Source organism: Papilio machaon, chromosome 11 (genome assembly GCF_912999745.1).
Source record: "Papilio machaon chromosome 11, ilPapMach1.1, whole genome shotgun sequence".
NCBI lineage: Eukaryota > Metazoa > Arthropoda > Insecta > Lepidoptera > Papilionidae > Papilio > Papilio machaon.
The window spans coordinates 7,039,181-7,183,359 of NC_059996.1; the positions used below are offsets into that span (position 1 = coordinate 7,039,181).

Here is a 144,179-nt window from a genome sequence, read left to right on the forward strand (position 1 = left end):
GAATTATTTTATGTCTAAAAACTCTTGTTTACGGTCTTCAAATAGAGCAATAACACGTCAAAATTTCGTGATAAAAATTTGAAGGTTATTAAATTAAGAGCTAACATCATAATTCTAGAGATAGTAAACTTTACAACTAAGGATGTAAGGAAAATGTCTGGTAGATTTTTGATAAAATTTTAATACTAGGTATTAAATTTACTCTAGTTTTTTGCTTAGATGCTTGTATTTGTATAAGAAAATCAGTTAAAAAGGGTAACAAGAAATATAAGTCAAAACATTTTAACAATAAAAAACACTTACAAGTTGTTTTAATAAGGCAATTTTTGTTCTATTTTTCTTTTATAATAATATTTTTAACGTTTTGTGTACAATATTACCAAACAACGATGTTGTTAAATGAACGCCGTTTAATTAATTTCCGCTCCATGCGAACATTTTGAATGAAAGCTCCTTCTAACAATTGAAAACAATTTCTTGTTAGATTATCCTTCGTTGTTTGGTATAGTCATTTATTCAGTTCAATTTTAAAAATAAATAAAACGGAAGGAGATAATAAAAAGAGAAAGTGAGCAAAAAAAGAGAATAATATAGTCTTTGCTAAGACTAGGTTACCAACCCTGGTGTTTAAACAATTCAATGGTATTTACAAGCTTTAGAATTGTTATGTATAGGAATCTAAAATAAATCAACGTACAATATGAAAAACAAACTTGAAAAAGCCTCGTCTTTTCCCGGCTAGAAAGATTGATAAATTAAAAAAAAATTGATATTGTCTCCGTTAATTGACAACTGATGAAATTTTTGTTTGCCAACAAAATTAAATAATGTAGCGCTTTTTGAAAATAACCGGAACAATCAAGAGTCTTTTATTATATTAGTGAATAGGGATAAATTTAAATCAACCAGATTAAGTCCTTAATGGTTATAAGCTTCCGTCAGAGAGAACTTTAAGCTTGTCTCCAAGTTATGTAAGTTATTAATCCAGGTTTAAACTTTAAAGCTTATGCGTGCTTTAAAAAGCGCTGAACAATTTTATTTCATATAGCTTGTGACACATTTATAAAACTACAACGTTTAATTGAGCCGTCCCGCGGTTAAACATTCAGTAAGATTAATGGACTGAGATATAGAGTAAGCACATTGCTTTGCGACCCGGCAACAAATGAACAAACACCGAGTTTAATTTTAATATAATTTAATTCCTAGGCAATGCTGCAACTACAATTTGTTGTAATTTTTTAACGCTAATAACCTAATGATAAAGAGCGTCGGTGGCTCAGGGGTTAAGCACTTGACTTGCAATCTGCAGGTTCTGGGTTCGAATCCCGCCATGTACCAATGTGTTTTTCGAGTTTTCGATTTACATATGTACATTTATCCGAAGTTCTTACGGTGAAGGAAAACATCGTGATGAAACCTGCACATATCTGAAAAGAAATTAAATGATATGTGTGGAGTCAACCAACCCGCACTTGGCCAGCGTGGTTCACTATGGCCCAGTCACCCCTAACTTAGGGTAGGCTTCGAGCCCCTCAGTGGGGACGTATAGTGAGCTGATGATGAACCGAATGATTCTTCTTATAAGTGCCGTGATCCTTTTCACTAGATGCCTCCACTCTTCCCAGACTACTACTTTTTAGCACATAGATGCAAGGGTACGTCTACTGCCGGTCTGACCTAGTCTGTTCACTTCGTGATAAGAGAGCTGATCCTAAAGAGCAGGGAACAGAGTACGGATTTACTATTGCGTGATCGAGGGTTCGAATCCCGCCATTGACTATTATCATAAACGATTTGTTAACATAAGTTAGAGCTTTAATTTTAATGGTACAAGAAATATTAGTAACTTAAGAAATTTAATATAAAAAAGTAATCTGATTTTTACTTCAATATTTGTATGTAATTCTACTCGAGCGAAGTCAGGACGTATCGCTATTATTAAAAAATAACAAGGGATTATCAAACTTACAATTTGTTATTTTAAAGGGAAAATAAAATGAAAGAGAAACAGCCGAAATCGATTTATAAAAGGTCGAAAGGTTCAAGTGTCGGCATCCTTTTAATCTTTCGACAAGTTGTTTTGTTTACAGAATATACAAAAGTATGTAATAAACTTAAGTACATTTTAGTAAAATTTATTTTACATGTTCTTTTTATGTTTAACGCATCATTATAAACGTAAATAAATTGTATCGTAAGGAAAAAATTATATTATATAATTCGTGTAAGTTCGTGTAATCGTTACCATGTTTACTCTAAACATTCGTGATAGGCCCTTGGCGTAATTTGTTTTATTAGTAATAATAATATTTACGCAAAAGAATTTAAAATTATTAGAAACGCGTACAAAATAAACTACATTTTACTGTTATCTGCAACTAACACGCCTTACGAACTTATTCTAATATTAAATTTTGATATATTGAGCAATAACGCTTTTATGCTTACGAATCCCACTAAGTGGTAACAAAAATTGAATATTAACAAAGTAAACTGTGTATGTATTTAATTTTCCTAACCAAATATTCATAAATCTTATATCACGAAGTAACTCCGTTGTTCTTCCAAACTGCTAAACCAATATTGACAAGTTGGCATAAATATTTTTTTTTTAACTTACAGTATTATAATTCTCTTAAAAACCATAAAGATCGCGATGGAATTATTCCTTAAACTTATGAAAAAAGTTTTTTTTTTCATTATATTTACTTACAGGAATACCAGAGAAATTATACCGTCTGAGTAAGTTGTTGGAATATTATTTTCTTTGAGGTTTGAAAGAATTTCCATTTGAATGCTTGACTGTTATGCTGCTAGGATCGCTACACAATGGTGCACGGAGAGATGTCTCTACCATTTATTTCATACATAGAATATCTGTGATACACTGAACATTTATCTAATGATATGTTTCACTTCGTAATCAGTCAAAAATATATTGGTTAAAGTTGTGAATTTTACACTTATAATTTGCTAAAAAGATCGTTGTGCTTTGGAAAAAAAGCGTAAAACATTATTATCACCTACATTTCTAAATATATACTTAACATCAAAACTAATTGGTACACTATTAAAATTTTTCACAATGTTATGTTATGAAGGCGTAGTATGCCTGTGGCAACTTATTTCGTCTGTATGTTTTTCTAATAACAAACAAGCTTAAATCCTGTAAGAGAAATTCGAAATTTAAAAGTGTACTTCTAATTTTTGATGGTAAGTATACAATTGATCAAGTAATGATTTATTTTATCTGATTAATTAATTCGGTTTCTGTGTTATATAAATATATTTTATTGAAAATCCCGCGTTAGCTTTTCGTTGATTATCCCATTGGAACGTGGCAGTTGAAACAATCTATTAATGTACACAAAGCGACTCGCTTGTTGTCGAATTGATGGAATCGAGTGCCTGCACAATATCGATAAAGCATGAATACCTGTAGCTAAATATAACACGCTTTGATCTATCTAAATGTAAACATTAATCACTAGTACGTGTAAATATTATTAAACAGTTGGTGGTACTGTCCCCAATAAAATAATTACAAATTTTAAATGAAAAATATAACTCTTTTCATTTCTAGATGTTCGAGAAAACATCGTGATGCAACCTGCACATATTAGCAAAAGAAATTTCAAAGACATGTGTAAATTTCCGGGAGAAAAAGGAGCGACGTGGCTCGTCACGTTCCATCTCCCGAAATGGCGAAACGTGGATTGCAGAGATTCCTTTGGCCACGCCAAATGGTGATCCTTGATCTCTGCCTACCCCTCTGGGTTACAGGCGTGAGTTGTGTGTGTGTGTGTGAAATCATCATCGTCACATCAAGAGTAATAACATTTTAATGATAAATATCATATCATTTGAAATTCTCAGACAAAAGGTAATTAATATAAGTATTAAATAAAATTAAATGATGTAACTTCAAAGGAATTAATCAAACAAAAATAAGATGAAGATTTATTGAAGGAATAAATTATTAACAAACTTTATATACTTTATTTATATAAATGTAGATCAAACGCTGAGTGCTCACTTGTAACTATTAAACAAACAGAGTGTAACTCGTAACTAGAAATATACGTGTGATAAATATATTATTGATCAATACCACCAACTAGTATGCTCAATTTACTTAGTACCAAATTCTATTCAGTAATTATTATAAAGCGGAAAATGGAATGGAATTTTATATTCTTCACCTTAATTTATTCAGTGACTATGAATAATGAGCCACACTGTATTCACATTAAAAGTTTTCCTTGGTATTTTTCATTTCGTTTTTTTTAATTGATGGCAGACAAGAAAGCGACCACCGATATAATTCAAAACTAGTAGATGCATTGCCTACCCATAACGAACATTGATACAACTTGTGCCTTGATAAACCTTGTATCCTCTTTTAAGGCAATTGCATGAGTGAATGAATGTGAAATTTGATACATTCAAAGTAAATGTGTAGAAGAATTCAAGAAGACGAGAAGAGAATGAAGAGAAGAAGAAGAAGAGAATGAAGAATGTATGTATGTGTAAAGTTTTAATAAAAAAACAAAAGAAAATAAAATTTCTAACAAAGGGCAACTTTGCGTTTTTATAAAACGCACCAGATAATATTATTATGACCGGGAAACTTAATATGATATATTTTCATTTCAATTATTATTTTTCAATTAATTATCAATACGGCCTCTAATTTGACTATCCCGGTAACAAATAGTCAAATCAAGTCTTAATATAATCAATAATTTAATGTGATTTTGAAATAAAAGTAGAGACTTTGCTTATGAGACTTAGACATCGCGGTACAAAATATTTAAGCACACTTACCGTGTAACGTAAGATAATTTATAAAAAAATAATTTCTTTATTCTTCCTTTATTCAATAGCTCCCTTAAAATGTTAATCTCCAGAAAGGTCAAATAAAAGGTAAATTAGATTTAAGTCATTTAAATTGTAAAGTAATCAACCGATTGCAGATTAATTTGCATTTCATTCAAATTTGAAATAGGAATTGCATTTGTAATACATTTATTTGTTTTAGTTTCGAATACCGTGTCGTGTATTGACACAAATTGTTGTCGCTGTTTTTCGTTTTTTGTCGTCGTATATTTCATGCCATATATTTTATTTCAAAGAAATTTGAAACGTTTACTTGTTTTTCTGACAACTGTTTGAGCAGTGGAAACTCAAGGTAAGTGGGATAATTTGATTTGATATTGTCTTAATAATAATAAAAAAAATCGCAATCCAAACATTTAAATTTGAAAAACATAATCTCAAAATACAATCTTGTATTACTGCGGGATATAGCAAAATTTTGCAACATGACAAGTTTCGCATAAATTTTGCGGTAGACGACAAAGTGACTGAAATGCAATTTCTGTTCGCATATCAACAACATGAAAATATTATTGCGGCGAATGCCAAAACTTGCATTACTTTTTCTATATTTTAATCTATCTTTTTTAAAAGGTCATATATTTTTAATTGAAATTTTAATAGCAATAAAACAAACTTAGCTTAGTTAACAAACTAAGTTAGCTTTTTTGTCCAAAGACGCTCAGTTACTCACAGCACAATTCTAAGTAGACGAAATTGTGGGCAACATCGAGTAATAATTATAATCTTTAAGATTGAATAAGATCCTTTTAAACGATAATACCCTTTAGCTTCATTTTCAAGGACTACTCGTAACTTCGTGGAAAGGCCAAGGTAATCTTTAGGTATTTGAATGAATAATTCAATCTTATTATCTCAAATCTAATAAAACTCTACCTAAATATTTTATTATTAAATTAAGTCTTGTCATAAATATTGTAACATAAATGTTGTAACATATATATCGCGCTATATATAAAATAGCTACGAATGAAATAAAATTACATAAGTAAGATTTCTATGTCATAAAAATCCTTCGTTAGATAGAGACATTGTTCAACTTATAGAAATGTTTCAATTCAATATTTACTTTATTACTTTAAAACAATTGTTTTACATTAAAATGTATAAATATTTCTTGATAAGCTCTTTTCATAATTTTAAAACACGCTCCGCTACGAAACAATAAAACACTATTATTTACTTTAGAAATATTTTATCATATTAAAATGTTTACGCAAAACAATATAATTTTTGACAAAGGGATAAACACGTGTTTGTCTAAACAGTGTCTAAATGTATTTTGTAGTAATACTGTAAATATACATCTCCGAATTGAAGGAAGCGGCCTACAGCAGCTTCTAATCGTGGTTTTTGAGTGTCATGAACCTTTATAGATACACTAGCTTTTACCCGCGACTCCGTCCGCGCGGAATAAAAAATAGAAAACGGGGTAAAAATCATCCTATGTCCGTTTCCTGGTTCTAAGCTACCTGTCCACCAATTTTCAGTCAAATCGATTCAGCCGTTTTTGAGTTATAAATAGTGTAACTAACACGACTTTCTTTTATATATATAGATAGATGAAATAGCAGTTTCAAATATACAAACTTATGTTTCGTAGTCTATAAGGCTATTGACTCTTAGAATTCATTTGTTAAAATGTATTTTCTTAGAACTAAGTAAAAATAAAATGTGTAATTACACAATTGTATTTTCTTTTGACAAAAAATGTGTAGGCATTCATTATTCTGTCTTTAATTTTTCAAACTCAATTGCAGAAAATGTTTAAATGTTTCTTAAGCTTCGGTTTTGTGTTGTATTTTCAAATAAAAATACTAGCTTTTACCCGCGACTCCGTCCGCGCAGAATAAAAAATAGAAAACGGGGTAAAAATTATCCTATGTCCGTTTCCTGGTTCTAAGCTACCTGTCCACCAATTTTCAGTCAAATCGATTCAGCCGTTCTTGAGTTATAAATAGTGTAACTAACACGACTTTCTTTTATATATATAGATTAAACTAATATTCAATTGTACTTTCATGCAACAAATAACTCCTATTTTTGGTCTACATTTAGCAAACAATACATGTACAGACATGTTAAAACAAATATATCCTTTGGAAACATTTGAGGAGAATTACTTAAAATTTCACCAGCAAGCACTTTCAGAAATAAACAAAAAACCCACCTTAAAACGCTTCGTTGTTTTATAAACGAAATCTTAATTGGAATTAATACCAAAACATATTAATCATTGGAAATGGTCGCGTCATTATAAGGGTTTATTGGAGATAACCCTTGGCTCTAAGTGGAAATTCCGATCGCGACCTGGATTCTCCGCCGCGAAGCCTTCGGAATATTTGATCACTCAACTATTGATTTTTATTTCGGACTTCTTAACCTCATAAGGTTTTAATAATGTTCTCTAATTATATCTCAATTATTTATGTTTATAGTTTTTAATAAAAAGATTCGAATAAAATACTATTTACCTATAGAGCGGACATTAAGAGAAATAGCACTTTACATAAGTACCGCTATTAAAACAATTGAAAAAAGTAAAATAGTTAAAGTAAAATCTCTACCAGTAGTAGAGTTATATATTACTAGCTGTTGCCCGCGACCCCCCGCGAAATTAAAAAAAAAACTTAATAAGTAGCCTATGTGTTCTTCCAAGCTATGCTCTTCAACTATGCTAAATTTCATCGAGATTCATGCAACGTTATGTAGATACCTTCTAAAAAAATAAAATAAAATCCATCCATACATCTAAACATTCGCATTTATAATATTAGTAAGATTACTGTTTATATTTTGAAAATAATTATATAATATTTTTTATTTCTGGAAATATTATCATATATTACTGAAGTATTATTTCCATATGAGATTGTAATGGAAAAGGCCGAGAAGGTCATTTGACTGGAAATTCATTTTTTCTACAGAAGGATGAATAATTTAACAATAGGAAAATATTGAAAATGTTATTATAACTGATGATTATTCTAAAATAACACTTTTCATATCGTTTCACAGACGATAGTAACGCTCGTAAAGATAAATAAAAGGAAAATAAAATTATGTTAAAGCCATAATATTTGAAAGATGTATAATTGTGTACAAAGTCTGAACACAATGCTTTTTTTGATTAAAATACCTAGAAATAATTAAATTAAATACATGTTTAAAATTCGGTGTTACGGCCTCACGTACACTTGAAATTCTCCGAACGAATTCCGGCTGATTTTGCGGTTAAATTAGTTCCCATTCGATTTCCCGATTAATTTTATCCCTCACAAAGCCAAATACGTTTCGGAATTTCCCTTCAAAATATTATGGTTCCATTTTAATGGAAACTTATCAACAAAAAAAAAAAAATCATCGCGCTCTTTGCGCATCGTGACTAGAGAAAATAATACAAAACTAAAAATTCAGAACTAATTCACCATCAAGTAATTGTTTTTTCTTTTTGTTATCTTCAAAACAAGGGCCGTATCCTTTACCTACCTACATATAACAACAGTTTTAGATTGTGCTAAATGGATAACTTTCTTAAAAACTAAACTAAAATACTAAAGTAAAGAATTGACTTCTCTTTAGAGAAATAACGTAGTAAGTTGAGAGAAGTGGCATCAATAATGATGGTAATTGAGACTTTTCTGCTTGTTTATGAAACGGTGTAACTAAGCATATGTTTTTATTTTTGCTACGATGCTATAAAATAAACGATTGTAGCAAAATTGTTTTGATATCTTCAGATGTTTTTTGATGGAAATATGCTTCAACGAAACATTGAACATATCGCTACCGGGTATGTTGTCGTAAACCTTGATCGTAAAAAATAATAAACAGTAAACAACTTTGCCTATGTTTTGTAAGGAAAATGTTAAGAAAAACGATTCTTCCCTAAAGTCATACTTATATTCTTTACCTTGTTCTTTGCGATATAATTTATAATAAATAAATAAATAGCCATCTTAAGAAGGTAAAGAAGTCAAAAAAAAGTTAAAAAAAAAATAACAAATTATAGGTACAAAATTTACTCAAATATTTGGGACTTTTTTAAAGTAGTCGCTACTACGTAGCTACTACCAAGTTTCCCTTGTTGAAATAACATTATAATAGGATTTCAAAAATCTAAATTATCAAAACAGAAACATCTTTGACTAAAAAAAATTTTATGTCTCAATGATGTCGGTCAAATAAATTTTGAGGTTAACTCATTAAGGTCCGCCCGTTCATGTTGTAATCAAGAACTCTTATTTGACAGTTTTAACAAGTTAGAGCTTTGACAGTTTTAACAGTGCAATCTTACTAATCTTACTAATATTATAAATGCGAATGTTTATATGGATGGATGGATGGATGTTTGTTGGAAGGTATCTCCAGAACGGATGGAAAGGATCTTAATAAAATTTGGCACATATTTAGAACAGTCTGGAAGAACACATAGGCTACTTATTATGTTTTTTTAAAGCCGCGCGGACGGAGTCGCGGTCGACACCTTCTATTAAATAAAAAGCAAGAGTTCAATTAGTTCTGCGTGTCGTTTATAGGTCGTGCTTTTCTCGAGCGCACTGCATGGAGAGGTTAGGTTTAAAAGTTTCAATACCCACTTCTGACAGGGAGTTAGACCTTTTTGGTTTTATTGCCCCTTGGCATAATGTAAGAATACAAAGTATGAGATCAAATCATATATAAACATATAAAGGAAAAATCCATTCTTAAAATTTTTGTCTGTCTGTATGTATGTATGGCCGTAAGGCCGTGTTTGTTGAGGGTAATCTCCAGAAAGGCTGGACGGATTTTGACGGGAAGGTAGCAAATGCACGCGGGCATATTAAACTACTATTTTTTTTTCTGCGCAAACTTAGTCGCGGGCGAGCACTAGTAAAATTAATATAATAGTCATGTTTCAAACACAATACAGCGAATTAGATGACATAAGAGTTTACGTTTTTATATGACGAAATAAAAATAAACGTAAAAGAGTAGGTACGTTAATTATCCTTTCATGAAAATGACGTAAAATTTCAAATAAGCTCGTCGTATTATTTTAATAAAACAATTTAACGACAGTTCAAGCTGTTACATAAATAGGAAATTTGAATTTATTACTATACGAAAGAATTTTAATTAGATAATCCTAATTAAAAATACAAATACAAACTGTGAATAACCACATGATAGAAATTATTTTTCTACACAATGCGAAAAAACGGATAAATTAAATAACTGATAATTGACCTGAACCTGAGTGTTCCTTTGCCCCTTCTCTTTAAAAAAAAATTAAAAGTAAATCAGATTACACATTTACGTTTCAATATGAAATAACCCTTGAGGTTTTGAGAATAACCGAGCTATATTTGATTTTACAGGAGAAGTTCTCTTTGTAAGAGATAAGAATTCTATTAAATTTTATCATTCAATTTCCGTTCGTGGGATTGCTTTGCGATGTTTATTTTTAAAGGATTTAAAAAAATACATCCTTTTGATTTTTATCGCCATAGTGGGTTTTGTATATAACTAATTCTTTTTTACTGTTTTAACGATGCTTTTTTTTTACTTTTTAGCCGACTTCAAAAAGAAGGAGGTTATCAATTCGACTGATTTTTTTTTTTTATGTGTGTTACCGCGAATCTCCGCCCCTGGTGGTCCGATTTTGATAAAAATTATTTTAATCGAAAGGAAGTGCTTGCAGGTGGGTCCCATTTTTTTTTTTTTTTTTTTTAAATAACTAGAATACTAGTAGATTTTGAATATAGCTTCAAAATTTGTTGCGAAAACTAGGGACATTTTTTTGTGTCTGTTTATGCTGCGAACAATATCAAGGCTCGTTAGCATTATCTATTACACGAAGTCTGCTCAACTAGTGCCACCACGACTACACAGTTTCATAGTAAATGTACTTTCGCGTTTCGCCTGAAGTGTATATACGAATATGTATATATTTGTGGTTACATTAAAATGTTTTTAGAAATTCAACAAAGTTGTAAATGGAAAATTGAGAAACAACGATCGACCAATTTCTGGTTTAATTTAGATAGAAGTAAGTTATTAACAAAAATTATCTTAATATCGTCGACAAAGTAAATCGGGAGAGTATAAAGGGAAGAGTTAATGATCCTCATTACGATGTTCCTAGATAATGGAACATTTCTAAAGTCCCGCGACCGCGATTTGCTCAATTACTCCTTACAACTTTAATGTACTACATCCCAAAGGCATTCATAATTATAATTATATTTTAAATTTAAATAAATATAATCTATATTAAATAAATAAAATAAATTTAAATAAATATAATAATAAAATTATGATAAATAAATAAATATGCATTTACACTCTAAAACACAAAATGTTAATATGAATTGTTATTATTATTATTATTTGGAAAAATACTTTAGATTAAAGTTTAGTTTGGGGATTTTATTTTTAATAATTTTTTTTCTATCATTTAAATGTAAATTTTTAAATTAGAAAACCTAACCGGTTTTTGAGACCAAAATCTTTGTTTGAAACATACTGTTATCTCTGTTTTGTCGAAGATGACAAGAATGCAAATATGTTTTAAACACAAATTTTAGTCTCAGAAATCTATTGTTCTAAAACAGTTATTGTTCTAAAAGCGCTTAGTCATGGTGAAGAGCTGTCCTGTTCTGACTGATGACACTTATTCCAACTCGCAATCAAGTGGTTTGGTATTTGTAAAACCGTGCGTAATATAAAATCAAGGTGGACGCCTAATGAAAAAAAAACTCAAGTACTCGTCTAATAACTTGCTTCTTTGTTTTCACGCATCTTCTCATATAGAAAACCTGTATATCTATATATGTAAAAGAAAGTCGTGTTAGTTACACTATTTATAACTCAAGAACGGCTGAATCGATTTGACTGAAAATTGGTGAGCAGGTAGCTTAGAACCAGGAAACGGACATAGGATAATTTTTACCAAGTTTTCTATTTTTTATTCCGCGCGGACGGAGTCGCGGCCAAAAGCTAGTGTTAGTATAAAATTTACATTTTAAACGATAATAAATACAAAAATAACCTCTACGAAAATACCTGGCATTCATAAGTAGTAAGTAAGTCGGCCATACCTTTTCTTCAACCGGCAGCAGTAATACAGGTCAAGAATGGCTTTTAGAGAATTTCCATTCAACATCTAAAGAATGAATTTCATTTTCCGTCTTAAGAATTTTACGTAGCATTAGAATATCTGGACTAATAAAGAGTTAGGTTATAGTATAGCTTGCTTACAAATGTGATATAGATGGTTTCCTATTAAATTATTCAAACTTTCGTGAGACGTTATCATTAACTAATATAGAAAACGGCTAAAACAGTGAGCGACGGCCGCGCCCGCGAAAAAATACTAGTCCCACTCACCATGATTAAGGGCCTCCGATTGGCTCGAAACTAGTCGGTGCTGACACCGGATGAATATGAGTGAGTGTTTTAGCCGTTTTATATATTAGTTAAAGATGGTTTCCTTTGCCAAAAACTTATAAAAACATAATATCCATCATCCCTTCTGCTCTGTTTAAAAAAAAGACAACTGTATGTTTTAATTCATATGTTTCTATGACTATATAAACTGCATGTCCTGTAAGTCTGACTGTAGTATTGAAAGATTTGTATCATAAAACATCTTATTAATGCACATTAACAACTGGCTTCCTTTTTACAGAGTGAATTTACATAATTAGCATTTTTTTAACTAATTCATCATTTAAATATGTGATTGCAAAGCAGTTACTATAAATGAGATCGTTTGGACGAACACAACATTTTCTGTTTTGGCAATAGCGTGTTAACAATCGCCATTATCATGAAACGATATGACTTTTAATGTGATTACGGTTGCACCAATAAGCATTTTCAATTATGATGTCCCTTCCAATGTAAATGGACTTTCGGCGTGTAAATCAAAAATATATTTTAGTAATAAGTATATTAGAGGAAGTCTGAAAGTAGCACCAGTAGTAGAAAAATTGAGAAGTAAAAGGTTAACGTGGTATGTTATGAGGAGGGAAGAATCGCATGTGACAAGGAGAAGTTTAACAATAAGTGTGAACCGGTAGAGTTAGGCCTAGGAAGATGTGGACGGATTGCGTGAAAGGAGACATGATCAAGAAGGAAGTGACGACTTAGATGACGGAAGTTAGATCGATATGGAGGACGGAAACCTGGTGCGCCGACCTTTCGTAAGTGGGACACGGACAGGTAGATGATGAATTAAGAAATGACAGCTGCAGAATTACTACCATTACTGTACTACAAGAATGTTAAACTATTGAAAAAAAAATTGAAAATATAATAAAGAATACGCACATAATACGAGAAAACCAAATGTAATGGACGTTCGCAACGCCATAGTCACAAAATAAATCCAAGATCCAAGAACATCGTATTTGGAATTTAAAAAATATATTATTTTAATGTCGACTTTTTAGTATGTTAAAGCCATCCTATTCTTAAAGAACACGAGAGAAAATATCTCTCACTAAGCAGTAAAATGTCTAGGTTTATTTTACCGCTTAAAGGTAAGCTTTGAAAGCTTTCTTTCATGTCGGTAAAAGGGGTAACAAAGAAAATGTCACACACATATATTTAATGTGAAACAACTTTACCAAAGCAAAAACGTAAAAAAAAACTATATACAAAATCTGTATGTACTCGTAATGTAAAAAACCATATTTGGTGAACATAATCTATTTCTGTCGCTTATAAAGAAAAGCCAATTGTTTAAATTTTTGACTGTGTCCGTCTACCTGTCGAAAAGTTCGTGTTTATTCCAGATAATCTCCGACTGAACTGATTTTGACGGGACTTTTACAGGAAGAAAGCTGATTGCTGACGTTACACTTTTAAAATCCACGCCGAGGAAGTCACTGGCGACAGCTAGTGGAAGATAACTTTTATAAACATCGGTGGAGGCAAAGAATAATATGCCTCAAAATAATATTGACGGCAACAGTAATAAAAGATGATTTTTTAAATCAAGCGATCGACATTTTAACAACATCAAGACTTGAGAAGATAAATAAAAGGTTTAAAGTTTAACCTTCTATTTAGATGCTTACTGCCACTGTCAGAATCAATTTTTGGTCGCTATGGGAGTTACTTAATGTTAATTTATCACACTAAAATAATACTAAGACTATTTACATAAGCATTTAACGACTGAAAGTGCAAAATTGCAATAAGCTTATGTAAACTAAAAAAACATTCTAAATTTAAGCTTTGACAACTTGTTAATTTTTAAAGCTGTGCATGTGTAATGCAATCGAGTGATATAAAAATCTTTAGTTAAACCTTTGATAGTTTAAACTTAGTTTTAAACAGATCATTTAATATTAATTCATAAATTGTGTACGGAATTAAATTATGTTAGCTTGTATACACATAACGTATTTGATGTTGACAGTCACATTAAGACGGTGTTATAATTTTCCGCTTGCGAGAATCCATTTCCACTGCTGTAATTATAGGCTGGGGAATTGACAATTACTTGATTGTGTAGTGAATATTCATCATTTATAATACAAGATGTCTTACTTCTTATAATTTAATTAATAACCTAAAAAGCATCAAATTTTTTTTTCGTTACCAAAAAAGGGTTTGACAATTTTAAAGTCTTTATCTGCGTTTATTACGTTTTTTACTATCTGTTAAACTCGTATAAAATAACCTGAAAGTAAATTTGACGATAAGGTTCGTATTTTATCCGAAGCTATTAAACACAACCGACCGCAACTTAATTTTGCGAGTCTGGAAATTAGCAGTTAGCTTAATAATATCGTAATCTGGCTCATTTTCCCATCTTGTTTCTTTTTTAATTGTGGTTTTATAGTAATAAAGTTTTTAAATCTTCACGATTAAAAACTACATTAAAAATTCACCTTATTTTTCAATGCCATAAGATATTTTAGCAAGATTAAATTGCTCTTGTTGCCAAAATCGGTTACAACATCCAAGAAACAGCAGTCTTCAGTCGTAAGGACTGATAGTCTTTACTATACAGCGTTCACCTGGCAATATATCGTTTTTACTGCTTTAAAAATAGTTAAACAAATAATTGTAATCTAAAGATCATTACAGCTTTCATCTAACAAATTTAATATCCCATGTAAATCGAGTTTTAATTTGCGTTACCATGGTAACTGGAATTAATTTAACAAATTGATTAACTTCCTTTAGGTGCTATACATCATGATAGCATTGAATAATTTGAACAGGTTAACGTTGGTATGAAGTTATGTTAACAATTGTATACCTTAACTAAAGCAAACACATACGTGAGATATTTAAATATGATTTGCATACCTTGTATACAGCTCTCAATCCAGATATGTATTACAATTCGATCTATATAAATAAAGATTAATATTTCTATCTATAAGATGCCAGAGATGGATTGTGCAATAAAAAAATGTTTAAAAAAACATGTGTAAGTTCCGAGATAAACTAAGATAAACATTACCCCTGAACTGTGTAGCTACTTATATTTGTGACCTATGTAAACATTTTGTAAATAACACAACATAGCTAAATATTTATACCGTTTTTCACTTCAAAGGTAGTTTAAAATGTTATTTCGGGCTTATGTGTTTTGTTTCAGTGGCTTTTAAGGATTTAGTTTTAGGTTAGTTTTTAATATAATTACTATGTCGTTATTTCTATATACCATTATGAAAATTAAATGATTAAGAACTAAGTTTCCCTTTGGTTATGAATACGCACAAAAAGGATAGTTACATTACGTAAATTAATTTACTAAAGGCTTTGTTGAAGTATACGTACGAGTTCCTAAACAAACTAAAATGTTAGAAACATGTTGCGAATAGGGAAAAGACAAATATTATTTGCAATTTCATACAGACTACAGATGGTTATATTTGTTAATGTTAAGTCCTGTTAGTTTCAAGTTAACGCTACGTTGAAGTTGCAAATGTTAGTTCTACCATATTGTACATCACTGCTCTAGTCTTTCACGCACAACATAACAGTCTACTAGTAGGGAGGCAACGCATCTGCAATTGCATGTCTATGGGCTGCTGTCGATTCGCCATTTCGGCGAATTCATGTGGCCGCTGGCTCGTTTGCCACCTTGTAATATTAAAAAAAAATAGTAGTTTTATTAGTCATAAAGTTTTATTTATTCGTTTTATGCAAAACTTTTGTACAATATATTTGCAAGAAATACAAAGATTTCGATTGCCAGAACATACTTATTTGTAACACAAGTAAAATATGTTAAAAATTCTCAATCGGCTTTTGTTAAATATTTATTTAAGTTGAAACCCAAAATAGTGAAAGTCAAAGAAATAAAAAAGATATAGTATATATTTACAAAGTTGTAAAGAACACTAATATCAAAAAGTCCAATAGAACTTCTTTACTTTTCAAGAATTTATTAGACCTTATATATCGGAAAATGCTACACTCGTGAACATTTATATTGATTATTGCCCGACCGTTAGGAGGGTAATGTTTTTTCTAGAGTAAAGACGTTTGTAAATATGTATTTATACTTGAATTACGAGATATCATTCGATTAGTAATTTTTCACGATGTTATATGCACACATTCGAACTTCTAGAATTTTAAATTAAATACTTGTACAAAAGTAAATCACTTAAATTCTGACCTATTTTTCTAGGCTATCATCATCATCATTATCAGCCCGTGTGAGTTCTTTCAAAACCTTCCACAGTATAAGGTCCTCCGCAGATCAAATCCTGCGATTTCTTTCCGTTTAAAAACGTTTTACACGAGATCACCAGTCTAACTTTGAAGGCATGATGAAAACATTTTTAAACTTAGCTTCAGTTTGATATTGCATAATGTACGTGACAGTACTTCACATTAGCATGTGCAAACTACTGGCAAAGATACATCGCACGGATTAATTCTCACGAGAATGTTCAGACATGCAGCTGAAATATTATATTTTAATGGAAACGATGTGCATGAGTATGTTTGAGCAAAACATTATTGTACATTCAATAGATATGTATTTTCTCAACACATATTTCTTGTTTTAAAATTAATATGCACTTTCTTGTATACATCTGTACAGAACAAAGATTATTGCAGAAGGAATTATTAACATAGCAGAAGTATACGCTGATATTTAAGATTTAAAATTGTAAGCAAAGATTAGTTTTAGATACAGTATATGTAAGTTTAAATCTTACTAATATTATAAATGCCAATGTTTAGATGGATGGATGTTTGTTTGAAGGTATCTCTGGAACGGCTCAACCGATCTCGATGAAATTTGGCACAGATGTAGAACGTAGTCTGAAAGAACACATAGACTACTTTAAGTGTTTTTAAAATTCCTCACAGATAGAGTCGCGGGCGACAGCTAGTAGTCAATAAACACGACTTATTATAGAAAATCTAGCTATCGCCCGCGACTCCGTCCGCGCGCAGTTAAAAAAAAATGAAAAATAGATGTTGGCCGATTCTCAGACCTACTGAATATGCTCACAAAATTTCATGAGAATCGGTCAAGCCGTTTCGGAGGAGTACGGGAACGAACATTGTGACACGAGAATTTTATATATAAGATAAGAATTGAATGACTTATCACATACATATAAAACATATATTATGTACCCGCGAAGAACATAAAGACATAGTACCCTTACGAAAAGGATGTTTGAGACTTAATAAAATAATATAGACGGCGAACATGATACATAAACGAGAACGTTACTTCTTACCTCGATACTTAGTGACAGCTAACATAAAAGCAAATTGATATTGACGTAGCGTAGGTGTAATTTACTGGTAGCCATTATCCACAGATACTGTTACACGAACACGGTGACTAAAATGGTGAAAAGTATTATTTACAGAGTTATATTTGGTAAGGTTTTTTTTTTATATTTTTTAACACATGAAAATAAGTTATTTTATACGAGTAATAGGCAGAAAATTTTGACTTTATGATTTTAGTAATTCAAAATACTTTTAAAAGTTTGACGTTTAAAATATTAAAAAAAAAATTATAATCATCAGGTCACTATACGTCCCCACCGAAGAGCACGGACACCGCTAATATAAATTTAAATAATTTAACTTATTGTTATGTAACTTATTAATAAATATATTACTTAGTTAATAAATTAAAAAAAAACATATTGTTTAATATATTTTTTTATTTCTGTCACTCATGTATTTATAATTTTATAAAAATGGGTACTAATGTTGTTGTGCATGTAACTAGTGTTTTCAAAATACATAAACATAAATATTAAGATTTCATTTCATTTCATTGTTCAACTGGCCGGAACAAAAGTTTCTTAGCTTAACTTTGCAACGCCAAATAAATAAGGAAGTAAGGCATAAGAAAACTTGCTCTGAATCTAATTTTAATATAAGAGAACTGATTTTAAGAGAAAACACAATTTTTATATTTTTTATTAATAGTTATTTAGTAAAAATAAACTTTGAAAAATATGACATTTCATTTTAAATAAAATATTCTAGTAATAGATTGTTAAACGAAAATGTTTTTTCTGGAAATTCTTTTGGATGACAAGATTAAAAATTCAGTGAAACCATAAGACGGTATTTGTCTTTAAATTTTATGTAAAACTACTTTTCGTAGAGAAACTAAGGGTTTATCTGCATTATCCTATTCTAAACCCTTTCCCAGCTAATGTACTTATGTTGACTTATCGTGAATTCGTGTGAAATGTACTTGAAAATAGTTTTATCTCGATAATGGTATTCTCTTCTTTTGAATCGAGACACCTATAGACTGTGCCGTCGATTTTAATTTGCATTTTTTATAAAATTATTTCTTTTAATATAAACAATTTTGTTAAGGTAATTAACTGTAATTAAATTTTCGTAAGACGTTCTTAAAAATAAAGTGTTGTCGTTTTTATTTACCTTAGTTTTAGTAAAAAGAAAAAAGATTAATTGTCTCTAATTAAACGTGACTTACTTGAGTTAGCAAAAAAAGTACATAATAAATATCTTCCGTTGAAGTTATTTAAGCGTTGATATAATAGGTGATTATGGATGCAAAATTTCTTCTTTTCTGTTTTATTTAACCCAAAGGGGAATATATGTGAAAAACTTTACACTTTATCGTATTTAATAATTTTTTTTTGTTAATCTTACTAATATTATAAATGCGAAAGTATCGATGGATGGATGGATGTTTGTTTGAAGGTATCTCCGAAACGTCTCGACGGATCTTGATGAAATGTGGCACAGATGTAGAGCATTGTCTGGAAGAACACATAGGCTACTTATTAAGATTTTTTTTAATTCCGACGGAGTCGCGGGCGACAGCTAGTACAAAAAGAAATAAGGTTTTAGAATAAGGTTAACCTCAGTCATCAAACATGTAATGTTGGAATAAATAAAACAATTTATAATTATATTTATTAACATTACATTTATGAATATAAATGTGCAATTATACACTGGCTTAATCGTAATAAACCCTTGTAATGGTTAATATTTCATGGATGTTTGGGCAATAGCTATCTACGCTGGTTCGGGAACTTGCGGTCTCGCGGCCCGGTCTTAGTAACAGAGAACAGTTTAAATCTTAATATACATACATTTTATACATAACATAAGTACGGTTCCACACTTTTGCCAACATTTAATTGATAAATAAAAAAAAATTAAGTTAAAGAAATAGATAATAAAATAGCATATTGTCGTTTGTCTGTTGTTCTTCATATAAATCTAGACCTTTTTGATTAGATTCTAAATTGTTTTATTAGGTTAGGTGTCGTTTTGTCGAAGTAAGGTTCATTTTGCATCGGTGCGCCACTTTAGTTAGTTTTATCTACGTTATATACACGACGCTACCAAAAAATAAATTATCTTCAGACAGAAACAGCATACAAACCATTAAATTAAATTTCCTTGAAAAAACAACATCTTAGGCAATATAATTCTTCCTTTGGAGACAATTAAATATTTGCAAAAGATTGTACAAATATGTTATCAAATATTTGACATATGTCTGAGAAAAATCAGTAAAGTTATATGAAACGAAAACGGCATTGAAATGCCTTGACATCAGATAACAATAGTTACACAATATCTGCGAAGAAATTCAAAACTATGTGTGAAGTTAGACCACACTGGACCCAGTCTATATCTGCAACTTGGGTATGCTCCGAGCACCTCGGTTAAGGCATATATGAGCTGACGACTACAACGATGCTCTCATCTATTTCTTACAAAACATAAAAGAAAAGTCTTAAAAATCTCATAAGATAGTTAAGATTTGAAGACAATTGGACCTGACTAAAGTCGTCATACACCTCGAAAGATATTAGTAGAGACATGATAGAGTAAGATCAAAAATGAAGTCTCGTGAACTGCAAGACTATGCAGTTATATAGTTTTTTTTTTAATTCTGTAGAGTTGAAATGTTACACAAGTACTTAGGAATAAAGACAATGAGTCATTGTTCAATAAAACTTCTATAGTGGCGCGACTTTTTTTAATCTAACAATGTTTGCTCATTAACTTATCTGTTAAAAGTAAAATGTACACACGTGTTTCAGTGTATTTTATGTTAATTCATTATTAAATATTTGCACAGAGACATAGCTACGAGAATTATTTGTATTTATAATTTCAGCCACGTTCCATGCATTACAAAATAAATTTTTTATCTTTTTGGTTAATTTAATTCTTTTGTACATATTTAAAAAAAAGATTTAATGTACATATAACTTTTAAATAATCATTTACCTTTGTAATGTCTGTGTATATTACATATGAATATGAGGTCAGTTAACTTTTAGACAGAAAGATAACCCTCATTTATTTCGTACTCAAACTAATAGGATTAAGTCAGATGTGAACACGGGATCCCTTTTTACTTTTATTTATTGCAATTCACATTTTTTTACCACTACGTATCGTCAATTATTCACATGTCATGTTATAGTTAAACATGGTTATCTGGCCCGGTGACAGCGGCGCTGCGAAACCAAAACGGAATGAACATACATATAAACCCAAATTCATACAAACATACAGATCAGCGGAAATCACTCATGTTAGTGAATGTAACGTAATGTTATATTTAAGATAGACTCAAAAACTACCTATACTTTGCCTAAATAGGATCATCGAAAAGTCGCCGTTATAAAATAATACGATATAAGATATCTAACCTCATAAATAGGGATCTGACCGTCTGTGGCATAAAAAATGCTATAATTTTCTCTACCAAATGTAACAAAAAGAATAACCGAAAATTCCGAAAAATAATCAAGAAAGAAATGCAATCAAATGGATTTAGACTCAAACTGTAAATAACCTAGATATAACTGGAATAATTTTATTGAAGAAAAAAGGAAAAAGACGTAAGGCCTTTCTTACAAAAGCAACGTAAATCTTTGCAACTAACATTGTAATCTTATGTCGCGAGTATCACAGCTTATACAGCTGTATGTACATACAGCGTGAAATCGTCGACGCGAGTCGTCTTCCGGTCAGTACAGACATAGCGACTATATACGTCTAATATTTAGATTCGCTACGCCATCTTGAAATCACGGTGACTTTTTCGGGACTACCATGATAAACGGGTGGCGAGCGACTGGCTTTGGCTACGAAAAAAAAAATGTCAGCGACGCGTTCCTGTATACGAAGCTCCATTACATTGTATTGTAATAGTTAAGCAACTAAAATCGTCGGGTTTCTAAGATTTACACCGCCTTGTGTACGAAGGGTTTAAGAGTACTAGCCTAGTTAAACAACCCAGTAAGAAATTAATTAGTTTGATGAAAGCAAAAATATGCAATCCTTTTATTCTTCATCCAGCCGTTTTCCGTCGCTTTAAATTAAATTAATTCTGTAATGAATTTACCCACAATGGAACAAAAAATGAGGGTAAAGCAGGTAAACGAGCAAAAGATATTTTGTAGCGAGAAAAATATAATAAATCAACATAAACCAACGAGATTGTGCAGAGCACAAGCAACCATAATCTGGCTTTATGAATAACAGGAAAAACTAAGTTGTACAGTCAGCTGCATAAATATTTAAACACTAGCCCGCGTCGCCCGAGACTCCGTCCGCGTGGAATTAAAAAAAACTTATTAGTAGCTATTCCAGACTATGCTCTACCTCTATGCCAATCATCGAGATCCATGCAGCCGTCCTGGAGATACTTTCAAACAAACATTCATCCAACCATCCATTTAAACAAACTTTTATTCAATTACTTTTAAATACGCTATAGATAATGTCTAAATATTCAGAATTAATATCAGTGATTATAGATTCATCCTTTTATTTTTTCCTTTTGTTTCGGATTATTTTTGTTTACAGTGTCGAATAAAATTTGAAGAAGGAAATGAATTAGTTCATTAAAAAGTAATAAAAGCAAAATTTCTTCGGGGAAACTTTTTCGTCGAGAAATAATACGATGTTCGCGCTTTGTTCCAAATTTTATTTATACTCTTGATCAGTTCCCTTTTTCTTTTTTTTTCCGCTTTGTTTTCTCTTTTATTTTTTATCGCTTTAACTAATTTGAGGTTTTCTTCGTTAAAATTTAACTGGTTTACCTCAAAAAAGAAAAGTTCATCTCTCATCTACTTTAATAAAGAAACCTTTTGTTTTACATAAGCTATTAAAAATTGAGTAGAAGGTATAAAATAATTTAAATAACGTTTTAGAATTTCTTCCATTTGCAAGCATTTCATCATTTCGTTTATTGAGACACGTCCTTTCACAAATACTTAATAACATCTCGCTGCTATGTAAATTGTTTAAATCAATTGCTGCAAATGCGTTCACGCATAAAATATTTTAAATAAAAAAATATACCAAGACAACATAACTAAGAGGTTAGGGTAACAAGATAAAGATTCTTCGATTATAGCTACGTAAGACACAAGAGATAAATATGGGTCACAAGTTATGTGTTTATTATGCACTAGCTGTTGTGTGTTTAGCTGCACTCTGTCCGCGCGGGAATAAAAAATAAATTTATTAGTAACCTACATGTTCATCCAAACTATGTTCTACATCTGTGCTAAATTTCAGCGACATCCATGTAGCCGTTCTGGAGATACCTTCTAACAAAGATCAGGCCATCAATACATCCAAACACTCGCATTTATAATATTAGTAAGATAGTAAGATGACGTCATACTTTCTTTAATCATAATAAAATAAAATAAATAGTAATAATAGTAATAAAAGTTAATCTTTAAAAAAAAAAAGATTCAATAGCGCTATGAAGTTGCCAGTATTGAAAATACCTTGCACAATAACTTAACTATAAAACAAGCAAAATTCTCACGTTATGGAAATTCTTTCCTGGTTATTTTGTATTCCAACGTTCGCAATATGGCTTTAAACAAACCCGCGTTGCCTTTATTGTGAGGATCACTTATGAAAATTGTATTGTTTCATATTCCTAATACTTCCATTTACTGAAAGTATTTTTCGCTTTAGTATTAATGTCATATTTAAAAATAAAATATGAATATTTTTAAACAGAATACTAAAATTTTCTTTTTTGTTAGATTTTTTAAAATATCCGGAAAATAGTATGCAATGAGATTTACTAAGATTTATTTTTATTCAAGTACTAGCTGTCAACCGCGACTCCCTGCTGAATTAAAAAAGCATCCTAATAAGTGTCCTGTGTATTTTCCCAGATTTTATTCTACATCTATACCAAATTTCATCAAGATCCTTTAATCCATCATTCGATCATTCAATTTAAGAGAAACTTTTGCATTTATAATATTAGTAAGATATTAACTCTTGCAAAAGAAAAATAAAATAAAAAAAACATTGTTTTTTTTAATAATTCGACAAGGATTTGGACGTCCGTATCCTACGGTTATATTATTATGATCATAAGAGGACAATTCTTTATTTAAAAGTGTAAGTTAAACTGAATTTTAGTATTATTGCTCAGATAATTTATGAAACCTATTCCAGACGCCTAGACTCCAAGGACTAATACGAGTCGTAGGCGATTGAAAAAGTGACCTTTCAATAATTTGCTATTTCTTTTGAGAATCACTTTTATTTTACTATCATAAACTTTTATGCCTTCCAATAAAACGCAGCAGCTAGAGGTTTGACTATATATTTCTTATGTAATCCAACGTTTATATGTTATATAGCAATATAATTATAATAGAAAATAGGTAACTAAATATTTAATCCTCGTTTTATCTTTATATCACAACAATAGTCTTATTATTTGTGAGTGTTTTTTGTTGACTGAGGAATTAAATGTAATGAAAACCAATGCACTATTGGACGCATAAAATCAATGGCTCTAGCAATAATATTTATCACAATCAACGTAGACATAGTCACAGGCAACTACTAGTGGTTTATACGATTTTTTTCCTTTTATCACAATACATTTTGCCTTAAACAACAGCTTCCTTTTGTAACGGAAAACGCAAGGAAGGAGCAAGGGTCTTCAAGTATCTCTTGGCCGCCATAAGTGCGCTCACTTTCAGATATCTTAAAATAAATCAAAGCGGTGAAAAAACTCTATTCTACCATTTCGTACATCAGAAAACTGTTTTTAAAAATGTATACAGTATGTAGAAAATTAAAAAATTGTTGACGAAAATTTTTATTGTTTGAAAAAAAAAAGTATCCTTATATGTATAAATGCAATTTTATGATAGTTATAAAACATATCAAATTTAGCGACTCACAAATTTCCCTCAAAATAAAGGGGAAAATTTACAAAACCATCGTAAGACCTGTCATGATGTATGGATCAGAATGTTGGGCTGTTAAAGGGACGGATGAAAAGATAGTACATGTGGCGGAAATGCAAATTTTAAGATGGATGTGTGGTTTAACAAGAGTGGATAGGATACGAAATGAGTATATTAGAGGACCTCTGAAATTAGCACCGGTAGTAGAAAAATTGAGAAGTAAAAAGTTAGCGTGGTATGGACATGTCATGCGGAGGGAAGAATCGCATGTAGCAAAGAGAGCGTTAAGTATGAGTGTGAAGGGGTACACCGGTAAAGTTAGGCCTAGGAAGGGATGGATGGATTGCGTGAAAGGTGATCAAGAAGGGGGTGACAATAGAGAGATAGGGGCAGACAGATTGATTTGTAGGACGGAAACCTGGTGCACCGACCCTACGTAGGTGGGACAAGGTTAAGGAGATGATGATGATGATGATAAAACATATAAAATTAATAGGATAAAGTTTTAGTAATACTCATAAATATGTTAATTAACATGTTTTTTCCAAACTTATTTTGTTTCAAACATAAAGCATATAAAATTAACTGTGTGTTAAATAATCGTCACAAGTAAAAATGGAATACTGGATTCGCATTGTAACTATATTAAAATGCAATTAATATTACTTGTAAGTATTTAAATTTAAAAGTACATTGGAAAAAAAGGCGAGATTGTAAAACTACTAAGCCACTCCCGGCTTAGTCTTTATATGCGGCATAATAATGAATATACTCGGCTTAAGCCCTTACCACGTACATTCTTGTTCAATGTAATAAAGTTTATTACGCAGAAAGTGGGCTTAAAATGAGTTATTCAGACTTTATTAAAATTATAAAACCTCAGTAAAATGTTCTATTAATATTGCGATTAGATTTATTTATTTTTATTTATCACAGTTATTCAATTGTTTTTCATCTCTTCGAATAGTCCATTGGATTATTGGTTTTATAATTAATATTTATTTAAAGTAAAGCAATATATAATTCAGGACCTGCAGATTACAAGTCAAGAGCTTAACCGACGCTCGCTTTATACATAATTTTATACAAACAATTCAAAAATGTACCAACTAAATGCGATTTTTTCAACTAATTTATTACTATTTAAAATTCTAACTCCGCCACAAAAAGATATCTTTAAAGCAATTCCAATTTTATAAGATTCTCAGCAGTTTCTAGAAGATAAAAGTAAAATAAAACAGCTTACTACATTTAGAATGAAAATCAAATTCGGATTGATAATATCTTAATTAAATTAAGGCCATTTTGAAACCTCGTTCGTAGGAATTTAACTTATATTTGACTATATTCTTATAAGAAATGCGAATTGAATTTAAAATTGGATTAGATTAACAATTGAATAGTATAGTTATAGAGACGGTATTTTTCCATTTTTAATTATTAAGTTCAAAACAAATTATTTATAAGAGTTTTATTCAATACGTGGTAAAATTAAAAATAGAAAAATTATAGTAAAGATTGGCAAAGATTAAATGTAAGCACATTCGATAGTAATTTAATGGACTTATGTAATTTTTTTACGATGTTGATATCGTTTTCGTCAATCCTTGTATATATAAATATCAGAACAACAACAGCTATACTTCTATAGAATATAGTATAAATACGATGTAGTAATTTTGCTGCAAACTGAGAAAAGCTTCAGTGAACGCTGAGAGAAATGGCCCATGTTACGATACTAAATTGTTACCGCAAATGTATAGAGTAAAACGTTCCACGCGACTGTACTAGATTAGAAATAAAACGTTAGGCTTTTTTGTTTTAATGGTGTACTAAATAAAAAGATTTAAAATGCATTTAAATAATTCTTTAATAATTTTTTTTTTGCCTGAAATATGTAATTTTTTTCGTATAACATATTCATTTATATACATGTTTTAATAGTTTATTTATTAATAATAATGTTTAATATATTTTTCTCATGTAATTTATTTTGTTGTCTAGTTAATTCTTTATTACATAAACATATTTTATATAACATTGTACTACTCAAAATACTCGTACATATAATATTTACACAAAAATATCACATTCCACTAATTTTAAAACCGCTTGATGAAGATCATTTTTTTTTTAATTCTTTTTTTTCATAAAAATTTATATTTCAAAGCATTGCTTCTTTATAATGCTTTCAATTAATCCCTAGAGTATTTTAATATGCTGGTAATTCAATGAACAGGCAAGGGTTCGTGTATCCAGTTTCTCTTGCCTTCATTGAACTCCGCGGCCGTGTGGTCAGATCCTTCCAGGATCCACTTTGTGGTTAACAAACCCTCTACACCGACCGGACCTGGGAAATATCAAAATCATTTATTCATTAAACGCTAAATTTGTTAAAAAATTATAATTGAAAAATCAGTGGCCACTGTAAATTACGATCAAAGTTAGATTTTGCATGATTTCGATTTACAATTATATCATTAAAACACATCGAATATATGACACTTTCTGGTTTGAAATCTTTTCTAACCTCTAGCATGAATCCTAGCTGTAGATATTCCAACTTCAGCGCCAAGCCCGAATCTGAATCCGTCGGCGAACCGAGAAGATACATTGTGAAAAACGCAAGCACTATCTACGATACCGAGGAATTTTCGAGCTGCTGTTTCTGTAAACATATTTTAGAATTAATCCAATACTTTATAAACCTCGAAATTGATATTTAGAGTATCAACTAAATTAATTTTATCCATCATCGTTGGAAGCGAAAGGCTTAATTTCGATGATTCGAAGATTATTAATGTCGAATAACTTAATATGCTTATCACACTTACCATTTTCTGTTACGATAACATCAGTGTGTGAGCTGCCAAATTTGTGAATGTGATCCACAGCCTCTTCCATATCCTTCACTAATTCTACGCAGCATTCCAGTGCTCCATATTCGTGGCGCATAGTTCTTGCAGGCGGCGGACCAAATGTCAAGTGACTTGCAAGTTTCGGACCTGCATGTATTTTAACACCTTCCTTTTTCAACATATTACAGAGGTCAGTAAACAATGTGGTTGTTAAATGATCCTCATGAATCAGTAATGTTTCCATTGCATTACAAGCTGCCGGGTAATCACATTTCGCGTCTCTGACAATCTTCAATGCTTTCACTGGATCTGCATCCTTATCTACGTAGACGTGACAAATACCTTCCGCATGACCGAGCACAGGTATATGCTGAGATTGCTTTTGAATACTTCTAACAAGATCAGAGGAACCGCGAGGAATAATTAAATCAATATGTTTTTCCATAGACAGTAAGTCACTTATTTCCTCGCGTGTGGATACAAGAGATATTGCGTCTTCAGCACCGACTGATTGAAGGGATTCTTTAACAAGATCCATTAATGCTTTGTTCGAATATGCTGCTTCTTTTCCACCCTTAAGAAGTAAACCGTTAGCCGATGCCATAGCGAGTGCGGCTACTTGTGGCAGCGAATCCGGTCTGGATTCGAAAATAACTAATAGCACACCAATTGGTACAGTCACTTGCCGAAGAATTAGATTATCTGCTAATTTAGTTTTTCGTAATACCCGGCCAACATTTTCGTAACTGGAGTCAGCTATTTGTTTTAATCCAGTTGATAATGTCTTCAATTTCCCTTGACTTAAAGACAACCGATCTAACAATGGTTTGGCTAGTCCACCTTTGGTCGCTTCGTCTAAATCTTTAGCATTCGCTTCAAGTATTTTATCTTGTTTCTCTAATAATAAATCTGATAAGGTGTGAATTGCTGACGCTCTTTCTGAAGGGGTTAACTGTTGTAAAACTCTACTGCCAGAGCGAGCTGAAAACGTTAAAAAAATTCAAATAAATTATTTCAAAGCTAATGCTGTTTACCAAACAACAAAATAAATAATTCCAATTTACCATTTTCCGCTAAGACGTCGACTGACGTCGGAGAACTTGTAGCGCAATCTGTGAAGAAAGTTCCTACTTTCCGTCCACTAATGATCGTTTTAATTGCTTTCTCTTGCATACCATTACATATAACGACGCTCACACCGCGCGCCATTGCCCACGTCGCGGCATTCACTTTAGAATCCATTCCTCCAGTTCCAACCTAGGATATTTACATAGAATTTAAAGTATTTTGTGCCTTGTTTATAAATTAATATTTCAATTATTATAACATGAAATATTAATTTATTGCTTAAATGACTATCACCTTAGATTTCTGTCCAAATTGTACTAAGTCTTTGTCCTTCGAAGTATACGTGTGCATCATACGAGCTCCATCTTCCCAAGGCGGTTTGTTATAAATACCGTCAACATCTGACATCATTATTAATAAATCTGACTGCACTTCAGCTGCTAACAATGCTGAGAGACTGTCGTTATCCTTTATGCCTATACCCTGAAAATTTTATAAATTATACATACGACTCTTATTGGGTTTGATAAACACAACCAATTTCATTTGATCACATCGTTTAGCCGGAATGTCCAAGAATGACGGCCATGGAGAGATCGTTGTCGTGTCACATCTGTAGGCCTCACATACAATGGACTGACTGCCAAGAATAAGGTTCATCGCGGTTATTAATAAAAAAAACCTACCTCCAGTTGCCAGTCTGAGTGGACGGATAGTTAGAATTTTACTTAGTATCATACAACTATAATAATATTTATAAACCTGCTTACCTTTTTCCCCGTTCCCGGCACCACAGTGTCGTCGTGTATGTACATAGGCGGGCTAACTGCGTCGTTGGTATTTATTATCGGCACTATATTCAAAGATATCAACTCTGATAATGTGCAGAACAAATTTTTCCTCGTCTCTTCATTATAGAAATCTGGCTTTGTCACCAAAACCTAGAAATTTTTGTTAAAAGTTGTTACCATTAATCTAATTTTTTTAAAGTATCAAAAAGTTCACATAAATGTTCAAAAATACCTAACCAAGAGAATTTCTTAGATTAGGTTTACTATCATTAATCTAAACTAAGGATATTAAATAACCATCAAATGTGGCAGTTACTGTTTAAAATGTAATTTAGTAAGAATTGTAGCGCGTAATATTGGTTTGAATTGAATTTCTCAGCACAAAAGCTTCAAGCTGACTGATATGACACAAAACGTTCCGATGTTGAGATTTAATCAGTCCCCTATTGTGAGGAAACGGTCGTGGGGCTCGCTGGCAGCCTCAGCATCGCTATTCTCAAAGGATATAACCATTACCTTAACGTTCTACGCGGAATATTAACCATTACAAGGGTTTAATACGATTACATAGGAATCTTATCACAGATTTATATGTTGTACTATGGTAGTAGTAACCATTTACAACATATTTACAAATATGTATTTTATATGTTACGCACGTTATTTACTCACACATATTTACTTTTCATATATATAACAGCTATTGCAAATGTAAATAAAATATGCTATCACATAAAACGCAATTATAATATTTGATACAGGTTCGTTCATACCACTAAGTAAATCACTTTATAACAATCTCTATAAATTATTAAGTTAAATTAAGTATCTACTATAAAGCGAGCGGATACAGGTGAAACCGCTAAACATTAGAAACATGTAGATAATATAAATAATTTAATTAATGAAATGTTACTGGCTTACCTGTGCTATTTTAACATTGTACTGCGAGAACATTGCATCGTACATAGCCATTAGTTCCGACTGACCCACCGCGGCAGCCGCGCGCGGATCTAGAATGCTACCAGCGTCCTGTGTACACAACAATTAAACTAAATGTTCAAACATTACTGCTACATATGTACGAGTAGCATAGCAAATATAGCATTTCCACTGTTAAATACCTATAGAATATTAGAACAAGATGCATTTTACACAACACTAATTGAAAATCCTTTCACATTTCTAAAGAAACTCAACTGAAAATGAAACTGGAAGGCGATTCGCCTGATGTCAAGTGACCAACTTTACCGATTGATATTTGTAGCATCTGTATGAATCGAAGAAACTTGACTAGCCCTTTTAGATGTGAGATGTGACCAAATATAAAGATGGGCTGAAGGGTTACGTCTTCATGAAATACAATTGCTTTAACGTCTATCATCAGTGAGATGGTAATAATTCTTAGGTCAATTAGTCATAGGTTAATGATAAGGGTCCTGTATCATTCATCATAACGCTTATTTCTTCTGAATTTATTACCTCTCTGGTATGATCACTTGGTGATAAAGTCTCTCTCATGGAGAGTGACATGAGTAGTTCTTGCGTCAACTTTTGACGCCCAAACGCCACCGCGCCGCTCGTCACCATTATGCATTCTCGACCTTCGTGATGACATTCTGCTACCTGAAAACACATATGGAAATTAATATCCTAAACAATTAAGAATTTTGGAGCTGTCAGAATACGAAGTTATAAAATAATGGTGATTTTTATCCACGTTAGCAATGGTGGAAGAACATAAGGCTGATATTGTCTTTTTTAACTTTATTTTTATAGGGACTTTGGTTCTTATGGACATGTCAGTCCCATATAAAACTTATAGGACTGACATGTTCATAATGATATTGCCTTTCATCATAAGAAGTCATCAGTCTATTATGTTTTCAACATATAATATAATACAGTAAGTTAAAATTTTATTACGAAGAATTCCCTCGTATTGAATGAATTCATAGCCTATGTTTATTATTCTTACAAAAAAACTGTAGTTGTGATAATATTAACTCTAGATCTATCAAAAAAGTATACCTGTTCAATGATAGATGCTAGTCGTCCCAATGCTAAACCATTCCCGTCTTCTCTCGTAATAACGGCACTACCAAGCTTCACAACCAGTCTTCTTGCGTACTTCAGCTGCGATCGGTCAGTGAACGTCCTCTTCTTGCGCTCCGTACTCACAAGTGTACGTTTGTCTACGTTAAGACCCTGTAATTTTTAAAATAGGGGATTCTAAAAACCCTTTTCCACTAACTTATATGCACACGACTGCCTATTCTGTGTAAGACAGAGCGCCAGTCGAAAAGTTTGATCAAAATACAAACAACCAGAGTTGTTGCGACTTTACGTAATCACAAGCGTGACATATGAGGTGTACGGCTTATAAAAGAAAGATAATTGCTAATGAAGTACCCTTATAATAAATGACAGATGACAAAAAAATTAAAATTCAAACTGAAATTAAATTAAACCCATTGGTTCCGAATTTGCATACATAGTTTGAAATAGTATGCATATCGTTGACCAAACATCAACTTAGTAATATCTAGTTAGAACTGCAATGAATTTTCATTTAGAAATAGTTTCTTTTAAATAAGTATAATTTCTAATTAGGGTGGACCCGAGTAATGTAAAATTAGTGTAGAAACCCAACTCTGACTTCACTAATGTACAACAACATTAAAACTAACTTTCAGGGACAATTTGAGCCAGGTGCCACAAATACAAGTGAAATGAGTTACAGCAACACTTTTCTTCACGTCTGTACTTATAAATTGTAGCCGTAAATCTTTACAATATTAAGATATAAATACTTGCAAAATTTAGATATAAAATCTTCGTTAAAAACTAAAAATGAATAGAAAATAAAAATAAAAATATTAAATATTCGTGAAAACGTTTTCGTAACCTCATCAACACAGTATTAAAATGTATGCAGAGGGCGTAAATTACACCAACAAATCTCATACAAATTTTGTCAATGACGTTACAAATATGTTCTCCCAACTGTCACGCAAATATTCGAGATAGACCCTCTGAACTAAGGACAATTAATTGAGACTTGTCTATTGTTTGCTGTAAAGCCGCACGGCATACATACTGTTTGTAACACGAACGACAAAATTGAACATTGGACATTGACCGCATCACATGATAAGTGAATACTTAACAGGTTTTAATATGTGGATTACATTTGATATAATTAATATTTGATAGAATTGTATTTATAAAACTCATATAGACAGTCACTAACTGATTCGGTGGTCGGTGGGCATAAGTTAAACTAAATTATAACATCTCACTGGCGACACTCTGAAAATGTCAAAAAAGGTCCTTATTGTGTTGCTGTCTTGTATTTTTTATGGCATTTTTTGTCACCGGGCCAGTGATAACCTTGAAAATATTGACAAAGAAATTATTATTGTCCAACGATGAATTAATGCAGGCTAATTATGATAAAGACGATCTAGTCTTATCTAACTTCTTACTAATATTATAAATGCGAATGTTTGGATGGATGGATCGATGGATATTTGTTTGAAGGTATCTCCAGAACGGCTCAACGGATCTTTATAAAATTTGGCATAGATGTAGAATATAGCCTGGAAGAACACATAGGCTACTTTAAGTTTTTTAATCCCAAAAGGACGGAGACGGTGGGCAACGGCTAATAAAGTATAATAATAATTCTGTAACTTGGGACTTGATACTTATCTAACGGTAATAAATTATACGAGAATTCGTAATTATGTCATCATAAACATCTATTAATTGATGTTATCTTGAAACTGATTTATATATCATCCAATACGTATTAAAATGTATGTTGTATATGTATTATCTACTATAATATTATATTAGATCAATTTAGACTTTTACATAATAATCCATTCATCGGTTTATATATGTTCAGTATTTACATAATATGAAATAACTTATAATATGCAATAGCTACTTGAGCGTGTAATTTAAATTAGTTTCAGCAACACTCACCACAAACGAGCAAGGGGTATGCTAGCTGAATGTCTAATGATACTCAAATAATAGAACAGACCTCCGACTGTGGGTAACCGCACTGGAATTAACGTGATCAGGCAAGTCAGGAGATGAGATATTGCCTTTAGGGACGTATACGTTGGTTTACGGCTTCTCAAACGTATAGTACAATAGGGTTATTTTAAAACAAATTGTTTTGTTTTAGATAATTTGTAGAGACTATAATTTTAAACAACGATCATTGTCTATGGAGTAGTTTAATTATAAATCTATTGAAAATGATTACATCTTATTATTGCGATCCTTGGCTTCTTTAAATTTTAAGGAAACAGATTATAAGTGAGTAGCTATCGCCCGCGTCTCCGTCCTCGCGGAATCCAAAAAATAAATTAATTAGTAGCCTCAGTATCTTTTCAGACTATTTCCTATATCTGTGGCATATTTCAGCGTGATTCGTTTACCGGTTCTGCGGAAACCTTTTAACAAACATCAATCTAAGCATTTGTAACATAATCTTTTAAATGAAAATAAGGGAAATCTGGATTGATTATTTAGTTCCACCAAAGTCACAATCATTCTAAAAATGTATCATAATATAAATATAAAAGGTTAAACAAGAATAATGACTATTAGAACTTTAGTTTCATAAACCTAGAGAAATATACACTGTTTTGATTATTAATGTAATTTTAAAACATATTTGCTTAACGATGATAATTTTGAAAATGTTTTTCTCATAAACAAACTTTGTTCACAAACAGAGACAACGCCGCTGGCTAGAATTTGTAACACAGGCAATACGCTTTTGCAAACAAAAGAGAATTTTAATGTATATTTCTACTGCCTTATGACCTTTATAAAAAATATTGTTTTTTAATTGTAATATGTTTGTTTTCGTGTGCTCCGGCAGTTGATACCCACCGTTATTTGTTTATTAATACTCATTGGTAATCTTGGGATTATACTACTGTATAAAATAAATTGACTGCAGGATCGAAAAATTAAATTAAAGGAAAGTTAATGGAGATTTTTCTTTTTTTTTTTAATTTCTAGCATGAAATATTACTTGATTAAAATTACGCTTTCAAACAGGATTTTTTTACATTCTGGAAAAGAAGGACAACAAGCTTTTATTTAGTTTCACCTGTCCCAATGTTTGTTATCAAATCTTGCAAATTAAATTTGATCCACTTTCCAGCTACTGATTTAGCTGACATTTTGCATGCTTGACAGTGCAATATTATGAAGACAGTGCTGATCTAATGATGGAGCTAGAAGGTTTTTTTTTTATATCATAAGGTGGCAAACGAGCAAACGGCCACCTGGATCCACCACAATAGCGAGGCGACCGTTGCTCATAGACATCCGCAAATACAGATACGTTGCCTAACTTTAATCAACGGAGAAGGGGACACATAGAAAGAGGAGGGGAGGCACAGTTTGCCAAAGGAACTTAACAATGAAAGGTTTATCTTTGATTTAGTAATTGTAATCCTGTTACTTTCATTGCATGACAAAGAATTTTTTAATTTCACTATAAAGAGCACTATTTCTAATAGAAATTATTTAACAACTAACGGTTATTCTTTTAATTATGTAACATATTTACATCCTTTTCAAATTTAATTAATTAAATATGAACTATTTTTATCACATAACTTTAGTATCATATAAACAGTGAACACAATGTTATGTACATAAGATAACGAAATTCATTTCATTAACTCGTTAAGTAAATATTTAAATTGTTTCCAGACTAAAAGATATTTTATGTTGTATGTTTATTTCCGTATGTGATACAAATTTTCTTATAAAACACATATCTTACTAATATTTTAAATGCGAAAATTTAGATGGATGGATTTTTTTTAGAAGGTATCTTGGTAACGGCTCAACGGATCTTGATGACATTTGTTACAGACGTAGAACATAGTCTGGAAGAACACATAGACTTATTACGTTTTTTTTTTAATTCCGCGTCTGTTGTCGGGCGACAGCTAGTTTTATATATTTGTTTTCTTTTGCCGTATTCAATATAGTTATATAGTTTAAATACGTATATATTTGTAATTACTGAGAACAGATATAACAAAATGTGTTTCGTCACGAGAACAGAGACTTTACGTAAATTTTTAATTTCCTTTTGTGTAATTTTTGAATGAAAAAACATTTTTTTACACAACATAAGTAAGACTACAGTCAAAACAAAAAAAAGTTTCATAATTTAAACTAACTACTAAAATATCTAAATTCAAATATTAACTTTATCCATAGTTTTTCATCATATTACAACATTACAACTTAGTAGAAGATTAGATAAAATATAAACTACTGTATGTAATGGATTGAGTTGAAATCTAAGCAAATAAACGTTGTTGTTTAGTTTCAAAGTGACTTGTTAGACGTTTTCAACCAACATCAAATTAGTTTACTATCGTTTGAGTAAATTATATTTGATGTAAGTTGAACATGACAGTAAATTGTTTTACCAAAGATTACTCTAGAAATTGTTATAGACAGAAATTGACGAACAAAAAATAAAACATACTAATATTTTCAATACTAACTTATTTCTAAGATGAAACGAATTTTCTTAAACAAAATCAGTATTTCTAACACTGGCTACTATGAATATTAAATTATAATTTTTATAAGGATATTTTACATACCTCATACACACTATTAATATTTCCTATAGGCAATGTATCCGAAGTTACTGTATAATATCGTCTGCCACTAACTCTTACAACTCTACTTGCAATATGAAGCATTTTAAATCACTTTGTAAAATTAATTATAAATACACTTTTAGATGTCACACGTTACAGAGTCTGTTCACAAAATGATAACAAAACGTAATGGGAACATTTATCGGTACTGATAATAAGAGTAAATAAACCTATATTTATTCAACAAAAAATATAGAAAACAAAAGAACAAAGAACTGTCATGGCGAAATGTCTTGTAACGTTCTGGACACAGTTGTAATGACGACCAAAGTTCAGACTGTTAACTACCTAATGATCCTTATTCTCGTGAATTTCCATTGTCGTTAAACATGTATTAAAACATATTGTTATCCTTGTTCTTTTAAAGATAGTGAGTGGGATGTCCGTATCTTTTTATATATATGTATCGCCATTACAAACACACTACTCTACATGAAATAGGTATATATTAATTCGTTTGGTAAATGATTCTGATACAAACGCATAATTGTTGACCTTTTAAATACGACAGTTTCATTTTGTAGTGACAAGATTAAATAAACTATAGCGCTCGTACTCTGTTAAGATACATATTAATAATAGACTTTATAATAGATAATACAGTCGTCTTTCTACGTCTTCATAAAAGAATATAAATCAGTTTTACTTTGATATATTATATTATATTTCTTTATAACTTTAGCACGACAAAGTATTTTTCTCGTGACGCTAATTACAATCTTATAATTGAATCTCGCCAAAAACTTAACACACTTAACGTCATAAGTCTTGGCCACCTAAAACTACACAAAAGAACGTAAAATTTAACATAAATTAACTAGAATTCTTATAAACTATTTAAAAAATCCGTGAAATATGGACTTAATAGTTCATCTATAGATATTATAGAGTTAGTGGAATACAAATTAAGTTTGGGTCGTATTAGATCCTTAAGTATTCACGGATCGACCTCAATATCTCCGACGAACAAACCTCTCATTAATTTCTAAGCTAAGAGAACTAAGCTTAACTAAGTTTCCAGGCACCAATGAAATTTCTAACAACTTTACTACTACATTAGTGTCTTATTGTAACAGTACGGTCACGGTTGGCCAAACACGCCAGGGGAGTACCTTAATGTTTTGCTTTATTTTTTTACGGCCTGCCTATCACCAACTCTACTTGGGAGGAATATATAGGAATATGTACTACAAATAAAATGTAAGATTTATCTTAGGAAATATCACAAACGCAACATTTTCATGTAAGTCAGAAAAACTATATTATTAAGCTTATAAGAAATACGTTGTTACAAAAACGTCTGCAAGTTATTGTATTTATTTCGTAATAAGTCCACCTATTGCTTTACAATTTACATACTTAATACTATCTTTTAACTTTCTTTTACATTTAAAATTACAACCATTATGATAAATACTCAAGCTTGTTATCCAAAGGGGTAAGCAGACTACGGTGTTCTATAATAGAATCTCTCGATTTAGTTGATATTTCTTTAAAATGTAACTGGGTCTGCAATACAGTGTAAATAAATAAAATACTTGATCGTTACTTCGTCGAGTATTTTTATCGTAGTTAATTTACTCTTTGATGTAAAATATAAGAGAAAGTTTATTTTATTTACAAAGACAAATTATATAGCCGCCAGACAGAAACAAAGAGAAACAATATTGAAATTAAGTGGCAGAGCGATCGAGGTTCTGACTTTTAAGTCTGAAACTTGGTAACAACAAACTGTCACGAAACTTGGATATTATTCTCTACAATTTAAATTTTCACTGTCTACTTCTTTGATATTGTAAAATATAACAATAACTCTTTGAATATTTGATTTAAACTTTACCTTTATAAAATAATAGTGATTTAATATACGGTATATGTATAATTTTATTACTTTAAATTTTCACTTTTTAAAATAATTTAGGTTAAAGAAATCTTATTATGAAATGTTAATTCAATATTCAAAAATTTAAATATGAGCTGTACAACATTTAAATTAACTTATAAAAGACAGAATTTCAGGTAAAAAATATTTATGATAAGATGAAACAATTTAAAATTTTTAAATTAAGTAAATTACTTAATTAAATTATTAATTTGCTACTATCTTGTAGCTTAAAAATATAATTTGAATTAAAAATTTATTTCGTTCATTACATATCATAGAAATATTAAACCTTCGCATAAAATGCCGTAATTAGACAAGAACCAACGATCATTCATTAGAAACATTTAACCTTTTGATTTCACAGTTCTCTAATAAACCTTAGCTACTGTAATTACTAGCCTTAATGTAAATTTTGCAGTCGACTTAATTAAGGCAAAACATGTGACATTTCAGGTAATTCACTGGCACAGAAATAATTAAAACTTTGAAATTTACTTCAGAGAGAAGGCTCAAAAGTGAATTTAAATTAATTTAAAATGTTATACAATTTTCAACAAAAGACTTAACAATTTTAATTTTCGTCCAATCCGTACAAGAATTTCCTTGGTGTATAATGGTCACTTTTTAGCCGACTTCAAAAAGAAGGAGGTTATCAATTCGACTGTATTTTTTTTTTTTTTTATGTGTGTTACCGCGAAACTCCGCCCCTGGTGGTCCGATTTTGATGAAAAATATTTTAATCGAAAGGAAGTGCTTGCAGGTGGGTCCCATTTTTTTGTTTTTTTTTTTAAATAACTAGAAGACTAGTAGATTTTGAATATAGCTTCAAAATTTGTTGCGAAAGTTAGGGACATTTTTGCTTTCAGCGCTTACGTAGGCTAAACTATAGGACCTACATAAAAATGATGTATGGCGAATTGTAGATCTTTAAATGTGCTAAATAAAAGTCAGCGATAGCATATATCTATCTTTTATAGTTTTCTCACAATAACCATTTTTTTCTTCAGAAACATCAATTAAATTCATGCCCTATTTCCGACGCTATTATTCGAGTTCAGTATTAACCCTTATGTAAATAAACATGTTCATTATCAAGAGAATTTAATGTAGATTATATTTGCAATTGAAACTATATCATTCTGTCTAATAGTTTAGGAGATATCGTAAGAATAAAATTACGCGGAAACGAAAAATGCTACACGAAAAGCACAATTTTGCTTTCTGGACTTACGTAGGTCAAACTATATGACTTACATAAAAATGATGTATGGAGTAATTATAGATCCTTAAATTTGCTAAATAACAGTCTTCGGTGGCATATATCTATCATCTATGGATGTCTCACAAAAAACATGTTATTGTGAACAAACTTCGATTAAAATGCACACGAAAAACAGCGTCGTAAGCTTACGGCGCTATTATATTACATTCGATATGAATCCTTATCCAAATAAATATGTTTGATGGCTAGAGTATTAAATGCAGATTACATTAGCCTTTAAACTATGTAATTCTGATCAATAGTTTGGGAGATATTAAATAATTAAAAACTACGCGCATTCGAAAAATGCTAGTGCGGCGCGGGGCTGGACAAAATTAAAGGCACGCTACGATGTATTAGTTCGTTAATTTTCAATTTGTATACCGATTTTGATAATTATTTCATTGTTTAAAGGATAAGTGGTTATCTGCTGCATTCTAAATTAGTTTTTGAATTGAAGTACACACATATCAAATAGGAAAGTCCTTTTCTTTATTTGTCTTATTTATGTCTTTATATGTATTAAGGAAATTTGTAATTGAACTTCAAATTCACTAAAAATTGTGAAATAAAACAAAAATTTTAAGAAAAAAAAATAGCCGACTTCAAAAAAAAACAATCGCAAACAAAATGCACTCAAAAGTAACCTAAAAAAACCAATTTCAAACAAAATGCACTCAAAAGTAACATAAAAAAACAATTTTAAACAAAATGCATTCAAAAGTACCATAAAAAACAATCTCAAACAAAATGCACTAAAAAGAAACAAAATAATGACATGAAAACTTCTTTCTTTCTTTCTTCTCTCTTTCAAAAACCCTCTAAACTCTAAAGAAAGTTCTCTTCTTTCTTGTAACATGTCTATATTGTATAATTATTGTTATTTTGGAGTCGGTTTCGGCCTAAGTAGGGACATAAACGTAAGTATGTCTCATACATCTCAAATATAAAATGTATAATATTATATTTACTTCGGCCGACACCGACTGCGAAATAACAATAATTATACAATATAGACATGTTACAAGAAAGAAGAGAACTTTCTTTAGAGTTTAGAGGGTTTTTGAAAGAGAGAAGAAAGAAAGAAAGAAGTTTTCATGTCATTATTTTGTTTCTTTTTAGTGCATTTTGTTTGAGATTGTTTTTTATGGTACTTTTGAATGCATTTTGTTTAAAATTGTTTTTTTATGTTACTTTTGAGTGCATTTTGTTTGAAATTGGTTTTTTTAGGTTACTTTTGAGTGCATTTTGTTTGCGATTGTTTTTTTTCATGTAAACGCTTCGTCTTTGATTCTGATGGTCTAGGCTTTGATGGTTATATTTCTAACGCTTTTTGGTTCATATTCCAGTGTGAGTCAAATAAATGTTATCAATCGCGAGAGCTATTCGTACTTCACCCTGTTATATTTTTGCAACTTAGTTTTCTAGAGCATTCGTTTTTTCTAAGGTTCATTTTACAAAGTGCGAATAGTCTAGCTAAAATAACATACATCTTATACAAATATTATTGAATTCACTTCACTTAACAATCAGTCATTAGTAATCACTGTGATGATGAAGAGCAGTAGTTTTTCTAATTTAAAAAAAAGATAGCCAACACCTTTGATAACTAACCTTTGTTGTAAAAATAATATTACACTACAATGTAATATTTATTAGTACTTATTACAGTGACCATGAGCTTAATAAAACTGACTACAAACGTAATGTGACCGACACACAATATCATTGACAAAGCCACGTTTTCATTATAACCTATTGTAGCCTATTACTGAACGAGTCTCATGTAATTGCTAGTACCAGCAACATTTGCAATCTTTTTATATTTACAGTCTGTCTCCATGAGCTACTCTTAAAAACTAAATTAATTTAATGCACAATTTCACCATTTTTTTACATTCAGATTTTTACATTCATTAAGTTATAAAGTACTGGCTGTCAACCATGACTCCGTCCGCGCGGATTAAAAAAAAATAATAAGTAGCCTATGTGATCTTTCAGACTATGTTCTATATTTATGTTCCAAATTTAATCGAGATCCTTTGAGCCGTCCCGAAGATACCTTCAAAAATCCATCCATCCAACCATCCATCCATCTAAACATTCATATTTATAATATTAGTAAGCTTAGTAAGATTGTCATGAAGCTGATAACAGTGATGATATTATTTGAAAAAAAAATGGTGTAGTCATTAAAATTTAATTAATAATTTATTAAAAAATTTCTAAATACACATAGCGACACATATGATTTAATTTATTCAAATATACTTTAAAAAAAAAGACAAAAAATTTAAAATGTATTTTAACTTTGTATAGATAACAAGAAAAATATTGAAGATAATTTTTAATATATAATATTTATGGTTCAATGAACTACAATGATTGATAGTGTTACTACAATAAAAAAGTATTTCAAAGTCCATGTTAAAAGATTGTTATTAATTTTTCAACGAAACATCAATACATCATGCCCCTGCTGTGATATTACATACACTGTTATTAGTTTCACGCGTTCGTGTTTAAGATAAAATAAAAAAAAAACATTTTTTTAATGGAAACTTAAATTATTTATTCATCAATTGTATTCTTCAAGGCAAACTTTACTTGCTGTTATTATTACTTTTTATTTATATATTTATTACTATTTTTTAATAAGAGAAGGGAGCAAAGGTACATCGTATCACAGTTATACAGAACAATTAATTGTTCCGACAACTATGAACATCCGCAACACCCTGGTGTGATTATTAGTGATGCAACGGATGTCTGTTTCCGTTTCCGCAAGTGCGGAAGTTCCGCGTGCTTTTCAACATCCGTTTCTGCTTCTGTTTCCGCAACTTTTATAACGGAGATAAAACGGAACTTTACGACGGCTGAGAGATCCAAAGGCGCGGCGCGAGACGCGCAGTCCGTGCGCGGCCTTTCGGCACTTGTCGCATTTTTTTGTTTACGTACTTTTTTGGTGAATTTAAGCGCGTAATATTTTCTGCTGCTGTTTGAAACAATCAGTTTCTCTTGCTGGAGTGAACTGTCTAGTTGTTGTCCATATAAAATTTGACAACTGGCAAAATGTGACTATCTCATACTTACGAGTTATTAAATGTACTTTTGAATAAGTGATAACCATGTAATATATCATCATCATTATTATCATTAGCTCATACTCACACTATACATCCCCACTAAGGGGCTCAGAGCCTACCCCAAATTAGGGGTGACTAGGCCATAGTCAACCACATAGGCCCAGAGCGGGTTGACTTTACACATATCATTGAATTTTTTCTCAGATATGTGCAGCATCACTATGGTTTCCTTCACAGTAAGAACGTCGGAAAAATGTAGATATGTAAATCGAAAAACACATTAGTACATGGCGGGATACGAACCCAGCCCCTGCAGATTGCAAGTCAAGTGCCACGAGCCACCGACACCTAATAATTATATCTTTTTCTAATGTAGATTTGGTGTATTTGATACTTAACACATTCACTGTTTACAAAATAAAAAAGGTAACAGCTAGGAGCCAAAACTTTTTACGGTGAATTTTTATTATTTCGTAATATTTTTATTTTTAAGTTTTAATATTTAAAAGCCTCCGTTTGTCAACACGTATTTTAACTTATTTCAGCACAGTAAAAATACATACATTGAAGGCTAAAGGACACCGATATCCAATGCCTTAATAAATTAAAAACGAATAACTGGTTTTAGCAAAAAAATAAATATTTGTAAATATGTTTTTTTTTTCATATTATTTACACTTCTGTTTCCGCATCCGCTTCCGTTTCCGTTTCTGCTAAAATTTATTTTTGACATCTGTTTCCGTTTCTGGTTCCGCTAAGACACTTCCGTTGCATCACTAGTGATTATGTTGCCTCCGTGACGTAATCCGTCAATAGCGAACCTTGCTATCTTGCTATTTCCGAGAGTCTATAATAGTCTATAATAGTTTGCGGTCAATTCACTGCATCCTGTTTTACCACCGGTCGTTTCAGGCAACTGGCTCGTCAGATTATGATAACATAGGATCTTGGTGTACCGTAGATGCGTTGCCTACATTTAAGGGAGGTGTACGGTTTTTTCTTGAAGGACCCAAGTCGTAAACAGATTTTAAGTAATAATTTCTCCCAGTTTTATGTTATTAAAGGAGTAACCGTCTGGTTTTAAACTTCATATTCAAATATATTGCTATAATTTCTTTATAAGTTCATAATGAATTCTAATTTTAAGCTTATGGGTTGATATAGTCACTTAACAAAAAAACCAACCCGTTCCGACTAAATAAACAGAATCATCAAACCCAAAAATAAAGAGAAAATATTAAGCCCAATTAAATAGAGTCGTATAAAATTTATCTTTTGATTTATTTGAACTGTAAAACCCAATGAAAAACGTTCCAATTACGACCCAATTCTGTAATTAACGGCTTGGACATTATTTTGTTGAGGCAGTCCCGTTTTTAATTAAAAGGAGTTAGAATAAATGCTAACTCTAAATAGGAAATCGAATCCGCTTCAGGAAACTTAAATAGCTTTCTTCTATTTCTTAGAACGTTCTAGCAATCAAGCGTGCAAGAGAATATTTTCTATACTTAAGCAACTTTAGTAATACTAAGTATTGTTTTTTTATTTAATGCAATTTCTCCAACAGTATTAAAGCTAATATAAAATTTAGCTTGTTTTATATTTCAAAACATTACCAGACACATCGTTGTCTCTACTTTTTCGCAATATGTCTTTATAGAAATGTATGGACAGTGGAAACACACCTTAAGTTGTATTAATCTACTTAACTTTCATGTAGTATGAATTCTAGAAAGTATATAGTATTTAATTATTTTCAGAAATAAAGTTTACAAACTTGTGTTTGTTAAAAAATCTGTAATCACTTCCTACCAAATCCTTGCCAATTACGACTACGTATAAATGAACTCTTTTAGTAAAAAGCAGGAAAAGCTTTTATACAATGAGTAAGATTTTTCTAAGACAAACTGATTATTTTCCCTTGCGAAGCTTTTTCTTTGGTAGAAATTAAGCTTATATGTACGAAGCTAAGCGGTTTACCGGAAAATCCGCTCTTATTTCCGGTTACGTAAAACACTTAATGCACACGGTACTTAAGTCAAAAAGGTTTTGTTCAAGTGAATCGGATATTAAATCTGCTTTCAAAAGAATAGAAAATAATGAATGACTAATTGAAAGCAGTTATTAAAAAAAATCCAATTTATTTATTTTCAAGAATTGATTTTTTCATGGTATTATTTCAATATGTAATTAGTACCTAAATGTGGAACGCAGTTGGTACTCTTTCTCTTTCAAAAACAGAATTAATAATATATTATTGTACAGATGTCCCTGCCATAGTAGCCCACTGTCAGACGCCGTCCACAATCGGCTTTATCCATATATTCTTAATTATAGTAGTTAAGCAGTTTGTTTACAATATATGAAGTGTTATGAAATGTTAGTTTCCCGTTAGCACAAATAGTGCTTATCTTGTTGAAGCTTATCATTTGTATTAACCAAGGATAGACAGTTCGCTATTAACAACACGGATGTGTTTACAATTTGTTCACTGAGAACTGATAAATCTTATTGCGTGAACATGGTACACATTTAATAAGTTAAGTTTCAATATATCTAGAGATCTTTTCTGAGAAAAACATACATATGTGAGCATTTATAAAAAATTTAAATTCTTTTCCATATATCGTTTGTCTCTCATTACCCTTTCTTACCTATCAAATATGGGATGTAGAAATTATAGATTTTGTATTTTACAATATCTGGTCGTGTAAAGTAAAAAAAAAAGTTTTTCAAGCATGTTCTAGATAGTAGATATCCGACTAAAATATTCGACTAAAACACTCACGTACATTTGTACATTGACGGGCCGCGTCCGCGAAATAATACCAGTCCCACTCACCCTGATGAAGAGCCCCCGATGGGCTCGAAACTAGTCGGTGCCGACACTGGACAATTGTACGTGAGTGTTTTAGACGTTTTTATATTAGTTAATGATAATGTCTCACGAAAGTTTGAATAATTTTATAACAATATTCGATTTTTATTCAAATCGATTTTACGTTACGTTGTATCTTGAAGTTTTAGCGTTTATTTGAATGAAGGATTAACAGACAGTAGTCTTTTAATAGTAGTACGTTTATGATAGTGACCTTATGGAAACATTCAAGACTCGTGTAGTTACGTAATTACTGTCAACGATAAACAGATTACGTTTATTTGTATTTTATTAACCGTATCAATATCAACTTGAGCATGTGGACAGTGTGTGATATTGTTGTATATTTATTTATTACATTCAGGTTAGCTAAATACTTAACCTAGTGGACACCTAAATAAGCTTACATCACCAGAATTCATTTTTCCCTTCAGTCTTCAGTAGAAATATCTATTTTGTTGGTTCACTCGTCATGGTAACATACGTGAAATTACAGATCATAAAAATACGAATGGGTATAAAACAATTCCAATAATTTTTATAAAGGTTTTTTATAAAGGTAGCGAAATTTTAAATTTTTATATATGTGTATAAGATAAACAGAATATATTATAACATATGATAACAGATATCTTTGAAACGAATATGAACAAAGCAAACAGTATGCATTTTACAGATAAAATAAATTGAATTTACTTTCTTAGACATCACATCTATTGTACAAGAGTCTCGATATTGCCTGAATTCAAATTTCAACGACAACAAATCCAAGAAATATAGGAATTGAATTTTGCTTTAAAATAATTTAACTGTTCTCTGTATTTTTCTATTATTTTATGCAATAAATATAAATCTGATTATTTAAGTTTTTCTGACTTTATTGTTTTATTGGATTTCATTTACTTTCATTGCCAGAGTATCCAAAAACAACATGCCTTTTTTAAGTCAAAGTGAAGGAGACGGGCGATAATATGTTATTATGCAGTGAAAACTCACGGTTGCCTAACATTTAATTTTCTGCTTTAGTAAGGTACAAATTCTATACACGTACCTGACACAAATCTAAGTAGTTAAATCTGATAAAACTCCTTTCCAATTAATTTTAAACTCCTTAATTAATGGTCGTGATGCGTGAGGTTGAACCCGGACCCGAATTGCCGTATTGATCAATTACAAGATAAGATAGGAGATAGATTTGACCCTCAAATGTAAATACTTGAAACAGATTCCATAAAAGATATTCTGAAATCTGTAATGTATAATAACTGTTACAAAATATTTAATTACCAATTCATTTTATGATCTTTTTATTTCTTATAAAAATAACTAGCTTTTACCCGCGACTCCGTCCGCGCGGAATAAAAAATAGAAAACGGGGTAAAAACTATCCTATGTCCTTTTCCTGGTTCTAAGCTACCTGCCCACCAATTTTCAGTCAAATCGATTCAGCCGTTCTTGAGTTATAAATAGTGTAACTAACACGACTTTCTTTTATATAATACTAGCTTTTACCCGCGACTCCGTCCGCGCGGAATAAAAAAAAAAAAAAAGAAAACGGGGTAAAAATTATCCTATGTCCTATTCCTGGTTCTAAGCTACCTGCTCACCAATTTTCAGTCAAATCGATTCAGCCGTTCTTGAGTTATAAATGGTGTAACTAACACAACTTTCTTTTATATATATAGATATAGATAGATTTCTGAGATAAATTATTGTCTTTTGGCATAGTAACTGTGGTAAATAAACTAATGTTATAATTTAATTATGTTTTTAATTCACTAATTATATTATTTTTTATAATTAGTAAATATAATTCTAGTTCTTTGTTTACTTCATATTTTAACACTATCCTCAGAAGACAGATCGTTCAATCTACAAAGAAATTTCATTCAAAGATTCCTTGTGTGACTCAGAGAGATTAGTAAATAAATTAAGGCCAAACGTGCTCTAAATGCTTAAAATGGAATACTGTTTTAATTAATTATTATTAATTGATGTATTGCAGAAAACTATTTAGTGTTTATATATATTAATAATACTTACATCTCCGGTAACTTTAACGCTAAAGTTTCTACGAAAATTTTGTGGTATCCGTAAAAATTTTCTCGTAGCACTCGTTCTTAAACACAATAAAAATGAATTGTAACACATTTTTAATTCAACATTAAAAGAATCAATATTAAAAAAATGAAACTATTAAAACAGTAGTTATTATATGCAGTGCAGTTGATCGGACATGTCTGTAAATTGATGTGGAATCAGACACTGAGATAGTATACAATATTACAACGACTCTTATGTTTTAATATGATATATACATATACACTATGACGTTATAGATAAAAAGTTTATCGCTCGGCTTTACTTATTACAAGCTACAATAATATATATTAGAACTTGAAGAGTAATTTCAAATTATGAATGACGTCAAAACATTTTTTTTAATGTTTACAAAAACAATTTGTTTTGTGTATTTTACATACGTTGTGTGTTTGATCTGTTGTATTCGTATTTCATTGGAGACATACAAAACATGTTTATTGAAACAAATAATGACAACTTATATGTTTTTGTACAGTTGTCAGTGAAAACGCAACCGAAACTTTTAGTGCTCCATATTCGTTCATGATCCAATTTTCCTACTAGACACAGAACCGCTTCGAAATTTCCTAATTAACACGCTACCTCACAAAAATGATTCGAATTTCAGACATTCTATAATACCGAGCAATACTCAGTTACGAACTTTCTTTACTTCAACTACATCTTAATACACCTGAAACTTAGTTAAAAAAAATATTAACGTCAGTTTCTACTACCGAAACGTTTATACGTAGACGTATTGTTTTATGTTTTTTTTCCTGGAAAATTTGAGACATGACAATATTTATTACAAGCATTTAATTAGAAGCTATATGGGGTTCGCGATTATATACTTATTTTTATCTATATAGACGAAACGCATCAGTACATTTAAACTTGGATAAGCGAGAAACTTTTATAACTCTATGTTATGTTGATATCTATGCTTTGTTTAACTATTTATTGATCATAAATAAATTAACAACTGTAGACAAATAAAGTTCATTATGCAAAAATAATACTCGTAAAGTGGACAAAGAAAGATCCTGAAAAAATCACAAACAAAATGTATTGATGATGTGTGTGTTGTATTTCACAATGCTGGTGATGACGCAATGATAATTCTAACGAGGGCTTAATCTTGGTAAGATCTTACGCAAGTCAAGATTACACCCCCATTGCAATTATCTTATCCATTCAACAATGAACCCTAATGATAAAGCGTTAGCTCGTAAACAATAGACGGTTTGTTTCTATATTTCTTATGATTATATTACTAAGCGATGGTTTCTGAGACCAAAAACTCTGTATAAAACATATCGTCATCCCTTACATTATCTTTGACAAAACAGAGATAACAATATATTTGAAAAGGGGGGATTTTGGTCTCAGAATCGTACGATAAGTCGTATCTATGTGGGTCATTATTAAAATAACTTCCGCGTTATTTACATGGTCGAATGAACGATAAACAAGTTATTAGAAAACAATAAACAAACCGTCTTGATACTATCCTTTTAAAAAAAACTTGAGAGGTGTCAAGGGACACCCGGATGGAACGAAGTTCCTTTCAATTAATTAGTGAAGGAACCAATGTTTATTCTATGCATAAAAAACTTAAGTCTTCACAAGAAGTACATTTTATTTCTATGAATTTTCGTTATATATTGTCACGTCGTTGCCATGGTGATATAGCAAAAAGTGTCGTGACAACTTTTCGTTAGAATTTTTTCCGTCTAGCCCCCTTTCACAACGCGCGATAAGGAACTTCGTTCCAATAACACCGTAAAACAATGTATTACGCGAATAATACGGATTACGCATATTACGCGTATTATTATGTGTTACGCATTAATGACCTAAGTATTTCTTAATAAAAGTTTTTATTCAAGATCAAAATATTTTTATTACGACATTTACACATCGAATCGTAAAAACATTGCATGTAAATGATAAAAGCAAATATAAAATTTCGTTTAACGCGTAAAGTTCGCAAGTTTATCATTATATGAACAAAAAGCATTAAAGTATACATCACATTGATAGTGTTTGGTGAACTTAATTTACAAGTAACGAATGTATTTAATTGCGTGAGTAAATCATAAGTTTGGAAACAATTATTATTAACACTATCGCCGATCATTAACTCTATTGTATACAAGTTTTAATAATAATAATAATAATAATGTTTATTTAATTCAGACTACAATGATCCATATTATTATACTAGGGTTAGTAAAGACTTAATAAGTAATGTTAGTAACAAAAATAAAGAGAAAAAATAAATAAAACAAAATAAAATAAACTATAGACTATTCGTGACCGGGATATGGTTGTTACTCAGTGATACAAGAATACGCTAGTCTACATGTATATTTATCCAGCGAGCCAGCATCACTGAGTCCCACCTATCCAACAAAGCATTCAGGATAACGTTATGGCTGTCACGCATTCGGCGCAGTAAGGAGGCGCAGCGCTTTCGCATGATGGCATCGAACCCATCTGTACGAGCCTCCGCGAACATGCCGGAGGCGCTGCAGTAACGTGGCAGCCCCATTAACACCCTGAACGCGTTGTTATACTGAACCCGCAGATCGCTTGCCGACCGTTTTGGTCGTTTGCTTTTGTTCATGTTGAAATACATGTTTGCAAAACTAAGACCGCGTTACAAACATCAAATATCTTATGATTTTTGACTTCCTTTTTGTATTAATCATTTGTTGTTGTTAGCAGTTATTGTTCTTAAAATGCGCATTTATATTTTAAAATGAATACGTGAATCGAAAACTTTGTACCCATTTTGAAGGAAATTGCGCGAACTGATGAAGGAGATATTTGATAACGTTTTATTAGTATTTTTTACATTGAATAAGCCAGCGCTTGACAGCCGTTAAAGTTAAACTAGAAAAGGAAAAAGCTATTTTCATATATTTTTTTTTCAATTATGTTCGGATTTCAATCAATCGGCGAGTACTAACACATTGAAATAGTGAATTAAAGCTCTTTATTTATTTATTACAATATTATCGTAATACACTTAGAACAGTAGACTAAGAAGTAACAATATTAAAAAATACAAATATCACGACAGTAAAATACAATCTGGTTTGATATTTCCTACACAACATCGAGATCCTCGCGGGAGCGATGTCGGGATATTCTCGAACTTTTAACATCTTTCACGAAACATGAAAAACATAGAGCTATAAAAGTATTCGTCTTAATTTTAGAGGTGGCACAAAGTACTCGTAAAATAAAACCCACGATTTATATAAATTCAAGAGTATGAACGTCTTTGAAATAAAAACAATCGATCCTTTCAAGTAATGACGTGAAATACATTATGATGTGTTATCCAATACTTTAATTCCATTAGATGAAAAATGTAGAGTATCGTTACTCTATTTTATGAAATAATATATTTCCTAATATCTCTGTAGTCTCGAAACTTAGCTGTCTCTTGTAGTGCGATTCTTAATAACTCTATGTAAAAGTAAGATTAAGAAAAATATTTATTGCAAACAAGAGTACACTAACCGTTCCATTATTGCATAACTTTTTGTTAGACGAAGAACAAAAGGAGTTTGTGTGAACTGGTAACCGGTAATGTATAAAAACGACAGGCTTCGTCATATATTTTCTTCTGTGAAAATGCCTATATATTTACCCACATCTCTTGCATTCATAAAAGCTAAGATTTGTAGTTTTTTAGTGTTAGGATTATAATAATAGACAAAAATGATCAAGGAATATCATAACTATTTAACACTAGCTGTCGCCCGCGACTCCGTTCTACAAAAACATAATAAGAAGCCTATGTGTTCTTTCAGACTATTTTCTACATCTGTGCCAAATTTCATCAAGATCCGTTCAGTCATTCCGGAGATACCTTCAAACAAACATCCATCCATTCATCTAAACATTCGCATTTATAATATTAGTAAAATTATGAATCCGTAAGTTTACATGGATGGATGGATGAATGTTTCTTAGCAGATAACTCCAAAACGGCTCAACGGATCGAGATGAAATTTGGCACAAATATAAATTACTATCTGGAATATCTCATGGACTTACTACAAACTAAGTTTTTTTTTTTATTCCATGAGGACGAAATTGCAAACTAGTACAAAAGCTACAAAGCTAGTACAAAAATAGTGATATTCGAGTCTGTTTACATACACATTTCTGTATTACACTTGTCTTAGACTTTAGACTTTAGTATGCAGCTGTTTTGTATAGAATCTACACAACAGTGTTATCTACTTTATAGCTCTTATCTGAAACATTCGTTTGTATAAACGAGGCAACCGAGAGTATGCGGAACCAAATGCATATCAGCGATATAAATATTTGCAAATTAATATTCATATTTGATGAATATTTAGTTTTAGAGCTGCATTTATATTCAATCGGAACGTTTGTAAACAAGGACAAACTATAGAAACTATTAGACTGTGCATAAACTCACTCCTATAACCCAGAGGGGTAGGCAGAGACCCCTATTTGCCGTGTCACCGTCATTTTCTCCTGGGAATATACACATATCTTTGAAATTTCTTTTCGCTAATATACATCGGTTTCATCACGATGTTTTCCTTCACCGTAAGAGTGTCGGATATATGTACATATGTAAAAATGAAAATTGAAAAACACATCGGTACGTGGCGGGATTAGAACTCAGGACCTGCAGATTACAAGTAAGTGTTTAACCCCTGAGCCACCGAAACTCTTAGATTACACTGTGCAAAGTGCATCAAATATTTTTTGGATCTTACCTACTACATTTATATTTGAACTTGACTGTATAAAAAGGTTATTATTTACATCTAGAATAACCCATTAAAAGGTTTTAAAATAGGTCAATTTAGATATAAACATACAAGTATCCATTGCCGATCTATCTCTTTCAACGGACTTCCCCACGATTTCATGCAATTCAATCCATTAAGTAGATGATATATGTAAATATGAATTATACTTAAAAAATTGTACCTCACATTAAACAATAAAAATTTAGTTTTATTATTACTAACCGTAGTAATTACAAGTGCCGCACTTTTCATTTATTAAAAATGATCTTTGCGAGGTCGCAAAGCCTTAGTGTTGGAACAAAATTTATGACGTCTAATAAGCACTCAGTTGGTTATTTATTACAAGCCGGGTACAATTTCTACTTTCTTTTCGCTTCGATGCATCACACTTGCCGTTGAAATTGAATTTGCATTTGTAATGTTCCATATATACGTGAACCGCGACACACGGCTTAAGAATACTAATGTTTTCTCGTGATTAGATTTGCGCATTTAATAGCTTTTTAACATTATTCCTTAACCTTTTGCTTTTAGACATCAAACATGAGACTATAAGTTCTATAGTACGAGTGTTTTTTGCTAAACTGCCTACACATCATCACGGAATCTGTCGATTAAAAGCAGGCAACGCATCTGCAATTGCGGATGTCTATGCAACTACTGCTACTTAGGCGTATTTGCCGCTGGCTTGTTCGCCAGCTCATAAGATAAAGAAAACGTATATTCAAGTAATATTCAGGTAAGAAGTAGAGTATGTATTTTGGGAGACGATTGTTGTTCAACATAATCGACCCTATTTCGTATTTGATTTGTAAGGCTTTATCAATACTCTCGTGGAAAATTTTAGAACGCAACAGAAACTTAAAAATAGAACAAGAAAATGGTTAAGTTATTAATACTTATACTACCTTTTTTATATTAAAATAAACTAGTACTTGACCAAAAACCCACTTGATGCTAAGAGGATTTGTTTTACTAAGCTAATATTGTTTATAATTTTGAGGACGACATTTGTTACTAGATTTAAATACTAGAACCAAATGAGATATGCGATGAAATAAAGCTACTTCTTGAAACGTAGCTTGATAATCTAGCTTTAACTTAATCTTTTCCCGAAAACATTGCAACTTCATTTTTCTCTGCACAGCTTACATGGAATTAGCATTTACAGTGGAAACCGTATTCAAATGCAAAGTTCACGGTGCCGATTCAAAACTGAAATTGAATCGTATTAAAGTAGTAAGGTTTTCGAATGCAATGAACTTTAGCCTTTGGACTTTTTGATTAAAATTATTATTTTCTTTTTAATCGTTTTGTTATTCACTTCGCCGTTTTCTTGTTTATCATATCAAGTTTCACTTAATCATACATTTTAAATGTTCTCGTAACATCTTTCATAATTACAATATGTTCATAAGTTCTTCTTCTTCGTGCTCTTCATTACTGAAAGTCGTGCTCATCTTGAAGTGCCTTCACTGACGTGTCGACGACGACGTGACGTGTCGACACGTCAGTGTAATAAAAACATTAAGGGTTGTCCTTTAATCACATGATGTTATTTTATCAACTTTTTGACCCCGATCGCTGCAGATATAGTACGGTTTAAGACCAGAAGTCCATGCTATACCTTTTATCGCGTGTTTTTTTTATACGAATTAATGTTGAAATTTTTATAATAATATTAATTTATTCATTAAATCTAAGTCATTAGTCAGAAAATAAATACACGTGATATCTTATTTTAGTCCCCCCTCTCTTCCCGTGATTTTTCGTGATTTCTTTCGGAACACACGCCGATAATACCTAAAAATCTATAGTTTTATCATTAATTTTCATTTCTTAATTGTTTTATACTTTATCTTACTGTTCATTAAAAAAAATAGTCGTATGGCAGTGGACTTATTTCCATTAAAAACATATCATATTCTTGTTTGAGGAAGTAAAATAAACAAACCACTACTCTCTCGTGGACTAGGAACTAATTCCCTTTGCCAGAAAATAAACGTTATTCCAGTTTTCAGTCTGTATGCAATTTGAAATCGGTTTAAAGGGAACTAGCGGCTCGAATTTTCCCGTTAAAAATGTTTTGCAAAAGTACATAAGTAAAAAAGAACGTCTTATTTACGGGCATAATGCTTTCAATATTGAAGCATACAAAACATTTGTGTAGCGTAAAATTACTTTTATTTTTTTCCACTAACATTTGATTTTAAGATGTCTGGTAATTGTCGCATACAGGTTCGCTAAATTGTTACTAAAAGTAAACATATTTTATAAGTTGTAATCGTTTTTTAAAATTAAATATAAGAAATTTTAATTAAAAATATCTTGTAAGTAAGTCCTCAATACTTGACAGAACTCCACGTTTATTAAATCTTGGTTAAAATATCGGTAGGAGCTTTCAACGAAACGTGCTGAACTCCTTATCTTCGACGACTTAACCGTTACTTTCAGCAAGTCTCTTCGTTATTAAGTTATTATCTGCATTGAATTCCTATCTTCGCAGAATGTATCTTTTGTAATCTTTTACTCTTTCTAAAAAAATCCTAAACACACTAATACAAATTATTAAATGTAACATTTTTAGAAAAACCTCTTGTTTCATTTTATGGCTTGAAAAATTCGATCTGAAAGTTGTAAGCAGAAATTGATTAATTCTCAAGTTACCTATACGCCTTGGAAGCTCAACAGTAATTTAACTAATGAGTCATTGAAGACTGTATAAAGAATAAAAATATATATGTTTATGTTATTCAATAGAATTTCTTTAAGTAATTATTCTCAACGTCTAAATAATTGTATAAATAAGGTTTGACAATAAATTGTAAACTATTCTTCTAGCTCTAAAGCCTTGGTCCAGCAACTCTTTCCATTTCGGTCTATCTCTGGACAATCTTTCAATTTGCTATGGCCATTTTCATCGCGTTTCGATTTACGCCGTCTATCGACCTGAGCTTTCTTTTCTTCCGACCTCGACGACCTTCAGAATTACTTGTCCTAACGCATTTTTTAAACAAATTGAATTTCTATAAAACAGTATAAACTACTTCACCACCTACAAAAGCAGTGTAGACTAGTATTCTCATTTGAATATATAACCATAAAATAAGATTACTTTAAACAACTGAGTTTGCATGTAAACAGCACATAGCATCTTATCCACTCACTTTCTCTGCCAATAAATGCAAACGGCGTAATAGAGAAAGCAAAGCTTAGCACAGAGGGAATTGCAAATCTCTATACTAATTTAAAAATAACTCGTTTGTATGATTAAAAGACGTAAGTTGGTGCAATGTACAGCGCGTTCAAATAACTGTGCACGTCGAAGATCTCGATCTGTCAAAGTTTACTAGAATATTACTGCTTTACATGCGTCAATATTATCATTTCAACTCGGTGATTCAGACTTAAAAGCATCGCACACTAAACCCCTCTCCAAAAGTATCTGACCACTCTTTAAGTGGATAATAATACTTTATTTTGAAAATATAGTTTTAGTAATTGTCGAGGTGAAGGATATATTTAAACATTGATTGAGCCAGCAAAAACATCTGCTGCATGAAAAGACCGCATAGAAAACAGGAGTGAAGTGGACTTCCGCCTTCCGTCTAACGAGTATGCATGCCGGAGGATTAATATTAGTCCTCTTTCCCTTCCAAAATATTTCGTATGGATATGATGGGAATGGGAAGTGGATTTAGCGGAATAAGAAACGCATCGGAAGAGTAAATATTCACTTTTTATGTGTACTCAACAGGAAGGCAACGCATCTTATAATGCGGATGTCTATGGACCGTATTCATTTCGCTATTTTGGCGAAACCGGGTGGTAGTTTGCTCATTTGAAAAAAAATCGAAGGACTTAATCTTCCTCTCTAATCTAGGTATGTATGTTTCTTGATTTGCTTTTTTATAAAAGAAAAGTAATAAAAGTTGAGTTGAGCACATTTCTTAAGCTCGTTACATCCCAAACGTGACAAGTAGTAAGCCTACTGCGCCTTGTTTCCTAAGCAACCTTAATTTAATAAAACATCGAAGCGTTCGTAACTCACTTAATTGTCAATCAATGGACAAAGTTTCGCAGTAACCTTTATATTGTTCGAGTTTCTCGGATTGAAAGCGTCTGTATTAAATCGTAAACTGTCAACCAATAAAGTGTTTTAACGTCTTTATTTCAACGTATCGTCCATTCGTATCGTAAGGTGAAGAGAAGTGGATTTGTTCTATCAATTGCCAAGTAAGAAGTCAGTCGACTAAAAGCTTTGCTGGACCTTCGTAAAGAGAGGTGAAATTATCTGGATTTTCCACTTAAGAACGTTTCACTCCGACACTCCGAAATAACGATGTTAATGACGAATTATAAGTTATGGCTCAAAGCTATTATATCAAACATAAGCATTTCGAAATAAAAAAGAAATACTAAAGAGTGTTGTTTTTATTTTTAATTAAATCCACCGCAATAAGCTACGAAAGTATAATAAATGTAATGATCTGTTAAGCACGGCAATGTTTTAAATCATTTTAATTTCGAAGTGTCAAAAATTTCGAAAATGAAATGCTTTTAAATATATATTGTCGTCTGAAAATATTACATAAATAAGTATAAGTGGCCCAAGTATATATACAATATATATATATATACACACACGAACACATACACATAATATTAGTATATGGGGTATATCGACAGATGTTAGTTCTTTTAGGGTGACAAAAAATCGTTGAGAGGGCTCTCTTTTTCTGTATATATATTATTCTACTCTTTGTCATTAAATGTTAATTTTATAGCATCAACCCGAATGCCTTTTCCTCTTTGTCATCCTTTCATATTAAATTTGACAGCTTTCGTCATTGTGATTAAGACTTTTGTTCAAATTTCTTAGCAAAGTGAAAGCTTTTGCACAGATTGCATCATTAATTTTCATCGAAAAGTCCAAGGACCATGGAATTTTCTTCATCGCAAAAAGAATTCTCTTAGATAATATTCCGGATTTTATAAGCCACGGCAGAATACAACTCTACTGACCTTTCCGTATGACTCTAGACTCTAGATTGTGCCCTCATTTAGCCTAACGGCTGGACCGATGGAGAGATGAAAAGGTCATGGCGCACTTCACCTATTCGGCACTGCGTTAACGCAAGACTTTGATGACCTTTATTTCTCATTCTTCTTCGAATAGTCCAAAAGATACAATCCAAGTCCAACAAATTTATTCTATGGCATACGTCGCTTATAGCAGCCAGTCTAAAAGTCTAAATGCTGACAGATGGATTAGATGATCGACAATCTGAATTAATCGATCCTTTATCACCTCTAGTTAATAATACATAGGGTATGGGACTTATTCGGGCGAATGTTTCATCGTTTGAATGCCACAGCCACAACACGTGTCACTGTCTTCTAAGCCCCAGCAGGCCAGCATGTCCCAGCTTTTGTGGGTAAGTAAATATATTAAACTAGCTGTAGCCCGCGACTCAGTCCGCGCCAAATTAAAAAAAACATAATAATTAGCCTACGTGTTCATCCAAACTACGTCCTACATGTGTGTTAAATTTCATCTAGATCCGTTGAGCCGTTCCGTAGATACCTTCAAACAAACATCCATCCATCCATCCATCCATCCATCTATCCATCTATCCAAACGTTCGCATTTATAACATTAGTAACATTGGTATACAGTTTGCAAGCTCCAAATAAATGATTTACTTACACTATTTAAACATTGAATATGTTTAGACTTCATTCATAATTATGACGGTTGCAGTAAGGTTCTAAAATTTAAATATATTTTTGGAGAAGAAAAAAATCACTTGTATGTATCAGTACTCTGGAGTATAAGATCCAAATAAGTTACAATCACAGGTGGGCACAGTTAATTGAATAGTTAACTTCGTTAATCGTTGATTCGTTAATTAAAGATTATCTTCGTTAATCGTTAAGGCGTTAAATACTGGAAAATTTAACGCAAGTTAAAGTTAATCGATAAAAGTTAACCATAACAAAATTTTACTCTTACGTCCTGGATGCTCTGATGCATCACATTTACACGCGAACTCGTTTGTTCACCATTCGAGTCGCCGATTGTCGCCGAACATAGCTGAACTTACGAGCGTGGCGTGCCGCGAAATTTAAACAAAATGACAGCACGTCTCCCAGTTTCTAATGTAACGGAAGTTAACAAAAGCGTTAACACTTTTTAAAGTTAACTTGAAAGTTAAACCGTTAAGCAAAATGTTAACTTCGTTAATTAACGAGTTAATGCCCTTTGGTTACGACGGTGGAAACAAAGTAAAATCAGAAGCAACACACATTTTAGGTATATATAGTAGAAAGATAGTTGGGTGGTGTAGATAAAAAGTTAAAAGTTCACTTTATAATTTGTACAATTAAAAGAAATTGTAACTGAATATTTCAATAACAAAACATCGCTAATTTGCGTCTTTGTAATATAGTAACTTTCGACTTTTAACAACAAACTGTAGGAGTATCTTTAACAATATTACAACTGAAATCTACTAACATAAAATTACGTTCTAAAATTCATAGTCTACAGACAAGTTTATAAACCTCAAAATGGTCATATTTAAATATAGCCTTAGAGCTTCAACTTTCTGTAATAACTGAGATTATATCCTCTACTCTATTATACAATAGTCAACTTAATTACAATAGTTACAGGTTACTGCGGGAAACGACAATTATATATTCATTATAATTGGACTAAAACTTTACAATAGTTAAAACAATCTTTAGTGAAACTTAATGGTCTGCTTTATTTTAATTTTAATATCATACCTACCTCATTTTGGTACTCATTTTAAACTAAAACTTTTTTACACTAATGATTATATTTTAAAGGTCTTTTATAAAGTAAAGAAAAAATACATTAGTCGAGGGTTTAGTGTTCGAAAAACATACAAGAACATAATTGGAAACCCTTATTTCATATCCATCTTTTGGAAAAAAAATTTTTTTTTGTACAAATTGACTTTCTTCGGCAGTGGACTAAAAACTTAAAGTGCAACATTAGTATAGTAGTTCATGCGAAATTCATAGCATAAAAATTAACAGATTTTAATTTTTTTTATATGTTATTTTATAATTTAAACAATAATTTGACTATTCAACCTTTTTGTATATAGTTTAGCAATGGCTGTGCCTAAGGAAGGATTTTTTTTAAATAACAATTTCGGAAGTTATGTTGACACATATAATGTCAATAAATATAATGGCCTCTAAAGATGTAAATTAAATCATCAAAGTGTTGTCAAAAATTTGCTGTAGTTTTGAGAGATTATTACAAAGTCAACCGAAAAGATTCATTAAAAATGTAACTCAAAAAATATTTTGTAGAAGCGGTACAAACTCTTCGTCGCCGACGCCCGAAAGGACAGTCTCCCTTCCCAACCTAGACAAATCTATACCAATATTAAAGTGAGTAACTTAGTTACTAAGTTAGTAACTTTAATTTGTATATTTCTATTTAATCCGTAAAGTAATAGTATGTTATATTTAGTATTTACGAAACTTGAATTCGCAATTTATCGAAATTTTCCACTAAAACCCGAATAATTACATATCGAGATATGTAAAGCAGTTCCAAATCCGTCAGAAAAGTTCTTGTGTCAAAGTGTGTACTTAATAAATAGTTATCTTCCAGACCTGAAATAGTAATAGAGGAACGAAGATGGTACCCATACCCTATGATCATTCGACACTACATAGAAAAACCAAAGTCATCAGAAAAGTTTACAGCATTAAAAAAATGGTATAAATCTAACCAGGAGAAAAGGAGAAAAAAAGCTGAACGGAAAAAGGATATGCAGAAAATACTCGCCGAAAAAGAGCGAATAGAAAGAGAGCGTTGCTTAAAAGAATTACGAAGACTACATTCGCATCATCAATCTCTCTGCTGCAGATCACGTTCATTACCAACGTTCGGCAAATTTTCCAAACCCGAAAAATCTTGCAAAATAAGCTATAAGACTCGCGCAACCACGGCAAAGGACAAGTAAGTCATTTAAAATGTAGTACTAGTTTTTTCTTAATTTTTCTTCCGAATGTCCTTCCATCAATTTAAGTTAAGGGGTGAAGCTATAATAATTGGCATACAGTTGAAAATTGCTAGTAATCTTTGGAATACCAATATATTATTTGAACCCTGAAAGTACCCATCAATCCCATGTTTGTAAAAAACAAGTTTTCAAGGTCAAAGGTACTAACAATTAGTTTTTCGGCGATATGGTAAGTATCGTTAAAAAATGACCTTTGACGGAGTTGTAGATCATAAAGTTATATCTTAGGAAGCGTGGCTCGCTATAAAAGTATATAGAGGTTTTAATTTATGATCTATAACTTTGTCTAAGATCCTTTTTAATAAAACTGACCATTTCGCTGAAAGTCGCGAAAAATGTATTGTTGGTAGCTTTGACCTTGAATTTTCCAAATGCAGGATCGACTTTGTTATGGATCTTTTTATGGTTCACATAAAATGGTCTACCAATTTTCAGCTCTATGCGAATTATTGTATGCGGGTTACGAGTGTACAACTCTCTCATATATAAACAACGATAGTAGGAGAAAAATACTTTTTCCTTCGATGCTAACCATGCATCATCTATTTACAAAGGTAAAAAAATTGTCAATAATATTCATCATCATCAACCTGCCCTTATCCCTATGGAGGGTCGGCACAGTATGTACTACTCCTCCATACATCTCTATCAGCCGTCATATCTGAATTTATCCCCTTCTTACGCATATCCTCTTTCACACAATCCATCCATACTTTCTTTGGTCTTCCTCTACCTTTATAGCCATCCACATTCAATCTCATTACTTTTTTGTTTATATGATTATCAATAATATTGACTATAGGAATAATTTATTTCGGCAGATGCAAACTAAAAAAACTGAAGAAAAAGCTGAAAAGAGAAAGGAGTAGAAGAAGATCGTCACCGTTTGGCTGCATCAAGTTTTGTTGCAATGTTATTTGTTGCTGCACTATATTGACAATTGTAGCTTTGGCCATTATCGTATTTGTTCTTTAACACATTTAATACTAACGTGTCATACCGCGCGTCCACTTTGATATAAAAAATTTAGTGGCATTGAACGTGTTATAACTTAAATTCAATAGTAAGAATTTAGAATGAAACAATTCCTTTACTGTGATTGTTACTTGTTAAGTTTAATTACAAGTTAAAGGTAATCTATTTATGTATTAACTTATCCAAATCTACCTCTGTAAGTAAAGCTTTGATATTTATAATTAAACAAATTTTCTACAATTATCTCTGATTTAATTTTTTTTTTTTGGAATGAGTGCGTTTTATTTTGTTTGATTGAAACATGAAAAAGAGTTAAGGCAAAGGCCATCATTTCTCATTCCAAATAACGTAAGCTGTCGATATTCGTGAGCCGTCTTGTTTCCATAGAAGTTGAGCAAAAGAACAGAAGCCTTAAACATCTACACTATATAACAGTAATTAGGCTGTATTAAGCTTTAGAACGCACTATTCTTGAAGAGCTGAAGACGTGTATTAGATTGAATTGTTCTTTACTATATTCTTTTGGATTCCAGCAAATAAAAGAGCCATCGTTTACCAACTATGAAAAAATCCAACTCGAAGGACCATAAAATGTACTAATCCTCTTAGAATGTAAATATTTTCAACACAAATTGACGCGTATTATTTCTTATGTATGTGGGAAAGGACAAAATAAAACTAAATATTCAATAATCGAATAATTTTGTATTTAAAATAACCAGATACTTATATCAATTGTAACACTTAAATGTTACGTGTTAGTAGTAAGGCACAACCATGTTACAGTTGAAGATTAATTAGCAAATAAAAATGGTAAAATATTTATTAAGATTTGTAGGTACTTATATACAATTATATAAATCACAATCAAATTACAAGTTCCAAGCTCTGTATTGTAGAAATTATCTATCCAGATGAATCTACTATGGCATATGACATACATAGGTTCGTAAAAAAAAATAAAAAAATCTACCCTCATCATTTGATTTATTTAAACCAAGTTACACATTTTTTTAGAAGTTAATAAATCGCAACTTTCTAAGACAAAATTAGTTTCAGGCTTATCATGGTTGATAACACTTGAAAGAATACCATTCAAGATCACCAGGTAAATGCAACGAAAAGTTGTTTAAAATAGATTTAGTCGTAAAGCTTCTCAAAGTTTTGGAGATCTTTTAGTTTGTTAGGTCTACTATCAATGTCCTTAAATATTTGTTACATTAAAACTACCACACACTAACACATAACATACTTCACACTTTTTTGCTTATTGTAACATTCAATTTGTATTTGGTTAACATTTTATTAAGTTTTTGTAGTCATTAACTACATTAATACAAATAATTTAGTATAATTATTAATATTCTAGTCCTAAATATAAAATAATATTAAAGTTAGAAAAACTAAAATAAACATAACAAATCAGAAAAAAAAAGATACCTATTTATTATAAAAATAAGGCAACACTAAAATGTTTGATACACGAGTATTTCTGGTAACACTAAAGATCAGTTTCACGCAATTCGAAAGCTTGATCGGGATGATTTGGTTTTTCAACTATAACTTTTTTAATTCCTTTAACTGTGTCATCGTCGGCACATCTCTTTCTATTCGGACTACGAACATTATTTAACTCCTTTAATGGCGAACGTCGATTATTCGATTCCAGCACCAAACTACTAATCGATGCCGTCAAATCTGTCGGCATGTTCCCATCGAGGCAGTACATTAACGATTCGCTAATCGAGTCATTCGATTCCGATTTCAACATCGATAGATCGATTGGCGTTGCTGTAAGAACAGATCTGCTCAGTAAATATTCTCTGAACGGTTCCGATAATGATTTCGATTTCTCGATATATCTCATTTCGTGGCTTTTAATATTTGGTAGTAATACATCTTCACATAAAGTCGTGTTTAAATCTGTTACGTTTTTTCGTTCATGGCTGACGACAAATCTTGTATTCTGAGATCGGAGTGGACTTATTTCGCAGATTGAACCCGATCTACCATCGAAGGGTATATTTCTCGATAACGATACACTTGTAGAATGACCAGACCTAAAACCAATAGTTGCTTTGAATTTTTTACCAACACCTACTTACCGCTAAACTATGATGTATCACGACCTTAAAGGCGTGTTTCCCGTTGGGCCTATCGGCCCACCAATCGGTCGGTCCAATGGGAATTCTTTTCCTACCGGGCCGATTGTTTATATTTATTAGACACAGAAGACAGACAAGAGGTAGATTATCCATTTAACTCAAGTGAAAACTAACTTTTTTATTTTTTTATTTATTCCTTTATTGCATGTTACAGTATTTCTTGTTTAGAACTTACATGTAACACCCTGTAAGGGCATAGCAATATACAGGTGCATATGTAGGTACCAGAGTGTTTACAATATTAATTAAATTCTTTTAAACATTTTCCAGTTTACATAAATAGTAATTTCACAATCTATAGAGAAGGTTAACACGAAGCTAATTATACAATACTTAAATAACATTTTATTTCTGCTAATATTATTTTACAAAAATATAAATTTAACATTCTTTTATAATATTTTCAATCAGTATATTTAAATTTTAACGATTTCCCTATTCTCTTTTTTATAAATTTTAATTTGACATTTTATCATTAAAGAATTCGCTCAGGCTATAATAACTTTTTTGTATGAGAAATTTTTTGAGTTCTTTTATAAATTTAATAGTCTTTGGTATATCTTTTATGTAGTTAGGTAAATGGTTATAAACTTTAATTAACATTGTATGTGGTGAGGTTGTCACTAGAGTCATTGTTGAAAAAGGAATATTAAGTTTGTTTCTATATCTATTGTTACGTTTAATTGTTTTCATGGGTGAATATAAATGAAAATTATTTTTAACAAATTTACTGGCCTCAAAGATGTATATGCCGGTCAATGTAAGTATCTTAAGTTTTACAAAATATGGTTTACACGAGTCGCTTTGTTTTATATTTGCCAAAATTCTTATGCATTTTTTCTGTATAATAAATATTTCTTGATTATCACAACTATTCCCCCACAGTATGATACCATAAGCAAGTCTGGAGTGAGCATAAGCATAATATGCCGCTAGTGCTGTTTTCAGGTTTGTTACTCTTTTTAGCTGATTGAGGGCGTATATAAATGAAGATAATTTATTTGAGAGTGTTTGAATATGTTGCTTCCAGTTCATGTGACTGTCAATATCGATTCCTAACAGAGTAGCGGATTGAATGAAATCTATTGTTGTTGATTTATATGAATAGTTTAATATAAGTTGAGCTTTTTGATGTGGTCTAAATTGTAAGAGTTTAGTTTTTTGTAGGTTTAATTCTAAATTATTTCGGGACAACCAGTCTGTGGTTAGATCAAGTATACTATCTAAATTTAACTTTAATTCCTCGCGGTTTGAACAGTGGAATGCCAATGAGACGTCATCTGCGAAACAAGTGCACGAAACACCAGAGTGCTCCAGCACCTGGGGAAGATCGTTAATGTATAGTAAGAACAGGAGACATCCGAGGACACTCCCCTGTGGTATAGAGCCAGTGACGGATACTTGGTCTGATCTTATTTGCTTTATCTTTCCGGTACAGAAATCGGTATGTTCTACTTCCACATACTGCGAACGGTTCGCGAGGTACGATCTGAACCACGAAAAGGCGATTCCTCTAATACCATTTCCATACATTTTGTTTAATAAAATTTTATAGTTAATCCTATCATAAGCTTTGCTCATATCAAGCAGTACTCCGATTGCGTATTTTTTATCGTTTATTATATTTAATATTTTTTGAGTGAATTTATAAATTGCAAGGATAGTAGATCTTTTTTTTCGGAAACCATATTGCTGGTTGTGGAGAATGTTGTACTTTTCGACGAAATAAAGCAACCGTCTTGCCATTGCTGTCTCCAGGATTTTTGCCATCGTTGGTAATAATGCGATTGGACGATAATTGTTCGGATCCGATTTTTCACCTTTTTTATACACGGGCTTAACTAGGGATACTTTTAAAGCGTCAGGAAAACAACCCTCTTGAAACTTCAGTCACCTCTCTTTTAATTACCTTTTTAGTCAATTCGTCCTTCCTATCTTTTGCTTAAATAGAATTAAGGAAAGAAAAAAGATGGGATTAACAAACATATTTTTTTTTTGTTCCTATCTGTACATGATTAACTTTTGACCAATATAATAAGAGCTCTCTTTACGTACCTGTCGCAAGAGATAGAAGATCTAGACATAATATCGTCATCTGAAGACACGAAATCACTATCGTTCTTCGGTGAGACGGACTGGTATACAAGTTCTAACTTCTCTTCTTTGTCCGGGAGCGAGTCGCGTTGTTCACACGTTATTATTAACGGCTTCCTTGAACGGGGCGTCATTATAGATTCCTGTATAGATACAATTAAAATGTATGGATAAAAAAATTATGTATTACACCAAAAAATACAATTTGAAACTGTTTAGTTATACATGTGTTTTAAAACTGCTTCAATATAAATAATTAATTGTATTTTATTTGAACGAAAAGGATGTCTATCTAGCACAAGTCGAACTATTAGCTCACTGGCGCCCTCTAGTCAATTTCAAAAAGTGTCACAATGTCCTTTTTGTACTATAGCTGTCATGTCATTTTTTATGTCATTTTATTTTTTATATACATTCTAATAGAACCAACTGCGATAACAACAACTCTCGCCGATTTAGTGGGCCTAGTATGAAAATTTCGTATCGACATCGACAAAATTTGTTATTAAATTTGTGCTCTAAACTAATTTTGACATAATTGACGATTACGATACAGAGGCGATCGTCACAAATATTCGTGCTAGACCCAATTTCCTTGTTTGACTATAAAAAATCGTATTTCCATTAATCATGATATCTAGTAATGTCTAATCTAGGGATTCCCAAAGGGGTCGATATCGACCCTAAAAGTATTCCTAATTCTCACTCTGTCTTTCTCTAGTAACCTAAGTCAGAATGAAAAAAAATAATAATAATAATTGATCTTAAAAGTAGGTAATTTGGCCATGGGGGGTCTGAGGTAACGGTTCATTTTGAGAAAGGGGGTCACTCGTCCAAAATAGTTTAGGGATCCCTGCTCTTATCCGTTTGATAAAAAGGTTAACATATGAATAAGTTAAAACATATAACGGTCCATACAGACAGACTTTATCTAATATATAAAATTCTCGTGTCACAGTTTTCGTTCCCGTACTCCTCCGAAACGGCTTGACCGATTCTCCTGAAATTTTGTGAGCATATTCAGTAGGTCTGAGAATCGGACAACATCTATTTTTCATTTTTTTTTAACTGCGCGCGGACGGAGTCGCGGGCGACAACTAGTTAACTTTGTAGATTTACCAAAAAAAAAATTTTATGAGATTGTTTTTTTGTAAAACTTGTATTAGTTTAAACATGCAATGACATTTTTTAAACAAAACAATGAAAACATGTCAAAGACAAAAAGAAAAACATAGACAACATGCTTAACACAAACCTGCATTGCTTTTGATAGTTTTTGTGTAGATTTTGTTATTGGTGACATCGAAGCTCTTCTAAAGTTGACTTCGTAAGGAGTACTGCATTCTTCAAACACTTCCTCATTCAATCCCGGAGTGCTTGTCAAATAATGCATTTTGAACTCTATCTCATTATCTAAAAGCTTACATTTCTTTGGCGTTTCTATATTTACTATGTCATTATCCATACATTCATTCTCCGAAGTGGTATCTTGATCATCCAAACATGACACACAAGAAGTAGGCGTACCACGTATCGTACCACGTTTCTGGTATTTCTTATTCAAATTTTGCGACACAGATATTACTTTCGAACGAAATAATCGCGTACCACGTTTTTTGGTATTCTTCGGTGTATCATTCGGATCGATTATACTCAAATTCGGTTCGGAAACGAATTTCGGACTCAATTTTCTTGATTTATTTAATGCACCTTCTGATAATGTACTCTCGTTACTATCAGAATCGTAATCATTATCATCTAAAGAATCAGTGCTAGTTATTTTATTTGCTAAATTCTTTAGAACGATATTCTTATGTGTTACATCGATTTTACTTTCATCAGAGAATTTTAATTTTCCCTTACACGACTTCTGTAAATAATGCATGCGGTTAACACATTACAAGAAAGTTATTGAATATTAAATGAAAGATTAAGACGTTACATTACATTACAATATGGTGCTATATCTATCTATATATATAAAAATGAATTGCTGTTCATTAGTCTCACTAAAACTCGAGAACGGCTGAACGGATTTATCTTATCTTAGTCTTCAAATGTTCGTGGAGGTCTAGGGAAGGTTTAAAAGGCGAGAAAAAATTCATACCGCTATTAAGTTTTTTTTAATTGCGCGCGGACGGAGTCGCAGGCGACAGCTAGTTTTGTTATGATTTTAATTCATTTTCTTAAAACTTTAAGTACTTTTAAATTATTACATTTGACTGAATGCAGTAATTTTTTTATTTAACTAGTAGTTTTTTATAAGCAAAACTAAAAAAAAAATCTTATCGAATTATGTGCCAATTAAAAACACTAGGGATATATAAATAGTAAAATATTAATAAATGCGAGTGTTTAGATCAGTGTTTCCCAAAGTGGGCGATAACGCCCCCTTGGGGGCATTTGAAATCTTGGAGGAGGCGATAAGGGGCCCAAAAAAATGGGGGGCATTGAAATTAATTAAAGTAATGAAATTGTGGTTTTTTAGTTTTAGGGCTGAATAAAAATTAGGGAGCTCTGAAATATAATTGATTTTCAAAGGGGGCGGTGAAAGAAATAAGTTTGACAATCACTGGACTAGATGGATGGATGTTTGTTTGTAATTTAGCACAGATGTAGAACATAGTCTGAAAGATCACATAGACTACTTATTAAGTTTTTTTTTAATTTCGAGCGTACAGAATCACGGACAACTAATTTATCATATACAAAACTAGCTTTTACCCGCGACTCTGTCCGCGCGGAATAAAAAATAGAGATCGGGGTAAAAAATTATCCTATGTCCGTTTCCTGGTTCTAAGCTACCTGTCAACCAATTTTCAGTCAAATCGATTCAGCCGTTCTTGAGTTATAAATAGTGTAACTAACACGACTTTCTTTTATATATATAGATATAGCAATAAATCCACAATGTAATGTACATCTTTATAGACACGAATGAGCAACACAATGTTAGTTAAACATACACAAGCAATTAGGGTCAGAATTGTTTGAATTCACATTAATTTTGTATAGAAATGAACTTACCTCTTCGACCGTAATGACAGAAGAGCCTTTCTTTGGTGTTTTGTTGAGCAATCCTTTGTTGAAAATATGTCGTTTGATTGAATCACCGAAACTTCTCGAACCTGCCATTTTACCAGTCCTTTGTATTTGTATTGGAGTTCCTAATGAAGTATATGAAAGAAGTCACTTAAATACATAATTTAACTTTAAATCATACTAATATTATAAATGTGAATATTTAAATGGATGGATGGATGTTTGAAGGTATAACACAGATGTAGAACATAGTCTGGAAGAATACATGGTCTACTTATTACGTTTTTTAATTCCGCGCGGACGGAGTTGCGGGCGACAGCTAGTTATTAGATAAAAAGAAAAAAGCACTCAATAAATCGATGATTCCTATGAATAAGGGCCAATGTGGAAATTGACAACTTCAGGAGAGGCTCTTAAAGTTTTAAACATATAGGAAAAGATGCCACATAGGCCCTTTTACTTCAGCCAAAAAAATTACATTTACATCTTTAAATGTGTACTTTGTTTCGTACATCTTATTAACTAAACTAAGAGGTAGCTTTTAACACAAAAAAAAAGTAAAAATTATTATTTTTTTTACTTTAGCCCTAATACATAGGAGCCATCGAAATAATCTTGTTTTAGTTGTTGTTAGTTGTTTTCAAGTATTTATCAAATCTCTTATTTAAATGGCACTTTGCGTTAAAATATTTGCCTCATACTGACACACATTTGATAAATTATATTTTTTAATTCTATGAATTCAATATCCCATATTTATTCAACATTTTTACGATAAAGGAAAACATCGTGATGTAACTTTGCAAATGTCTACAAAGAAATTCAAAGATAAAGTCAACCCTCACTGGGTCAGGATTGACTATGACTTAATCATCCCTTAACTAAGGGTAAAAGAATCTCATTGAGAAAGTATACTGAGCTGTTGGTACCGTATCCATTCTGCCTGTTGAAGTGTTTGACAAGTCTTCTCTTGTGTGCGGAGTCTGGCAGCGCCTGTATGTGAGCGTAAAGCTGCGCGAGCGCAGTATCTGTGGGGTTGCGAGCGTTCTCAGCACAGGTACGATGTCTGTCCACGAATGTGTATACCGTATTTGCTGCCGTCCTGAACAACGTAACACTTTATTATTAAACAAATACACAAGTATTAATAGTATGAATTACGTTATGTATGAATTAAAAGCAGTTGCCTGCAATTTCGGAAGTAAAAATCTAGTAATATATATAGCCTGTGTCACCCGGGATAATCTATATTTCTAACCGTCAATAAATTTTTCTAATCACTTCAGTAGTTTCGGTAACTATAAAATACAAACAAACAAACAATATAATTTCAATCTCTTTATAATATTAACTTAACATTTTGTATCAGATATCTACAAATTAAGAGGTTCGGTGGCTCAGGGGTTAAGCAATTGACTTGTAATCTGCAGCTTCTAGGTTCAAAACCCGCCATATACCAATGTGTTTTTCGAGTTGCGATTTACATATGTACATTTATCTGATGTTCTTACGGTGAAGGAAAACATTGTGATGCTACATATCTGAGAAGAAATTCAGCCAACCCGCACTGGACCAGTGTGGTTAACTATGGCCTAGTCACCCCTAACTTATGGTAGGCACAAAGCCCAATAAATTACTCTAAGAATGAAAAATAGATAATTGTATTTAGACTTTCTATAATATTATTTAATAACTTACTTATCAGTTATACTTTCATCCAAGTCCACATCGGGAGACATTACACGCTTGCGCTCGCGCATCGTAAAGTACGCTGCGGCGTCTGTAGTCAGTTGTGTGGGCGCCTCGAATAGCTTACCCGAGTGACGGATCATAAAGCTAATGACCGGGGATAGAGCGATTGAGTCTGTGTGGAATGTCTCTGGTGATAACTGTAATTTATAAAAATATTTGGGTTAAAAACCTGATACAAAAAGCAAAATTTGAGAAATCGCGCATATAGTTAGGAACCATTCTGTCTTTGCAACCATGACTACTGGGTGCTTAAGTTATGGGAAGTGTGTAACTGATGGTATACTATTTTTATATAATGCTAGCTGTCGCCCGCGACTCCGTCCGCGCGCAGTTAAAAAAACTTAATAGGGGTATGAAAAATAGATGTTGTCCGATTCTCAGACCTACTCAATATGCACACAAAATTTCATGAGAATCGGGAAAGCCGTTTCGGAGGAGTTGAACCACACACACCGCGACACGAGATGCTGTTAAGAACACAATTTTGACTATCATCGTACCATAATGAGGTCCAGAGGCGAAATACAAAATGGGGTTTACATGCCACACTAGTAGGCATTCACTATGAAGTTTAAATCTTATAATACAACAGCATATTTTAATCTAACATCTCATAATAGCAATGAACATAGAAAACTGCTCATTCAAATTTAGTTATTTTACAGATTTAGTTCAAAAAAGGAAACATTATCTTACTAATATTATAAATACGAATGTTTAGATGGATGTATGTTTGAAGGTATCTCCCAAACAACTCAACAGATCTTGTTGAAACACATAAGAATATATAGGCTACATATAAAGTTTTTTTAACGTCGCGCGGACAAAGCCGTCTACGACAACTAGTAATACAAATGCGACAGTTTAGATGGATAGAGCAGTTGAAAGGATCTCGATGAAATTTGGCACAGATGTAGAATTTAGTACATCTATATATATAAAAGAAAGTCGTGTTAGTTATACTATTTATAACTCAAGATCGGTTGAACTGATTTAGCTGAAAATTGATGGGGAGGTAGCTTAGAACTAGGATACGGACATAGGAACTTTTTTATTTTGTGTGCATTTTTTTTATTCCGCGCGGACGGAGTCGCGGGTAAAAGCTAGTCTGTAAATATATCAAAATCACAAACCTTTCTTGGGCACAATAAATGTGGTGTAAACATAGTAGCCAAAGTATCAGGTGACATTCTATTCGAGGCCTCATGTTCTGCTACAGTACTCAACAACCGTAGCAATCTCTGCAGAAAGTTTCTATGCGATGGTGTTAATAGTAATAAGAGTAATTGCAGAGCTGTGAGAAGTTTGGCCGTTGATGATTCCGCATTTGGTGGGTATTGAGCTGAAGATGTAATGTTTTTTATATTATAAGTAAGACAAGACTCAAACGTACACCGGAATTTATTTACGCAAAACATTCAATCCAATATTTGTAATTTTAAATTCTAAACATGAGTATTTTTATTCAAAACAAATCATAGATTAAGCAAGAAAGATAAAACTATTGGAAGAGAATGGACTTTATAAAACATTACTTGTAACTCATTGTATCTTTTTTGTAATCTTTTGGACCTTATATGATTTATCTTTTTGTATGTTTCATACAAAATATGTTTTGGACATGCTTAATACACCTAATTCACTTAATATATAGATGTTAAGAAAACAACTCACCTGCTAAAGTACAATAGGTTTGATAATACTGGTCCATTAACAAAGGCTGTGGCAATTCAGCCAAAAAACCTTTCAAGACCGAAGCACAGTCATGAACAGAGAACTTGCCATCATCAAGCCCCAAGCTAGACCCTGTTACCAACAGCTGACGTAACTCTTGTTGACGACTCAAAGATCCTGTTCTCCGAAAAATACCTTCTTGTGTTACATCTGAAAAGACAATAGCTGACTTAAAAAACAGTAATGTGACTGAATTTCTAGTAAAAGATTAGTAGAAAACTGTAAAATATGCATGAGATGCCAGTTCATAACTATGTAGCGGGAATGGTCACAAATAACAGGTTCAAACTAGTTAAACTTACTTGATATTGCATGTAAATTGAGAGGTCCACCACTAGTTAAAAGTGAGCACTCTTATAAGTATGAAATTTTGTAATGGCACCATCGTGTGTGTGTTTTTATTTGAACAAACACTAAGTGCTAAGGAATAAAAATATAAAGCCATGACCAAAACCAACAATTTGGTAAGTTCAACTAGCATCTTAGGTCTTCACCACTGTAGCAATCTTGTCAGTACTAAATAAGTATAAAATTTTATGGCTTAATAAAAATCATAAAAGAAAAAAAATGCCTCACTCACTTTCAGATTTTGCTAGAAAGTCTATCAACTCGTTTAATCTTAAGATACCTTCTTCAGTTATAGAATTAGCTTCTAAATTATTCTTTGTAGTATTTGTGATGCTTTGACTAGAATTTGATGTGCTGCTTTTAGTCTTCTTGTGAAAATTCCATCGGAATTGCTTTGGCTTGTCAGTTGAACAATCAACACTTAAATAAAATAATGGGTTACAATAACACTCGCGATCAGAAAAAAATCTTGTTTGTTTTAAATAAATACAATAAAGAGGTATGAAATTTTGGTGGTCTCAATTTATAAAATGATCAGTGTTAAAACAAGGCTTAGAAATTGTTGAACATTAGGTATAAAAAGAGCTAGGTTTATTAACATTCCGGTAGTAGTTTTAAAAAAAACATGATCGGATTATATCTACTACGATGGAAAGTCGAAAATTATTTTGAGCACACTTCATACCTTGATAGTTGAAAGTGATTATTTTTTTATTACTTACTCGTCAGTATTTATATCAACAACGAATGATAAATGCATCCGCACTAAAGTAAAATATTGATCTAAATTCTCTATTCGTAGTTTTTCTATCCATTTAACGTCCGTAGTGGTCATCTTGAGATCGGTTGTACACAATTAACAATAAAAGTATTTCTTTAATAAATAATACGAAAAACACATTGTAATTAAGCTACAGATATCAATATATCTAAATTCCTATCTCTATATTACATATTATGATAATTATACAAGAAATAACTAAACTTTGTTCCTCAAAAAAATTGATTCCACTGCATTGTTTTCAAATGTCAATTGACACAACGGCTAAACAGGTGTTGCCAGTACAGGATATAAAATATACTTGTTGCACAGACGTTTTTATTCTTCATCTGAGCGTTTTTACGTCGATTCAAATGTTTTTTTATTTTCTTATTATTATTCTGTAAATATACTGTTAGTACGGTTCTCAACAATTTTTATGCGATAAATGTCCCATAAAACATACCATCGGCCACACAAAAAGCCTAAAGAGTAGCGCTTATGCATTTTAAGAATGTTGTTTGAAACCTTAAGATGTCTTCACGAAATAGTTAATTCTAAAGAAAGGTGTAACCATCGATTACTATTTACAAAATGATTTATCAAGACAAGAAAATCGACATAATTATTAAAAGTTGTGTCATTTCGAGAATTTTTTATAGCAATCTAGCAAAGATCATGGGTCTATACTTCTGTCTGTTAAAAACATAATTAAACAAAAAAACAGGGTTTAATAACTTTAATTTTAAAATTTTAATGACCAATAAGATTGAAAGTTGATTTCTAAACAGTGATCTTTTCTTAATACTTTTGCAAGCTCCTGAATAAAATAAGAATGTTTTATAAAATTAATAATTGAAGTAACAATGAAAAAAGTCTTATTACTTAATTTAAAACATATCATCATGTCCTAGATCTGCTAATAAATTTAGTCCTCTTTCTTTTAATGCCTTCGACAACAACTTCTGTTGTTCTATCTTTGCATCTTGCTCCCTTCTTTGTGCATCAAGTATATCATCAACTGACACTTCTGCTAAAGGCAAATTATCTTCCTTGTCTTTATCCTGAAAAATAAAAGTTTTCTGATTATTATCAGTAAAAAAAATTCTAACCACACATGAACTTTCTTCACCAATTCAATGACATAACTTCTTCGTGGTAAACTATTAAATATAATACATAGAATACATTTGAAACTATACAGCATTTAATTAGGCAAATACAAAAAATACAAGTAAATAAGACAAATTGAATTGAATTTAAAAATGTAGTTCTATATAGTATTAAAAACTTACTATTTCCCCTAAAAGCACTACGTTTTCACCTCTTACAATAAAAATTCCGCGCGGTATGTCTCCATACTCTTTTCCAACATGAATCCTTTCAATAGTTTTATGTAAAACAAGGTTGGCGAATTGATCAACACATCGTAGATATCCAATAAGTGTTCGTCCATCTCGAAGAAGTACCATAAGTTTTTCTTTATGAAACAAGGACCATTAACATACAATCATATTAGATAGGTAACTATGTATTAAAATAAAAATATAAAAAACGTACTATCCAATTCATCAAGTAGATGTGCTGTGCCGACTAAAGGATTAATATTATTTGACATGTCGAGATTTACTTGAGAAATAAATAAATGTTTATTTATAAAGACACAGGGACTTTATCAAAGCAATTATTGTAAGGCAAATGTATTATATATTAACAGTTAACATCAGAACAACCAAGCAAAGTGCAAACAAACAAACCGAATTGCATTCGGACAAATTCTGACAGAATATTGACAAGTGTTTTGAGTTGATTTTGACAATCAGAGTATAAACAGATTATACAACGGTGCCAGTGTTGTGTTAAGGAAGACAAAAACTGGTACATTAAAAAGACACTCAAAATGTTGAATTCAGTGTAGCCTTACTAAAGTAAAAACCCTCGAAAAAAATTCGTTGTTCTGACATTTACACTGTTGATTGCCGTCGAGTTGTAGAGTTGTAATCGCGGTATAATTTTTGAGTTCGTGATAGCTAAACTTCTTCTACACTGAAAATTATTAATAGTCGTCGTAAAACAAAAAACTGAATTTAGTTTTTAAATGTAATTTCAGTAAAAATTATGGCGCCCTTTTAAGTTTTTGAGACTGAGTTTTGACGTTGTCATATTTTGGGTGCTTCACTCTATATGTATATATTATCGAACTTAGGTCTTAGTATTTTAGAAAATGATAAGTAGCAAAACTTTCTATTTTATATCGCATTACTGGTGGCAGATTTTTCCTACAGTAACAGTTCCTGAAAAATAAGGTCCTGAGAAAATTGTTTTGGGAGTGACTGTTTAGGTACATCCGGAAATTGGTACAGCATAACATCGAATTCTAAGCCCAACACTAATTGCACTCATTGTGTGCTGTCTGTCATCCAAACTATTTTTTTGTTCGTACAATGCATTTCGTTTTAAATATCGACAGAACTTTACAAGTTTTTTGACTAATTGCTATGCTTTATAGTTGCAATAAATTTTAAAATTGTTGAGTACATATTAAATAATTTGGAAACATCATGATGGAGCAAGACGATGAGATAAAATCCGGTTGTTTATTATTTCCTCCAGCCGGAGGAAACATGTTCAGTAAATTTCCTAAGAAGGTAAAATATACAATAATTGTTATTAGGGTAAATTCATCTAATTTACTGTGAATAATCCAACTATATATAGTTTATAGTGTCATGACTTATAAAACAACTGTAATAAAACAGCGCACGCTTTCTAAATGAGTCAGGGAAGGGTAGATTGTATTGAACTTGTTTGGATGCGTGTTCACTGTGTACTTAACAAATTAAATTTACTATATATCTGTTTTTATTAGTTTGTTAAAAATGATGTCTACTGAAATATACCTAATTTTTTAGTGAGTGTTTCTAGTTTGGACCATTTAGTGGTTTGTTGTGACTTTTTAACTACTTTTAAGCTTTTTATAAATAACTTTAGAAAGAAATGTGTGCTAATACAAAATTGTTTAATAAACAAAATATTGTAGAAATATGATTAGCGAGATTTTAGTTATTTTTATATTCATTATATCATTTTGTTAAGCTTATATCAAAAGAACTTACAATCTATTCTGTATCATACCACTGATCAAATTTTGATAAAGCTTTGTACAGTAGAATATTTTTATGATGCTAGAATAGTTTTTGGCCCAAAAAATTCAAAATATAAGATATTGTTACAAGTTTATTAAGTGCAAATAAGCTTTTTGCTTCCATATTGAAATATGTAAATTAATAGTGTAAGCAAATAAAGAAATTAATAACCGATATTGGGAATGTCAAACCCCTTGCACTAATTATGTATATTTAAATTTTCAGAAAAATTGGCAACAAAAACACTGTATACTCTACAATGCCAGTAAACAAGGCATTGAAAGATTGGAAATATATGACAACAAGGAAGATGTCACAACAGGATCCATTCCTAAGATCATAACTCTTGAAAATTGCATAAAAATAACACATTCTAGTCCAAATACTATTACTATATTAAGTAAATCATATACTCAACAAATTAGTGCTCAGTCAGAAATGGAGACCTTGGAGTGGGTCTCGGCCTTACAGTCAGTGGCCTTCAAAAACTCAGATTCTGTACCAATTAGTTGCGATGAAGATAATGATCTATATTGTTCATCAGGTGAAGGGGTGTTCTCCGTAAAGATGTGCTCATCTGAAGCATCAATAAGATGTGGATTAGAGCCAATAAGATACCTCTTGCTTCTTACTTCAACTGCAATAGATCTAAGGGATGTAAATGATAATAAACTATACGCTACTTGGCCATATAGATATATTAGAAGGTATGGTTACAGACAGGGTAAGTTTACTTTTGAAGCTGGAAGAAAATGTGATACCGGAGAAGGTATTTTCCATTTAGAACATCCTAATCAATCAGAAATTTTCAAATGTTTGTCACTAAAAATGAAGACAATGAAACAATCAATTGGCACTGACAATTTAAACAGTCCAGAACATACAGAGTTTAATATACAGCCAAGTGCAAACTTATTTCCTGGTTCAAGAAGTCCATTAGTTGCTGCAAGGCCAGAAGATTTGAATTTAAGCTCTTTATCATTTAAAACAAATTCGGCATCAAGTCAACAATCTTCTACATCGGATACAGCACCTTTACTGATGCCTAAGCCAGCTCTTAAGCCGAAACCACAGAAGCCTCCGAGAAAGATCATAAATATTCATAAACCAATCAAAGATCCCTCGTCTTCAACAGATGACAGTATAGATTTTGGTAGATACAAAAAACTTGAAAATTTCGAAACACTCGACCAATCCAAATCCCAACTGCCAACAGTGCCTTATGATAAAGTCGAAGTGCGTAGTGACGCTTGGAAAACATTTGGTATTGATGATCCAGATCATACTGAATTCACACCTAATTTGGCCGACAGTCCTAACTGCATGAAACTTATATCAAGATCACAAGATAATTTAAACAGTACAGGCCCTGAATCTTCCCGTATCATTCTTTTACCATTAAGTCCAGAAGATGAGAACTATGACAGGCTGCAATATTTTGGCTCCACAAGCAAACTTAATAAGTCTTCGAGATATAAAAAAGTTGAAGCACGTCCTACGACGCTTGCTGTAAACGATTCAAAGAATAAAGACACTTGGAATGATTACGATGAAGTTGAGAATGTTATGCAAACAGCAAGATTGGCTGACGATTCTCATTTGGGCTATGGCATGATACGGAAACCAAATACTCCCGGACCTCAGGTACCAACCGCTGCCCAAGCTCAAGCCTTACAAAATCAAGTTACATTGGAAGACATTAACGGAAACTGTAACGGAGTAGAGTATGCAGTTATAAGCCGTCCTAAAAGGGTATGAAATTCAATATTATTAAATAACATGATTTTATGATAGAAGACTGAAATTTTACATGAAATTTATAATTTTAAGAGAGTGAAATTAGGTAAATTTAATATTGGCTTGTGAAACAACTCTCAAAAGTATTATGAATTAACTTAAAATTAAGTTTATTTCTAAGAGTAATTGAAAATCATGATTTTTGTACTAATCTTAGTTCTAATTTCTTTTTATGAATTGTAACCATCTTATAAATATTAACATTTCTTTAGAAAAGTTTTGAATATTTCTTTAGCATTCCTTAAGTAAGCTAATCTGAACATGTCTCATCTCTGTCTTCAGAGGTTTGTATCGTGTCTTCGATTAAGTATTATTTTTAATGTTTTACAACAGTGGTTGACATATCTAAACATATCTCATTGGAGGTGCAAATCTCTAAATTTTGTAAAAACAACGTAATTATTTTTCACTCTCATCTTGAAAGCCAAAATTTTAAAGGAATTCATAACATTAATCACACCTTAGTCCTTGAGCACTTTTAACTTTTTTGTCATAGATATATACCTATAGATTTAGAATTTAGATGGATAGTTTTTAAACGGGACAAGATTTTCGATTATATTCGAAAACGGGATTATATTTATCAAAGAAAAAAATTAAGTCCAATTTTTTTTAACAAACACAATATTGTGTATTGATTTTGTTATAAAATTATACTTTACTAAAAAGTAAGCAATAAAAAGTAAACATAAGAAAAGAGGTATTCGTTTTTGGTATGTAAATGACGACAATGAGAAAATTTATCACTAAAAGGAGACCTTTTTCTAACCTCACTTTTATGCCTCAAATTAGGACTCTATAGGTATATATTTTTGTCATTTATGTAAACAAAAACTGATTTCACAATTTGTTTCATAACCGATGGTGTTTAAATGTGCCATTTATTTGGGGTACATTATTGAACAATTGTTCAAGTTATAGGTGCTTCATATAATAATAAAAAGTAATATAGGAATATATTAAAAGTTATTTTGTTTAATTTTTTACGTGTGTTTCATGTTTAAAAATACATATATAGGTTATAAATATCTTCCATATTAGCCATTCCATTTTAGATGAATTTTAATATAGTGTATATTTCAAGTATTCTTTATGGTATGTATGATAAAACATTAGTTTTTGCTATATATATTAATCTCTTTGATTATAAAACGTATCACATTCCATTTTATAATTCTATTTTTTATAAGTATTGACAGCACTATAAAAATGTCAAAATATTCCAACTTGTACTTTTTTAAAGTATATTATTTGATAAAAAAAATTCAGCACAAACTATGTTTAGGAATTTTCCAAAATATATCCAACTGTGATTAAGCAGTGCCTAATATTATATCAATGTTGATTACATGATTTAAGCATATAATTGTTATGTGAGAATTGGTATATAAATGTGTGAAACAATAAACATCGATAACATTTTAATTTAGTTACCAAATTAGATTTAAATGGCTTTTTAGAGCTGGCTGTTAAATAATTGTATTCCATCGATTCACACATAACAATGAAATATTTTTATGATTAATTTCTGGTGCCAATATAACAGTACAATAGTTTAAGATCATGTTATGACCAAGTTAAAAGAAATTCATTATATATTACGTAATCAGGTTGATTACAATAAAGGACATATTGTTCGAGTTTTTTTTTTTGATGAGTTCACAAAAATTACAAAACAATATAGGACCAAATAGTTTTAATGCAGCTATTATTAAATCTTTAAATAGAATGACGTTAGTGAAGAGATCACTTGAATACTGGAATATACTGGATTGATTTTTTTTTTTGCCATCAGTGATATTGTCACATACTATTAGAAATAATATCCATTGTAAGATTGAATAAACATATTTTGTCACAAGTCTATGCAGGATTTATAAATTAAATCTTGAATCTAGATAATTCTCCCAATATGTAATTTTAAGTTAAATTTTTTGTAAGTTTTAACCCAAATTTTCAAAGTTTATTTTTAACTGAAAAACAAAGAGCTGTGTCCTTTATAAGCTTTCTAAAATTAGATATATATTATGTTTGTTCTGATCTTTTCTGTTGAATTGCAAAATACATATTTTTTACATTTGTATTTTAGGTCAGCCATATTATGTAATAAAGTCATTTAATCAATTATGTTTCATTACTTTTTTAAGGTCAATTCCTTTCTAAATTACGTAAACTATAAAGTAAACAAATATTTATTGTAAAAGGTTAAACCATATAGAGCTCTACAGATTCTAGTTAAAATTTTGTCTACACACAAACAGCTTATCATATATAGTTTGACTGTTCAGTTAAAACTGAAGGTGTTTAAAACCTAATATAGTGATAGAATTCACATTATACAACTTTGACACAAAATTGTAGTGGCATACTAAATACAACTAAAATTTTCCTGTACTACTTTTGTGTTTGCATTTTACATTTTTATTTTATACTAGGTGTCACCTGCGAATCTGCCCACATGGAATTAAAAAAAACGTAATAAGCCTAATATATATTCTACATTTGTGCCAAATTTCATCAAGATCTGTTGAGCCATTCAAAAGATACATTCTAGCAAACATACATCCATTCATCTAAACTTTCTTATTTATAATGTAAGTAAGATTTGCTCACAACTTTACCCGGTGGAATTAAAAAAAACTTATTTTTTACATTTACTTAACTGTTTTGGAGGTACCTGTGTACTGTGCTAACAAACACCCATCCATCCATCAACATTTTTACATTTATAATAGTAAAATTAAATAAAACAAAATACTGGACACTTTCTTATTAATAAGTTAAAAAAAAAAAAAAAAAAGCTTTAGATTTTATTGAATAATTTTATTAATATTGTTTACTAACTATATTTACACCATTTCTAAAATCAACAATACATAACATACAGTAGTTTATTATTCATTTCAGCTTTCCAATGCAGGTATTGCTTTCTGCTCTTCTTTAGTGGCTTTGAGGATAAATTCTAAGTCTTCAGACATAATTTTTTGTACAATCTCACCCTTTTCAGCCATAATGTCTTCTATATTTTTCTTTCCATTCATATCGGTGAACCAATTAAGGTTGTCTGCTATGAGATGTTTGTTTTCACAACCATCACATATAATTATAACTACACCTTTGTAATATGCTAATTTTGTTATAAATTTTGAATTTCTATGATTACAAATCTTACATGTAAACATTATTTGAAATTTTCCTTCATATTTTTTCTGTTCCAACTTAGAAAGGTCAGGAAGTGCGGTAGGAGTAGTTGCAAATGTTCTTATTGATTCAAGATGTGTTATTAACGGAATTTGTTTATAGACATGCCCCCTTCCTAAAAGCGAATCTCCAATGCCCGAGCGTAATAGTATGGTGTTCAATAGTCCTGGCTTATGAAACTTTGATAAAAAATTAACAGCAGTTCTGTGAGTCATTTTAACCTAACTTTTTAAAGGTGTAAAATCCATAAAAGCTTTGCTTCAAGTGTGAACTTTAATCATCAAAAGAAAAATCAAAGTATTTAACTTAATTCTAAGCTTTTCGTACAAATAAAAATACAAAAATGCAAAATCTGACAAGCGAAAGTAATGATTAGATCACTGACATTGACAATTAGACTGTTAGACGACCAAAGATTATTAAATTGGCCAATGAACGTATAACGAAAATACAGATTATATGTCCAAATTGTTAAAACATGTTTTGTTTTGACAGAAGTGGCTGTAGAGTCAAAATTCAATGGCTTTTACGTATAATAAAAATAAATAACTGAAAACATAACCTCAATCTAAATTTCCAACTAGTTTTCAATTTTCCAAAAGAGCAACAGTTTATTTTTAAAAATAAAGTGAAGCATGAAATAGAAAAAATTTCCGTATTATTTCGATTTATGTCCTAGTTTGATCACTTGTCAAACAAATGTAAATTTCCGATAGTGATTTGATAGCAAATTACTTTTTAATTACTTCGGTATTAAAAGCCTTAAAAATAAATACTATGGAATCCATTTGGTTTAAACCCGAGTTTTCTAATGAAATAATACAAAATCCTGATATTTTAGATCAAACACAAAATGTAATTACTGGTAAGTTACTTTCTATAATTTACATTGCAAATATTATATTCACCTCTGATGTTGGACAAACTTGTCTTAAGCGACGTTTAGTTACTAAATGGACAAAACTTTACATGACATATTAGAGAGGATATTTTTAAGTTTTATTTTGCGTTGTTAACCAAAATACAGAAATAGATAAAATTTGGTTATCTATTTGTTTCTATGAGGTATCCCTCCAGGTCAGAGTTGATTTTTGTAGATGAGAGAGCGATGTCTTCCACAAACACTATTTAAATATATTGTAACAAGATTTCTAGCTAAGTTTTTTTGTTAGAGGATTAAATAGTAAATTCAAATTTTACTTTTAAAGATAAAACAAAAATAATTTTCCACAGATATTATATCTGGACGAATTGAAATAACAACACTAGTTGAAAACATGGCTGGGGTACTAACAAGCAAAGAGGTTGATAATAGAGAAAAAGGAATGAGATTTTTTACAAAAATCTTAACAGAATTGCCACAAGACTATTTGTCGGATATACAAATAAAATTTATATCTAAATTCTATGTGGATAGATTGAAAGATAACCATAAAATCATACCGGTTGTTTTGGAGGGCTACTTAGCAGTAATTGATATGAAGAATTACAATATGCTTAATTGTGGTGAATTCTTTACAACATTATTCCGTGAAGTACCTTGCCAGTCACAAGTACGGCAAGATAGATATCATATATATTTAATTGTGCAGAAATTGCTCGAAAAGGATGTTAACTGTAAGTAAAACTGAGGCAACAAGACTATATAATGTAGTTTGCTAAATACATTTAGATTACATATGTAGATGTATGAATGTAGATGATGGCCAAATCTTTTATTTTTGCCTGTACATCTCTGAGTCATGGGTGTGAGGTATGTTTGCAAAAAAAGACGGTTTGGTTAAATTTTGTGGTAGAAACTATATAGGTGGAAGAAGGCGTGGGCAGTGTGGGTAGTCGCCCACGGCCTCGTGCTCCGAAGGGTCTCGCGGCTTGAAGTTATACCCATAAAATATTCAGCCAAATATCACGGATTAAAATTTAAATAAAAAATCAATATCTCCCAATTGATTTTAATTGATACTGTTATTACACAAAGTTGGAGTGATACTAACCCTAAACGTTAAATCACGCTTACAATTTATAAGTGAAAACTATACAAGAATCACTTAAGCCGTTTCTGAGGTTAGCGCCCAAATAGAAAAGAATTAAAAGTCACAGTTTTGAGTTCTGTTGTTATGTATTGGGGTTCTGGTTATAATTTCTTATTAAAAGTACCACAAAACTATAAACATTATGAGATAGTGTAAGGTTCTTTTCGTTCGCCCTAATTACGATGACGAAGGGGGCCTAAGGCTGGTAACTAAAAATTAATTAAAGTATAAAAAAGATTGTTTGCCACTTCGAGGCCCTCAGCCACGCAGAAGAAATCTCGCCTACATCAAATTCTGCTCTTACTCCGCTACTGAACGTAAATACAATAACCAATAGTCGGTACTAAAATTTTCTTACTTCATTTGCAGATATAAAAACACTGGGACCAGATTTTGTGTATGGAGTTATATCATCTATTGAAGGGGAAAGAGATCCTCGAAATTTGTTATTCCTGTTTAATTTTATTCCTACTTTCCTAAAACATGTACCATTAGGACATTTGACTGAAGAAATGTTTGATGTAATCTCTTGTTATTATCCAATTGACTTCCATCCATCACCAAATGATCCTGCAGCGGTCACAAGACAAGATCTGGCTTCAGCTTTGATACCGTGTCTATGTGCTGTGCCTGAGTTTGCGGAACATTGTCTTGTGCTTCTAGTTGAGAAGTTGGATTCCAGTTTAAGGGTCGCCAAAATTGATTCTTTGAAATTATTGGTAAGTGATTTGCTATTTTATGTAGAATGTTAGCAATTTACTGTAACCATGTCGGACTTTAAAAAGTTTTTCATAAAGAACAGTTGGTATATAATGAAAACGACAAATTAATGTATTTATATATTTTAATTACAGGCTGAAAGTTGTAAAACGTTCAAACCTGAGAGTTACAAGCCATTTTTAAAAACTCTATGGTCATCAATACACAGAGAGATAACACATAAAACAGATAATGAATTAAAAATGGCAGCTCATGAAGCATTATCGGCTCTAGTATCAAGATTAGCTACAACTGTTAACACGGATCAAGAATTTGAAAACTTCGTTAAGGGAATAATAATATCTATTCAAACAGCTTTAGCTAGTTCAACAACAGCGTCACAGTTTTCTCAATCAGGTAAAATATTATTAACCACAGCAAATGCATCGAAGGAATCTTGTTATTTAATAGTAAAATGTATGGTGCCTGCTATCGCAGCGTATTACGAATTCAAAACATCATCGAAATTACAAATTGCTAGTATAGAGTTTCTTGGTGATCTTTACGATTTAGCTAAACATTGGAATGTTGTAAAAGAATTAGACGAAAAAATGGATGAGATATTACAGCTCTGTTTATTAGCAGTTAGTCAAACATCGAGCAATTATCAAATAGCTGGATTCAGAACTATGATCAAAATGGCTGAAGTCTTAAAATCTAATTTAATTCTACCATTTGTTGAAGTTCTAACTTATAATGTACAGCATTCACAAGAAAGTGAATTGTTAAAAATAAGCGTTGAAGCAATCCATGCAATCGCTATGTACAATCCAGAAATAATAATGAATTTAGTTGTCAAAGGAAAATGTGAATTGAACAATTTAATGGAAGACAAAATTAATTTGCAGAAGCGTTTAAATTTACTAACAAATTTAGCGAGTATAGATGATTTTACAACATTAATAATTGAAGAGATGTTGAAAATAATAACAGAGAATGAGGAAAGTGCTCCTAAAGTAGTTGAAGCACTTAATGAATCAATGTCCGATACAACTTTATATACAGAGGAAAAGATAACAGAAATCGAAAGTGATCATGGTCTTATAGATTCAGTTGTAAATTGGCTAATGAAAGAGATTAAATTGGGAACTTGTGAAGAATCGTATAACCATGGATTCACATTAATAGCGAATACAATTAGCAGCTTGCCAGCGGAGAAACAACATCAAATAATATTAAAATATACAAAAGAATTGATTGATTTATGCAAGACAAATGATATGAATTTCTTAGTGGTTGAAAGTCTGTATTTATCTATACACGAAAACTTATATGACGTTGTTATAAAAGATATTTTGAGTTTATCTTTGAGATTATCTTTGAATAGTGAGAATGGTACGGTTAGGATGAAAGCGTGTGTTTTAGTGGCACATTTCTTGAATAAAGCGGAGCATGGACAGAAGTTTGATTCGTTATATGAATTGTTGAAGGATTATTTGTCATCTTGTCGAAGAGATGATCTGACTTTATGTCCGAGACTGATACAACTTTATGGATGGATAACTAAAGCTTTAATTATGAGAAGCAGTGGTCAGTTCTTATTTTGGTTAGAAAAGGTAAGAACTCTTTGCTCTTGAATTATTTATAAACCGAGAAAAGTTTCCTCTCCGTGGATAAAAACAAACTAAATTATAACTAACTAGCGCCCTCCTGTCAATATAAAAAAGTACCACAAGGTCCTTTACCTACGTCTGACATATTTTCTTACAGATTAACCGTTTTAGAACCTTCTACTATCGGGCCAAATATTGTTTAACTTATTAATAGTATTTAAAAATGTCATGTTTTAATCTTAAGGATGTTTTCTGACAGAACTATATGCGATACAAGCGCCACTCATCTTGTCAGAAGAATGTTATAATTTAATTCATTTTTCAGATTCTCGTTTCCATCACAAATGAAGATTATGCCAAAGAGGGCGCTGAAGCTATCCATCTTATAGTTACAGACTTTCAAGAATATCTCAGCAGACGTCAGCACTGTAGAATAACTCCTTTTTACAAACAGAGAATGTTTCAATCTTTTTCTAATTTAACAGCGAAACTTGATTTATTGAATTCACAAGTAAAGGAGTATTATTTATTAAGTTGGGCGTATATTTTAGCAAAAACTCCTAAGAGTGTTCTCAACAATCATCCCAATAGAGTAAGTAGCAAATTTTCCTGGAAATTTAACAAATTAACAATTTTTATTACCATCAATGTCGTAGATTATTAGATGGATGGATGTATGGATAGATTGATGGATGGATGGATGGATGTATGGATGTTTGTATGAAGTATCTCCGTAACGACTCAACGGATTAAATATGACACAGATGTAGAACATAGTCTGGACTAACTCTGGCTACTAATTAAGTTTTTTTTTTATTTTGTTCGGACTGAGTCGCGGGCTACAGCTAGTCTATTATACATTTTAATTACTATCCAAGCAATCCTTTGTGTTGAACTAAAGAGTATTTCATGTAAATAATTAAAACAGATGTCAATTACTGTTTATTCACCCCAATAGGGTTAAAAAACGGAATTAATGTCAGTGATTGGTTTTATTGCTTTTTTTCTTCAGGTTTCATGTTTAGTTATAGACGGATTAGAGTATGATAATAAAGATTTGCTGTTAGTAATGCTCGATGTACTCTGTCACTATGTGCAAGCGAAACACGTCATAGTTGCTGACAGCTTACAGACTATATTGCCTCGGCTGATTAAATTGTCGAAGTATGTCAAATCTATGGTGAGTTGCCTTATTAAAAAAAACTTAACCTTTTCATATACAAGGCAACGTAAATCTTCGAAATTATTATTGTATGGTTGCGTCGCGAGATTCGCGTTTCGCGTGCTACGTAACATTGAATCGTCGACTCGAGTCGTCTATTCCGTCAGTAGAGAATTGCTCCGCCATTTTTAAAATTGCAGCGACTTTTCACCAGACGATTTTGACAAACAGGTTCTGTACTACTGTCTTTATCGATGACAAATAGAAATGTCGGCGATATTGTATTTCGTAAGTCGTTTTCGGAGATTTTCGTTGCCTTGTGTAAGAAGAGCCTTAAATATTTTTACCCGACTGTCAAGAGGTTAATGTTTTTCTCGTATGTTGGTTGTAATGTATGTTTTTTTTAGACATAAATCACTGAACCGATTTTAACGTGACAACAGTCGGATTTATTGTTTTTTTAATAAATCTTTTGGTCCGTTTTAAATTTCAATTTTGTTTAACAATTTCAGGATGTTAGAATAAAGAGTTTACAGTGTCTATTTGAAATAGCTAAAGTATATCCAACATCAGTTCTTTTGCCTTATAAGCAAGATGTATTATTGGATATAGCGCCATGTCTTGATGACAAGAAGAGATTAGTACGCAATATGGCGGTGCAAGCGCGTACTCGATGGTTTTTAGTTGGTGCCCCCGGAGAAAATAAAGATAATTAATATTATTTATTTGTTATACAACTCAAATAAATATATTATTTGGTCTTAAAATGTTTTTATATCAAATTATAATTTACATTTTTAATTAGATCTGTTTTGGCAATTATTTTTTATAATTTTATCGGGTATTTAAGCATTTAAAAAAATAAAGTAAACATTAACACTGGCCTATTCCACACGTAATAATTATACATGTATTAAAAAAAGATCTAAAAAGTGCTTCTTTAATTCTTTTGTTATTTTAAAAATATACAGAAACAAGAATGCCTTTATTGCATTATAATTTCATAAAATGGACGATTTGTTAATATATTTTTATTAAATAAATTTGTTGAATGACGCTGTTTTATTTGCGTATCTTGACACACTTGAAGTAGTTATGGAGCTCGCAACATTTAATTGACAAGGCAAGGGTGAATTTTGATTCAAAACTTCCTAAACATAGTTTAGTTTTTTTTATAAAATTAATAAGTTTTCGAAATATTATTGCTCGAATTTTGTCAATTTTTTTAAAGGACAATAAATTAGAAACTTGGCTTATAAAAAAATTATGTTCACAGTCTACGCGTAAAATGTCAACAGGTACCGATCTCTTCACGTCGTATTACTACTTTATTTTTTGACCTCAAAAAAAAAAAAAAAACTGATTTCGATAGTAAAAAATATTTCTTAAATAGGAGACTGATGTTACAGACAGTTTCAATTATTAACGCGACGTAGCCATCTCTATCAGTGAATTGATAGAATTTGCATAATCTGTTATCCAGTCTCCACTCCATTGTTAATGAACTCCGTAACTTGAATTTAAATAATTTTATAGACGGAGCTTAGGTTATTCATTATTCAGTTCAAGTATTTGAACGATAATGAACGAAAATGGAATTTGGAAAAGCCTTTACCCAGCAGTGGGCAGATAAAGACTGTTGATGAACGCAAATGTTGATAACTATGGTTTAAAAAATTATAAAACTTTGTCATAACACTGTGATGATATTGGCAGAAAGATGTGGAATTAAAAGTAAAAAAAAAAAAGATTTTATTTCTTGTAAAATCTCGATAAAAAGTTTTCATTAACTCTATCTTAACCCCTATTCATTAACTTGTATTTAATGAATCGACTAATTAAAATCGGGACTGTTAGTGAATCTCAATTAATCTTAAAACGTGTAAACTTTTACTAAATAGATTAGAGAATTTATATTCAAAGATAGGCAGCGGCGTAAAACCCGAAAGTGTATCCCCAGACAGTTAATTTTGCGAATTTAAGCGTGCGTCCTTCTCGAGGATTAGAAAAGCAAATCCGATTCTGTCCAGTGGGTGTTTCAATTAAAATTTGCATAACTATCTTTGTTCGAAACGAATGGAGATTAATCATTATAAAGTGGGTAATCTCTTTGTCATTTTATTATTTGGTAGTTATTAATCCATCCACCTGGACTGAGAATTTGTTTTATTCTTGAACACAAAATGTACATTAAAAATAAAAAGATATCATTCCTAATTTATGTTACAATGCCAAATGTGTGTTCATTTTTAAATGTAATTTATGACTTAAAACGCTTCAAAAATATCCGAGACAAAATAAAAGAAAAAGATAAGAAATAACATTAATTATCACTCGTACGCAGAAGCTTTGCCAATGACCTAATGACGTCACTCATTAAATGATTGTACGACGCTGACGAGTGCGGGTCGCGATTCGGCATCCCATCAATGACTATATCCGTGTTACGTACTATAACGATGTATTGATCTGAGAGATAACTCTCTTTAGATTATATTAATAGACATCTTTAGATAACAACGTAATTTTGATACTCGTGAATAATAGATGCAGCGACATGCAACTGTTTGTGTAATTTTAACTCCTACTGCACTATAACCTTATGAAAGTCTAACCTAAATTTAATGTCGGGTACAATTTCGCAAATAAAACATTTTATGTTTTTGTTATTAAATTCAAAAGTTTCTTTTTGGTCTTAGAGCCTAATAAATATAAGTAAGCTAATTTTCTGTCTTGTCTGTCTTTCTTTTAAAATATAATTGTGAAACAGTTCGATTGATTTTGTAGGGAAAACATTAAGGAGTTATTTTACAATATTGTAGAAAATCACATCGAATTGTTTCAAAGTATAGGTTGGATCGAATTTCCTTTGAATAGACGTTAGCTATTATCTCTATTATTACAATAGTACAGTCTGAGTTAATTATTAAAGTTTCTATTGAAACTATTCGCCGCCAAGTTGAATGATACACAGGCACCGAAACTTGCCGCAGTTAAACGGCTCGAATTATGAATGCGTCTGTGGAAGTTAGGCACATATAATTTAATAATCATTGTACATACAAAGAATAAAATACGCTTCCTATTTAATATCGAAATTCTTTATACAAATTGCCATTAGGAGGCTATAATTAAGTGCGTATGTAAGTTTTGCAATGAGTTTTCCGAAGGAAAACATAATTATTTTCACATCTATCTACCTACAAAAAAAGAATTATTAATTAAAAAAAAATTCTAGGTTATTTGAAAAAATATTAGGTCCTTACATATGAAATTGGCGTTTTTCGTACTGGCCACTTTAATCACGAATTTCTCCTCTTTGGTAAGGAATTCCAAATTCAAATTTGTACAGCTATAGACTCATGTATTTGTGGTTCGATGACCGTCATTCATTTGTTTTTTTTCTTCTGTTTTTTTCTGTTTGCGTCACTCATTTTACAAAATGGAAAACTTAAAATATCGCATTATTTACGAGTACGAGTTCCGCCGTGGCACTAGTGCTGCGGAAACGACTCGAAGGGTGAATGATGTGTATGGCGGTCGTGTTGCAAAAGAAAACACAGTTCGTTTTTGGTTCCAACGTTTTCGTTCTGGAAATTTCGATCTGCAGAACAAGCCCCGTGGACGGCCTGAGACTCAAGTTGATAATGAAGAGTTGAAGGCTATTGTGGAAGCGGATCCATCGCAAACCACGTCCGAGTTAGCTGCAGGCTGCGATGTTAGTGATAAAACTGTTTTAATTCACTTGAAGCAAATTGGGAAGATTAAAAAGCTTGAAAGGTGGGTACCTCACGAATTGACTGAAGCAAACCGGCAAACGCGCGTCGACTGTTGCCTTACATTACTAAACCGGCACAATAATGAAGGTATTTTAAACCGAATCATTACCTGTGATGAAAAATGGGTTCTTTACGATAATCGGAAGCGCTCAGCGCAATGGTTCGATCCTGGCCAGCCAGCCAAATCCTGCCCCAAGCGAAAATTAACCCCAAAAAAGTTACTTGTAAGCGTTTGGTGGACTAGTGCCGGTATTGTTCATTACAGTTTTCTCAAATCTGGCCAGACTATTACGGCTGATGTCTATTGTCAGCAATTGCAAACCATGATGGAAAAGCTAGCGGCTAAACAACCTAGGCTGGTCAATCGCTCCACGCCACTGCTGCTTCACGACAACGCTAGACCACACACTGCGCAACAGACGGCTACTAAATTAGAAGAGCTTCAATTGGAAAGTCTAAGACATCCTCCGTACTCCCCGGACCTTGCTCCAACAGATTACCATTTTTTTCGAAATTTGGATAATTTCTTGCAAGGGAAAAAATTCAACTCCGATGGGGCAGTCCAAATCGCCTTCAAAGATTTTATTGATTCCCGTCCGACTGGTTTTTTTAGTAAAGGGATCAATGAACTACCTATGAGATGGCAAAAGTGCATAGAAAATAATGGTTCATACTTTGATTAATTAAATATATTATATTAAAAAATATTCGACTTTTTGTTCCTCCCATACAAAACGCCAATTTCATATGTAAGGACCTAATATCTAAATGCTAATGAGTCTGCATGGCTTGATACACGTTCGTTAAAAACCCTGTTAGTATTCTGTTATCTGATGCCCTTCGCTTTGATCGCGGGGTTGACTACAGTTCACTGAGTTTAAAAGAACTTTTTTTTTCTATTTAAACTTTGTTACCATTATAAGGACTTTATTCAAAAATTTTAACCATAAACAAAGCGTCTATTAAAAACAATATTAAAGTACGATATTAATTTCAAAGCGCTGGCACATGAGATAAATTAATTAGAATAAAAAATCTTGTAATAAATAATGATTTTTGTATTTCACACTTTACTATTTGCTAAATTTGCAAGTAAGAATGAAACGTGATTTTCCGAGAGCAAAATCCTTGTTTAAAACATATTGTTATCTCTGTTTTGTCAAAGTTAATGACAGGGATGACTATATGTTTATACAGAAATTTTAGTCTCAGAAACCCATGATAAGTCGTGTTTATGCAGAGCTCTTTTCCAACAGAAAATTTTCAACTTTTCTAAATATAAATAATATAATTTAGGTGCTCGTTTTAAAGCACTTATTTTCTGTCCTGAGCCTGTGAAATTTTCACTGTGCAACATTTATCCTGAATAAATGAGGCGCTTAAAAAGGTTTTCGGCTGAATTTACTTTCATAAATTGTAGGCAATTACTGTAAATAACACTTTGAGGTTTGCTACTCTGCATGACAAAATTTTTCCGTAAAATCTTTTTACCTTTGTAAAAATATGTTCACATTATAGTCCAAAATAATACACTTAAAATTATGTTACAATTTATTTGACTGATATTGTTTTGTTTTTTTTTTTTGCATAAAATATTTACATTATGCTCAATTATATGTTATTTTAGATTTACAGTGTAACAAAATACGTTATACGCATGGTCAGTATGTAAATTAACAGAACTCGAAAATTTTAATGAGTCCCGGGAGAGTTAATACTCTCATGTATGAATCGCAATGAACACTAGTATACATAAATACATTCTGTATATAATTAGAGACTGAGGCAACTGTTGGCAAAACGAATGAACAACTTTTAAACTTAAGTATCCGTTGTTTTAATACTGGCCACTAGACATTGGTAACTAAACGAAACTTTATAACCTGCAGATCAGCTCACAGCTCACATAACTCTCAGCAGATCAGTGAACCGGATCGCTGCACAGCTAAATTTGCACTTGTATAGAGTTATGATTTACGTTTCGAGCTGCGAGCTCCTATCATCAGGCAGCGCGCGTCTCGTAGACTCACATATTTATCGCGATGAGCGGAGAACTGTCAATTTAGATGTTGAACCGCAGCTCAACAGTTTAAGTTTAAGTGAGCTTAACTTTTGAACCGTTTCTATGGCTAATGGCCACACACGTTAATTTAATTACATATAGGGAAACGGTAACGTGTGTGACAAAACTGTACGGTATTCAAAAAAACTTGGTTATGCTTTAAAATGATCATTATAATGAAATACAAACGTATATTACCAATAATAAGAAAGTATTCTTACATTTGTCACCTTTATAAACATCTACACACTTGGAAGACTGCCATTTTAGAAAATGCGGAATGAATTTATAGTTATTCAAATGTGAAACTATTAAATGAAAGTTATAGTTGCAATTAAATATACATTAGCGTTGTTAGTTTCAACCACCAAGTGATATTAATGTCTACAATATTCACTACAACTGCATTTAAAGTAAGGAAACGTATAATGTCTCCATTTTATATTTATAATTTAAACATCACATGCATTTCAAGATCTAAAAAAAATCGTAGAAATCTTATGCAAAAAATCTTTATATGGCTTCTATTTCAAAAGCGGAAAAAGGAAACTACATATATTTGTGATAATCGACTGCTTTGAAGTATAACTTACAGCAAACTTTCTAAGAAGAGTAGAAAAGTTTTCGATGGATTTTATATTCAAAGTATTACCCATGCAATATACCTACTGTTGAAGTTGAACATGAACCTCCCTCTACTTATTCCGCTTTATATAGTTTTGACACAACATGTTCGTTCTCCAAATCGATCTATCATTCATCCTTTCATACGCCACTCCCTTCTTAATAGAGTATAGTAAAACACGAATATCTGTGGGCTTAGCATCAATATTTGTGACAATCGCCATCGTAACGTCTTTTGTTTTTGATTTATAAATTACGTTTGAATATTTTTTAAGAGCATAATATAAAACGATGAAGAATTATGTTTTTAAAGAAAACCATTAAAATAAAAAAAAAGAAAGTAAATTTTCAAAAGGCTACTAAAATTTATGCCACTGTTGTTTTGCCCACGCTAAATAAATCCACTCAAGAGTTTCGTACTAATTAAGAACTTTAAAATCTCCTTGCAGCTTAGTTTTATCTTAATTATAGCTAGCATTTGAAACAAACTCACTTTAACACTTCGAAAATTATTAAATTTGTTTTTAATTTTACTGTATTTAAAATTTTACTTTATTCTATTTTCCATACAATATTTTATTGGCGAATACCTTTTTAGAAAAACGTTTTTGTTAGTAAACATTTTTTTCTTTTTTCTTATTTAAAAAAAAGGAACCTGCAGGTAATATTCAGTTCATAAGTTTGCAAATGCAATGAAGAAAGCTTTCTCCAATGTTACTGAGAACTCGCTATAATGTTGAAAATGTTCTTTAAAAATGTTGGAAGAAAAATATTTTTCTCGACGTAAATATGTTTTCCTTGGGGAAGACGATAAAAACGAGCAATAGACTTGTAGACCATCATTAAATTTCTAGCTACGAAGTACTCTACAAAATTACTCGAGGACTGTCGAATATGACGTGAAAAGGAATATGGTCATATGAAATTGCTGGAAAATCCATCTATAAAATATTTGTTTACGAAAATAATTACATTGCTGATTCATAGAAATGAAATAAGTAGAAATGAAGCTATTTTTCAGTTATAATTTTAATATGGACATCCCAAAATTACGCTGTTCCAGTAGACTTAGAAAATAATACTATCCTGGCAGTTTTCAAACATCTACTAAAACTAAATAAAAACTTTTATGAAAGTACAGTTATATAGTAACCAGTCTTACAGGTTAACTAGTAATTAATTGGATAATAACAAATTACATTACTTGTCTACATAACATTACGGCTTAGAAACTGTTGTAATGTTTAAGAATATTTTGTGCTAGAAATAGTTTTAGAATTTAAACAGTATTTACAGTAAATAGGCTATTGATTTTAAATATTATAAATTATCCCAACAACTAAGAAGTAGTATGATGGATGGAGCTTATTTTAAGATACATTTAAATTGATTTAAATAGTGCCAAATATGGGACGTTTGGTAATATACAACGTTGTTGAGACAGAATCAACATTATTAATTTAATATTGTGAAGATACTGTTCTTAGAAAATTTGTAATGCGGTGCAAAAACAATAGAATGAAGTTAAAATGTGAAAAGGCATTTCACAGAGTATATACATTTTTTAAGTTTTAAGAATAATTAACAAATGGTCAATCTCAAATTGAACCTCGGAGTATAGAAGTCCAAAAAAGAAGATCGAGTTAATTAAGAAAAACCGATTAACAACAAGAAAAGACAAAATAAAAACTCACGTCCGTTTTATCTTCCAAATATTATAAATACGAATGTTTGTATGTATAGATGGATGTTTGTTAGAAGGTCTCCACAACGGCTACTTGTCTCTGAACTACTCCACAACGATTGTCGCCGAAAGGCATAGATATAGAACATATGCTGGAAGAACACATAGGCTACTAAGTTTTTTTTTTAAATTTCGTGCAGACAAAGTCGCGGGTGATACCTAGTGTTAAAATAAACAACGAAATATAAATGAAACTGCAATATATTGATATATAAACGTCGCGGTCTAGTTGTTCATATACGAAATATGCACACAGTTCCATTTGCATAAACATCTACCTTCTACAGTATAAAGTCTCAGTGGAAAGCTTTACTGGTGCATTCAGTTTGCTTGTTCAGTTGTGTGAGTAAATCTTTTCCAAGTATATGTATTTATTTCACTCGAGCTTTATTCCTATTTACGATGTGTGTCTTGTTACTGTTCAGAGACTTGCTTTGAAAATGCTTTTCGTTTAAAATATAATAAAATAGTACATTGTATACTAAAAACTGATGCTAAAATTTAAAGATTGTTATCTATGTCAATACAAAGTATATGAAGCTGACATTTGAACCAGCATTTTGGTTTTTATGGTGTAATAATTAATATTATTTTTCTAAAGAAAAAACAATTTGTGTGTCAATTTATTTTCAATCATTGTAGCCTGTACAAAAAAAAACTGATTTAACTTTGCGATGCAAAAAACATGTTTTTCTTAGCCAGCAATAGACCTTAACAACGGCAGACGTAAGCGTAACTTACCTTGTTAAAAGTTCTTGTTTACTTAGATAACTTGTGCGAAAATAGCCCCTGACGTCCAACTTGTGATGTTTTATTCTCAAGTATCTCTCTTGAATCTATACCTCTATATTTCACGTCTTACTTTGTTTCCAGTTTTATTTACGGTTCATCGAAATAATAGCAACAGCAATAATGAAATAAGTAGCATATAAATTAGATTAGCAGTTGGTATGAACTAACTTAACTTTTCGATTCCGATTTCGCCCTTTCCCCTCTTCTGGTGATATGGTGATGTTTTACATTACCCCTCACCCCTAGACCTAAAATCTAGTGTACTTTTTTAGTGTATAGTAATATTACAATTTACAAAATATTATTAATTTAACCATTAAGTTAATGTCATAAGTCAGAAAAAAAATATGTTCCCCTCTCCCCCCTCTCGTGCCCTGCGAGATTAATGGAAGATCACTAAAGTAATAATAACGGATACTTCCATATCAGCGTCATTAATTAGTTTAAATTGAGGTTTTAAAACGAGAAAACTACACTAAGGAGATCCCTCTGAGTCCGGCAAGTTTATTTAACTAGCTGTTAAGTAACTGTCTCGCGCAACGTCGACCTACTTTTAGAACTCTTTTAGATCTATCTAGCCTACATTTATTCAGCGATACCTAGGACGACAGAATGAACATAGAAGATAGAACTGAAGAAAGTGGAGATGGTACACTCTAGTTAGTTAAGCAGCTGAAACAAAAGAAGTGATAATAATTGGTTAAAGAGCTCGATTCATTGCCCATAGTCTCTGCGAACTTGTATAGGTATGATCTGAGTTTCTGCCATTAAGCTTATTCTAATCTTAAGATCTTTAAGATCTAATTTTCTTTTCCTTTAATTTAAATTTATAATTCTATTTTGATCCTGCAGTCAAATTATTTTATATAGTTTTGTGAGCCTTTTTCTAATCCCAAAGCTAACAACGTCTTTTATAAATAAAGGTATAAATAATAAATAAATGATTGATAGAAAATCTCCACAAAAACGATAATTTTATTTTAATTAAATAAAAGTACGCCGAGCTTTTTAAAATTCTTGTTAAAACAGTGACTACGGAGAGAAAATATCTCAAAGGTACTTTAGAGTCCAATTTACTTTAATTTACGCGATTCTCTTGAAACTGCAAATGCAGTATACCACTATTTCTTTTTTATTTTAAATTCTTTGATAATGCGATAATTTGTTGCTTAACTGTGGGTTTCGATAACACTTTATTAATACATATTGTAGTCTTTGTTTTGTTAAAGAAAATGTAAGGGATAACGATACAGTGGCAATGCAGTTCAGGGTAAAGATATTTCGTGCTCGCAGTTTAATTATAATATTTGAATACATGTTGTCAACAACAAATTTATGCATTTTATGTCTGTGGGCAAAGGTCGCTTTGCTGGTTTGGTGAATTAAGGTGAACGCTTGCTATAAAAGAAAAACATCAGTTCCCATTTGGCAGTATCCAGGTACATTCCATTAGCTATTACAACATTCGTAGACTACAAGTACAATCGGGGAATCTATCTGTTTTCCACCTTAAACGCCGCAATCGATTGAACGTTTTGTCCACATTGAGTCGACGACGCAGAACAATAACTATAAGAACGCAGATTTTAAATTATGTGTCTGTATGAGAAAAGGTCGGTCAATGGTACACGACTTATTGCTTGTTACTATTACCAAGTCGTTCGCGCAACTCACTTCTACTTAATTGGTTATTTGTAAACAGAGGCGAATTTTGTCTCCCAGCAAGGAGCAAGGCAATTTTTAATAAGTGGAACACCGCAAATTTCCACGACTGTACGTGCTTATACGTTATTGTAATATATTGTTTAAAATAAAGCTTCCCAAAATCTTTAATGTAGTACTGGTTTTATAAAATAAAACAAACGACATCGAAAACGCGCAAGAAAGTTGCCCCCGTTGTAGTGAAGTTTACAATTTAACGCTATTGTTGGGAGTTTATTCAAGACGATATGAATATTTTATTGCAATATTTCCCTTTGGTACAATAATCATAATATTGTTTGAATATTTGAATAATTATTATTTCAAGAAAACTATGTAATACATATAGATTTATGTATGTAAAAAATTGTAAATTTTAATCGTTTTCTTCAAAAATTTAAAAAGAAACGTATTCAGCATTTTAAACCAGGTTTATTTAATAAATTATATCATTCATGGGTTTAGTATTTACTTCTATTAAATTCATGGAATGTAAAGGCTTTGAAAGGTTTTAATATTAAGTACATATCATGCAAAATCTTAGACGTTACATTACGTCTAGACAACTTTAATGCCATTCACGCTTGACGGAAGCACCTTCAAAAGAAGGGTTCTTTTGTAAGTTTCAAAAGCATTGTGCCTGAGAAGAGGGTTTAAATATGTAAGGAGAAAAGTTTCTTAAGAGCCCGATAAATTATCGGACTTACAATGAAATAGATTTTAATATGTAATTTTATACGCAAAATTGAAAGCATAATAATGGTTACTTTATACATTGTTTTAAAACACAAGACCTGACTTATCTCAAATTACTTAAGTTATAGAGTAAAGACAGCAGAATAGAAAAGAGATTTTTCTTTGGCACTTCATCTATTTAAATAAAATGATAAGCTAAATTGTTTCTACTTCATCTAAACGGAATGTACGTCATTACTTGTACAACTTTCAAGGGATTGGAACAAGTCATCAGCGTCAGTTTTAACGTCTATGACGTGGGTGCCTTTAAGAGTACGTCACATATTTACTAAACTAGCACGTATCATCTTTCGGTCATATAACTTAACAGCAGATGGGAACCCTAATCTATCTCCTAAGCCATAAACTGTATGAGTAAACTCAATTTACTATAGCATCTTACTACAACGATGTAATATTCCTCATTAGATTCCGCCTAATTATACATTAGTCTAATTTGTATTCTACTCTTTGATGATACTATTTGATAGTTAAGTACTTAATACGGCTTGTAATTATAGTCCAATGAGTCGCGGCTCACTAATGAGCTTAATATCAGAACTTAATTACGCCTCTAATGTTTACATGTAACATATGTGCTACATGCTCTTAATCAAGTATCAAGTAACTTAAACTTAACTTGATGTATTACGTAAGTACTTAATGTTAACTTAATAGCCTAGCTCTTTGTTTGTTGCTATTCAGATAACTAATTGGTTAAAGTCATAGGTCCACTATGGATTTGCCTGAAGAGATTCTTCAAGGCGGCTTTCTTTACGTAATAGTTATTATATAATCTGTTCTTACGCCATTTGTTTGCTAAAGTTTTATATTCAATTTAACTGAAATATCAGTTGCCTTGGTTCTGATACAAGTAATATGACATCTGTTATATTTTGTAGAGAATTCAATAATTATATCTTCTAAGACTCGCTTGTGCAATAAACAGCTAAGCAGTTAAGTGGAAAATATTTTCAGTTCATTGAACAAAAAGTTATTCTTGTGTAACGATAAGGGATCGTTTTACGTTCAAAATTGTTACGACTAAATGGAGAAATAAAGGCGTAATAATTTTGAAAATAATAAGAAGCGTAGCATTATAGCTTTTAAAATATTTAAGGTTATTCTTGTACGAAAACTAATCAAATACTGAAAAACTCTTACCCTAATTTCGAGCCTTGAGTATGTAGAAATATATTATTTGATCTTTCTTACTCCTTTAATAAAAATAAAACAATGCTATAATGATATTTGATACGCCAGCTATTTCTCGCCTGCTACGTGAGCGTAGCTTCGTAGCGTCGTAGCGGCACCGTAGCGATGTCGTAGCAGCTCGTAGCAATTTCAATGTAAATGCACTGCACTCCGGTGTCGCGCTACAAATTGACTGCCTTTGTAAACTGAGCTGGAATTATACCTCCACTTGGATTACGCTTTGTCTATCAAGGAAGTAGAAAGTAAACATTTATTATTAAGTTACTTCAGCTACTTTACTGATATTATTTTTTCGTTTTTCGTAGCAAATAAAAAGAGCAAGTATTGCTTACCAATCTTATCAGCCCACTTTTAAGTTGTTATTTTAAATTAAAATGAAATAATACGTTTATTTTCTACCCATTTCTGTGTTTCATTTGACGCATACGAAACAATTAAATCGAAAATTTGTTATAGCAACATTCTTTACTAAATTATAGCTCTTTGGTGACAGTTTGATGAAAGAAATGCCATCTTAAGTTTAAAGCGTCTTTATTAGCCATATGATATTTTTATTAACTCTTTTAACTCACTAAATATTTTTATATGTCCTTTTTACTTCAAGATGTAACACATTTCAGAATGTAATACAATTAAAAATTGTACAACATACATCAAAAAGCGCAGTATCAAGTAAAACTTGTGTATTTCAGTGAACGTAAGTTTTCGGTTGTTCTATTTCGCGATGTAGTTCATCCGCATTAACGCTCCCCTTAATTATACTCGCAGCTAACGGAGACTCTCTGTGTACATTTTACACGCTCGATGTGTTTCTGCTAAATTAAATTCTGTTCTCACTGCGGCATAACAACAAGGACATATTAAATAAACAATAATTAACTGTAGATATCTAGCCTAGCAATTGAACGATGCTGTCTATTCATTATACAACAATACAACTCAAGCCCGTAGCCCAGGGGATTAGGCAGAGACACAAACTTCCATGTGGCGTGGTCCTGACACATCTCTCTCGCTTCTTCTACATTTATACCCAATGTAATCTACGCATGTATGCACGTTGGGTTCGTGTGAACACCATGTAAGACTGTAGACTTGAAGTAGTTGAATATCAAGTTTTTCCTCTTAGTTATTGAAAAAAAAAACAGCATTGAATTACAGCTCTTTCAAAGTTGTCGTAAAACACAATCTAAACTTTAACATCGCGTTAATGAATACAGTATTGGTATAACTTTGGTATTAGTATCGAAATTGCGTGATACCGCCGCCGCTGGCAGACGCATAAAGAACAATAAGTGAGCCGCGTCGACAGCTGCGTATGACTTGCTTTGTTCATTACTTGTGTTTGCTAGTTTATTTGTCTGATGTTGCTAAAATGTTTGTTGTTCTTTTTACTATACTATACAAGTATTATAACAACCATCTATTTGATATGTATAATAAAATTAGAAGCATTTTGAATCAATTATAACTGGGCACACGTTACCTAAATATAGAAAAACATGTTTACAACATGAATTATAAAAGTTTCTGTTTTGAGAACTCAAAAAAATTTTTTTTTGCCTGAAAATTCATAAATTTTGGGGGTCAAGTTTTAGGTACTCAATTTTACTTTGGAGAGAACTGTTGATTAAATTTTTATAATATTTATTAAATTTTTATAATATCGTGAATTGTAATTTTGCAAGAGAAAATTATTAAAGTTTATAGAGATTTGAGCAAACTGTAGCAACACTGTCCGGTGGAGATATCCCGCAGTATTCTGGGACAATCCCTTCATATGCATTCAAAACCGATTCCCAGGATTACCAAAACAAATCTTCGCTTCCATTTATAACTTGATTATAATTTGCATAATCTCTTATCGTATTACCAGCCTTAATAAACTGAACTCTCATGAGAAGTAAGCTTTAGGAAACTGTGTTGAATAAGAACATTAATCTAAGTTTTTCTATGGTAGCTATTCTGAACTAAGTCAAAGACTAGGTATCTGAGAGGAACTCTATTTGTTAGTAGTATTATTTTGATATAGAAATTTAATAATAATAATAATAAAATTTATTGCCATAGAAATTAACAAAATTTTAAAACACAGATGTGTGTTTGGCTCAGCTTCGCTAACACTGGTCAGGATAAAGTGTCGAGCTGGCTTTCAGCCACCCCCCCTTTCCAAGATGGAAAAGGGAGAATAGATACGAGTATAAACGCGAATATTAATGCGAAAGCTCATAAATTATCTTGATTCAAACGTATAGGTAATATTGAGTATAGTATATAGATAATGTTGAGTGTACAATTTATTAAACATTTTAAGTAGGCAACCTTGTATAAAACGTGTGATGTTAATCATCTAGGAAGATGTAATAAGATGGATTTTAAGACAAAAATTGGTACGTTATTTATGTAAGACTGGGGCGATTCGTTGTTGATTTTATATCGGTACGTTTTATCTTAATAAATATTTTCCAACACATTTATGAATTATATATCTACTTTAATCAGATTAAAAGTAGGGCATGGTGTAATATGCAAATGGTTTTACTTTACTGTACGATTTAACAGCGTAGCGAGAAATGAATAATGCACGATAATATGCGCATTTGAATGCATTCGTCGAAATAAAAAATAGACTGTGCATGTTACTTTGAATAGAAATTGAATAACATAAAGAAGCTATAAATCTTTTAAAGAAGAAAGTACTGTAAGTAGTACTTGTAGTGGTAATTGACGGTTATTGCTGTTATTTTGTGTTATTAGAAAATGTAAGCGACATCAAATCATAAAGGTGCTTACTACTATTGCAAAACTAAGTTATTATCATGCAACATTTATAATGTTTTCTCAAACGATCGATGGATTTATATACCACTAGCTGTCGGCCGCGACTCCGTCCGCGCGCAGTTAAAAAAAATAAATGAAAAATAGATGTTGGCCGATTCTCAGACCTACTCAATATGCTCACAAAATTTCATGAGAATCGGTCAAGCCGTTTCGGAGGAGTACGGTGACGAAAACTGTGACACGAGAATTTTATATATTAGAAGATAAACTTTTCCTTTGTGAAAATATTAGTAGAAATATTGTGTATATAAGGTATACTTCCATATGTAAAGTTCAATATACTTGTTTATAAGATAGAATGAGGGTAGTCGACCCCTGTACAAACTTGAAAGACAAGCTTTTCTTGTTTATAACGAATTGCTTTGTTGTCGTGCATGTCCCCTCGTATATCTTTCATGAACAGAAAGGTACAAAAAAAAATTCTAGTCAACCGAATGCCTTGATGTTCTTTAAACGGAATACTAGTCTTTTGTACAGAAAAGTTCTGTTAAATTTACCGTTTTTTTCCACGTAATAATAGGCAGGGGTAAGCTTGTACTTTTTTCCTGCAGTTGACAGCACTGATAACAGTTTTCCAGTGACGAAATACATACATTCTCTTTGCAAAACAGAGATTATAAGTTTTTGTAGAACTGCGTCGGCAGTAGAAACCCAAAGTAAGATTAACTTATGGTATTATACTAGCATAACGGAATGCCTCTACTTATGCTATTTTTTTATTCTATTTATATAACTTGTAACTTTTAATTAATTAAGAAAGGCTTAACTCTAACATGTGATCGTCCGGTGACGGCACGGACTAGTTTCGGACCCGTCGGGGGTCCATCTTCAGGGCGAGTGTTAGTTGACTGTGACTAGTTCTCAAAAGTCCTAGTCGGTGTTAAGCCGTTCTTAATTAATTATTATGTCTCACAAAAGTTTAAAAAATTTAACTTGTAACTACATTGATAACGGTTATTAAGGACCGACAAGTTTTTTATGGCCTTTTTTACTTTTTTTCTCTTTTAACGAAACAGAGACAGCAATATGTATTAATATAAGTGTCATTGTAGTGGAAATTAAATGAAATTTTAATATGAGTGTCAATTATTACCATTCTTTTATTATCTTCGACTTGTGATAGAAAATTAATTGACTTTACAGGATTAATTAATGTTCCTTTTTGTTCTTTGACACAAATTAATTGAGGGAACATTTTATGGACTTTTATGACGACGTAATTAAGGTAAAATGAATGTTACTACGAAGAAGGATTTCATTCATACTAAATTTTATAAGGCAATTGAGGAGAGGTATTTTTACTTAGGAAGCTTCGATGGCTCTGGAGTTAAGTACTTGACTTGCAATCTGCAGGTACTGGGTTCAAACCCCGCTATGTACCAATATGTACATTTATCCGACGTTCCTACGGTGAAGAAAAACATCGTGATGAAACCTGCACATATCTGAGATGTAATTCAATGATACGAGTATGTGTGAAGTCAACCAACCCGCACTTGGCCAGCATGTTTCACTATGGCTTAGTCACCCCGGTGGGGATGTATAGTGAACTGATGATGAATTTTTTACTTAAGTACGCAAGGCAAAGGAAATTCAAATGTACTTTTGTAGACAAATATAATGTTAATGTGTTATATTCATGCATTGTAACTGTTAATTTCTATCCCCTCTATTGACTTAGGTGTACGCATTCGTAGACCACCCTTCAAATTCATTCATGCGTCGCCTTTTGATTTTGATAGGCTTAACCAATTACGTGATGTGTAGGGCTTAGTTAGCCTAAATTGAATTCGTTTGCGTACATTTAATATTCGCTGATTTTAAGAAGAGGAAAACATATGAACTTTGTAACCGTACTAGATTTTACCGGCAACTTCGTCCGCGTGGAAATCAAATAAAATACTTAATTAGTAGCCTGCGTTTTCTTCCCAACTATATTCTGTATATACGTCAAATTTCAGCGAGTTACGTAAAGCCGTTATGGATTAACTAGTAACAAACATCCATCTATCGATATCGATATCGATAACTTTCGCATTTATAACATTAAGTAAGAAGTAAGATATATTAAGAAAAATCTTTATGTCAAAGAACCGTATAAAAATTGTGTGGTTGAACTGTCAGCTTGACATAGCTTCTCCTTTTTATTGCCATAGACTGGTCTTCGTCCTCAACCAGCTCTACCTTACCTAACCATAACCGATGTCTATCAGTTAATATTATGGATCAACGTCTCGACTTATACGTGTCCACAATTTCAACATTTTCAGCTTCTTTTGAACGAATAACTCATCCTTGTTTACTATCCTTACTTAAACTATTTCTTTTAATTTAACTAGGTACTTGATATCACACTATCAAGATGGATTAATTTATAAATCCAATATGTTGCCTGTTGCATTGTTAATACTAACAATTTAATTTAGTCAGTTTTGAATCGATAGGAGTAATGTTCAACCTCATAGTACGGTTTGAATTGAAACTTTAATAATTAACTCAGACTATGGTCTGTTAGTACAATGGCGCTAATAGATTGGTGAACTAACTATTGTCAATTCATATTGTTCCGTGTGAACGCGTCTTAGATATTACCTACTACGTTTTATGTTCTCATTGTCTGGTCAACTGCCTTACCTCTATCATATTTATATTATAAATGCGATGTTTAGATGGATGGATGTTTTAAGGTATCTCCAGAACGGTTCAATGGATCTTGATTAAATTTTGTACAGATGTTGAAATTAGTTTGGAAGAACACATAGGCTACTTATTATTTTTTTTCCTTTAATTCCGCGTGGACAGAGTCGTGGGTGACAGTTAGTTACATTCATAAATCGAAAAAAAAACTATCAAACTTATTTAATGAATTCTTTAACCGATAGAAAGATTTTCTATCAACCAGAACCAAGGCTTATTCATCCTTTGTCTACAGAAACTAAACTTCTACTAAAATAAAGCTGCAACGGGTTGGAAGTATATTTGATATGTATTGCACAGATCCTATATTTCTGTATTTATTTGCTGTTAATTGGTTTATTTAAATCTATATGAGCAAAATGTTTATGGATTTAATTTACTATTAGTTTTAATTACACGGTGTGGATAATTTTATTAAATTAAATTTGTTTTGACAAATTGGTTTTTATTTTGAACTAGAATATATTGGACTATTTTTTCAGCTACTCGTATTACAATAATTTTTTAACTAACTTAACCGTTTTTTTTACGATAATAAAATGCAATTTATTGTAATGTTCTGTTGACCTGGAAGCTATTTATCTCTTTTTAAGGTAAGTATTCAACTGTTCGAAGTTTCTATGTGTTGATAATTTTGATGTACATATGTTCCCATTATCATTTGTGGACGTTATGCTACGTGTTGCAAATCGTGCACAATTTGCAGGACAAACGAGCCGCCATTATCGACTAATTGGTATCGGAGACATTACGTGAAATAATCACCTGACTATTGGAAGCATATTCAGCGTTACTAACAAATTGCTGCAAAGCCATTTATGGAACGAAGAAATAATAATACCAAGATTTTAAGACCTCTGCGAATTATTAAGCATCAACATTTAAAGGAGCGAATTTTTTACCGAACAGTGTTATTAAAATTTATGCTTCTGATGGCGAATCAGCACAAGTATCTAGTGGTGTCTCTGTTTTTGTAAAATATAATAATTAACATATTTTAAGTAGTTTCCGCTTTTATTCATTAACAAAATTTAATAGTTGTAAACAAGAAAATGTTTACGAAAAAAAACAAAGGAAGACTGAAAAAGAGGTTGGAAGACCTCAAAAAAGTTACAGGTCGTTTGTGAACTAGAGAAGCAGCTGACACAGACAGAAATGGAAATCTATAGAGGAGGCGTTTGTCCAAGGACAAGCTGTAGATTAAGGCGAAAAGTTGTCGGTTCAAAATTATTTCTTTGTTAATCAAAAATGTAAAAAACAAACGTCCAAATTTTGTTAGAGAAAAATCTTTAGATATAATGCCTTTATTATTATTTAAAGGGTAAATATGAAATCCGTTCTTATAATTATCAAAAAAAAAAAAATTGCGATCAGTATTAAATTGACACACAATAATACGTATAATTAATAATTATTTTAGAATAATCCATCACTAACGTAATACAACTCTTAGGTCAGACCGTATAAAAGTTTTGCGTTCATTAGGAAACAGAAACTTGCTCGCTGACCTCGCAAGTCAAACCGCAGTATTAATTAATGATTCTTCTTAAAGTTGCCAGCAATTTGCTACTCCACTGTAAATAACACAAAAAATGTTTTCGCGACTTTTTTATATTTTCGCGTAATTGCATCTGAAACTTTATTAATATCTTGTAACTATAGTAATTTTACTAACATCTAGAGATTAATTTTTTATACATAATTTTAAGCGGTAAAATATAATCTTACTAATATTATAAATACAGAAGTTTGGATGGATGGATGTTTGTTAGAAGGTATCAGTACGGCTGCATGGCTCTGGATATAGAACAGTTTCTATAAAAACACATAGGCTACTTTTTTTTAATTCGGACGAACTCGCGGCAAAAGCTAGAAATTCTTATATTATAAGTCTCAATGTTTTTTATTAACACGTTAAAAAAAATATTTTATGAAGAGAAAAGTTTATATTTTTATTAATAAAAATTGCTCTGTAACGAAACATTTTAAAAGGTAAAGAGTCAAGTCCTGTTGTCGCCATTTTTCCGGTAGCGTGTAGATAATTAGGAACGATGACATAAAGGAAATGCTAATGGAGATAAACTGGAGCAACGGATAAAGCACAATGTTATGCAGAGTCACTTTAAAAGGCTGTGTTGGCTTTTAGCTGAAAACGTATGATATTTGTCATGGGAATTTCGCCTCTATGTGTATGGAATTTCAATTGTTTTGTAAAATGTGTAGATATTTTACTTACATATGATATTTGCGAAAAGGGAGGTTAAGTTGATATAAGCGACAAGTATTCGTAATCGTGAAATTCTACTGCTAAAACTAGAAGAAAATTTAAATCTGGCAAACCAAAAATTGTACCAGTAGCAACTAGAGTTTAATTTGGACGGTAAATAATTATTAAAACATATATTATTATTTCATCTATTCATTGAACGCTAAGATTAAAATATTATTTATACAGAAATCGACCTTATACTTTGGATGATAAAATGCAAAATCGAATGCAGCGCATATGTAAGCCAGTTTAATAAGCAATTTCCTTTATTTTCTTTTACTATTGGATTAAAATAGTACGGATAGAATCTTTGATTCCGCTCCGGTTTACGTTAAATGTGGCGGACGATTTAGAAAAGATTTTAATATCTTATTGTATATAAAAGCAATGTTTGTATGTTTGTTCAGTAGGAGATCCTAAACCACTTTTGACAGTTTGACACTTTGACAACACAGTTTTGACTTTAAACTGATTTTGATGAATCTGTGGTAGAGAAGTTTCCATTGCATAAATTGGAATTGATTTAATAGTTAAGTCTATTTAAATTGAACTCTTAATACTAATGCGAAATTTCATTTTAATTTCTACATTCGAATATGATGAGTTTTCTACTAATTAAAACGTATTCCATTTCTCATTACATATAGAATCTCGACTGACTTAAAACGAAATTTATAAATGGTTATTAAAAAAAAACAATAATTATTAGAAAGTTTTGTTATATTTATATATTTAAATACCATTGGAACCTACTTTAATAAACATTTAATTTCAAATTAATTAAATTTGTAAATGTGATAATAAACTATTATCGCTTTTGTATATCACATACATGATTTATACCTATAATGAGATATTAATTCCGCAAATCCGTATAATAGCTTTTCACAAATGCTTCATTATATGTGCTATTGAACGAGGTAATTAAGATTATTCAGATTACGATAATATAATGTTTAATGAGAGCTAATAACTAATGAATATCAGTCAACGTGTTATTGGAACATGCTTTTATAGTTCACTTGCTTTTACCCGCGATTTAGACTCTCTCTATATCTATGCCTTTTCCCAATTATTTGGAGTCTGCCTTCCTTGTCCTAATTCTCCAGACAGCACGATTCCTGGAGTCTTGTTTGTCAAGGTCAATTTCTTTTAGATCCTTTTGGATCGTCGTCAGCCAAGTGCCTTTACAGTGGTAGACGCCAGCAACAACAACATCAGTTGCACGAATTGGCCGGCTCGCCCGGTGAAATACCACGACCACACAGAAGACAGGCGTGAAGTGGAAGCAATTCTGCGTTTCGTCTGATGAGTGTGGTGCCGGAGGCCTAACATCCCCCCCCCCCCTTAATACAGCATGGCAGTGGGATCGAAAGAGAAAATACCCCAGGGGGGTACCAATACCCCCGGTATTGGAGAATCCCCCTCCGCGCGCTTACGCTTGAACTCCCGCTCGGAGTCTGGGGGTAAGCGCGTGGGCCGCCCCGCGTATTCTGGGGGGGGCACCATTCCGCTCGCTTGTAAAGGTCGGGGCAGACGAAGCAAGGTACTTTCAGCTCCCCCTGACACCTACGCCGTGGACCTCTGCAATATCAGGGGGCTCCATTCCAACTTGGAGGCCATCCACTACCATCTCCGGACGGCCAAGCCGGCCTTGCTTTTTCTAACCGAGACTCAGATATCCTCTCCGGCGGACACCTCGTATCTGTCCTGCCCCGGATACAAATTAGAACATTTCTTTTTGCCCCGGGCCGGGGTATGCGTGTACGTCAGAGAGGATATCTGTTCTCGTCGCCTCAGCCTTCTTGAAGGTCGGGACCTATCTCTTTTGTGGCTGCGCGTAGATGGCGATGACCATCCGCGGGTCTATGCGTGCCTTTATAGGTCCCATAGCGGTAATGCCGAAACAGACCGACTCATGGAGCAAGTCCAAACGGCTACAGATTCCGTTCTGGCACAGATCCCCTCCGCTGAAATCGTGGTACTAGGCGACTTCAACGCCCACCATGCCGATTGGCTTGGCTCTCGTACCACCGATCATGCGGGGAGATCTGTCCACGACTTTGCCCTGTCTTATGATCTGACGCAGCTGGTCACATCGCCCACGCGAATCCCAGATGTCGAAGATCATACACCTTCCCTGTTGGACCTTCTGCTGACCTCACATCCGGACAGCTATAAGGTTTCCGTCGAAGCCCCTTTAGGCTCGTCGGACCACTGCCTGATCCGGACCACAGTGCCCATCTCGCGTCGCCCACGGTTTAAACCGAATGGCTTTCGCCGAGTATGGCACTATAGGTCAGCAGACTGGGATGAGATGCGGTCCTTTTTTGCATCCTACCCATGAGAGAGAGTTTGCTTCGGGCTGGATGATCCCGACGCTGTTGCTGATTCTGTCGCTGATGTGGTGCTTCAGGGGATGGATCTTTTTATTCCGTCTTCAGTTGTGCCCATCGGGGGCAGTTCTCGGCCCTGGTTTGGTAAATCCTGCAAATTAGCCGCCCGCTACAAGCAGGATTGTTATCGAGCCTGGGCTGAGGCGTCAGCAGCTAGGGATGTAAATACCAGCCAGTTAAAAAAGAAGTATAACTCTGCCTCCAGGTCCTTCAAAAGAGTGATTGCCAAGGCAAAGTCCGAACACGTGGCCAGCATTGGTGAGGACCTTCCTTCGGGAACTCGTGCTTTCTGGTCTCTTGCCAAGGCTGTGCAGGGGAACTTCTGTACGCCGTCCCTACCATCTCTGCGCAGGGGGGATGACTCGCTGGCCCACACCGCAAAAGAGAAAGCCGATCTTCTGGGCTCTCTTTTCGCGGCCAACTCGACCCTGGATGACAAAGGTAACTCGCCGCCGAAAATCCCATGCGGCGAGACCTCTATGTCCGAAATCCAGTTTATCCAGAGATCAGTGCGGAAATCGCTGCAATCTCTGGATATTCACAAGTCGAGTGGGCCTAACGGGATACCCCCCATCGTTCTTAAGACTTGCGCTCCTGAGTTGACACCGGTTTTAACGCGCCTGTTCCGGTTCTCCTACTCCTTAGGCGTTGTCCCGAAATCATGGAAGACTGCCATAATCCACCCGATCCCAAAAAAAGGCGATGGCTCAGATCCGTCCAACTACAGGCCGATCGCCATTACCACCTTGTTCTCGAAGGTCATGGAAACGACCATCAATTGCCAACTTATGAGGTACCTAGAGGAGCATCAGCTGATTAGCGATCGTAAGTACGGTTTCCGACAACGTCGCTCAGCTGGTGATCTTCTTGCGTACCTCACGCATCGATGGTCGGAGGCAATCGAGGGCAAGGGGGAGGCCCTGGCGGTTAGTTTGGACGTGGCCAAAGCCTTTGATCGGGTGTGGCACAAAGCACTTCTTGCGAAGTTGCCTTCCTACGGGCTGCCCGAGAAACTATGCGCCTGGATTTCTAGATTCTTGGAGGGTCGGAGCATCAAGGTCGTTGTTGACGGTGCGTGCTCTGACCCGAAACCAATCAACGCTGGTGTCCCACAGGGCTGTGTACTGTCGCCCACCTTGTTTCTTCTGCATATCAATGACATGCTGCAATTTAGCAACATTCATTGTTATGCAGACGATAGCACGTGTGACGCACTGTATACGGCCCGTGCCAATGTTTCTCGGGCTACTGCCGATGAGAACCGGACCAAACTTGTGTCTGAACTGGAGACCCTACTGGGTGAAGTTTCGGATTGGGGTCGACGAAATCTCGTTGAATTCAATCCCAAAAAGACACAAGTGTGCGCCATTACCGCTAAAAAACAACCCTTTGTCGTAGATCTTCGTTTTGAGGGCACTCCCCTGGTAGCCTCAGCCAGTATCGGTATTCTCGGCGTTGACATATCGAGTGACGTTCAGTTTCGCGGTCACTTGGAAGACAAGGCCAAGCTGGCCTCCAAAAAGCTGGGTGTGCTCAGTAGGGCGAAGCAGTATTTCCAACCGGGCCACCGCCTACAACTGTACAAGGCGCAAGTTCGGCCCCACATGGAATACTGCTCGCAACTCTGGGCGGGAGCACCCCAATACCAGCTTCTTCCATTTGACCGCATACAACGGAGAGCGACTCGAATCGTCAACGACCGAGCACTTACCGATCGGCTTGATACTCTGGCCTTGCGGAGGGACGTCAGTTCCCTCTGCATCTTTTATCGTTTGTACCACGGGGAGTGTTCCGAAGAACTGTTTGGAACGATTCCTGCCGCCGAGTTTCGTCATCGGACGACCCGACAGACCGCCAGGTACCATCCATACCATCTGGACGGCTGGCATTCCACAACAGTGCGGTTCTCGCGAAATTTCTTGCCGCGCACGGCCGCGTTGTGGAATGGTCTGTCCTCGGCGGTATTTCCAAACCACTACGACTTAGGGTCCTTCAAGAAGCGAGCGTATCACCATCTCAAAGGCCGGCAACGCATTTGCGATTCCTCTGGTATTGCAGATGTCCATGGGCGTCGATGAACACCTTGGTGTTCCCGCTGCTCGTTTGCCCCCTTCTCTTATAAAAAAAAAAAAAAAAAGTGGTCGTTGGTCTTCCGCGATTTCGTGTCGTCGTGGGCAAGTTTAAGGCCAGCTTGACCATGTGATCTTCGGGTCTCCTCTGAACATGACCATACTAACGCAAACGTCTTTCTTTTAATCGATTTAGTCTATGTGGAATTAAAAAAAACTTAATTATTAGCCTATGTATTCTTCTAGAGTAGATTCTATATCTATGCTACATTTCAACGACGTGTGATGATCCGTTTTGGAGGTATGTTGTAACAAACATCTATCTAAACATTCGCATTTATAATATTAGTAATAGTTAAATATGTTCCAAAAACTCCTTATTCCGACAATATTAATTTATTTTTCAAATGATACATAAAATATTATTAATTTTACTTTTACACACTTAAAATGTTTCTATCCCGTTATCGTTTTAGGATAGATTACGAATCGAAGAACATTTCTTAAAGAGAGCTTAGAACGGTATAGACATATACAGTGATTCGTCGTTGTATTCTATTGTCTGTAGGATTAGTACAAGTCAATCTTTTTCCTCCAAATTGATCTATCATTCATCATTTAAGTCGTCACTTATATACGTGTCTGCGAAAAACATTACTTCTAAGTCAGTCAACTGGCTGACAGTAAAATAAATAAAACGATTTTTTTTAATATGTGTTCGATTTGTTATAAGAGATTTATTAGTAAGAAGCAAAGCAGACTAATGACTATCCATTTTTCTGGGGAGCGCGGAACTGTTAATGGCAGTGGCAGCTGTGCGAAGTAATTTCCTTGGGATCTATAAAAATCACATTATTCTTACGCAATCATTTCTTATACCGACGTTTTATAAAGAAAAAAATTATTTGTGACTTTTGTTATTTTGAAAACCTTAATGTCCCTTGCTGAAGAGGTTTTTAGCTATAAATTGAGACTTTTTTTATTTTATTTCTAATCTTTCTAATTATAATTATCAAATATTTTCTATTTTATTTCCCAAATAATACACATGTTTAAAGTAACCAATAAATCATAATGTAAATTGCGGTTGGTTGTCGAAATTTATTTAACTTACACCAAGGATTTTCTCATTTTTTCTTCTTCGTCAATTTTTTACTTTTTTCACGAACAATACAAATCCCGGTCTAAAATTTTGTTTCCGCTCCGACACGAACGTGCCGTCGTGCCACGTCACGTTTGAAACCTAATAAACTTGTTGAAACGCGGATAACCCTTCTAGGTTTACCTTCATTGTGAATTTATAAAAAGAAACGCTTTCCTTTATCATTTTGCTGTTTACTTAAAAAAGAAAAGAAAATATTAGAATTTGTAAGACCGATTATTTCTGTCAATAGCGATCCATTTGATGGTAAAGTAAGTTAGTTTCAGCGCCATCTGTTGATGAAAAAAAGTAAAATAATTATTTTTGCTTGTCTCACATGTAATAAATGCATGTCAAAAATTTAGCTGCAGATCTCTTAACCATATCCCGAAGCATTTAAACCGTAAAAAGAAAAAAATAAAGTTATTTCTTATATATTTTTTGGAATAAAAAAAAGTAAACTAATGAACAAGCACATAAAATCTGGTAACTTAAAGGTTTCATCCCTAGGGACAGAAATATAATGGTTTATACTCGTTCGTCGGCCACCCCACGTGCAGTGGAACATCGCTTTTCACTTTACTCATCGTAAACGCGACCATTGTTAATAATCCATATGTTATTTTTTACCTAAAACTTGGAATGGACCAGCAAATTTTTATCATAAAAGCTTTTAGCTGAATATTATCCTAAAGGGACAGAGATAGTAAGAAAGTGTTAAAACTTTTTTATTTTATTTGTTTCCAGGGGATCTGAATATTAACTAATTTTACTTCTTACTTACTTATTTCATAAATTTTAGTTATAAATGTTAGTTTTAGATGTATGTATGGATGGATGGATCGATGTTTGTTAGAAGATTCTCGCTGTAATTTGGCATAGATATAGAACATAGCCTAGAAGAACACATAGGCTACTAATATTTTTTTTTTATACGCGCGGATGGAGTCGCGGACGACAGCTAGTCTATAATAAAATCTACATAATTTTTAATTACATTTTTGATTTGAAATTTTATTGGTTACGTTTTTGACGATGCCCGTTTTATTTGTGTGCCATTTCACTTCATAATATGAAATAATCGTTCATTCATTATTTTTAAAAGCAAAAAAAATACAAAGTGTCTTGTGCAGTCATTAGCAACGTAACGTTTTGCCAAAGTTTAAGAAAATAATTACAAGTTTAATACACTCCGAAGTTTCCTAAAAACGTGGAAAGTTTGTTTGTAAACAAATAAGATAAGGGAAATGGAACTTTTCGATAAAGGCATTGTCGTATTAAACTTATTTATGAAATAACTTTCAATATGACGTATTTTAAATATGTTTGTCCTTTATTTTTTCCACATGTATATAATAACTTAGAAATAACTTCACAAAACTTTAAGAAATAACTACATAAAATATGTTTTCTCTGACATTTTTGTTTGTGAAAAATGTATGAACCATCGAGACCAAAAGATCTCGGGTACGATCTCCTTCCAGCTGATGCTGTCAATACCCTGACTGATCTGGGAAAAGCCAAAGTCAGCACAACCTAATAAACAAATAAACGCAAAAAATATTGGATCGATTTCAGAAATTCTTTCACCATTATAAAGCTACATTATCCCTGTAGGCTACATTTATTAATTTAATAAATAAATGTCTCGAGCGAAGCTATACAATTGGTCACTAGTTTAACCACGACTAAATCTTATTAAGTGATTTATTAGTAACACTAAATAATTTATTCATGCACAAGGAACACGTTAATAGACCTATTTTAATCATAATTATTTTATAATTAGTTCTGATGGCCGCTGTCTGTATGGAGAGGGTTATTAATTATAATTACTTCGCCGTTTGAAATCAAGACAGGCGCAACGTTGTATATCATAATAATGGTAACAAACTACTTGTATTGTGTAATAATTTCATTGAATAGGAAACGATATGAAGAGTTCGTGTTTGTTCTTAAAGTGTGACTTTTTAAGAGCGAAATTCAATATAAATCTTTGTAAGTTTTATTTTTTGATCTGTGTTTTCTTTACTTAAAAAAAGTAACTTTAAGTAATAAAAAAACATCTATAAATTCAATTTCCTTGATTTTGTGTTTTAAAAAATAGCAATAATATTTATTAACTTTTTAGCATACTAGCTGTAGCCTCCGAAGTAGGGTTGGCGACAGGCAGGCCGCCGGCCGTAAAAACTTAAGCCAAAACTTTAAGGTTTATAAAACCTTGTGTGCCGACCCCAGGGAGATGATGATGATACTAGCTGTCGCCCGCAACTTTGTCCGCGCGTAATTAATAAAAAACTTAATAGCCTATGTGTTCTTCCACCCTATGTTGCACATCTGTGCCGAATTTTATCAAGACCTGTTGAGCCGTTCCGGAGATATCTTTTAACAAACATCCATCATTCCATCCACCTAAACTTTTCCATTTATAATATTAGTAAGATAAGTTTAAAGCAGTAATATAAAGCGGTTTTCCCGTATCTTGCAATGCAATACGTAGAATTATTCAAGTCTAATGCACAATTCTCAAGAGCAACTGTGAACATTTGCGCTAAATTGGTTTTACACTGTCGCACTGTGAATAAATTACACGGAAATTAAACTGCTTTATGTTTTTGGTAGTTGAATAAATGAAGAAAGGAAAATAATAAAGACTAGTTAACAATAACTATGATCCAGATTTTCTGTGTGATGTCTAGATAGACATATATAATTAAAAAAATAGATAAATAAATTTATTTATTAACAACAAAACTGTATATAAAAAAATAAATGTGTCGGCGCCCGCGCGCCACCTGAGCGAAACTGTAAACAACACGTGCACCGATTGCGTCATTCGATGCCCCCACTCTCCCCACTACTAGCTCTGCCGCTATAAAAGACGTGCAACATTATTTGAAAGGCAGTCTTGGCTCTGGCGTGGCTCGGTGCACTAGTTGTACTTCGCTTGCTTAACCTAGACGCTTTGGATAGTTAATTTGTGGAAACGAATTAATTATTATTCCGGTCTTGTGTCCTACTATGTAGCTGTGTTGTGCACCGCGCCTGCCTACAAGCAGCGCGCCACAGTCGCGCCTGCCTACAAGCAGCGCGCCACAGCCGCGCCTGCCTACAAGCAGCGCGCCACAGCCGCGCCTGCCTACAAGCAGCGCGCCACAGCCGCGCCTGCCTACAAGCAGCGCGCCACAGCCGCGCCTGCCTACAAGCAGCGCGCCACAGCCGCGCCTGTCTACAAGCAGCGCGCCACAGCCGCGCCTGCCTACAAGCAGCGCGCCACAGCCGCGCCTGCCTACAAGCAGCGCGCCACAGCCGCGCCTGTCTACAAGCAGCGCGCCTGTCTACAATCAGCGCGCCACAGCCGCGCCTGCCTACAAGCAGCGCGCCACAGCCGCGCCTGTCTACAAGCAGCGCGCCTGTCTACAAGCAGCGCGCCTGTCTACAAGCAGCGCGCCTGTCTACAAGCAGCGCGCCACAGCCGCGCCTGCCTACAAGCAGCGCGCCACAGCCGCGCCTGCCTACAAGCAGCGCGCCACAGCCGCGCCTGCCTACAAGCAGCGCGCCACAGCCGCGCCTGCCTACAAGCAGCGCGCCACAGCCGCGCCTGCCTACAAGCAGCGCGCCACAGCCGCGCCTGCCTACAAGCAGCGCGCCTGAGCGGTGCCTGTCTACAAACAGCGCGCCTGAGCGGTGCCTGTCTACAAACAGCGCGCCTGAGCGGTGCCTGTCTACAATCAGCGCGCTACAGCCGCGCCTGTCTACAATCAGCGCGCTACAGCCGCGCCTGTCGCCGAACAGCGCGCCAGTGCAGCGCCTGTCGCGAGCAGCGCGCCAGTGCAGCACCTGTCGCGAGCAGCGCGCCAGTGCAGCACCTGTCGCGAGCAGCACGCCAATGTAGCACCTGTTGCCGAGTAGCGCGCAAGTGCAGCGCCTTTCGACAAGCAGCGCGCCCGGATCGCGCCTGCCAACGAGCTGGTATCGAAACACTCTATGCCATTGTTACAGACGAATTCCAGTGTTGAGGATGCTGGAAGAACGAGCCCGAGGACGGTCTCATGTCAGGAGAGGCCGTGTTAGGACTGTTGAGGGTAGCCACACAAAAGGTTTTATAAGGAAGCGTGCACTGCTGCTCGAGGCAGTCTCTTTCCATCCGTCATTGCGGAACGTCTGACATTTTGTTTATTTACGTTCGGTTTGAGTTTATACTACAGCGAGGTTTATTATGAAGTAGAGTTAAATTCATTATTTCGCTGTTAGTTTAGTTCTTTTAAAATACTTTTGCATCAAATATCTTACACTATTATAAAGTTTAAAGTAGCTTTATTCTTTTTAACTATGTCCGATCCTCTTCCTACAAATGCATAAATCTGAAACACGAATAAACACAATAAATAAAAATAAGACTCTATTTTTTTATTTTGTTCATTTTATTGAAAAATAACGGAACACAAAATTATAGAAGTTTTTTTATTATTGATGTTTCATTGTTTTACAGTGCATAAATTTTGAAGATAAACAAAAATCAAGCTGTGTAGATGTGGCCAGTAACATAGGTCTCGTGAATAAACAAAATATGTCATTAAACGGCGCAAGCGGGGTGTCATTATAAATTCCATTTGATAATACTCCTTGCGGCGGCGTCTACCATTTTGAATGCAGCGTTAAACAAGCCTCCACAAAAGCCTTTTTAATTACTATTTATCTCGTTTTTATAGACAGGGTTGCTAAACTTTTCACAGCGTATTATTATTTAAATCTTCAAAATTTCCTTCGCTTTTCTGTGTAATTTCGCTATTTAAATTGTTTATATTATTTAGTTCAATGGTTTTATTTTTGAATGTTTGAAAAAAGCTACATTTACATTGCAATTGTTTCACTATTTTCTGTAAAAGTATAGTTTTTTTAAATCTATAATCAATAACAAGAATTGATAAAGATAAATTAAAATAAATTCCGATTTATTTCCCTCTAGTTGTCGCCTACGACTCCGTCCGCGAGATATAAAAAAGAAACTCAAATAAGCCTATGTGTAATTCCAGACTATATTCTACATCCATTCCAAATTACATCAAGATCCGTTGAGCCGTTACCGAGATACCTTCTACCAAACATCCATCGATCCAAACTTTCGCATTTATAATATAACTAGCTGTCTACCGCGACTCTGTTCGCGTGGATTTGGAAAAAAGTAATAAGTAGCCTATGTGTTCTTCCAGACTATGTTCTACATCTGTGCCAAATTTCATCAAGATCCATTCAGTTACTTCTAACAAACATCAATTCATCCATCCAAACTTTCGCATTTTTAATAATAATTAAGACGGTAAGATTTCAATTTTTCCGTTCTTGATATTTTATAAAAGTTTACAGAGCAAGCATATTACATTATGCAGTATTCGTAAAATAATTTCCATATGAAAAAAAATCTCAGTTGAGTGCACTCTTGGTTGGCGCTGAGTGGAAATCCATGTTTATACGAATAAGTTATATTTATGTATGTGTTGCATGTTCTGTGAAAATTTGAAAATATTTTATTAACAACTTGTAAAGTATTTTTAATATTTCGGAAAAATATATTATACAAATACTTAAACAAGTATTTATATATAAAGACGAAAATAATATTATAAATGCGAATGTTTAGATGAATGGATGGATGGATTTGAAAGTATCTCCGGAAAGGCTCAACAGATCTTGTTGAAATTTGGCACAGATGTAGAACATAGTCTGGAAGAACACATAGATTATTTACTATGATTTTTTTTATAATTCCACGCAGACGGAGTCGCGGGCGACGGCTATTTATAACCACTACTTTTTTATATTTATTTTACACTCCCAGTTATTTAATACACTTTATACATATATACTACATTTGTATATACTATTCATTTTGATGGCTTAATTTTAACGAACCGCACGTTTTAAAATGAAATTACTATAACTTTCAGTTTAACATACACCGAAATGACGGCAACATTTCAAAATCCAATTTCCGGTCCGTGAGACTAGCAGACCTGACAGCAAACGAACAGCGCGGTTTCTGCTGATGAGAAATGTACGTCAAAATTTCTCTCGTATTTAATGAACCATACTTTTTTAAATACTGACATGATCAATGATGTTATGTAAAATATGACTTTTGTAATTCATTTTATTTAACTAAGATCAATATGATTGCTCAATTTTTTTACGAGTAGACAGAAATTAAAGAGCGTCGGTGGCTCAGGGGTTAAGTACTTGACTTGTAATCTGCAGATCTTGGGTTCGATACCAATGTATTTTTCGATGATCGCTTCAAATATCAGGCGTTTTTACGGTAAAGGAAAACATCGTGATGCGACCTGCTCATATCTGCGAAGAAATTCAAAGGTATGTGTGAAGTCAACCCGTACTGGAACAGCGTGGTTGTTGGCCTAGTCGCCCCTAACTTAGGGTTGCCTCAGAACCTCTCAGTGGGGCCGTATAGTAAGCTAATGATGAGATAGAATTCACCTTCTGGTAACAATTAATGGATTCTAGTTTGGTTCATGTGAATTCCATTATTGATACATAATATGTTGTTGTTTTGGTACATAAACAAAAAACAATGTTTATAATCAAACCATCATTAGTCAATAATAATATCGCAACCCTTTAGCATGATATTAAGCCGTCTATATCAATAGTTACTTGGGAGGTTCGACGCAATAAATATTCATTCAAATCGAGTACTGTTTAACATAAGCCCCTACCTTTACATCATTTAACGAGCGATGGATCGACCGTGACTCTCCCTTTAGCAGATTGGTAAAAAAATATCGCATCCTCGAATGTACTCAGACATTCAAATCAGTTCTTTGTTTTCTATTTCAGCATAAATTGTTATTGTTTTTATCATATTGTACAAATAAGAATAATTAATTATATTTAATATCTGTAAACAAAAACAGTGGCAGCCGACATGAAGACAATCGGGCTGACATGGCTCGAGACCAAACGCAAAGCCCAAGATAGAGCGAGCTGGCGGCGCACTGTGGATGCCCTCTGCCCTACTACGGGGACATAGGACATTAAGTCAAGTCAATATCTGTTAATATTTAATTTAAAAAATGACAAAACCACACTGTGATCCTTTGCTCATATGCCTCCCACCTCAACTTATAATTTACGAAAACTTATTTTTATATGAATAAAGTAATAAAATGTTTAGCTTTATAATTATTTTGCGGAAAAATAACTATTTTCAAAGGACATTTTACAATTTCCAATATCTTTGTCGTTTTATGAAGGCATTTCTGAATATTAACTATTTCGTTTTGGAGCAGTTCCAGCTGCAAGAGCAGTAACAAAGCCATAGTCTATCGCCTGGGGCTACCGACCAATGTACCTGTATCATATAGTCGACTGTAGTTGAGTCTAGCATTTTCAGATAGTTTATTACTCGACCTACAAGATAGTAATATTTTCCGTGCGTATTTAAGTTGTTTCTATTTATGTAAATTTCTTTGTGACGGCTTGAAACCTAAATGACTAGAACGATTTTGATGATTGTAGTTTAATTCGATTTGTTTTATTCACCGGAGTCTGTATATTGATACGAGAGGTGAGAGCCTATGAGATTGATTTTGACTACAAAGGTAGAGTATACCGAAGGAATTATGGATGAAATGTGTAAGAGCATGTACGTAAGAAGAAGTGAATTCAGTTATGACTGGTAATAGAGTTGTAATCATCAGCTCACTATACGTCCCTACTGAGGGGCTAGGAGTCTACCCCAAATTAGCGGTGAGAGATGGATGGGGGGAAGAGAGGACTAGTAGAATAAGGTTGGAAAAGTTATTATTCGTATGTCATATGTTTTTTAACTTTTTTAATAGAAATAAAACCTAAAACACCATAGTACTGTTGTTAACTTATCAAGCAGCATTCTTTTGTTTTTAACTAAGATAGCATCGCACTTTATTAAGCAAAGCGTTAGTACCGTAAGAGTAAATTGTAATCCTTAATCTCTCCTTCCTTTAGATATAATATAGGAAATAGGAAAGTTTACTTTAAATAAAATGTTAAAATGCAAGGTTAAAAATAATATACATTTGGTAATTCTGTGTAATGTTTTTTGTACAGGAAAAAATATTTGGAATGCTTGCAAACAAATATTTTAGATGTACAATTTTTGTTTTGCCTCTACAAAAAAAAAAAAACAATAGCGGATATATACAAAATAGTTCATTTTTGCGACAGGTAAGCTTTTGTTCAATTTTATATATGGAACCGATTGCTGAAAAACATCATGTCTTTTGTTATATTATTTTTCGTAGTTGGAACATCTGAAACAAATCCAACTAATCAGTGTCTTTCAATTAACTATAGTTAAAAGCATCCCTAAGATTTTCACTAAGGGCCTGTTATGTAATCATTAACATAATCTAATTACGACAATTTATATGTATGTAGAGGACAATCAGATTCAATTCTACATAAATTTTAGATAATATAGTTTATAAAATAAATGCATTATAACAGTTACAATGGAGACAGGAAACATTAAGAATGAAACATCGTTTTAAATAAATAATTTGGTGTTCCCCAAAGTATCTTGGACTACTACACATTTATATTAATAAAGTAACCATTATTATTCATAAATCATACTAATATTATAAATGTGAATGTTTTGATGGATGGATGTTTGTTTGAAGGTATTTCCGGAACGGCTTAACGGATATCGATGAAATTTGGCATAGGTGTAGAACATAGTCTGGAAGAACACATAGGCTACTAAGTTAATTTATCAATTCGCGCGGACGCAGTCGCGGGCGACAGATAGTGTTGAATATTTGCGAATTATTTTTATCTGTTATTACAAGGTACTTTCTTGAGAAACGTAGTCGTTTTATTTGTTTAAAAAATAGCTTAAGAGTGTATCAAAGAAGAGTTCATGAATATTAATTAATTAAGATAATTATTAATGCATTCATGGGTCTAACAATAAATCTTAAGCCAAAGACCCACAGATAAGGTCCTTTAATTTATAGATATTCTTGGCACAGGATTATTCTGAAGTTACGTCAGGATGGATTCTACTTCTATGAATTAAATTGTTGAGATTAATTATTTACTTAAAATATGGTAACTGTACATGACTGGCCAGAGCCAGTCAAAGAGGTTTTATATATATACTCTTTTTTATTCATTAATATTGTAAAATGTCATCGTCTTTCAATTGTTATTTTTCTCTTCTTACTAGTTCTGGCTTTGTGTGTTACTGTTACGGAATTATACATGTTTTTCGTACAATCTTTTATTATTTAACACCACAATACAGTTCACTCGATAACAGTAACGTAATTCACAAGATAATGTAAAAAAAAGAAATTAAAACGAATATTACATACGGAAATAATAGGTAACATTACTACTAACATTGTAATGAGTTAAATATATTTAATCAAAATTAGTTTTCTATACGTAATTACAGCATCCAGATTTATTAAAATGTTTTTCAGTTATTAGAATACATTTTAAAATAATGTACGTTATTTTCAATGAAGTAAAGTTTTGGGACAGCTCTGTTTTTAGGTAATTACTAATGCATAAACCTTTTAAAAGTTTCGGTTGAAAAATAGCTTAGTGCTTAGTGGCTTCATCACGTAGTAATCTACGCGCTCCACTCCTCTGGGACTAAACCCTCGTTCGGTCGTCTGATTTCAACTTTAATATTTCTCTACTTTAAAATATTATGAAAAAAATTTCGTAGTATAATATCAACTGAAAAAGACTTTCCTAATGACACCAGCACTAACAGAATGAATAATCTTACAAATTAAAAATAATCCCTTGAGTCTTTTGTTGCAAAGCAATGTTCACTAAATTTATAATTACAGTCAAAACCGTTTATAGCGACATCGTTTAGAACAACATACCGGTTAAATTGACCAAAATCAAAGGTCCTGGCTGAATGTTATTACATATCTTTCCTATTAATACCTGTCACCGGTTGTTACAACTATCGGTTTTTACGACTCAATATGAGTAGTCCCTTCGATGTCGTTATAACAGATTTTGACTGTATTTGTCATTGACGGATTATAATGTAGTGATCAAAGAAATGGGTGACAGTCAAGTTTTAGACGAAGATGTTGAGGACAGAGTAAAGTGGAAGATACTAACAAAGCTGACGCCACCTATGGGATAGCTAGGCAGAAAGTCACAGGATGTGAAGCTTAAATGTGGAGGCATAATAATGCGGAACGGTTCTTTTCTAAATATACTTTTATATACGTAAAATACCAAAAGAAATAAACGATCCAGCAACTCATATTATTTTTGGAGATTTTACGAAGGTACGAATTGGCGGACATGTCTTTAAAGTACAATATTTTAACAGAGATATATAGAGACAAATTTCTGTCACAAAATGTATTTAATATAGGTATAAATTTTGATTTTAATTCGCTGTCTGTAATTAAATACCTTTACCAGAATTAAATATGAATTTAGAATGAATAAAACAAATAAGTTTCAGCAAACAGCCGATTAATTTTGGATAATTTATTAAGTTAGAAGATAAAATACAAATTTCATCTGTCAATGCTGTATGATAAAGTGACACTAAATTATGTCCCAGTATTCCCCTCACACCTCATTTACTGTCTAAATCAAACGTTAAATTCCCTCGTGCGAATTAAAATGAAAATGTGGACCTCTGCTTTATTTTAATTTAATTTATATTTAGTTTGTTAATTTAAAAAAAATTGAATACAGTTAGGAAAGAATAAACCGAAAACCATGTTAGATTCAAAATGTTTTAATAAGAAAACGACTTAATATTTTTAAGCTTTAAAGTGAATTAATTGTGTCTTACTTCATCATCAATCAATCATCACCAGCCCACTGTACGTTGCGACTGAGGCGCTCAGAGCCTACCCTAAGTTAGGGGTGATTAGGCCATAGTCAACCACGCTGGTCTAGTGCGGATTTGTTGACTTCACACTTACCTTTGTATTTCTTCGCAGATATGTGCAGGTTATATCACGATGTTTTCCTTCATCGATAAATGTACATATGTCGGATACATATGTATAATATGATTAATTTACATATGTCAGATAAATGTACATATGTAAATCAAAAATCGCATAAACACATTGGTACATGGCGGGTTTGGAATCCAGGACTTGCCGATTACAAGTCAAGTACCCACCCCTCTGTGACTGACTTCGACGTGACTGGACTTCACTGAATGAAAATTGTTGCATGTTAATTTATTCCGTTTGTCTTCATACTATTGTTACATATTCGAAGAAGTCCTCTTTATAATTCAAATAAATCTTATAGTACTTACTATTAAAATAACTTTTTACTTTACCTTTACTAATATTAAATATTCGTTTTAAACTGGACAGTCAAAACATTTCCCCTGTTGTGTCGAATGGGTCATTACAAGATACGATAAAAGTTTATTTCAGTTGTCGTGATCCGCCAATCCACATGACAGATGACGCTGGACGGCGTCCAAGCCTCGCCTGTTAGTGCGCTGCCATTTCCTCACTTAATTGCATCCCAGTTGTTTGGCAGTCGATGTCAAGCCAAACTTACGTAACGAATTTTACTATTAAAGTTTTAAAACGTTTATTTCAATTAATACTTTTGTTAACAATTTTCGTTGTCATTAAATATTAGGTCTTTATTCAAATAAAAAACACGTCTTTGCTTAACGGTTTAACATTTTAGCGCCTATGGATATAGACTGGCGACAGTCTTGGGTTCGAATATCGTCATTCGACTATAGTCGTGGACAAAAAAATTCGAGTTTACTTGGAACGATTGCTCTTTGAAACCAATGATTTAAGACACTGTAAATTCTTTATATGACGTATTACTTCAAATATTGATACTGTTTTATTTCCTCCCAAGTAAGGTAGGCGACAGGCAGGCCGTAAAAAATTAAGTCAAACCTTTAAGTTTTATAAAACCTTTTGCGTCGACCCCACGTGAGTGGGATAAGGCCAGAGAGATGATGGTGATGATGATGATGATTGGTATTGATTTGTTTTTTTTTATCTTGTGTATCTAAGAAAATATAAACTAACATTATGTTGTACCAAATGTTATGACTTTTTTACTTAGAAATCTTAATTCTTAATGTAAATATTTCTTTATTAATAGATATCATTATTATGTTAGTATATCACACAACGACATGGGTCAGACTGTTCCACACCATGTTAGTGTCAAGTGACCTGCAAATTAACGCATTTGCCCATAAATTAATCGCTGTCTACGTCACACTAACTGTTGACGGACAGTTATTTATCCACACAATACGAGTATGGTAAAACGGACGTCGTGTTGTTAATATTCTATGACAATGTAGCTATGACATTTTACTGGTATATAAGGTAATCTATCTATATATATATATAAAAGAAAGTCGTGTTAGTTACACTATTTATAACTCAAGATCGGTCGAACTGATTTAGCTGAAAATTGATATGGAGGTAGCTTAGAACTAGGAGACGGACATAGGATTTTTTTTATCTTGTGTGCATTTTTTATTCCGCGCGGACGAAGTCGCGGGTATTGAATAAGTGAATCGAAAAATCAAAAATGTATACAATTGACATTAGCTTTTGATATGACACGTTCTTGTCACGTATTTATTCTTAATGTTTTCATCCGTTTAGATGATAGGGATTATGTAGATCCAAAGACAAAGTAAGGTCCTTCGTACACAAAGCAACGAAATTCGTCGTAACTAATATTGTGTGGGGGCATCGTGAGAATATCATTGCGCGCGCTCCGTACACAACGATGTATCGTCGACGTGAGTCGTTTATTTGATCAGTATAGGCATAGCGACTACATATCTACTGTATAGATTTGCTTCGCCATCTTGAAAACTATAGCGACTTTTTTCACGACGGTCTTGACAAACCAGTTGTGAGCGACTGGTCTTGGTAATAACAGAAATGTCGACGACGCGCGCTGTGTACTAGCATCTATGACATTGCATTGCGTAAGTCGCGTAGCGACTAAAATCAAAGATTTACCTTACCTTGTGTACGAAGGGCTTAACGTTTATTTAGCTTATCGCTAAGCTATATGAATGATCGCTTCATCATTAACCTTCTACTATAAAAATATTATATTTAGAAGAACTTTACATCGATTCTGTAAAACAATTATGATGTTAATAAAGTTTCTAACCACATTAACTGTGAGTATGAAAAGCTTTAAACTTTATTCGAAAAGTTTCAAATAATACTAGATGTATTTGTCTAAAATAACTAGAATTTATATAAAATTAAACATTTGATTTAGTTGGTGAAACTCAAAATGTAATAAGCATTTCATCTCTTCATTCTGACCTAATTAAAAGTTGTGCTATTCTCTCTCGCCACTGGCATCTTAATGAAATGGTTCAACCTAGGGTCATAATTAACAAACTTTGTGAATTAAAATAACTTTAAAAACTTCAGCAAATGCAGAAGTATTTTACTATTTTAAAACTCCGGTAAAAGTGAAACTTGGAGTTGTTTTCAGCACTTGCACACAATTGTATAAAATTAATTCCAATTATATTTTACAGCACTTTATCATTATCGTTTATTTCTTTAATTAAGTAATAAGTTGTGGATGATATTGGTATATAATGGATGGTATAAACTTTGAAAACTTTAAAGACAGATCAAAGTAAATTGATATGAAGTAATGCTGGGGCTTACTGAACATGTCTGTTGTAAAGCAGATTGTGTTTGTGGTGAATTAGATATAAGCTAGGGTTGTTTAATATCACAAGATTAAAGGTTAACGCGGACTCGACAACTCCTCGCCCTCCCGGCAGCGCTCAGCCTTAAGATCGCAACGACATATCGACGCTGGAAAGCATAAACGCTGTAACCCTTGAAATCGCGAATATGTTTTTCACGCGTTAATAATTTCAACCATTATCAAACGATAATGATTTTATTATAGGTTAGCACAAACTACACGACATTGCTAAATACCGCATGCTTGTAGACGTATCAGCTCACGAGTTATGTTTTTTTGGCTCTCCTGTAAAGTTCATACTTTCGGGGTTACAGCGTTTACGCTTTCCAGCGTCGATATGTACATATGTATAATCGACGACCGCGTTGACCAACGTCTCCGATTGAACGGAATAAATTTATAAATTTGCTAGGCGGGACGGTGCCGAGGGCACGAGGAGTAGACGAACACACGTTAAATTTATAATTTTTGTGTCAGACAAGAACTTACTTCATATAATACTTCTTAACGTTAAACGCTAAACTTACATTATTTGTATGCTCAAATATTTCGTATTCGAGGAAGGTATCATAAAATTACTGTAAGGAATATATTACTTTATCTGTATGGGATTACAAAAAGTTGCTAAACAAGTGTTTTAACAATGAAAATCAACAATACGAGTATAATTCAATTGCAAATAACAACATAACACATTAAGTATAACAAAACATCCCAAACAAGATAGTAAATCATACAGTTACCACATTATACCGAGCTGTAATGTTCTATAGCAGATAAACTTGTCGAACTGAGTGTAGAATTATGGTCGCTATTAGAGTTCCCTACACTCGATTACACGCGATTCATGATACTTCTTTACGACTGCAATAAAACATTGGTATGACGCGGGTTTAATAACGACCATGTCTCCTAAACCGTGAAACAATTATTTCAGGGGTTGGAATGCGAAAACATGAAACTCAGTGAAAGCTCATCGTGGGTTTCCACTATCAAAATACATGTATGGAAACATGTTGTGTAGTATTTGTAAAGGTCTTACATGACTTTATCCGTTTCATATAATTATTATGAATTGACCTTAGTAAGTTAGTAATTTTTATATCAGTATCATAGTTCTGTATATGTACATAATTTAGTTAATTTTAGTTTATAGGTAATTTTACAACGATGACGAACATACTTTTTAATTTCCCCAAATTTTTTTATCTATGAAATTAACAAAAGTGGGGTCTCCCTATTGAAAAAAATATTTCGTGAACATGATGTATTTTCGTTCAATATAATGAAAAAGCAATATTTAAAATTTTTGCATGTTTGTCACTCTGTCCGCAAGTCTGCGTTTGTTCCGGGTAAAATCCGAAACTTCTGGACCGATTTTGACGGGACTTTTCCTAAAAGGTGGCTTATGTGTGCGGGAGTGACTTAGGATATCTTTTTAAATCTGCCCTGCTGAAGTCACTAGTTTTTTTTTCAAATTTGGAATGAATGTACAGTTTTGAAAATATAAATGTATTAATTAGTTACTATAATGAAAAGTAATAATAACTACATTAATTTCGTTCTTTCTTTGTATTCTAATAAACTTGATATTTAAAAGCATTGTGTATGTTTCTGTAAACATTTTCCAGGAATTCAGTAATGAACCTGGAGTATAGTACTACACTGGTACAGCGTTGATGACTGCATTTAAATGTGCATATTATCTTGCGATGCATATTTCCGCATGCAAGGCAAACTTCGCTAGGGGACGGAAAACATTTGCATAATTTTAGGTACCCTACTATTATTATGTTTAGGATGTGAGACGTTTGAATGTGTTTATTATTTCTTTGCCTGAACTAAAAAAGAAATGTTTTTGTTAATTTTTAGTAAGGGCTTAATTTTTGACTGCCCGTAGCTTCAAAGCTTTACTTATTTTCCAAGGTAAAGGGTAAAGTCAATAAGCTTTTGTATCTACAGTAAACATTAAAAATGTTAGTATTGTCAAACAAGGATACCTGAACCGATGAGAGAGGCGCTGCTATCGCTTTTTTTCTTTCTGAATAAATACATACATATAATAAAGAATTATAAAAAAATACAGTTTATTAATCAAAAATAAAACAAATTACATTTACAAAATATATAAATTAAAAGGAGACAAAAAGGCTTGTCCCTGAAGGTCGCGATGGTTTTCAATCCATCATAATACCTACTTCGACATAGAAAATGACATAAAAGAAACAAATCATATAAAAGATTCAGTACAAAGAGGATATTGTGACCTTTTTTAACGCTGTCAGTATAGCGCTAGTGTGCTGTCGTAATTTAGTTTGACTTATTTACCAGTTCAGATAGCCTTGTCGGTCTAAAACAATTGAATAATGGAATTTATGTAATGAAAGATAGATTGTAATCTTCAATCTTCCATTACAACGTTAAGTATCTGCTCTCAGACTTTTAAATAATGTACATTCAGTTGAAGTAAGTTTTTACAAGATTTCTTTTGATAATATTTTCTTAAGCATATTTTATAACGTCTTCTCTAAAATTTGGTAAAAATAATGTCGTATTAAACTACTACCTAAGGAATTATAGAGAATTAATATTAAAATAACGTATTTGTCAGGTAAAAAGTACAACATTAATAAAGACTAAATAAAAAAGAACGACAAATAACTGAACATACAGATGTAAAATTAGTCTTAACATAATAGTTCTCTGCATGCGTAAGGGAGTGATAACAGATTATGTAAATTTAAATCAAAGTTTAAATAGGGGAATGTTGGGGAAAATAATCCGTCTGTTTGGTTTGAAATGCATATGACTTTGAGACTTAGCTGTTTATCTATTCTAGTCAGATGCATTTTCATATCTATTACAGTATTCGTCAGATATCTTGGCGGCTCTTAACTTAAGTCGATGCGTAGACAAAATTAAGGTGCAGCGGGGCGTAGCTGGATTGTGCAGTGAGGGCACTGCGCAGTGCGACGACGACCTTGGGCCACCAAGATATTCGAAAAGAGCTATACTTACTGCGAAGCTTTGTATTGGTGTCTATTTTTATTATTTTACCAGGCGACGAAACAACGTACAGTAATACAAAAACATGGTTTAGGTCTATTTGTAGGATGAGTCATTCAATTGACCCAAATTACCTTATTCCCAAGGTAAAAAGTATCACTACACCACTTTTTGAATTAAAAATCAGAACCAACAACTTTAAATATTTTTTTTTACAAAATAAACTTTAATTACGTAATGAAGTATTTCGCTGCAGTACAAAAATTTTCACGAATTTCAAGTACTACTTATATTTGATTCTCTAGTACAGTTGGCGTTGGAATGTTGTCATTTTTATTACATTAATTATTTATTTATTTATTTATTTAGATACACCAACAGGTAAATTATAACACATGCACAATAACTAATATAACAAAAGTAAATTAAAACTTAATAATAATTTATCCAAATTAAAGGTGTACACATCATACAAGTATAATAAAGTAACAAACGGAAACACCAAAACTTTATATAAACAAAATTAGTAAGATTAGTGTGATGAAGCTAATTATGTAATAAAAGAAGAGGAACAACTAAAATCAAATCATAACATCTCGAAGATATTTTTTAAATCTAGACAACTTGTTAGAGAAGATATCAATTTGAGACGCATTATGACTTAAAAAGAACCTTAGTGTTTGATTATTTTTGCGTATAGCTCATGATGTAATACTTAATATAAGGAGTAGATTGTGTTCATTGATTTTGTAGATATTTCAAGTACAATTTGGTATAAAAGACAACCGTTGCAAATTATATATTGATTATACGTACGTAAATACAAGAGTAAAACCTAATTGCAGCGTATAAGGTGCTTAATTAACGTAGACAATTGCCGGTGTAACAGTATCCCAGGGCACAAGGGCTAATGGCCGTAATGTAAGACGTCTGTATCGCTGAACATTGCTAGGGAATAACAAGCCAATCTCCACAGAGCAAGAATTACAAAGCGTCTTATATATCGAACTATTTATCTTCGACTCTGCGAAATTTTATACATTTTATTATTAATTCAATACTTTACTAACAAATTCTACAGCATTTGCATTATAAAAGACGTTTCATAAAACAATTAATTGATTTCTGAAGTTGGATCAAACGCAACGCTATCGTGATTTAATACGAATCTATCGCCATCTTGTGACACTAAATGTAAAGTTTCAAAGGAAGATTATAATCGATACAAATAACATTTATTCATGGAAACTCGGATTAAATATACAATACATATTCTTGTCGTTTGTAACTCGCTTAAAAATAACCTGAAACTTATAAAGCCGAAACAAATTTGCACTAACGGCTTTGTAGAAAGTACGAACGCATAAGTTTGTACAACCATTAACGTTTCAAAGTTTCATTTGTTCGAAACAATTGAACAGAACTGAATTTATGATTACCCTTAATTAACAGTATCTGAATTGAAATTAAATCACAAATTTTCAGTCTCAAAAAGGTTTTTGTTTATAATGAAATTAAATGATTTTAAACTCTACTGTTCTTTAGGGATGTGAATGTATGTTTTATTTAATTCTATTTAATAAACATTACCTTTTAAAACTTTAATACTTAGTATATAAAAGTTAACGAGATTCAGTTTAGAAGTCTCAAAGTATTAACGGCTCACATTTTATGTTTAATAAACTCTACTTCCAGCGTCGGATAAAATTTGTAGCTTTAGCCATTTAAATAAACCTTAATTAAATACTAAAGTTAATTTTATATTTTTGAATTGAATTTTTGCTTACTAAATTAGATTTTAATTGATTATTGATACATAGATACGTATTAGTAAAATTAACTTCCACACTGGAGTTAATATTTGAACTCTTAAGCAATATCTTAACAGGTATTTAATATGATAAGTATACACAAAGGGGATGTTTAAGTAATAAAAGAATTCTGAGTATAGAAGAGATTTGTTGCTTTTACAGTTAATTGTGCTGTAAAAAATATAAACCTTTTACAATGTAAGCAATTTCAGTTACTCACTGAACGGGTTATAATTGTTCCACGCACCATTGACAATAGCGGACAGGCTCTGTCTTTACAGAGATATTTTTATAAATAAAAATGCTCGTAAATGTATTACGCTTGTTTAAATGTAGGTTAGGTATTTTCTATATTACGATAAACTTAACTTCGAATTAATATTGACATATTTTATATATCCATATATATAAAATGTGTCTGTTTGATGTCAAATAAGACTTCAGCTTTCTTGTCCGGCTACAAGAAGTTCGTTTTCACTTATGTAAACGTATATGCGTTTGTTAGTTTTTCAGATCCAGTGTCACCTCCAACAGCTTAAATGGCTTGTTCAGTTAAAGAGTTAAATTTTGAGAAAAATTTTCCCGAAGTGCCATAGTGGTACAGTTTCTTGTTTATTTGTTTTTAAGTTTTTTCTTAAATTATTACTATTAAACAATTTAAAAATTAAAAATAAATAAGTTGTTAATTAATTTATCTTTAGGCAACGTAGGTAATGGTCCGCTAAAAATTAAGGTCACATTAAGAGTTACTAGGCTCGAAAAGGCTTAAACAAATTTAACCCAATCCTATATTGTTACATATTAAGTAAGCCCTTTCTTTGCTAGAATACCGCACACAGTTACTGTTTAATGTGTTGTATGTAATGTTTCACGGTCGGTTTACACTGTATCGTCTGCAAGTTAGTATAACAATGTAATCTTACGAAGTTTGTTGTTTGGTTAAATACCGTCCGCATAACTACTTGGAGTAAACTTTCCTGTCCATGTTTTAAAATACAAATAAATCGAATGTATTTTATAAGTACTAGTCTAAGGAACTTAAGAAAGAAAAGATAACCGATTTATATCTTTTATAGTTGGTTTTCTAAAAAAAAAAACTTGAGAGGTATCAAGGGACACCCGGATGGAACGAAGTTCCTTACGATTAATTAGTGAAGGAACCAATGTTTATTCTATGAATAAAAAACTTAAGTCTTCACAAGAAGTACATTTTATTTCTATGAATTTTCGTTATATATTGTCACGTCGTTGCCATGGTGAAGTAGCGCTTATTCGTCGTTAACATACTTACTATAGCAAAAAGTGTCGTGACAACTTTTCGTAAGAATTTTTTCCGTCTACAACGATAAGGAACTTCGTTCCAAAAAAAAAAATAATGGTTCCTTCTGATTTTAAATCGATATAACATGATAAATATGGGTTTTGGAGCTTCAACAATATTTCATCGAGTACTGGCAGTGGGGACGCGATAAGAGATTATGCAAATGGTTACCAAACCGTTGATGGGCACGGCTTCGTCTCATCAATAATGAAAATGCTCTGCGATTTACAATGCTACATTTGTCACATGATCGCGTAACATTCAAAGGAAAATGTATGTATTTAAGAATTTTTCTGTCAAAAATTAATTTTTGGTGAACGTTCTCAACAATGTTAATACTACAACTGTCTTTTCATCATCATCAGCTCACTATACGTCCCCACCGAGGGGCTCGGAGCCTACCCCAAGTTAGGAGTGACTAGGCCTTAGTCAGCCACGCTGGCCAAGTGCGGGTTGGTTGACTTCACACATATCATTGACTTTATTCTCAGATATGTGCAGGTTGCATCACGGTGTTTTCCTTCACCGTAAGAACGTCGGATAAATGTACATATGTAAATCGAAAATCGAAAAACACATTGGTACATGGCGGGATTCGAACTCAGGACCTGCAGATTGCAAGCCAAGTGTTTAACCCCTGAGTCACCGACGCTCTCTTTGTCTGTCTGTCTTTTATTAAGTAAATAATTTAATATTTGTCATTTAAGTTATTATTTAAAAACAATTTTGTTACATTCTTCTTTAAATCCTAATTAAATTATAGTATTTTCTGAATACAATTACTTTACTAAAAGTTATATTTTAATTAGATATCGTTTTACATTTTTATTGATATAATAAAGAGTCTTAAAATTGATTCATTCACAGATTTACGACGGTTCGTAATAACAATTTAAATTTGAGCTCAATATTGCCCAGGCTAAGAATTTATATCTCTCATAAACATGCTCCTGTTTTAATTAAGATCACTCTCGAATGTTCCAATAAAACGATACCTAGGCTTTTATTTGTGGAGTACCCTCGACTGCGGGAAGTTATTGTACTGTGAAATAAAAATAAAATATGTAGAAAATATATATGTAATGAAAATAATCTTTCTTACAACGAAAATTTAAATTGAAAATGAAAATTAGTACATTTATGTTAATTTTCTTTTAAAAATCAAAAGAATTTCTATTCATTTTATCAGAATTCAGGATAGTCGAAATAAAATACTAATTTAGGTTTCAATTTTAGATCGCTTGCTTATCTCTTTATACCATGAACGATTTATTTTAAATTTTATTTGCGTAATCCTAAGGCAAGTTCTAAAGTAAATTGTTGAAATACACGTCATCGGGTTGAAATTCTCAACTTTTATCGTTGTATGAAACAAAGTTTACAATTTAACGCGATTGTTAAAACTTTCGCCTGACGCTGTATGAATATTACATTGGATTATTACTCGTATTGCAGCAAGAGTAGGGTGTTGCTTTTAATGGTCCTTTGTTATGCTGTTAAAACGAAAGCTTTTTATTATTATTTTATATATTATAAGGTGGCAGACGAGTAATCGTTGGCCATAGACTTCCACAACTGCAGATGCTTTGTTTACAATAGTTGACATCCTCTCCTCTGTCAAATCTACTTTTCCTTTCCATCCTTTCCTTATAAGAAAAGGAAAAGTAGCACACTGATCAGACGAAACGCTGAATTGCTATCACTCTACGCCGGTCTTCTGTATGGTCGTGGATTGCACCGAACGAATGCGGGCGGCCCATTCGTTAAAAAAATTAATACCAACGTACTCAGAGCAATTATGTATTAGCTTAAGCTGTCTAAGTGTAAATTTTTCATACTGAATCTACACTGTTGGGATTCAAAAAGTTGGTATCCACACTGATGGGAAGTGGAAGTAAATTTATCCGGTTAGGAAGGGGGAATATCTTTTTTCTCTGCGTCCCTGCTCTGTTAACTAAAGGTATGCAATGTATCTGCAACTTTTTAACTTACTCCAGTTATTAGCTGTCGCTTTGCTATTTCAGCAAACTAAGGTGCTTGCCCTTTTGCCATATTCTACTTAAAAAAATAATAATACTATGACTTGCCACACATATACATAATAGATGAAAAAGAATGTTCTCAATTTAAAAAAAAAAACATATGAAAACACTCGATTAAAAATTTTATTCGTAATCTTTATAAAACATTTTCAATTTAATAGTACAAACATGTATCGAAGCATGCGACAGTTGCATATTTGTGCAAATAAATATGCACGACTTGCTTCTCTTATGTAAATGCAATTTTTCAGTACGATCGTGCAAAGCTGAATAATAAATTTCGAAGGCGGAGTGAAGAAAGCATGAAGAATATAACATTGTTATTTGTACTTCAATTATTATAGATATTTATATAACTACTAGCTGTCGCCCAGGACTCCGTCCGCGCGCATTTAAAAAAAAACTTAATAGGGATATGAAAAATAGATGTTGACCGATTCTCAGACCTAATCAATATGCTCACAAAATTTCATGAGAATCGGTCAAGCCGTTTCGGAGGAAAACGGGAACGAACATTGTGACACGAGAATTTTATATATTAGATGTATTAATTACTCTTTGCAAAATTAACGCTAACAAAATTTTGAATTACAGGTTTATTTGTCGTCCGATTAACAATTCGCCTTATATAAGAACTTTCATTTCTCCAATAAATTGCCTTGAATTTCTTAGTAATATTTCTTGATATTTTAATTCTCGAAAAGTAGATGATCATTATTTCTACATTAATGTGAATGTTAACTTATTAACTTTTTCCTCAATTATGATAAAAATTTAAACGTTGCACGTACTGTCAGGGACTTTTATTTCCTACCCATTTCGGTGAAATGTATTTTAATGCTCACAAAACAGTAAAAACGAGAACTTGTACTAGTGATGTACAAAAATGTCAAAGTCTAGCTCTTATTATGGCAGTTCGCTGTACGACATTCGATTTTGAGTGGGGAGCGAATTTAATTCTTTGACTGTACATCGACAATTTTCAAGTATTTAATACTCGTAATGTCTCTGAAACCAATTAAGTGCAAATTGCCCCTCGTTAGTCCTGTAAATTGTGCACCATTTGCTACGTTCTTACGTAATCACTACAAATTGGACAGATTTGAAGCTAGATTATACTCGTAGCTCGAAAGTTACAAATCATTATCTCTTTTACAACTACGTCTTTTTTTTAATAGTGGTCGCCAATAGCTTGAAATTCGACCATAATTCATAACGAGCTATTTTTTTTTATTAAAATAAGCTTTACGCATTTTTGCTCTACTCCCTCAATGCATAGAAAGAGGAAATTTCCTATTTCTATATCCCGTCCTATGTTGTTTTTTTATTATATTAGGTGCAAACGAGCAAACGGCTGTCTGGGTTCTCCGAAATAGCGAAGCGTCCGCCTCCCATAGATATACGCAATTGTAGATACGTTGTCTGCTTTTAACCGTCGATTAATGCTAATCTAGGTGGCCGTTTGCTCGTTTACCACCTCATAATTTAAAAAAAAAAAACATTTCATTCCATTAACTTTAATTGTGTAAAACTTCGTGTTCATCTGTGATTGAAATTTTATTAATAAGGTGCACAATGTTTTTGCTTTACGTATTAATAAAGAAAATTATATGCGTTGTTTAAACTTCGAATAAAATGATAAACTGATTCACTTGTATCCTACTTCTGCGATTATTCAAAACGTGACTTATCTCAACAATACAATAAAGCTACAGTTTACGCCTACAAACCACGTGAGTGGTTTGGCGAACATTAATTTGTAAATAGTGTAATTTTTTTTCCTGAAAAAAAAAAAAATTATATACTGACTGATTGTAGCTTTATGATACCTAGCTAATCTAAGCTTTTTTAAACAAAATTATCCAAGTCGGTCTCTCGTGTAGTCTATGAGAAAATAGCGATAGCGAGAAGTATTAATTCTATAAGTGTCACTTAAGTGAAATTCTACGATATAGTAGAGAAACATATCCGCGATTAGATTACCCTCTTGTCAGCAAAGCAATAAAAAGTTGAAAATGGAACACTCTTCCCTTATAAATAAATTGAATTGAATTAAAATGATTGTAGAAGGCGTTGCGCATTTTACTGGATTTTTCTAAATGTTAAGCAATAAATATACGTCACAAAACATCGAATACCCATCAGTCTTCATTTATTTGCCGTTTTAATGGCACTAACATCAATCCTTAATTTATTACTTGTCCGTATTTAAAATTTCACACCAAATTTATTGACGAAAACAAAAAAATTAACACAAAAAGAAAACAATCTTCAAAAAGAATTATTCTCAAATAAATCGCTATAAAAGTAACTAAATAACTACAAAACTACGCTCATGCTTTTTAAAATAACATTGCAGTACAATATATTCTGAGTTGACTATAAAACTACACACCTGACTTTTCCTGTTATTCTAACAAAGGCGTATTGTTTCACGCACAATGACACAATCTAAAACAAGCACCGCTCAGAGAACGATATCTTTTTTAACGTTTTGTTCCCGCTATCGAATAACTAAAAATATGATATGTTAAAATTACTTTTCATACTGTATTTTTATTGCTGGGTGAACGAGCAGTAGACGAATGAGCGTTAACCTTCTTATTTTAAACAAGAAACCAAGCATTAATTTCAAACAAGATAACAATTTAATGCACAGAAGTGAATTGTAAATTCTCCGTAGAAACCACTAGTGGAACGTTTCTTAGTTTAACTGTTAACTTTCATTGCCACGTATAATTAAACAGTATAACAATAGAAATATCTCACTTAAGACTGCTCTGCATAGTTTTCAAGATAAAACGTCCTACTGTGAGCATTAAATTGTTACATCTTAACAATCGAAGTTGAAGTAAAAATTTCATAGGTCGAAAAAAACTGATTGGCCGATGTTTAAAGAATGTCTACTGCAACGTCATGAAAAAAATAATACTAAGGACATGCTATCTGTCAGAAGGCTCATTTTTAACGGATCACCTGTTGCCAAAACGGTTCGAACCGAGCTAAAAGTATGAAGAGAATTCCTAGCCTATGTATTCTTACAGACTATGGTCATCTATGTGAAATTTCCTAGAGATCCGTTGAGCCGTTGTGGACATATCTTAAAAAAAAAACATCCATAAATCCATCCAAACCAGAGATCACCGACAACATCAAAGGGTTGCTGGGATTCTTTGGAGAGTTGGGTTGGCTGGAGTGAATCCAGGTCCTGCTCACACGCAAAATACGCGCTAGCCGTGGAGTTGCGGAAAACGAGCCCTTACAACTAACTAACTAAATCCATCCAAAAAAATCCAATTTGATAACATAGATTTTTAAGTATTTTTTATTAAAAAGATTTTAGTATCTTTAAAAACGCCGTGGTTGAAATAAACTCGGAACACAAATAACTTATTCATAAAACGTTGGGTAAACTTTTTAAGATTTATGTTAATTTATAGAATTTTTTTACAAAGGTTAATTCGATTTATATATTAAAAAAGTTAACAATGTCTAACAAAATCAAATCACAACACAAATTACATCGATTGAATAGATTATAAGCCTTTTTGTCAAGCTGTTTGAAAGTACGCTGCTTTGTTTGATGACTTTGCCTATATTTGAAGTGTTTGTCAAAGATAAAGATCGTATTTGGGTTTTAGGCAAATGGAAATTTTAAAATAACTTAGTTTTTAGCATAGATTTAAGCATTGCAATACATTTACAAGTAAGAAATAAAAAGATATGACCGTCATGTCATTACTTTTTTCATATAAGCCAGTATGCAGTAAGCCTTATCTTGAGTTAATGGCTCGTTAACATGTAACATGGAAGTCAACGTCGTGTAAACACGTGGCCTGTTGTCTGAACTGAAGCTGAGCCATTAGGCTAGTGTGGAAACGCACAATTTACGCGCACAATGCTGTTGTTATTTACATATGGCACTTGGACATCTGTATATATTTGTTTATTATAGTCATATATTTTTTTTAATTTTTTGTTTATTTTTTTATGCCAGATACTTTAAGCATTTTTTCAAAGATTTATTGAAAGTTAGTTGCGCTTTTAAATTTGATTTTGAAACATAAAAAATATAAAATGTAAATTTAACTTCCACTATAAAATAAGTAGCGCAATTTCTCTTGAACCGGATTGAAAAAGAAAAACCGTAAGCAAATAAAGAAATTGTTGAATACTTTTGCATCTGCAGTAAGTTTAAAGTGCTTTCAAGATATTTTCCTTTCCTTGGCAGTTCAGTTACAGCTCTGATATTAAAATACTCAGTATTGTTTACTGCAACTAATGGAATGAACAAATGAAAATCGCAGAAACATGTTTCTCTTTTAAATTGAATTAAAAAATAATGATAAACAATTCATTTGATCATTGTTCACTTGTTTGTTTAAATAACATATAGTAATAGCAAGTTACGGTGAAGGAAAACGTGATGCAACCTGCACATATCTGAGAAGAAATTCAATGATATGTGTGAAGTCAACCAACCCGCACTTGGCCTGCATGATTGACTATGGCCTAGTCACTCCTAACTTGGGGTAGGCTTCGAGCCCCTCAGTGGGGACATATAGTAAGCTGATGCTGATGAATAGCAAGCATACATAGATGTATAAAATAAAAAGAGACTAGTGTGTCAGAACCATACCTAGTAGAAATCAATAATCTCTGCCTACTAATAGTAGTAGTGCCAAAATAATGAGACGTCTGATATAGAGCATACTTTATTATTATTATTATTATAGTTTCAAGAATTAATTAACTGTAATTAAATTCACATCACTAGATTCGAGTAAGTAAACATCTGATTACAAATTGTCGTGTATGTAAAACTCCTTATCTTGATTGGGTAAGAAGACCTAATGCCGAAGTACCCTCGAAGGTCTGACTTGTAATTTGAGGGAAACTCGTTTGCTGAAGGCCTCTTGAGGCTAAGTTAGCCGAGTAATTGGAAGAGGTCCTGTAATTAGATTCTGGTATAAATAAACTGTATTGTTAATTAGAATCAAACGGTTGGGTCAAAATTACTTACATTATTTTACAATTTATTACTACGTACTCCAAGCTGTAATGCTTGTTTATATTAAGAAAATTTCTGATTAAATCTATCTATATATATAAAAGAAAGTCGTGTTAGTTACACTATTTATAACTCAAGAACGGCTGAATCGATTTGACTGAAAATTGGTGGACAGGTAGCTCAGAACCAGGAAACGGACATAGGATAATTTTTACCCCGTTTTCTATTTTTTATTCCGCGCGCACGGAGTCGCGGGTAAAAGCTAGTAATATAATAAAACACATCACTGAAATCGGACAGAAGAAAAAACTATTCGATGCAAAAGCTCCCAAAAAGTAAACCTGACAGGATTTCGCATAAAATATGTAAATGATAAAAGCTCCCATATAGCATAACCTTGAGCCTCCATTATCCGTTGTAAAACTAACCTTTTACGAGGTAAACCCTATACCATTCTATGGCTCTTTATACTTAATACTTACATCAGAACATTAGCAAAATCCACCTAAGATAATAATACGTTGTTTGTGCTTATAATTACTAATACAGCTTCACATTTTCCTCTTCATTTTTTATAATTTAACATATAATGGTCACCTAACTCTGCCGTACCTATCAATGCGCTCTAAAGTTAAACACCGATTTGAGTATAGTTATTATCCAATCTGGTGTTAAGTGTCGTTAAGATGAGTTTGGAAGACAACAAGGATTCTTGAATTTCATACGGTTATTCAAGAACACATTGTTATTTTTTCAAAGACAATGAAATGAAACAAAAGAAGGGTGAAATTAATTCTTGAACTGCGCTAGGACTCTATCTATCTCTATCTATATATACAAAAGAAGGTCGTGTTAGTTACACTATTTATAACTCAAGAACGGCTGAATCGATTTGACTGAAAATTGGTGGGCAGGTAGCTTAGAACCAGGAAAAGGACATAGAATAATTTTTACCCCGTTTTCTATTTTTTTATTCCGCGCGGACGGAGTCGCGGGTAAAAGCTAGTATATATCCATATATATAAAAGAAAGTCGTGTTAGTTACACTATTTATAACTCATGATTGGTAGAACTGATTTAGCTGAAAATTGATGGGGAGGTAGCTTAGAACTAGGAGACGGACATAGGAACTTTTTTATCTTGTGTGATTTTTTTTTATTCCGCGCGGACGGAGTCGCGGGTAAAAGCTGGTTATAAATACATTACTTATTATTACCATATTTTAAGGTAAATTTACATTGAAATTTGAACGTGAACTGAAAAATATATAGATAGATAAGCCTTTATTCACTAACCAGAACATTTTTTTTTACTTACAAAAAATATTATCTTACATAAACATAAAAAAAAAATATAACAATATAAGAATATTTTCAGCTTCCAGTTTCTTTGTCAGGTTGTCCTTCGACATAGGACTAATCTTCTCCACCCTTTCGGTAGTTCATCTTCCCATCTCTTTACTGGACGTCTTTTCCTATTTGTGGGGTACCATTCCATAACTTCTCTGGTCCATTTATCCTTATTTGTCCTCATTATGTGTCCTGTCCTGGAACGTGAACTGATGCTGATGTAGTAAAGTAAATCTGTACTTATATCTGATTCTATACTTCATTAGTTGCTACAAGAACTTATAAATGTAATAACTTGAATAATTAGAACAGTTCCTCGCACTCGACGTCTCATTCATAGAGAAGCTATTGTGAATATCCATTGAATTTGTACGAATATTCTGCTTACGTTCATCTCCAATCTACACTAATTAGTGCGCAGAAAAACCCGATCTAACTAATGATATTGGAATTGGAACCTTAATTAGAATCTAGCATTTCTTTTCAATTCTATTAACGACTTGGATTTTAACAAAACACACACCGCCTAATATTAACGAGCAAAGCAATAACTTTTTTATTCTTGTATCAATTACATGTTATGTTTTATAAATGAAAATATTTACCATCATCGTAGTACGTAAATCAAATTCATTTAAAGTTAAAGAAATTAATAAAAACCTATACAACTATCTCTTGCGAACAGACGCGGTAAAGAATCCTTGTCAAATATATTAATTGCATAATATGTACTCAAATTGGAAATACACAAAACGTATCTGTTTTGAAACATACAATACTAATAAAAAATACAATATTCTGAAGTATTTCTGGTTTTTTATTGCTTAGCTTTGATACGGTCCAATATAAAGTGCATAAACATAGATAACAAACAGTCGGATAACGAAAATTTTGCGAAACTATAACGAGAATGTACGACTCGATAATCTATAGGGCATTTCGGTCGGGCGACGAGGCAGACAAACAATATGTGGTAATTGGCCTGCTAACGACGGCGCGTGCTGTTTATTGCCTGTAAAATGGCGCAGTGTCATACACATGTTAAAATTGTCATTATTTTACGGATTAGTTCAATCCTGTTTTGATTGAATGTACAGATAATTACAGGATAAATTTATATTGCATAATGACAAAGTTGGTGGATTCAGTCATAGGCAAACTAGTATTGATCAAATTGACTGCATAAAGTTGCCGTTAAAGTTGGTAAGAATAACCGAAACAGACGAGTATGCGTACCAGTATCCAGTTGTGTGGAAATCCATAAATTGTGCTTCTTTAAGTTATGCGAATAAGTGTTTTGTTTTACGTTTCGTGTTCTTTCACAGTGTTCCGCAACTATCTTAACTGTATAAAAAATATTATACGACTATAAGAAATAAAAAAGAAAAAAAATTCTGCGTAAGCCAGTAATAATATATATCAAGATGTTCAAACTGTGGTGGGAATGTAGGTGTGTCAAGAATGCTATTTTTCTTACCTTAAAACCTCCCTTTTGTCAAATACAGTCTTGTGGTTTGGTGGACAATTTCAAAAAAGTATTATAGTTATTTTTATTATCCCATATTGTTGGTGTTGAAAAATTTTTAGCAGCATTTTATCGCTCCCGGTCGTATGCGAGGGACAGGGAAGAGCGTCGTAACTCATTGCCACGATCTCAATCCCCTCGCCGAAGCAGTAAGCTTCGGAAGTTGTAAACAACAAGCATATGTCTATAAAAATATACACATTTCCAGGGAAAATTATTTAAGGATTTTACCTCAAAAGTGCGAAATTTCGAGAAACACGTTAAAGAAAAAACGTATATTTTCATTCAGGTTAAAAAATTTCTAAGCAGAAATTATATAAGTATGGAGGTACATTACTAAAGTGGTAGTGAAAAATTACATTTATTGAGAGCAGGAGAGCAATCCATGCATACTGATGTTAACAAAATATGCAACTGCCGTGAGCTTTGCTATCACGTTTAAAATGTATTCGTTCAGATACGTGCTTGGTAACATAACACTTTTGTTATTAATGGAAAAAATTATTCAATTAAATTCACCATACAAATTTGTCTTTACTGACAACTCATTTTACAATAATATTTGGAAAAAACTTGAGAGGTGTCAAGGGACACCCGGATGGAACAAAGTTCCTTTCGATTAATTATTGAAGGAACCAATGTTTATTCTATGAATAAAAAACTTAAGTCTTCACAAGAAGTACATTTTATTTCTATGAATTTTCGTTATATATTGTCACGTCGTTGCCATGGTGAAGTAGCGCTCATTCGTCGTTAACATACTTACTATAGCAAAAAGAGTCGTGATAACTTTTCGTAAGAATTTTTTCCGTCTAGCCCCCTTTCACAACGCGCGATAAGGAACTTCGTTCCAATAACATTTTTTCAGATATCGCCCTTTCCGCACATTATAATAACCATTTTTATGAATTTGTTTGAAGAATTTGTTAAAACTCAAATTAACAAATTAAAAAGAAAAACGTTACTTCTCGATACTATATTTTCATGTATACATATGCATATAGTGATAGGAAACTTGAATATAATTGTACCTTAATAAATACAATAAGAAGGTAACTTTTAACGTTGAAAGAGACTTACACAGTCTTTTTTAACAATGGACTCTATTGTTATAAAATTTTTGTAAGATGTCTTTGTATTTTAAATCTATTGTAACAGAAGTTGCTGTGTTTTTACGATTGATTTTTTTTAAAAGGTTTGTATTTTATTGCAATATTATTTTTCACAATTTAAAAATAATGAGTACATCTATTTATGATTCTAAAACATTCATTCATTATTCATTTAATACGGTAAACTGGTATAGAGGAAGCTTAACACAATTTCATAACTAGAATAAAAAAAAATAACAAATTGTCATGCATTTCAGAAGCACATTCGGATATAGAGTAGGAGAGTGGTGCAGTAACCTGAATGGTACATTTAACCGAGTGTTGGACTGCGCTTGAATAAACAAAAATTGTCGTTACAGCGGACAAGCGGTTGTCATTTCAAATTCCATTTCAGCGCGGCTTATAGCGGCTTGCGGCGCGGCCACTTTGGATGCAGCTTTACACAAGGTCTGACAAAAGCTCGCTTAATTACTATTTACCTGGCAGACGCAGCCAACGACACTCCTTATTTTGATACTCACAATTTAACACTTCTGTTCATTTAATTA

The 144,179-nt window shown here is 32.4% G+C and overlaps 7 protein-coding genes across 9 annotated transcripts; 3 read left to right on the top strand and 4 right to left on the bottom strand.

Moving 5' to 3' along the window:
- Positions 1 to 26,748: 26,748 nt before the first annotated feature.
- LOC106717691 (delta-1-pyrroline-5-carboxylate synthase) lies at positions 26,749 to 47,415 on the bottom strand. 2 transcript variants are annotated; one of them, XM_014511604.2, is made up of 10 exons: positions 47,192 to 47,415; positions 31,345 to 31,521; positions 30,796 to 30,939; positions 30,238 to 30,345; positions 29,293 to 29,463; positions 28,817 to 29,005; positions 28,519 to 28,711; positions 27,431 to 28,435; positions 27,127 to 27,264; positions 26,749 to 26,946 (listed from the first exon to the last, which is right to left on the bottom strand). In XM_014511604.2, the coding sequence occupies exons 1-10, from the start codon at positions 47,297 to 47,299 to the stop codon at positions 26,825 to 26,827; spliced, it is 2,355 nt and encodes a 784-aa protein (XP_014367090.2). In that variant the 5' UTR covers positions 47,300 to 47,415; the 3' UTR covers positions 26,749 to 26,824. The 2 variants fall into 2 exon arrangements, with proteins under 2 accessions (XP_014367090.2, XP_014367091.2); XM_014511605.2 differs by lacking the exons at positions 26,749 to 26,946; positions 27,127 to 27,264; positions 47,192 to 47,415 and adding an exon at positions 35,979 to 36,160 and having other exon boundaries at positions 27,327 to 28,435.
- A 9,921-nt stretch (positions 47,416 to 57,336) lies between these two features.
- Positions 57,337 to 61,120, top strand: LOC106717689. The gene is made up of 4 exons (XM_045680036.1): positions 57,337 to 57,482; positions 59,398 to 59,478; positions 59,705 to 60,055; positions 60,941 to 61,120. Exons 1-4 carry the CDS (start codon positions 57,379 to 57,381, stop codon positions 61,092 to 61,094), a joined length of 690 nt encoding a protein of 229 aa, XP_045535992.1. The 5' UTR covers positions 57,337 to 57,378; the 3' UTR covers positions 61,095 to 61,120.
- A 1,471-nt stretch (positions 61,121 to 62,591) lies between these two features.
- Positions 62,592 to 73,133, bottom strand: LOC106717673 (rho GTPase-activating protein 19). 2 transcript variants are annotated; one of them, XM_045679917.1, is made up of 10 exons: positions 72,952 to 73,133; positions 72,462 to 72,649; positions 71,822 to 72,031; positions 71,281 to 71,489; positions 70,094 to 70,284; positions 69,325 to 69,497; positions 68,381 to 68,520; positions 66,609 to 67,223; positions 65,315 to 65,496; positions 62,592 to 63,154 (listed from the first exon to the last, which is right to left on the bottom strand). In XM_045679917.1, exons 1-10 carry the CDS (start codon positions 73,062 to 73,064, stop codon positions 62,596 to 62,598), a joined length of 2,580 nt encoding a protein of 859 aa, XP_045535873.1. In that variant the 5' UTR covers positions 73,065 to 73,133; the 3' UTR covers positions 62,592 to 62,595. The 2 variants fall into 2 exon arrangements, with proteins under 2 accessions (XP_045535873.1, XP_045535874.1); XM_045679918.1 differs by lacking the exon at positions 66,609 to 67,223.
- Positions 73,134 to 73,810: 677 nt separating this feature from the next.
- Positions 73,811 to 74,750, bottom strand: LOC106717685 (U6 snRNA-associated Sm-like protein LSm1). The gene is made up of 3 exons (XM_014511595.2): positions 74,550 to 74,750; positions 74,285 to 74,469; positions 73,811 to 74,053 (listed from the first exon to the last, which is right to left on the bottom strand). Exons 1-3 carry the CDS (start codon positions 74,605 to 74,607, stop codon positions 73,880 to 73,882), a joined length of 417 nt encoding a protein of 138 aa, XP_014367081.2. The 5' UTR covers positions 74,608 to 74,750; the 3' UTR covers positions 73,811 to 73,879.
- A 658-nt stretch (positions 74,751 to 75,408) lies between these two features.
- Positions 75,409 to 77,975, top strand: LOC106717674 (docking protein 2). The gene is made up of 2 exons (XM_014511585.2): positions 75,409 to 75,637; positions 76,361 to 77,975. The coding sequence occupies exons 1-2, from the start codon at positions 75,551 to 75,553 to the stop codon at positions 77,891 to 77,893; spliced, it is 1,620 nt and encodes a 539-aa protein (XP_014367071.2). The 5' UTR covers positions 75,409 to 75,550; the 3' UTR covers positions 77,894 to 77,975.
- A 2,816-nt stretch (positions 77,976 to 80,791) lies between these two features.
- On the bottom strand, positions 80,792 to 81,561 carry LOC106717682 (DNL-type zinc finger protein). The gene has a single exon (XM_014511592.2). It carries the CDS (start codon positions 81,346 to 81,348, stop codon positions 80,836 to 80,838), a length of 513 nt encoding a protein of 170 aa, XP_014367078.2. The 5' UTR covers positions 81,349 to 81,561; the 3' UTR covers positions 80,792 to 80,835.
- Positions 81,562 to 81,825: 264 nt separating this feature from the next.
- On the top strand, positions 81,826 to 87,399 carry LOC106717671 (MMS19 nucleotide excision repair protein homolog). Its single transcript, XM_045679897.1, has 7 exons — positions 81,826 to 81,998; positions 82,367 to 82,750; positions 83,536 to 83,885; positions 84,021 to 85,481; positions 85,804 to 86,070; positions 86,491 to 86,658; positions 87,153 to 87,399. Exons 1-7 carry the CDS (start codon positions 81,911 to 81,913, stop codon positions 87,354 to 87,356), a joined length of 2,922 nt encoding a protein of 973 aa, XP_045535853.1. The 5' UTR covers positions 81,826 to 81,910; the 3' UTR covers positions 87,357 to 87,399.
- Positions 87,400 to 144,179: the final 56,780 nt, after the last annotated feature.

Bases quoted from the DNA above. Each gene is read 5' to 3' on its own strand.
- LOC106717685 (XM_014511595.2), bottom strand. From the start codon at position 74,607: ATGTCAAATAATATTAATCCTTTAGTCGGCACAGCACATCTACTTGAT. The intron at 74,470-74,549 runs GTACGTTTTTTA...TGTTTCATAAAG, and splicing joins TCTACTTGATGAATTGGATA to AAAAACTTATGGTACTTCTT. The intron at 74,054-74,284 runs GTAAGTTTTTAA...TTTATTTTTCAG, and splicing joins TAGTGCTTTTAGGGGAAATA to GATAAAGACAAGGAAGATAA.
- LOC106717691 (XM_014511604.2), bottom strand. From the start codon at position 47,299: ATGTGTTACAATTCATTTTTATTGTGTTTAAGAACGAGTGCTACGAGA. The intron at 29,006-29,292 runs GTAAGCAGGTTT...TAAAATTTTCAG, and splicing joins TGCCGGGAACGGGGAAAAAG to GGTATAGGCATAAAGGATAA. The intron at 28,712-28,816 runs GTGATAGTCATT...TAAATATCCTAG, and splicing joins AATTTGGACAGAAATCTAAG to GTTGGAACTGGAGGAATGGA.
- LOC106717671 (XM_045679897.1), top strand. From the start codon at position 81,911: ATGGAATCCATTTGGTTTAAACCCGAGTTTTCTAATGAAATAATACAA. The intron at 85,482-85,803 runs GTAAGAACTCTT...TTCATTTTTCAG, and splicing joins TCTTATTTTGGTTAGAAAAG to ATTCTCGTTTCCATCACAAA. The intron at 86,071-86,490 runs GTAAGTAGCAAA...TTTTTTCTTCAG, and splicing joins TCAACAATCATCCCAATAGA to GTTTCATGTTTAGTTATAGA.
- LOC106717673 (XM_045679917.1), bottom strand. From the start codon at position 73,064: ATGACCACTACGGACGTTAAATGGATAGAAAAACTACGAATAGAGAAT. The intron at 71,490-71,821 runs GTGAGTTGTTTT...TTACATCTTCAG, and splicing joins AACCTATTGTACTTTAGCAG to CTCAATACCCACCAAATGCG. The intron at 69,498-70,093 runs GTAAGTTATTAA...TACGTTGTTCAG, and splicing joins GATGAAAGTATAACTGATAA to GACGGCAGCAAATACGGTAT.
- LOC106717674 (XM_014511585.2), top strand. From the start codon at position 75,551: ATGATGGAGCAAGACGATGAGATAAAATCCGGTTGTTTATTATTTCCT. The intron at 75,638-76,360 runs GTAAAATATACA...TTAAATTTTCAG, and splicing joins TCAGTAAATTTCCTAAGAAG to AAAAATTGGCAACAAAAACA.
- LOC106717689 (XM_045680036.1), top strand. From the start codon at position 57,379: ATGGGACTTATTCGGGCGAATGTTTCATCGTTTGAATGCCACAGCCAC. The intron at 59,479-59,704 runs GTGAGTAACTTA...GTTATCTTCCAG, and splicing joins AAATCTATACCAATATTAAA to ACCTGAAATAGTAATAGAGG. The intron at 60,056-60,940 runs GTAAGTCATTTA...TTATTTCGGCAG, and splicing joins GCAACCACGGCAAAGGACAA to ATGCAAACTAAAAAAACTGA.
- LOC106717682 (XM_014511592.2), bottom strand. From the start codon at position 81,348: ATGACTCACAGAACTGCTGTTAATTTTTTATCAAAGTTTCATAAGCCA.